Source organism: Thamnophis sirtalis, unplaced genomic scaffold, assembly GCF_051295495.1.
Source record: "Thamnophis sirtalis isolate CommonGarterSnake01/CBP01778 unplaced genomic scaffold, rThaSir2_p1.2 scaffold_6, whole genome shotgun sequence".
NCBI classification, from domain to species: domain Eukaryota; kingdom Metazoa; phylum Chordata; class Lepidosauria; order Squamata; family Natricidae; genus Thamnophis; species Thamnophis sirtalis.
In genome coordinates this window covers 60,083,067-60,212,017 of record NW_028261386.1, presented here as the reverse complement: position 1 = coordinate 60,212,017, position 128,951 = coordinate 60,083,067, and the positions used below count along the sequence as shown (strand labels likewise).

At 40.1% G+C, this 128,951-nt stretch overlaps 4 protein-coding genes across 12 annotated transcripts; 1 reads left to right on the top strand and 3 right to left on the bottom strand.

Annotated features, from left to right (window-relative positions):
* Positions 1-1,544: 1,544 nt before the first annotated feature.
* Positions 1,545-18,858, bottom strand: DLK2 (delta like non-canonical Notch ligand 2). The gene is made up of 6 exons (XM_014057114.2): positions 18,602-18,858; positions 13,247-13,348; positions 8,313-8,382; positions 7,176-7,306; positions 3,756-3,900; positions 1,545-2,922 (listed from the first exon to the last, which is right to left on the bottom strand). Exons 2-6 carry the CDS (start codon positions 13,317-13,319, stop codon positions 2,157-2,159), a joined length of 1,185 nt encoding a protein of 394 aa, XP_013912589.2. The 5' UTR covers positions 13,320-13,348; positions 18,602-18,858; the 3' UTR covers positions 1,545-2,156.
* Positions 18,859-44,883: 26,025 nt separating this feature from the next.
* TJAP1 (tight junction associated protein 1) lies at positions 44,884-97,647 on the top strand. Of its 7 annotated transcripts, XM_087717952.1 has the most exons (13): positions 44,884-45,080; positions 70,373-70,410; positions 71,644-71,738; positions 75,714-75,762; positions 76,858-76,938; positions 78,347-78,505; positions 81,860-81,888; positions 85,735-85,896; positions 87,115-87,181; positions 87,661-87,690; positions 90,464-90,571; positions 91,628-91,711; positions 94,290-97,647. In XM_087717952.1, exons 6-13 carry the CDS (start codon positions 78,380-78,382, stop codon positions 95,601-95,603), a joined length of 1,920 nt encoding a protein of 639 aa, XP_087574078.1. In that variant the 5' UTR covers positions 44,884-45,080; positions 70,373-70,410; positions 71,644-71,738; positions 75,714-75,762; positions 76,858-76,938; positions 78,347-78,379; the 3' UTR covers positions 95,604-97,647. The 7 variants fall into 7 exon arrangements, with proteins under 7 accessions (XP_087574078.1, XP_087574077.1, XP_087574080.1 ...); XM_087717951.1 differs by lacking the exon at positions 75,714-75,762; XM_087717953.1 differs by lacking the exons at positions 44,884-45,080; positions 75,714-75,762 and adding an exon at positions 45,132-45,258.
* Positions 97,648-99,341: 1,694 nt separating this feature from the next.
* LRRC73 (leucine rich repeat containing 73) lies at positions 99,342-120,604 on the bottom strand. 3 transcript variants are annotated; one of them, XR_015696959.1, is made up of 7 exons: positions 119,470-120,604; positions 117,425-117,585; positions 113,457-113,579; positions 111,684-111,784; positions 104,325-104,508; positions 103,686-103,844; positions 99,342-102,597 (listed from the first exon to the last, which is right to left on the bottom strand). XR_015696959.1 is itself a non-coding variant. In XM_014057100.2 (6 exons), the coding sequence occupies exons 1-6, from the start codon at positions 119,739-119,741 to the stop codon at positions 102,527-102,529; spliced, it is 912 nt and encodes a 303-aa protein (XP_013912575.1). In that variant the 5' UTR covers positions 119,742-120,597; the 3' UTR covers positions 99,342-102,526. The 3 variants fall into 3 exon arrangements, 2 of the variants coding, with proteins under 2 accessions (XP_013912575.1, XP_013912576.1); XM_014057100.2 differs by lacking the exon at positions 103,686-103,844 and having other exon boundaries at positions 119,470-120,597; XM_014057101.2 differs by lacking the exon at positions 99,342-102,597 and having other exon boundaries at positions 102,604-103,844.
* LOC148044989 (lamina-associated polypeptide 2-like) lies at positions 107,890-109,580 on the bottom strand. The gene has a single exon (XM_087719123.1). It carries the CDS (start codon positions 109,504-109,506, stop codon positions 108,244-108,246), a length of 1,263 nt encoding a protein of 420 aa, XP_087575249.1. The 5' UTR covers positions 109,507-109,580; the 3' UTR covers positions 107,890-108,243.
* Positions 120,605-128,951: the final 8,347 nt, after the last annotated feature.

The window sequence follows — 128,951 nt, the reverse complement described above, 5'->3', positions numbered from 1 at the left end:
GGGAGACAAATACATGCAAGTATCTAACAACAGCAGTTGTGTGACGCCATTACACATTGTTTGTCTGCAGCTTGTTTCATATGCCACTGATTACTAAGCGTATGGATCACTGCCTAAATCAAAATTACCATCCCTAAAAAGTAATACTAAGAGCATCAATACTTGGGGAAACATTATTATTACTTCATCCTTTTCAGCCACTCCTGAGCAAAAAAAAAAGATTTTGTTAAATGTGACAGAGCTGTGATGATTCAATCTGATAATTTGTGTAGAGGGCAGGAAGGCACTGGTTGTTGGTATTTTAATTACTGTATTTATTTTATAAAGTTACACATTTATCAATTGTGTATTACAAAAATAATCTTTCCTTCAGGTTTTTTTTTTTTTTGCTTAACTTAGGTATTTCCATGTACTAGGAACTTAGCCACAATCCTAAAGTGTTGACATATTTCTGCTGTGAGATGAGGGGAGCTGAGCAGTATTTATTTATCAATTGTGTATTACAAAAATAATATTTCCTTCAAGTTTTTTTGCTTAACTTAGGTATTTCCATGCACACAACCTAGGAACTTAGCCACAGTCCTAAAGTGTTGACATATTTCTGCTGTGAGATGAGGGACTTGAGTAGCCAAGGCCAACATGAACTTTCTACAAGCTCAGCATTTTATCTTGATAGAATAGAGAAAGTACTACTGTACTACTGAATGGAATGGAACAGATTGTATCATTCAACCCAAAGAGCATTATACAATATTTTCTGTTTAACTGCATCATTACCTTCACTATCATATAGAGAAGGTAAAGTAATTGATTGTATATTTTTTAAATCCTGTCATTGCCAGGTAAGGATTGATTACTCTCCTACCTAAATTCCTGGAGAAGTATGGCCAATCAATATGACGACTTCTGAGCTAAATGTACCAATGAAGTGACTTGCTGTAAGACAATTACCAATGTTCCCTTAGAAAAGGAACAGCAGATGGAGAGGAACACTTGCTGCTGAAAACAGACAAAACTTAGCACAAAGACAACCATTCTAAAAAGTGGGTTTTGTATCTGGAACCCTAAAACTTTTGTTTCAAAATTTCAGCAGTTCTATCACCTCTTTTTTGATAGAATCCAACATAGATCTTGAGGCATTCTTCTCTCCAAATTTATAGCATGTACCTCTTTTCCTCTCTCCCATATACATGCACACTATGTGGAATCCTCCAACAATATAATTGTTTAATGTCACTCCTAAGTTCTTTCACTTAAGAACTTGCTTGAACAAGCTCTACTTCCAATTTCATAGACATCCATCTTCTTTCTGGCAAGTGTGAAGGCTCAAACCAGATATCCAAGGCAAAGAATGGACATTTGCTTTGTTTTTGCTCCAGTTTGACACCATAGCTGAGGAAATGTGTTGCTGGATTGGTGAATGAACATGATATAAAATGAAAGTATTAACAAACCTCCTGAGATGATTTGGTATAATACAGAATCTTTCATTTGCAACTAAACAAACAAACAAACAAACAAAAAAAGAAAATGAGATAGAAGGGAGAAGTAATAAAAATGGTCAGCAAACTGTCTCATGGCATTATGAGGCCCTTGGGAAGATAATGTCATTGGAAACACATAATGGCAGAAATGGTAGAAAAATTCAATATTGTTTGGACCAGAATTCTAGAGTCAGGGCATATCCACAGCAGTTTCTAAACTGTGAGAAGTAAATAGGCCATTTGAAATCTGCAAAGACTCTAACTAAGAGTTATCAAATGCCTGAAGGCCTAACGAAGTTTCAGCTCCTACAAACTCTCCCGGCACCTTTGACGCCATTATACAATGTAGGATATAGTCGGATAACAACCTTCTGATCCACTTGCTGCTTTCAAAAGGAGGGTTATCCTAGCCCAGGGTTTCCTTGGCTGCCTTGATGAGTTGAAGTCAACATGCTAATGGATTTACTGCACACATTCAAGAATTTTTTTCTCAAAGCAGGATTTACTGCCTTGTGGACACGTTCCTTCATGCCAATTCACAGCCTTCAGTTCCATCAGAGCCGTCAACGCTTTGGAGATAAGCAGCCAGAACTGACCCCCGACACAGCTGTAAGGATTCTCTTGAGTCGCCAGTGGGCGTTTCTAGATCAACCAGGCCCTGATTCTGGCTTCTTACAGCTCCGTTGTTTTCCTGGGTTCTATCAAGATTGTACTTAACATTCCCACTTGACATTCTTGGTCCTGAAGCTTCCTTGCAGTTTGGGAGGGGCTCTGACTTCTCTGGCGCCCCTTCTGCCAATTCTTCAGCAGCAGCAACACGGTCACTAAGACCAACAAAATAGTGATCCCCCCAAATACAAGCACTAAAATGAGCTGTGACTGACTCAGCCCCGAGTCCTGCTGAGTTACCACCTCTTTCACAGAGATTAACAGCCCATCATCATTTGATTTCTCGCTGTAGTTAGTAATACGCTTTCCAGTAACTATAACCTTGGCTGGCTCAGACTGGGTCATCCAAGGGTAACTGCTGGTTGTGCTTCCCAGAGCCCTGTTGTGGTCCTTGTCATCAGGCTGAGACTCAGTGATCCAGGTTGCCTCTGGAGCTTGGAGCTGACATGTTTTCCCAGAAAAGCCCTCGGGACACAAGCAATCAAAATCGTTGATGCGATCATAACACTTAGCCCCATTCGTGCATGGTTGGCTGGCACAATCATCAATGTTGATGGTGCAGAAACGTCCTTCAAAGCCAACCTGGCACTGACAGGAGAAGCGATTAATGCCATCGAGGCAGGTGGCGCCGTTGGCACAGGGACGCATGAGGCAGTCGTTGACATCAATCTCGCAATGTGCACCAGTGAATCCAGCCAGGCACTTGCAGGTGTAATTGGAAGCAAAGCCATTATCATCGTGGCACAATGCACCATTTTTGCATGGAAATCTGAAAAGACAAAAATCAGGGGAAAATTAAGACCCATCATGCTTTTTTTATTAGATTACCACAACCCCATAAAGTCCACTACAAAGTTGGAAGTTTCAATTTTCTCTTTGTAAAAGTAAAACTCTAGTCAATCTTTGCCCAAAGGTTACTGTTCTGACCTAGGCTTCTCGAGAGCATGAAGCAAACTCCTTGTCCTGACAAAATACCCCTTTTACTAATTTCCTGTGAATTATGCTCATTCACATCCAGCAAAGTCTTTCAAGGGAGAATTTACAGTCCCAGACTTTATTTGACTTAGAGAGCTGACAGGTCGATATCGGCAAAACTTGGTAAGGAGTCTCGGAGAGCCACGAAGCAATTAAGTGAACTAATTGTCTCCTGCAAACTCCACTCCCCTTTTGCTCCTCTTTTATTTCCTCTGGGAGGAACATTCATCGTCCACCTGTGGCCTTACTCCCAAGTCGACTCCTGTTCTTTAGCTGCTCCCTTCATCTGGCAACTCTGCGCATGCGTACACTGGGAACAGGCTCCAGCTGTTCGTCTACCTCACTGATGTCTGACTCTGATGGCAGCTGATAACTGGCATACGGTTCTGGTCCCCTTTCTGCTTCTGACACAAAGGCCACATCAGAGCCTTCCCCAGACTCCAGGACTGGCACATGTTCCTCCCCAATCTCCTCACTCTGAATCTGCTGCCAGCTCCGCTGGCCAGCCACAATAGTTACACATTTTCATTTACATGGCATTTTCTTGAAGATGTAAAATTCATTGTGACCAAAGCAGAGGAGCTCTGGTCTCAGATTATCTTCTCCTTTTTTACTAGGACTGCTCACCCTGCTTTCTCACACGGCCCTGTCTTCAGTTCACAGTCCTTTCCATGGAATCCTTCAAGGCACAGACAGGAATATTCTCCATCACGATCGTATACACACTCAGCTCCATTTCTGCAGGGTGACTGATGCTCGCAGACATGAACATCTGAAATAATTAAAAAAAATAAAAATAAAAGATAGGTTTAAAACATATTTGAGCTTGATTGTCTCATGCCAATTTTAAGTCCCACTTTAAAAAAATATATTTTTACACTACAATCATTAAGTAGAATTTTTTTTAAAATACATCAAAAAGGATGAAGATCCCATAGAGGTCCATAGGGAGGTGCTTCATAAAAGTTACAGTTATTTGGCCATCTACCCAAGATTCATCTTTAGGAAGTCCTTGACCATATGTGAACCCAAAATTCATGCTTGTGAGACAATTGTTAGATGAGTTTTGCCCCATATTATGATCTTCCTTGTCACAATTGTTAAGTGAATCACTGCATTTATTAAGTTAGTTGTTAAATGAACCTGGTTTCCCCATTGACTTTGCTTGTCAGAAGGTCGCAAAAGGGCATCACATGATCTCAGGAGATGGCAACTGTCATAAATATGAGCCAGTTGCCAAGAAGCCAAATTTTGATCATGTAACCATGGGGATACTGCAATGGTCATAAGTGTGAAAAACAGTCATATTTCACTTTTTCCAGTGCCATTGTATCTTTGAATGGTCACTAAACAAATGATAAGTTGAGGACTGCCTGTAATTTGACAATGGGTAGAAGTTTTCTTTTAATGAACTTGATCTCAAGAAAAGATGGTAAATATATTTATTTACTGATAACTGAGTAGTATAACATACTTAATGTCTGAAACAAACAAAATGACAATCGAGGAGGAGGAAAGTATAGAACTGAGTAGTTAGATCAAAAGGAAAAACATTTTCCTAAAATAATTTATTGTCTGGATTCCTTCCATCCTTCTTCATACTCAGAAGCTACTTTTTAATTTTCCTCTCAAACACCACCACCCCGAAACCCACTCACACAATAACTAACCAACCTATAGTGGAGTTTAGATATGTGCTTTATCCGTGCTTTACACATTCTCAGAATGTAATAATGTCCCTCCCAAATAGGGTGAAATGTTCAAAGCATGAATATTGTTGACCCAACGGTGTGTCAAAGGGTAAACCTTGCAAGAGACGGAATGAAGTGGCAGCAATATTCAACAAAAACCACTTTTGCTGAATGGCCCCACTTATACTGAAACTGCTAAAATTAAATGGCTTTTTTTCAGAAGTACATTATCATTGTCTTTACCCTGCCTGACAAGGAGGCACCTATTTCTACTGAGGCTTGTATAGGTAAGGCCAGTCTGAAAGAAAGAGGACCAGAGGTGGTATTCAGCAGGTTCTGACCAGTTCTGGAGAACCGGTAGCGGAAATTCTAAGTAGTTCGAGAACTGGTAAATACCACCTCTGACTGGCCCCGCCACCATTTATTCTCTGCCTCTCGAGTCCCAGCTGATCAGGAGGGAATGAGGATTTTGCAATAACCTTCCCTTGCCAAGCTCACCAAGCCATGCCCACCAAGCCATGCCACACCCACCAAGCCACACCCACAGAACCGGTAGTAAAAAAAAAATGAATCCCACCACTGAAAAAGTCAGTTGGTCTTACCTAAACTGCATGTTTCGAGGGTGGCGTGGGAGCAGTCACTGATGGGTATTAACATGGCCCATTTGCCCAAAGACTGAGGTAAATCTGAGGACGCTCCCTCTGCTCCTCCTTCTGACTCTCCAGATTAACTGATGGTCCAGTTAACATAGAACCTGGGAAGGAAGGGACAGCGACCACCCAACTCCCTCCGAGGTCCCTGACTGACCTGAACTAAGACAACTCAGGCCCTGGCGCAGGGGGCACCTAACGGGCAGGAAGTGACTGCTCCCACTCACCCTCGAACATGCAGTTCAGGTAAGACCAACTGACTGTCTCCGAGGTGGGGCGTGGGAGGAGTCACTGATGGGACATACCAAAGCTAGATGTCCATGGGAGGGATCATTGGGCCTGAGTCTCTCGACTCGGGACCCTCCTCCAGAAGGATGCTCAGCTGAGGCATACACATTTAGTCGAAAGTGCCTGATGAAGGGCGATGGAGAGGACCAGGCGGCTGCCCTGCATATGTCCTCGATGGATGCCTGGATAGCCCAGGTTGCAGAGGTAGCTGCACTCCAGGTGGAGTGTGCGGTGATGGTCCACTGGCACCGGCAGCCTACATGCCTCATAGGTCCTGGAAATGGCTAATCTTATCCGTCTGCTGATGGTGGTCAGGGATACCTTGGCGCCAGGTAAAATGTCTCCTTCTGGGCTGAAGACTGAGATTAATCTGGAGAGTTAGAAGGAGGAGCAGAGGGAGTGTCCTCAGATTTACCTCAGTCTTTGGGCAAATGGGCCGTGATAATACCCATCAGTGACTCCTCCCACGCCCCACCTCGGAGATGGACCAAGAACTCTAAGCAACTGTTGTCTTCTTAAAAGACACTCTTTCAAAGACAAGAAGACACTGCTAACAAGGCTATATGATTACTGAGATTTGGCTGAACTGCTACTGTTGTTTTAAAACTAAAAATGGGATAACTAAGATTAGAAAGAATACAGATGTCAGTTTTTAAAGCTGGGAACTAAATGGCCTAAAAATCCTAACCTAAATTTTAAAATGTAGGAGAAAATGCCTCGGGCTTAAACCTTGAGTCTGGCCCACATGCACAGGTAGTCCTCAACTTACAACCACAATTGAGCCCAGGATTTATGTTGCTAAGTAAGAAATTTGAAGAGTGTGTTTTTCCCCATTTCTTGCCATGTTTGATAAGTGAATCACTGCAGTTGTTAAACTAGTAATACGGTTGTTAAGTGAGTCTGGCTTCCCGATTGACTTTGCTTGTCATAAGGTCCCAAATGATGATCACGTGGCCTCGGGACACAACAACCATCATAAATATGAACCAGTTGTCAAGTATATGAATGTAAATCACATGACCATGGGAATGCTGCAACAGTCATATATGTGAAAAATTGTCATAAAAGTCACTTTTTTTCAGTGCCATTGTAGCTTTGAATGGTCACTAAATGAACTGTTGTAAATTGAGGACTACATGTACATAGAATTCAATTCCGTTCTTCTCTGCAGATATGACTTCTTTTGTATCTATAGTAAAAGCTACATATCTTGCTCTAGCATGTCCTTGAATTTTTTGTAGTTTGGCTACCAAGTATGTGGTCAAGCTTCTGTACACACACACACACACAAACAAACAAACATACACACACCAGTGTAAAGCAGCATTATGTAAGAGTATCCACTTCCAATATGTGTGTCTCCATTGTCCAGATTTTATTTAAGATTTTTCCATCCTGCTTCAATTGGAGTAACCTACCTTTGTCACAGAACTTGCCAGCCCAGCCAGTTTGGCAAATGCACTGCCAGGGCTGGTGGCATGTCCCATGGCCACAGCCAGGCATTCTCACACAGTGTTCACAATATTTTCCCTCCCAACCGGGATCACATCTGCAAAAGAATGCAAGATCTGGATGAGCAGAGAAAATTCCAGTATACCATAGGCAGTCAAGGGTTTTCCTCCCCCCCTCTTCAATACTAAATATTGCAAGCTAAATCTTTTCCAATTCTATATGTAATCCATAATGTGTGTCTGATATGCATTCCTACACCTTACAATCTACTTTGAGATAAACAAAATGTTAAAGGTACTGAACTGGAATTCTGACTCTGATACTGATTTTCTCTCTGGCTTTGGTTAGTAGAACTTCTCATCTTCCATCTAACTTCTGCCTCAGAGAAGCAATCTGTTTCCAGTAAAAAAAAAAAGGGGGGGGTTTCTCAGTGCCTCTTCGCCTTTGCCTTCAACCTACTTCTACAGAATATGCCCGTTTCCATTTGAAGAATGTTCCAATGCCATTCAAACCAATATCCCACTAGTATATCAAATTGCCTGGTGGTCCATCTCAGGATCACCCAGCCAATAAATCTTCAACAGCCACTGCTGTCTAACTCAGTTTTAGTTGCTAATTATTACACCTTCATTTTAAAAAAAAATGTTTATTTATTTGATTTCTATAGCTGCCCATCTCAACGAGTGACCCTTGGCGGTCCATGTCATGACACATAAAAAACAAAACTATTAAAACAGTACAAAATAATATAAAATACAAGTGTAAATAAATGCACTCTTCTTGTATCCAGAATTCTCATTTTCAAGGACTCACAGCTGATGTCAGCTCCATAGGCCCTCCTTCTCTTATGGGAATATCTTGCTATAAATAATTAAGCTAAGTCCTTCTCTCAACTTCTATTTATCAACTTACTGAAACAAAGTGGTTTTTTGGGGCGGTGTCTTAGCCTCTTTGGCTTCTGTGTCAGAATCACAGAAAGTCAAGCCTTCTTGTGACTGTCATATGCATTGTTACAATATATTATGTTGAAAAGGAAGCAACGGCAGACAGAATGGAAGGCTACACAAAGAAAAAGCTATACGTGCATTAAAAAAACTGTTTACCTGCATTTGCCATCCTTCTCACAGCTGCCGTGGGCCAAATTACAGTGGTCACTGCAGTCATCACCTGCAACTTAGAACAGAGCATAGAACTTTATGAACAACAGAGCCAAGAATGCGGTTAACTACATCAACATTAAAGTGAAAGTGTAAGACTGACATAATAGTAGGGATCCTTCTTAATACACACTGGTCAAATCATAAAAAACCTGGGATCCCAGTCTAAGATTCTTCATGGGTATTAAACTTCTATGTCACCGAGAGTTGCCTCGGCAAGATGGGTGGCATAAAAGTTAATAATAAAAAATTTAAATGAATAAAATATAAATAAAATAAAATATTACAATCCATGAAAGTAGTGCCGGTTTATTTGAGGTTCTTCACTGACTTCATTGGAATAACTGCACGTTTATTCTTTTGCATACGGTCTTCTTTCTCACACAAATGGAAAAACACTTAAGACAGAAGCTTTGTCAAAACCTATACTCCGTTGGAACCAAGATACAGAAAATTCCTTTTAATTTCAGACATGCTTTTTTCAAATTCTGTGTATCTCATTGTATTTTCCACTGTATCAGACCATCTTCACCTATTCCTTTATTGTGTAGGTCTTGTGCGTTTATAATGTCAGTCTAAACATTTCCTCTGAAAGTTCAAGTCTGCAAAATCATATACATGGAAGGACATTTAGGTATCCAAATAAAAATTATTCAGCCTGCCCAGCCTGTTTAGCTAATGAGGGGGAGCCCACTACTGCTTCGATAATTGGTTCCACCGTTGAACTATTTTTGCATTATAAAGTATTTTCTTAATGTTTGGCTTGTTCTGCCTTTCTGTAACTTCTGTTCCTTATTCTATGCCCTGCATTCTGGGTCATAGAGAACAGATCTGGACATTTTCCCATCCAGACATTCACAGTCTTCAAGGACTGAGGCCGCACTCCAACAGCATCACCTTTCTGGGCCAGGGTGAAAATATATAACTGGGTATCATCAACACCAATAATGCTATACCTCATGCTTTCAAATGACCTCACTTACTGGTTTCATGCAGATGTCAAAGAAGGTCAGTGAAAGACTTGATCAAATTTCACATTTCAGAAACCTAGAACTAAGCCTCTGTTCCCCAATCACCAATATTGACTGGAACCAGCTGCATAGGAAAGAGAACAACCACTGCAAATCAATACCTCCCATTCCCCAAAGCTGGACTAGAAAGATGCCATAGTCAATGCTGTCAAAAGATCCAAGTGGACCAATATGGTTCTGCTATCTCCATCTCAAGCCCTCCACAGGTTTTCCATGGTGAAGTTTCTCTGAATCCAGTCAGCTTTGCTTTTCATTCTTCATCAAAGTACACAAGGCATTTCTTGTGCCAGTTCCTCTTTCACAACTCTAAAACCACAAACTCTACAAGACCTGTGACCACAAAATCCTCATGAGCATAATCCAATATAGAGCCCCTGTTATGTGCTCATTCCAAACTGCAGCAAAAGCCTCCACTGAATTATGTGCTAGAGCTTCATGGAAAACAGGCAAGCTCCTACTGAAATTGCATTGGATCCATCAGTTGCTTAAGTTGCTTCATGAAGAGATCTCTATGAACAACTCTAGGGCCAGGGACTGTAATCAACCCCCAACTCCCAAATTACAATTCCATTGCCTTGAAAGAAAAAAATCCAATGTATGAGCCTCCATGGGCACATTTCAGAGACAGGACACTCTTTCCACAGGGTCAACTTATTCTACAAAGCACCTGAAAGCAGGTCAAGAAGCAATGGATGGAATCTAATCAAGGAGAGAAGCAAACTAGAACTAAGGAGAAACTTCCTGACAGAACAATTAATCAATGGAATAACTTGCCTCCAAAAGTTGTGGGTGCTCCAATATTGAAGGTTTTAAAGAAGAGATTGGGTGATAATTTGTCTGAAATGATATAGGGTTTCCTGCTTGAGAGATGGGGTTGGACTAGAAGACCTCCAATGTCCCTTCTAATTCTGTTATTCTGTTATAATTTTGCCCAACCAATTTCCCCTTAAAATCAGAATGACTGTAGCAATATAAGAATAGTCACCCACAGATAGCCAGTAACCCCAATGGGGATCTAGTGTGCACAATGCAGCTGCTGGTGATTAAAGTGATACCTGTCTTGGAGTTGCAATTTAACAAGACTGATTATAATTATTAAAAGAAAATGATGGTGAGACCTTATCTGAGTTTCCACACTGTTAACCATTCAAAACCTTGCCTCTCCTGGATTCCCATCAGCCATCATGGAGAAGTGCAAACAGAGAAAGAAAAGAAGCAATATCTAGCAAGAATGGCTATTGCTCAGTATAACCACATCAACTAAAACTGAGAAATAGTCTAGAAACTGGCATGGATTCCTCCACCTTCAGTTCTGAGGCCACTAATATTTCCAGTTCTTTGCCCCATCACTTGAGAAAAGAATTAGAAGTGTTCCAAGGTGTGGATTTCTTTTTAATTATCTAAGTATCCCCAAGGCTGTAATTGAGCCGTCCTCTGGTCCCATCTTTCAATTTTCTACCATTACTTATTTCCATTCTTTGTCTCCATCTTAGTTTCTTGTGTACAAAGCTACTCTGGCTTCTTTTTCATTGAGGGGGGTTGATCATTTATTGTTAGGTACCTGTAGGCTATGCTAAAGTTTCCATCGGGAGAAAGCTAAGATAATGTAGAGAAAACTAAATAAGATATAATGTACTGATACCTATAGTATATTTTAAAATGGAAATCTAATTGTGTTCTAATTCTAAATCTAATTGTGTTCTAATTCTAAAATCTAATTGATTTTAATTAATTAATCCTTTTAATTGAAAAGGATTAATTAATCTTTCCTCTGATTGTCATTTCCTGCATCAAAACATCTTCCCCAAGCTGAGGTTTTCTCCACGATGAAGATAGTCTAGCAACTAGCAACTTTTTTTCAGATCAAAGTGTAACTTTAATAAGATTAAGTTATGGTATGAAAATATTGCAGGGGACAAAGTAAACAATAACAACAAAACATTCAGATGAGATTCTCACAGCCCACGTCTGATTTTATAGATTTTGTGTGTGTGATACACACACACACACACATACACATACACATACACACATACATACTGTATATATAATATCTAATAAATAATCAGGGTTCTCTTTTCCTGATCTATGGCAGAATTCAGGCATTTTATATATTTTTTATTGTTTTTAACTCTGTTGGCTTTTTTACTCTTATTTTATTTCAATTGTGAACCACCCAGAATCATGTATATGAGATGAGCAGCCTGTATATTTACTAAATAAATAATAATGTAGCCTCTGTTTTCCATTCTTTATTATTTCTGGTCCTCGGGAATATTGTAAGGCCACCCACTGAGTGTCCAGTAGGTGTCACTGTCTACATTAAAACTTAAAATGCAAGGAGGCACAGTTCAGATGCAGGACAGCCGACACAGTAACAGAACAGACATCCTGAATGCCAGCCAATTCAAGTTAAACATGACTTCCATGTTTTCAATCCAAACTCATTCCAGATGCAAGCAGAGATACATCACAGTGAAAGGCCAAAATAAGTGTTCCCATTCTAAAACATCCTCCAGCTATTTTCTCCCTTTATGTGAAAAGATTCAGGTGGAGAACACTTGAGAAAGTGTGTGAACACTTGAGAAAGTGTGTGAACACTTGAGAAAGTGTGTGAACACTTTCCTGCTCTGTGTTAAGACTGTATTGGATTTGTTCAAAGGAAAAACATCTCCTATGGGTCCTAGGAAAATCCAAGGCAATCCTGTGCCACCATTTCCCAGGAAAAAATTGTTTTTTCCAATACTGTTTTAATTTTTCTGCAGTGAACATTTCTTGCCATAGGAAAGGTGTCATATCAATCTGTTACTAATATTACTGTGACGTACTGTGAGAAACAAGGCAATTTTCACCTGCAGCCCATCTACCACTCTAAAATCTTTCAATGTTTTTTATGATGGATTACTTTATCTTATTACTTTATCAAGAGCCAAGGTGGCGCAGTGGTTAGAGTGCTGTACTGCAGCCACTTCAGCTGACTGTTATCTGCAGTTCGGCTGTTCAAATCTCACCGGCTCAGGGTTGACTCAGCCTTCCATCCTTCCGAGGTGGGTAAAATGAGGACCCAGCCTGTGGGGGCGATATGCTGACTCTGTAAACCGCTTAGAGAGGGCTGAAAGCCCTATGAAACGGTATATAAGCCTAACTGCTATTGCTATTGCCAACTTTATATTATTTTTTTGATGGATTATAGTTGTGCGCTCCTTCCTTAACTCATACTGGGGTTTGCGTGTACCCAAACTCCACTAGTGCCCAATATCACATAAGGATCTCTTGCCCTGCTACCTTCGTGCCCTGTATAGCTTTGTATTCTACCCTCATTTGGGAAACAAATCTGAATAGCTCCACAGACATAATGCTTTCTTTGCCTTGTCCTCAAAACTCATTTGCCTCATGGTCCAAACTAGGGTTAAGCTGCTACGGGCTCACCCGGGTTCGGGAGAACCAGGGGTGAGTTGCTGCCGGCATTACTGCTGGTTTGGTGCGCGCGCAATTCAGTGTGCACGCAATTTTGCCTCCGGAGCCTGGGGAAGGCGAAAATGCTTCCACCCCCCTGCTGTAGTGCAGGAGGCCGACTTGGCCATGCCCACCATGGCCATGCCCACCCAGCAACTGGGCAGACAACCTGTTTTGGGAAGGAATCCCAACCTCAGCCAAATCCTGGATGCTAATTTGGTAAAGGTGCTTATTTGGCACCTGAAGTACAACCCTCTTCAAATGAGACTCACCCCTCACAGAGAGTTATATAAAAGGAAGGCCATGTGTACAGTGACAAAATAAAACATTCTCTTCTCTTCGGCAGCACTCTAGACTCTAGAGAGTTCAAGTGAATGTTTAGTTAATCCTCACCTTGGATGAAGTGGTGATGGGCCGCAAGGATCCAAAGCAAGGACATGAGCTGAAGACAGAAGCTCCTGAGCATGATCAGTGTGGCCCCACCGAGATAGTCACCTACAAGAAACAAAGATACAATCAGGATCCTGCTCTGCTGCCCTCTCTTGCAGCACTAGCAAGCCACCTTATAAGCCAAATAATTGGATGGACGCAATGTTAAACATGTTAAAATGAGAAACCTTTAAGACTCACCTTGCATATTGTGCTCCATAAGCAATCGAACCCATCCCTCTGACCTTTTCAAGCTTTTCTCCCCATTTACTTGGGAAGGGGTTGACAGCTTCATATCTATGAAAAACTAAGCCCTTCTTTAAAATCAAGGGCATACATCAGAGAGTGATTCTTCTGAAGGCGCTGTTCCCTACATATGTGTTCCAAAGTGAAATGCCCACTGTACTGAATAGATAACCCCATCTAGAGCTTTATTTAAAGTTAAAGTTGAAACACAGAAGAGTTCATGGGGTTACTTGGCTAATTAAAAGTGTAATCCTCTGCTGCCTGCTCAGAAATAGAACTCCCACTGTTTTCTGAGCAATTCTGACAATTTCTCCATCTCCGGCAATACAAGGACACTTAATGGGAGTACAGTTTAAAATTGGACAATGAATTTAACCATGTTGCTGTTTAGTCACAGCTATTCCTACTGCTTCATGTCTCCGGCAGAACAGCCCAATGGTTATTTTCAACTGCTGTCTACCTTTCTGAAGAAATGTTTGTTTTTTTAATGGTTGGATTTATTTATTACATGTGCATCCCTTTTATAGTGAAAAATTGGAAAACCCTCATGTTAGGGGATATTGGTCTGATATGAGCAATGTTAGCTTGCTCCAACTTGCAAACCTTCAGATTATTAAAGCATAAGTCTTTCGATATACTATCTGGAGAGGCAGGAGTTGAGCCAAAGACCTTCCTTCTAGGAAGCATGCATGTTCCTACTCTGTTTAGAGCGCATGCGCTAAATTAAGCTCTACCCCGAAAATAAGCCCCCCCCGAAAATATTGCAACACAGCCACAGCCATGAAGTGACCATGCTCGCCGCCTCCTGCACCTTAAAAATAATAAGACCTCCCCCAAAATAAGGCCAAGCGCTTATTTCAGGGGTCAAAATAAAATAAGACCCTGTCGGTACTAAATGTCAGCTTTTCCCTTTCTTCCAACTACCTCCAATCAACATACTTGTGGCTATTCTATAGTATTATTCATGCCAGCAAAAGTGGGAAACTTGAAGATCCAACAATGCAGGTGACCCAAGCTACTCTTTGACACCTGTGAATCCTCACTGATCACACCAGGTGAAGAGTCATGATACACTGCGTCAAGAAAGACTCCAAATAACTCCCCAAAGACCCCAGACCAGTTTTATTTTTTTTAAAGCAAAGATAACTATGGACAAATTTCCTCTGCTCCCTTCCCACCAAAATCACACTCATCCTACATGTGGCAGATACACCTTTTTTGTTGCATCATGGCTGTCCCTCTTCTTCTTCTCCCCCATCATCCCCAATACACGGTGAGTATGGACCATATCACTGAAAGAAGAGACACAACCTCTTCTCTTCAATCTTGGAACAAAACATAGCCTGCTATAACATTTTAACCTTTCTTCAAATTCTAGGGTAACCTCATAGATTGCACATGTTCACACACATACACACACACACACACACACACACACACACACAAAGACACACACACTTATTGGTTTAACATTTATTCCCTCTTTTGGCAGGGCCAGACAAATCTTTTTCATCCAGAGGGTGCATTTTTTTTAAAAAGGGTCTGTCGGCTAAGGATTATAGATAGAATAGCAAGGATATATTACTATAATTAGAGTTGCAGAAGTAGAGTTTTAGGCCTCATTTTTCATATTGGGAGAACCAAGGGCAAAAGAGTTTTAAGCCCAGTAAAAATTTAGTGAACCAATTTTAGTCCTTGTTTTATGAAATAGATATAAGAATAAATATATACGGTAAGTTTTTAGGACACTAAGAAGGAGGGGCTGGGGTCTTGCAGTCATGTCATTCACCCTGGCTGCAGGGATAGTCTTATTCACTAAAGGTGTGAAATAGATGCTGAGGATAAGGAAGAAAAGTGGAGAGATTAGGATGTGCCCACCTGTGACTCTTAAAATAACCACCTCACATTTGAAATAAAGATGCTGAACCATTGTTGCTATTAACTAAATGTAAAGCAGCAAGTCCAGTCAATTTTTGTGTACAGAACAGAGGAAGCACCAGCTGCTCCTTTGTTTTGGGTGGAAAACAAAGTCCCCCACCCACATTCTCTCAGCACTTTCCCCAAACTACAATCCCAAAAGTCACTGTAACATAGCTACAGTAAGTAAAACTTTTGTTGCTTTGTAGTGATGATAGAGCTTAAGGCAATATGAAAAGACAAGAATATAATTACAAGCCTATTGCGCCCATTTCAGAATTGTTGATCTCATGAAGCTGGATGTATTCTTGTTGAAAAGATATTCTGGGTGAGTTTACAATAAAGATTCCATGCATGTTTGATTATTAAAGGATGTTATTTTTATGAGCCTACATAGAATTCTGGTCACGTTCTGCTGAGGGTAACCGAACTCTACCATTTCCCTAAAATCCTATTGTTGTTCCAATTGGCTAGCAGATTGGCTTTCATTTCTTATCCTGAAGTATTATGTCGTGGTGTAGTGTTTTGTGCTGCTGAACAGCTGCTGCATATCAGGGAAGGGCAAAATGATTCCTGTGAATCTTATAAAATAATTTATGGATTAAGGATGAACAGTTGGTAACCAATTCCTTTTGAGCTATTAGGACCCCAGCTGAATGCCACATGTCATTGAAAAGGTCATTTCTCCCCTCCATTCCCAATAAAGTCTTCAAAGCAGAGATATGACCTAAGTCAGTGTTTTTCAACCTTTTTTGTGCAAAGGCACACTTTTTTTCATGAAAAAAGTCACGAGGCACACCACCATTAGAAAATGTTAAAAAAATTTAACTCTGTGCCTATATTGACTATATATAAAGTAATTTTCCCACGGCACACCTTACACTATGTCACGGCACACTAATGTGCCGTGGCACAGTGGTTGAAAAACACTGACCTAAGTCACCAGCAATCATAAATCAATTATTTTTTCTAATTGTTTCCCCCCCTCCCCATAAAATGTATTAGAAGCTACCCTGAACCATTTTGAAAGTTCTTCACAACTTTCATTGTAGGAGACCTGAGTTAGTCCATCGTCACCAAAAATCATAAAGAATCTGGTAGCATCTTTTCAAAGTAATAAAATGTTAAAGTTTTCTCAGTATCACTTAAATCATGTTCTCAATTTTGCTACTTCAATCTCTGTTTAATGATTTGGGAAGACGTTATTCCTTTCACAGGAAGCTAATAAAATTCCAAATGAATCTTTTCATTTATAACTAGTTCAGGCCTCTCCAACCTTGGGAACTTTAAGACTTGTAGACTTCAAATTCCAGAGCAAAGCTGGCTAAGGAACTCTGGGAGTTGAAGTCCACAAGTCTTAAAGTTGCCAGGTTCAGTTGCCCCTGAACTAGGTGGCTTCCCTGAATTAGCTGAATTTGGAGTCCCTAGGAGGGTAAAAAAAAAATACTTGTGTACATTTCTGGATTATAGGTTATGCAATACCATTTGAAATCATATGGTGGGGTCGCTCATCACTATGTACAGCAGTTACTGAATCAAGAATTCATCAAGAAACTAGATAAGTAGCTGATTTCTCTGCTTCCAATATTTTCAACTGATCCTTTAGAGTTGATAGACTGACCACCTAGAAAGGACAGATCAGAGAAATTAGCACTGAGATAAGTAAGTGTTTTTTTTTAAAGCAGAGATCTATATGTTATCCTAAAACATGGAAGCAATTTCTGCTGCTTTAGAATGGGGCTCTTAGATCTGAGTTTCTAATTCCATGCCCCAGGAAAGGAACAAGCATTATTCAAATTTTACAAAGGCAAGATTGGCCAAGTAACAAACCGAGGTGGAAAGCCCTGTTAGGTAGAATTGGTTATCCTTCTATACTAGTGGTTCTCAACCTGTGGGTCGGGATCCCTTTGGGGGTCCAACGGCCCTTTCACAGGGGTCACCTAAGACCATCGGAAAACACATATTTTCAATGGTCTTAGGAACTGAGACACCAATTTTATGGTTGGGGATCACCACAACATGAGGAACTGTACTAAAGGGTTGCGGCATTGGGAAGGTTGAGAACCACTGTTCTATACCCTGTATGCATATGCAGGCTTTGATGTTTAAAGCCTACTGCTAAAAAGCAACGTGGCTTTTTTTAACTGTATTGCAACTTTATTTATTTATTACATTTGTATGCTGCCCATGTCCATAAGGCAACTTCCAACTTAGCTGGACAAAAAGGCAACTTGACAACGACCCTGTCCCCCACCGCTCCGGGTCTCCCCATCCCGACAGCACAGGCAGAGTTGACCTCGCCTCCGTTTGAGGGTACTTCGCTTCAAAATTGCCTTTTCTGGCAGGGCGGATTGTAATAGACCGCTCTTCTGCCTTAACCTCTTAGCCCAGCAAGAGAGATGAATGCACAACCTCATTCAGAGGCAGCGGAGAAGCTCCCCCACCCCAAAAAGGCCGCCTGTCTATGCTGGCCACATCCTCTGCCTGATGCCTCCGGCGGCTCCGCATCGCCTGGTCCCTTCTCCGCCCGGCTCGCCTACGGATTCCCGCCGGCCGAGAAAGAGGCGCCTCTCCGGAGGGCAGCCGGAGCCACGGCGCAGCACCCCTCCCCAGCAGCCCCACGTGCTCCTGCCGCCGCTGCCGCCGCCTGGCAGGCGAGCCTCTCTGACAGCCTCTTCCCGAGAGCCCCACCCCAAGGTAGGGCGGCAGACCCTTCCCAAAGCCACAGTCACCTCCGCTCCTTCCAGGTGTGGAGGGGAGGAGCGCTCTCGCCCAGCCGCCGCAGCGCACATGCCGAGGACTCTCCCGCCGCCAGCCGCCATCCAAACATCCCCACCCTCGCCCCAAAGAGCAACCTTCTCCGACCGCGCCTGCCTCCATTTGCAGGGCAGAGCCCGGTGTGTCAGCTCTCCCTGGCGGCAGCCCCCCCCCTCCCCATCTCCCGCTGCCTTTGCCGCCTGGCTCCTCGTGCGCCGTGGGATCCTCCCTCCCATTTCAGACCTACCTTTCTTTCCCGGCAGCTCTTTTCCCCCAATTTCCCCAGATCCCTTCCAGGCCACCCTGGCTCCCCCGCTCCTCTCCCTTGCGCGCATCCCTCCCCTCTCGGATGCCCCCACCCCGCCCAAAAGCAGACAAACAACTTCCCCTTTTCCTCACCTCGGCGATCGCGGCGGCTCCTTGCTTTCACCCCCCCCCGGGCCGGGGGCGTGCCTGCTGGCCTCTCTCCTTGCTTCGGGACTAGCGCGGGGATCGGCGAAGGGGGGCTGCCATGCCCTGCCCTGCCCGGGCACGGAGGGTTCGGGAGGCGCGGCGAAGCTGCCTGCGAGCCTCCCCGCTCCTCCGGTTGTTGCTCCTCCTGCTGCTGCTGCGGCAGCCGCCACCGCCGCCGCTGTTGCTGCTGCCGCCGCCGCCGCCGTGCGCGCTCAGGCCGGCTGCCAGGGGCTGCGTGTGGCTACACATCCCTGCTCCCTCCCTGGGACATGCCGCCTCCCGCAGCTCGACGATTGCGAGAGGAGGGAGCCAGGAAACCCAAAGCCCCCAAACCGCAGGCGGTGGACGTTTCTCTCCCGCCCAGCCCGATCACCTCTCACCTGCGACTCCTTTAGCCTATGCTGGGGGAGGGAGGGGAGGGAGGGGGGAAGAGAGCGCGGAGGAGAGACGCCTTTCTCCAAACCGGAGTAGGATTGGCGCCTCCTCCTCCTCCTCCTTCCTCCCGGCCAGACCAGCAGTTCTTCTCCCGCGTTCTCGTCCCAGCGTGCAAATTGCCCCGGCCGTCGCTCTAGCTCGCCGAGTGGCCTCCCCTTCTGCGATTCGAATTCAGGGCTTCCAGGATTGACCCGAGACTCCGCCGTCCATCGACAATAATCTTCGGCCTTTCTAAAGCCTTCGCCTATTTTGGGGGTTGCCTTTGGCTTAAGCGTTTGCGGCTGGCAGCCCGGTTCACCACATGTGCAGGGTATATAGTCCTAAGGAAGGTAGGTTGGGATGCACGAAAGCTGATGTGAGATTTGTTGGAAAGGTTTCATGAGCCATTTGCAGATGGCACCCGACACACACACTCCCAGTCAGTCCCTATAGCCACTCCAGAGCAAGTTACATGCCATTCAGTTCTGCTAGCAAAAAAGAAAGCTTGATGTTTATTAAACTTCAGCAAACATCAAGGATCAAAAGACAAGCAAACACTAAGGAGAAAGAGATATGAACAGAGATAAAAGGATAGACAGCTTAATATCAAGAATCTATGCTATTTATATGTATACTATCAAAAGATCCAGAGTTTTTCAGAACCATGGAAAACAATACTGTGGGTCATTACTATGGACAGTCCTAAAGTCCTTTGGTCATTCATTTTATGTACCCAGTGGAACAGATCAGAGATAGAAAATAGGATCCCAGGTGATCCTGCCTCTATTCTGCACCATGAATTTGGTGGACTGGGATAATGTATCCAACATTCCTCTTCTCATCAGCTCTGTGCCCAAAATGTACGCCATTCACCATTGTTCCGAGCACTGAGTGTTGCTGCTGCTGACTATCAGAACTCAAGAAAGTGGTCCCTGGGCAGTACCTTGGTAAGCGCATCTCCACCATATTGTCCATTGAGCAATCTATTTTTCTTGCCCCTTTTCATGTGTGTTCTTCTCATAGTGCAGATTAACGTCTGAAGGCTTCATGTTGGCTCTGGACTGCTTTTTTTGTCTGCAGTTCTTAAATATACCATTTCGACTTTCAATAATGTGGTTGGATCTTTTATTTAGAATCTAATAATAGCTCCCTGCATGCTGGTTCTGTCAAGCAATATTTAGCTTTTGTAGATGATAAGACCACCATGCTTTGTTTTTTTTTACTATACTAGGCAATGGGTGGAAGTCATTAAAATAATTGTACAATATTTTGCACCTGATTTTTCATCATATAGTGCACGGGTGTCAAACTCGCCATGTCACATTGCCGTCATGTGATGTTTCGCGATGTTTTTCCCATTCACCGAGCTGGGGTGGCCGTGGGCTGCATGTGATGCATCCAGTCCACAGGCTGACAGTTTGACACCCCTGATATAGTATATCCAAAATGTTTTGGATCATTAGTTACCTACAGATTAAAATTAAAGTCCATAGTCTCTGTTAACTATCTGCCTAATCTTTTTACACCTGTCCAGTCCTATGTGAAGCCTACTTACAGTTGCATTGCATGTAGCAGTAGCTATTCTATAGCTATCTTACACTGCTTATCGCTTACCATCTTGCTCCATTTTTGCACCTCTGCAGCCAGCAGTCTTTGTACTTCTTTCTATGAATTGGGATCAGGTACATCACTTGCTCTAGTTATGTTGCAAATTCTTTCAGATAGAATTAAAAAGAGTCCAAAGATCTAAATCCTAATTCTAATTCTTGGTCTGACCGTGTGTCAGAAGCCTCTATTCCAGTAGAAGAGAATGTATGTAGCTCAAAGTTGAACTGTAGAGTCCTTTTTGAGCATGGTTGTTTGCTTTCAGATATTTCATTATCTGACTAGGTAAATATCATCAATGCTAGTGAGTGTGGGATTTGCTCCAGAGATGAACTTCAGACAAACTATGAACCAGTAAACAATACCCTAATTGAAGAGCTACCAAGGAGAAAAACACATTCTGACCAACACCAGCAGGATAAGTTATTAAAACAGCAAGCAGTGATTAACAGAAATATATATTGCTATTTTTTTCAAGCTAAAAACACATGGACAGCCCTCCTTCTCAAGACTGCAGAAAGCCTCATTAGGTACCTTTGGTGATGAGTGGCCCTCCTTCTAAATCATAATTATTAAAAGTCAAAGTCACGTCTTTCTATCATTTCGGAGCAGGGAATATATATATTAGATTATATATATATTATAATATATATTTGTATCCCAAAAATCAGCTGGAGGACGGGAAATACATGTACATGCACAGTGGAGCTGAGCTGGGTGGTGGCTCATGTGCCCGTAGAAAGGGGATAGGATAGGATCGCTATCAGAGGCATATGCTGAACAACACAATCAATGAGCCAACCAAAGACACAATGTATGGGATAGACTCTCCCTATCCAGGTGTGAGATTCCACAGAAGGTTATGAAGAATAACAGGGCTAAGATGCAGTGGGACCTCCTGCTCAAGACAGGCGGGTAGGTACTAGCCAATTAACCAAGTATTGTGGTAATAGACAAGGACCAGAAGACAGCAGTGGTGATAGACATAGCAGTGCCAAATGACAGCTACTTGAGGAAGAAGGAGTATGAGAAACTGGAGAAGTACCTGAAAGAGGAATTTAAAAAGATATGAAAGTAAACACCAAAGTGATCCCGATGAGGATAGGAGCATTTAGGGCAGTGACTCCTAAGCTGGGAGAGTGGCTTCAAGAGATCCCAAGATTAACATCAGAGCTCTCTGTCCAAAAGAATGCAGTGCTAGGAACAGCTAAGATACTGCACAGAACCCTCAAATTCCTAGGCCTCTAGTAGAGGACCCAAGATTGAGTAAGACATATACACCATCCATAGGGATAACAAGGGACTTTATTTATTACAACTCAAGGCAGTGAGCATATCTAATGCAGGTAGTCCTTGACGTACAACCACAATCGAGCCCAGCATTTATATTGCTAAGAGAAAGATTTGTTAAATGAGTTTTGCCCCATTTTACTACTTTTCTTAGCACATTTGTTAGGTGAATCACTGCACTGTTAAGTTAATAACACAGTTGTTAAATGAGTCTGGCTTCCCTGTTGACTTTGCTTGTCAGAAGTTTGCAAAAGGTGATCGCATAACCCCAAGACGCTGCATCCGTCATAAATATGAACCAAGCATCCGAATCAGGGGTGGTATACACTTACCTTCCCTACCGGTTCACAAATGTGAGCAGTAGATCCTTCCGCACATGCACTTTTGGTGAAAAAATGGCCTATATGGGATGCCGTAGAGCCTGGCATGATCTGGTCCGAACTGGTAGAATACATCTCGGATCTGAATGTAAATCCTGTGATCATGGAGATACTGCAACAGTCTTAAGTGTGAAAAATGGTCACAAGTCACTTTTTTCAATGACGTAACTAAATGAACTGTAGTAAATTGAGAACTACCTGTACTCCTGCCACCTACTTTCCCCCACAAAAACAACCCTGTAAGGTGGGTTGGACTAAGAGAATTATTGGCCTAAAATCACTGGTTTTCATCCCTATGGGAAACCTACAACTGTCTCCTGGTTAATAAAAGCACATTATGGCCCTACTCCAGGGCTGGGTTCCTGCCAGTTCTAACCTCTTCTATAGAAGAGGTTCCACAAATCTACCGTGCCAGCTCCCTCCCCCTACCTGATCGCACCACGCTTGCCCCCCCCCTGACACTCACTGATTGGCTGGCTCACCAATCACCCTGCCCACCTCTAAGAGTCCTATCTAAACCTTAAAGTCTTAAAACTGTCAAGTTTGAACATCCCTGGGAGTTTTTTTTTTAAGGGTTAGAGGTGCAAGGGTTTTGTAACTTGATAGCTTTAAGACTAGCACACTTCAATGCCAGAGTTCCTGAGCCAACATGACTGGAGGAGGAATTCTGGGAGTTGAAGTCCACAAGTCTTAAAGCTGTCAAGTGTGAACATCCCTGGAGTTTTTTTTTCTAAATGGTTAGGGGTGCAAGGGTCTTGTAACTTGACAGCTTTAAGACTTGCGTGCTTCAAATGCCAGAGTTTCTGAGCCAACATTTTGGTTGCTAAGCAAGAGCGTTGTTAAGTGAGTTTCACCACATTTTACAATTTGGCCACGCCCACCCAGTCACATGACTGCCAAGCCACCCCCCCACTCAGTCACATGACTGCCAAGCCACTCCCACAAAGCAAGCCTCATCTACAGAAGCGGTTCTAAAAATTTTGGAAACCCATCACTGTCCTACTCATACTGCATTACTGTTGCCTTCAATGATGCCATCTCTTTTATCAATGTATTCACACATCTACCGTACATTTTGATCATAATAGTAATTTTGTTTGCAATTATAGAGATAAATTCTCCGGCATTTTAATTTCTTTATCAAATGTGTGTAGTTGCTATCTCCCTCAAAGTGGAGTTGAGGAGATAGTGGAGGAGTAATAATATCCCTACTTCTTATTAAGCTCTATAAAGAATGGTTCCATGGGTTTTTTAAAATCATTACACATCTTCCCAAGCGTTGTTCAGGCCTAAAATCCATCTTTCATTGGATGCAAACAGAAAGATTAGAGAAATTTATTTCAGTGAAGGCCAGCTGCAGAAGCAACTTTGAAAAGAGACATCCTAGCTTAAATGAAGCCCCAAGAGCAAAAAAAGGATGGGCATAGCAACCAAAATAATATACTGTATCTCGTTTAAGAAGACTTTTACCAGACGGCTTTGCTGTGCTAATGCCTGGCCTTGTTCAGTGCAATGTTATTAGGCCAATTACTAATTTTTCCTTTGGGGAAAGGAAACCTTAGGAGAGCTTGCATAAAATCCTCTGGCATTTCATATCTTGCATTGCTTATTATCATACAGTCCCAGAGGCTTGAATTAATCAACTGCTGGATCAGAGTTAGGAAGATCTTTTTTTTTTTTTTTTTGGCCCTGCTAGACAAAAAATGTGTATGTGTATACACACATTCACACAACCTTATAAATCTGAAGACTTGAGATGGAAAAGAGTTTGGGCATCTTTCCATTGGAAGCATCTTTGACAGGTTAACCTCCGAAACTGCCTTCCCTGAATCAGACAAAGTTCACTTTGCTAAAATCAACCAGTGGTGCTATTTTATTTTTTTGCAGTTTGCAGCCTGCTTCTTGGAGCACAACAAAGGTGCAGTGTAGAGGGAGGAATAAAGGGGTATTCAAGGACCTTGGGTCAGACCGGTTCGGCCAAACTGGTAGTAACTTGGGGACCTGGGTTGCTGGAACCAGCAGCGACCCACGCTTGCCATGCCCCCGAACCGGTTCTCCTATGGTGGCACCATCTTGATTTTCGGTTCTGCGCTGGCGCAGAACAATTTTCATTGCAGAATTTTTTCCCCTTTTTGTAACATTTTGCACATGCGCAGATCTTTTTATGTGCAAATGCACATGTGCACCGAGCCAGCAGTAATGCCAGCAGCAACCACCCCTGACCTGGGCCAATTTTCCCCTCTTCCTCTAGTTGCGGAAGGGAGATGCAGGCAGTCAGGGTTATGAAAACCAACTGCAGAAGAACAGTAGACCCAACTACAATGCCAGATTAAATTAATAACTCATAAGTGGGCGCTCATACAAGGTCCATTGCAAACAAATGCCCATACAGAAGTCTGTGTTAAATCAGACTTTACGAGCCGAATGTTCTCCTCTATGCTGCGTCCTTCCTCTTTCTTTTCCTGCCCGAGCCAAGGCTCACCGTTAGCAGCCTGTTCACCCTGCAATAGTGTAACCCAATGCCTTACCATTGTTTCCCCGTCCCCAACATCTATATTTGACTCTGCAGCCACAATGTGTGCAGTGTGTATGTGTGTGTGTGTCTTTGTCCGTGTATGCGTGTGCAGGCATATGCTTTGGTATTCAGCACCTCATTCCCTAAATGCCCAGGATTGCTTACAAATAGCTTCCATGGGCAGAAGGGAGCTGTGTATATGTCTCTCTCTCTCGCTCGCTGTGTGTGCATGTATATATGTGTGTGTGTCAAGAAGACAGAAGAAAGAGAGGGAGAGCTGATGGGGCAAGAGTGAAACAGTCTGTGGCTCATCATTTATTATTTAGCCTATTCATCTCCCCATGGAAGCTGGCTTTGTTGAAATGTAGATCTGTGCAAGTTGTGGCACGGAGAGGTAGCCACCCTCTCAAATTGCTTCTCCTCAGCACATACCCCTGGACATAAAGGTTGCTTGCTAAAAGCTTCCACCTGCTTCCTCTTTGAAACAGGAAGAGGGGATTGCTGTTGTATGAAGGCACTTGTCCTCCGTGCAGTAGGGTGGACAAAGATTATTGAAGCTAATCCGGGCAGGGGGAGGAGGTCGGGGGTCTTTATAACCTTTTATTAGATTAGAGTGGGGTTGAGTGTGTTATAATCCAAAGTGAATCGAGGTGCAAGAGTTTAATCCTCTGATACTTACTTGGGAAGGATCAAAGATCATTGTGCCCAATTCCTTGTCCAAAGACAAACTGCCCACACCAGCTCTCACATACATTGACCTGGACTATCTGAAGCACAGCACTGGGCCTGGTCTGTGTAAAAGAATCTATACAGAAAAGTCTGTTGTGTGTAGCCTGATTATCCAGCCTTGAAATTTTTGAGATCGATTTATTCATCTTGCGGAGGGGCCAGTTGACCCTAGACCAGGGGTGTCAAACTCAATTTCATTGAGGGCTGCATCAGGGTTGTGTTTGACCTCGGGAGGAAAGGGGGGTGTGTGTGGCCAAGGTGGTCATGGGCACAGTGGTGAAATTCAATTTATTTTTTCTTCCGCTTCTGTGGGCGTGGCTTGGTGGGCCTGGGAGGTGTGGCTTGGTGGGCGTGGCAGGGGAAGGATACTGCAAAACCTCCATTCCCACCCCACTCTGGGGCCAGTCAGAAGTGGCATTTGCCGGTTCTACGAACTACTCAAAATTTCCACTACCAGTTCTCCAGAACCTGTCAGAACCTGCTGGATTTCATCCCTGCATGGGCACCTTGATGTCACTTGTCTAGGGCGGCTGTGGTGGCCCGAGTAGTCTGCCAGCAAAAACAGGCTCCCAATTTCAGTTTTCGGCTGCGACGGCCTCCTGCAATCCTCTGCCAGGATTGCTGGCAAAGGTACCACAGGCCGGTCCTTCACTTTTCCAGGGTGGCCCTGCCAGCCAGATCTAAGCAACCCGTGGGCCAGATTTCAGCCTACAGACATTGAGTTTGACACCCCTGCACTAGAGTATTTAGGATATTTGTTATTTCTCCATCAAGCAGCAGACAATGTCTCAATGTTACTTCAATATATATAGTGTGGTGTCTACTGCCTTTGTATAGGCTCAGTTCATGCTTTTTTCAATCTCCAGCAATTTTGCAGAAGAGTATTAGAAGAATCCAAATTGGGATTAGTCACTATGAATAGAATGATTAATCTGATCACATAGATTTTTGAGTAGGATTCTAGATTGTCCTAAAATGAGGCTTATTGAAAGATCTATACTGGGCGCCATGGCTTATAACTAAATCCATATCATAAGCTATGATTTATAAATCAGAGGGCCACATCTTGTGAAGTCAAAACCAAAGAAACTAGTACTACATAGTGTGATATGGAAGTTAATAACTGATTTGGAAGTAGGAACAGCAAAGAGGGAAGAAAAATAGCAGAGCAAACAACTGACTGGTAGAGAATTTTTCACTGCTGCAAACACAGGATATACAGAGTCGTAACCCGACAAATGCGTGCACGGCAAAAGCGTGCCGACAAAACCGCGGCGCTAAAACCGCAATGTCATCAACGCGCCGACAACAGCGTGCCGACAGAAGTGCGATTTAAGTTAAGGTAAGGGTTAGGTTTAGGGTTAGGTTTAGGGTTAGGTTTAGGGTTAGGTTTAGGTTTACAGCGCGCTTCTGTCAGCGTGCTGTTGTCGGCACGCTTCAGCGCTCATTCGTCGGTGCGGTTTAGAACTCGCAGTTTTGTCACCGCAGTTTAGTCGGGCGCACTTTTGTCAGTCACCCTTTTGTCGGTGAACCATACAGAGTGACTATTAAAAAAGAAAACAACATACAGGTGATTTACAACAGTTCATTTAGTGACTGTTGGAAGTTACAATGGCACTGAAAAAAATGACTTACAATTATTTTTCGCAATTATGACTTCTGCAGCATCCCCATGATCATGTGATCAAAATTCAGATGCTTGGCAACTGTTTTATACTTAATGACCATTGCAGTTGCAAAAGGTGATCAGGCAGTTGCTTGATCACCTTTTGCAACCTTCTGACAAGCAAAGCCAAGGGAGAATCCAGCTTCACTTAACAACTGGGTTATTAATTTAAAAATGGCAGTGATTCACGTAACAACTGTGGCAAGAAAAGTAGTAAAATGGTACAAAACCTAACAAATTTCTCACATAGCAACATAAATTTTGGCCTCAATTGTGGTCGTAAGTTAAGGACTATCTGTATTTACATTCCCAATAAATATACTATAAATTCAATTTCCTAAAAATGCCACAGCAGGTGGCAGTATCGAGCTGATCTCGGCGGATTAAAAAAAGAACCCAACAACCCAAAGATATGGATGGGAGACCATAAGGAAAGCTATGGGTGGAAACTAGGAAATAAACCATCTTCCATATTGCTAACAAGAAATCTGTGCAGCTGTGTCCATATATTTAATAGCAGTCAAGCTCACTTTTCCATTCTTTCTGAGCCGCGCATCATTCCTCATGTAGGAATGTATGCTGGGTTTGATTTAAAAAAGTCAAGATGGCAACTGCAAAGGTGTAGCCAAAATTCTGGTTTTTATGTGCATCACATCTTGACTTTTTTGACCACACTTTACAGACACCTCTGTTAACTTCTGAATCTATTTAAAAAGTACGTGGCTATGCTGCTTTATGTGGACATAAGCATGATTGAGCACCTGAGTAAGTGTTCCTGAATTAACAGCATTCCGGTTAAATGTTTTCCATATTGTGAGGTTTCTGGTGATGCTGCTCCAAATCAAAAACATATATGCCCTGAAGGATGGATGCTCCCCAAATACAAAATACATGGCTGAGGTCCCAAAGTTTTTTTTCATTCTATTAAGGATCCTTCAATTTATTGTCAGTCTTCCAAGCGCGGTGCTGCCTGATCTATTTGGCCTGCCATTTCCAGGATTCTCAACCATCTCTTTCCAACTGGAGGGCATCAGGCTGGGAACAGCTGCCACAGTATAACACGGAACTTGCTGGCGGAAAGGAAAATTATAAATCAAGAGAAAGAAATTTGCCTATGCAATATCAGTAGTAGCAGCTCCTGATTTCTGAACTGTTTCCAGGAAGCAAGAAAGGAGTTATGCCAGCTTACTTTAAAAAAATGTACCCTAAGGCTACAGTGATTTAGAGGCTTGTTGCTGGTTGGATTTCATAGTGCTTTTATTACAAATGAAGAGAAGTATTGCAATTAGCGTGCTGACTCAGTATGGTTAGAATAGACTCAGCCCTTAGCTGCAAATTAAATGGTAAAATTTAGGCCCGTCCCATTCAGAGTGGAGAACGAACATTGGTCAGAATTACAGTGCCAGAAGAAAGCGCCAAATCATACTATACAGTCAATGGCTGGGTTCATTGATAATGCCAAGGCATGTTTTATTATTCTGATTTGTTAATAAGTCACCGTGGCTGTGTTCGCACCCAATGCGAACTCTGAAACCGCAATTTATAATAGCGTTTTTCAGCCTTGGCACCTTTAAGATGTATGGACTTCAATTCCCAGAATACCCTAGTCAATAGTTATGTTTATAACAACCATTAAGGCAAAACAAATATAGCTGGCTTGGTGATGTCCAGTGCAAGTCCAGAAGCATTGAATTGCTTCCATGAATGAGCACGGGTACCCTGAAGCAAACTATATTGTTTCAGGATGTGTCATTGATCTGGATTGCCTCTTTGTGAACTTTTCCACAGGAGTATATGTGGAATTCCTAAGCAGACTAACTTGCCAGCAAGACCTAATTAATTAATTAAGCAGGAATTTGCTTAATTTAAAAGTAGGCAGACGGGGGGGGGGGGGGGGTTAGTGGTTAAGATTTTGGATTAGAAGTACAGAGACCCAGAGTTCAAGTCCACCCTCAGTCACAGAATGTAATTAGTGACTTTGGGCCAAAAGCCTCTCCCAGCCCACCGTCACAGAGTGGCTGTTGAGAGGAATATAGAGTGTACTAAGGATGCTTGATTTAAATTCCTGAAGGAAAGTTAGGGTATACATCCAATCAATCAATCAGTAATGTATATGCTATTTTCACCACCATGCAAACAAAGGAATTAATTCAGGAATAATCCTTTGATAGAAAAGCTTGCATGATTAAATCTTCACTGACTATAAAAATTGAAAATGCATCATTTGAGCAGCAATTCTGGCAAAGAGAACCATTCCAATAGCACGTTCTCTCTAGGAAATGCCGTTTGTATCAGTAATCCAGCAAAGGAAGGAGTTGGCCATCTCCTCTGACCTTCGATTTTGAGTCATTAATGTCCCGTGTCCACACTACTCAGCCCTGCTTTTATTAGTGAATTAAGTGCAGGTCATGGGTAATAATTCTAAGAAGCTTCCATTCCCACTTTTAAATCCTTAAATATCAAACTACATTAGATGAAGGTAAATGATAAAACTATCAGATCGGGACAGGTCCACAGAATCATTTACTAACAGGTTAAAGTTAATGAGCAAGTCATGGTTTGAAAATGCATCAGGGGTGTTTAACTGTTAGCTGCCAAAATTTATCATTTCCCTCCCTCCTTAACTTTATAATTGTTAGGGACTACAAAACACATGTGGAATAACCTTCCTGAATGCACTAATAATTTATATAACCTAAGGGGGAAGGCATATGGAAGAGTAAAGATAAAATTGCAGATGGCTTTCACACTCCATCAAGGTTAATAGCCATTGATCTCCAAGACTTCTATGAATTGGTCCAACATTTTTTTGAAGCTAGCACAATGGCCATGCCAATAAAGGCAGTGCCTGACAGCAGGCATAGTGATATATGGTTTTTCTATAGTCATCAGCTCAAAGAAAGGTTTGCAGCTCTGTTTTATACCCTAGCCTTCAAGGGGGGTGAGGGAGGACTAGTTCCAGAACAACCCAATCAGGAGTCTAGCATCCCTCCCTTTTTACAAAGGTGGCTTTCACATATGTAATGTAAAATAAAGTTTGCTCCTCCAATGCCCCTCCATACTGCCCTTGGAAACATGTCCTGCCCTTTAAATGGATTGAATAGGCTGCAAGAAATCTAACGAAAAGGTGAGGCAAAGTATTTTCTGTAATGAAGAATTGAGTTCTATAGCAATAAAGAGAAATCCATGTTAGCCTAAACCTTGATTTTTATAGTACATCTGAATGATAGTAACACTATCATTCTTGTTACACGATTGCTTTAATTTCACATGCCAGGTTTTCCAAAGGAACAAAATAAAACAGAAAGTGGCAATTAATTTGTTTGTCTGATCCCCCCCCCTCCTTTGAAGATGGTATAAGATGTTATATATTGATCCATTTGGGGACATATTGTGGAATCTAACTTCCTACGAATGTCGTTACATCGAACTACCAAATGTAAGCAAATGTGTGATGTCACACATTTATTGTAAATAAATGGAACTTTTGGAATAACACAGAATCCTTTCTTCTTGCTGTTGTGAGAGCTGAAGCTAAACTAATTTATGTCCTCCTGGAACTTTTATTTATGTTTTGACTGCCATTTTTAAGGAAGGAGGGGAGGAGAAAGAGAAAGAAAGAGAGAGAGAGAGAGAGAGAGAGAGAGAGAGAGAGAGAGAGAGAGAGAGAGAGAGAGAGAGAGAATTAAAGCATATCACATGGATCACATGGAGCATGAAAAGGACCCATGGAGGCAGCACATTTTAGTTAAAATGAATAAGTATAAAAAGGACCTGAATGATCATGAAGCAGACAAAATGAGTCTTTATAGTACATGGCAACAATAGCTTTGTTGCCGAGGAACTCTAACTGGTCCTATCTGAGTAGAATCTTCCTACCCAGAGGTTAATGGCCTGCCTGATTCAAAGAAAATGTTTTCAGACTACCAGGCTCCTTGGCCATGGAGTTATCTTGTGAGCCAGCAGTAATACAACTCAGCTACTCACCTAAGCACCAACGGTGTCCTAAGGTAAAGTAATTCTTTCTCTGCCTGTCCAAACCTGTCCTATAAACAACTAAGCTTCCACAGGGAAAACAGTATTATAGATTTCATAAGATTTCTCCTTAATGCTGCAGGAATATCTTCAACTGAAGCAATAATCCTCCAAGAGCTCATTGCGCTGGAGAAATCTATGCAGCAGAATTCTTTCTCTGACAGGCAAAGACTTAAATGGATGAGTGGTACAACAGTGATAGCTGGCACTGGATTACTACCTAGCTTGGCTATTGAAATTGACTAGGTAAACATACACAGTGACAAATTTTCTCCCATTCATTTATGGAGGAATTGGCTCTTGCTTTACCATATGCAAATGATTAATTTCCTTAACGCACGCAAGATAGAGGGACAATCATCTCACATTTGGCCAGAGAACCAAAGATAACAGTTTATGCAACTACTTGCATATAAGCCGAGTTACTACATTTTCTCCAGAAATACATAGTCAATTTCCTGGCAAGGAGTTATTGGAAGCTTCAGCTGGCAGAGAATACAGCTGTCTGTATGTAGGAAAAAGGGAGTAAACAACTGGGTCACAATAACACAAATGTTCCCTTCTCAACTGCAAAGGTTGCTATTGATCATTTCTTTTAAAACTGTATATCAGCTTGGAGCAAGATCAAAGTTTGGCTGTTTAGATCACTTACAGAAACCTTGTTTTCCGATTAGATGGCACAAAGGACAGGGACATTCCTGAAGGGATCCATTGTTGCAAAACCATTTGCCATGGAAGGCTCACTGGATTCATGATTATATTTTGGGAAAAAATTAAAAATATCTCTTTCAGACAGAACTACCTTAGGTTTGTAAAATTCTATCTTTATAGGTGATGTCTCTTTGTTTTAACCAATCTTTATTTAAGATAAAGGGTTTTAATCAATTCCTTTCACAAATTTCTTCCCTCCCGCTTTATGCAACATGTTGAACAAGCGGTATAGCAGGTATCACAATTTGAGGGTGATTTCCTTTCAAGGAATTCACTTTTCTACGTGTTGCATTGAGTGTGTCATTGTCAAGGTAGGAATACAGGGTATGGCCACTCAATTGCAATTCTCTGCGACTTTATCTCTTCTATAAAAGACTTTGCAGGGGTGGGTGGGGCAACCTGTCAGACCAGAAGCATGTTCCAAGTGGTGACAATTTTGTAAAACATTAGCATTTTCTAGCACAATAAATTAAATCAGAAGTGAGACACTTTCCCTAAGTCTGGAGCCTGAATTGACTTTACTGACCAGCTGAAGACTACAAGATAACAGCAGGCACACACATACCCATATTTGGTGTGTGTGTGTGTCTGGGGGGTAATTAAGAAGTGGAAACAGAAGCAAGCTGGACCTGTGAGACAAAGTGCTGCAGAATCTATTCCTTAAAAGATTTAAACTCCTCTCCCCCACTAAAACTGCGACTTAAAATCATGCCATTAGAAATTAAGTAGCAAAATGGCTCAGTGGCTAAGACGCTGAGCTTGTCGATCAGAAGGTTGGCAGTTCGGTGGTTCAAATTCCTAGTGCCGTGTAACAGAGTGAGCTCCCATTACTTGTCCCAGCTTCTACCAACCTAGCAGTTCGAAAGCCTGTAAAAATTCAAGTAGAAAACTAGGAACCATCTTTGGTGGGAAGGTAATAGCGCTCCGTGCGCCCTCGGTGTTTAGTCATGCCAGCCACATGGCCACGGAAACGTCTTCGGACAGCGCTGACTCTTCGGCTTTGAAATGGAGATGAGCACCACCCCCTAGAGTCAGGAACGACTAGCACATATGTGCGAGGGGAGCCTTTATCTTTAGCAAATAGCTGAAATTCTCCAGGCATGATTTTGGGACAGTTTGAGGAAGAAGCTGCTTTAGCTGAAATGATTTGCCTCCCACACCGATTTCCAATCTTGTTTTTGAGAAAAATAATAATTTTGTTGCCAAATTCAATGGCAAAATTGCTGGGAGCTAGAAGGCTGCATAGAAATGCTTGGAGAATCATTATGGCCCACAGCAGATCAAAGATGAACTACCCCTGATTTAAATTATGAAAGATTTCAAATTGTAAGGTAGGGGGTGTTTTTAGCATAGGATTTCATATGTTTGAATGCAATATTACTTCCTGAGACAGGAAAACAGATGGTGAATATTTTGATTTTGCATTTACTAGCTGTTTTAGGCTCTCTTCTCAGTAGAGCCTTGCAAATTCTATATAGGGTATGTGTCAATTCCATTTATATTTTCCTGAAGTTTTAAAAAACTTTCCTGCTCTCTCCGAGACCAAAATATGTTTCAATTCTCATTTTCCGGCAATGCTAGCTCAAAGTGGAAATTTGACTTAACTCTCAGTTTATGTACCAGTTCTCTATAATAGTCTGCCTTGGGAACGCACCAAGACTTTTTATGTTTGAGACATAAGGACATAAGTGGCATCCCACTCTTTAATGGAAACTTATAACAATTAATTAAATAAAGAACAACTTCTTGCAATATATGAAGGCCAAAGTCTGCAACCTTTGACACAGACTGTCCCACTTTGGTAACGGTTTGATCTTCCTGGTCCTTTGTATGTAGATCAAGTTTCCAATTAGGAATGGCATGATTGTGACTTTGAGATGCCAAGGATCTGATAACGCTTCCTGATCAAAAGGCAACCTGTCCCAAGTTTCTTCCCGTCAATTAACACTGGGTCAAGGGAAGCTAGTCAATCAGTAATCAGGATTGTAGAAACAAAAAGACTAATGTTTTTGTACATGACCTTCCAGTGGAACCTTCTATAGAAAATGATGCTCCTTGAAAATAATTTTTAAAATATTATCTTCTTTATCTAAATTTAAGCTATTTAAGTTCAAACATCTAGGCTATTTAAAGTTCCGTTTTTAAACGGCATCTACCCTATAAATCCAGATTTCTTTGGCATAGATTTCAAGATCAACCAGAATCTTTTTAAAATAGTTTATGAACAAGTGTTAATTTACTTCATACTTGTAAATAAAGAGTAATCTTGACAGACCTGCATACTGGGCCCTATCTAGCAAAATGAAATTTAATAGTGAGGAAAGGTCTGCATTTGAGCAAGAAGAAAACAAATGCACAGGTACACAGGTGATACCTGGCTCAATACCATAGTAGTAATTGCAAGAGGGATCTTGAAGTCCTAGTGGACAGTCATTTAAATATGAGGCAGCCTTGTGCTGCAATGGCAAAAAAGTCAACACGGTCCTAGGCGGTATTAACAGAGGGAAAGAATCAAAATTACATGAAGTGTTAAAAACATTTTAAAATGCCTTGGTAAGACCACACTTGGAGAATTACATCCCGTTTTGGTCGCCATGACATAAAAGACTCTAGAAAGAATGGACAGAAGAGCAACAAAGATATGTGTGTGGAGGCTGAAACATACAGAAAACAGTTGGAGGAATTGGACATGTCTAGTAGTTTAATGAAAAGAAGGATTAGGGGAGACATGAAAGCAGTGTTCCAATATTTAAGGGGCTGGCACAAGGAAGAGTGGGCTAATCTATTCTCCAAAGCACCTGAAGGCAGGACAAAAAGCAATGGATGGAAACTAATCAATGAGAGAAGCAACCTACCGTAGAACTAAGGATATTTTTCTTGATAATTAGATCAATTAATCAGTGGAATGATTTGCCTCCAGAAATTGTGGAAGCTTCAACACTGGAGGTTTTTAAGAAGAGATTGGACAACCATTAGTCTGAAATGGTACAGAGCTTCCTGCTTGACCATGGGATTGGACTAGAAGACCTCTGATGACCCTTCCAATTCTGTTATTCTGACAGGATTTAATTAGCAATTGATTCTAACAAGAAGCAACACTATATTAATATTGCTTATATTATTATTAAATATGTTGCATAATGAATGTCAGCATCCAGTACATCTTTTTATAATATAATATAATATAATATAATATAATATAATATAATATAATATAATATAATATAATATAATATAATATAATATAATATAATATAATATAATATAATATAATATAATATAATATAATATAATATAATATAATATAATATAATATAATATAATATAATATAATATAATATAATATAATATAATATAATATAATATAATATAATATAATATAATATAATATAATATAAATAATATAATATATATAATATAATATATATAATATAATATATATAATATAATTAATATAATATATATATGAATATATGAATACATTTTACTCTATGCATTTAAAGAAAGTCAAAGACAAGGAATTCATAGATGTTCTAGCTGATTGTAGGCTTGGATTTTCATTTGAAAATAGGATTTTTCTAGTAATTGTTTCAGAGCTAAGAACTGAAATTCTTCTAGAATTAGAGTCCTGGAATTCTATTCTATAGAACTCCTTTACCATGAGATTGTTTGAATTAAGTAGTATAACAATGCCACCTAGTCTAAATCTCTGCATTGCACATGAACTCTAGCATAGCCAAGCAACCCTGAAATCAGTGTGTACTATATACACTGTGCCATAACCCATAATATTCTTATAATATGATCACATTAGTAGGTAATTCTGGGATGTATAGATCCAGTACATCTAGAAGAGGATAAGCCTGGGGAAGGAATATCCTAGATCCTAGACTGGAGAAGAATAAAGTGAAATGGGGCCACTAAATTTTAAGGACAAATTTCAAGAAAGATATTTCAATTTTTAAATAGTTATTTTAAAGTTGAATAAGTTTTCTTTTCGTCTGAGACCATAAAAAATCCTAACCTATTTTTTTAAAAGTCCACTATAACATTCTTGCCATACCACCTTTGGTGACAACATAATATCATTTTGTCTAATAGATCATAATTTTAACTGCTCCCTCTAAAATATGTGGGAATTTTGATCACCAAAATATTGTCCATCCCTACTTTAGACCATATTTATCTTCATATAGTTTACAAAATCCAAGTACATGACAACATGTCATAAACAAGAGAAGCAACCAGAGGTGGGTTCCTATTGGTTCAGCCCGGTTCGGACCAACCGGTAGTTGTATGCCGGCCTGGGTCGCAGAACTGGCAGTGACCCAGGCTGGCCATGCCCCCAAACATGGGTCCCCGGTCGTCACCATTGCCACCACCATCTTTTTTTTAGTTCTGTGAATGTGCAGAACAATTTCCATTGAACTGCGCATGCACGCGCACGACCGAACCAGCAGTAACACCAGCTAGAACCCACCCCTGGAAACAACAGGTGTGTGGTACCAAAACTTTCTGTGGAAAGGAGATTTTCTGTTTGACCTTGGACATAATAAGATTGAATTTAAAAGGTGTGACCCCTAACTACAGAAGTAGAACTCAGAAAGTCTGTAAAAGAGGCTCTTAATCTCTTATAATGTGTTAATGTGTCATTTGCTTTGAAATCCTGAGCTTTAAGAGGACTGTTAAGAGAGCAAATGGCTCCTATCATTGTCACCTAGGACAGACACCCATGGAAACCTGAACAGGGCACAACTGTGGAAGCTTCAAGGCAACACAGCCTGCTGGAAATGAGAAACCTCACTACAGCTATGAAAATTTCATCAGCTGGCGCTAGGGAAGCAAGAATCTGGAAGTGCAGAGCAGATGGACAGCCTGGATTCTTGGAGTCATTGTCTTTCTGTTTGTTATCTGACTCCAGCACAGAGAGAGGATTCAGAGAATTTATGGAGGGCAAAGTATTGAGGGCTTTCTTGAAATATCTCCAGCTGATGTATGATCCAATGCAGCACTGGCTTTCCAGCAAGAGTATAAATTTCCTAGTGTTTCTTCCATTGCACAGTTCCAAGGCCATACAAATAGGATCCTGTTGACAAGATTTTTCTCCCACTTTCCATTGTACATACACCACAACTTGCTACTGGGTTTTGAATCTTCAGGAAAATACATTGAAAAAAAGTGAACTTTATGTGCTATCCAAACAACTTTATGATTCTCTACTTCTGTCTTACAATGTAGAAGATATTCCCCATACTAATATATATAATGCAACACACACACACACACATTGTATTAATTTTCTACAATTAATGTTGTAGGAAGTTAACACCCATGTCTCTCCTAGAACCGTGATGGCGAACCTATGCCACAGGTGGCACATGGAGCCATTTGTCAGGGCACGAGAGGCATTGCCCTATCAGCTGGCCAGCGCACATGCCGTAGGGCCGTAGGGCTGTTTTTCACCCTCCGGAGCCTTCAGGGGCCTTCAGGAGGCTTCCCTGAAGGCTCTGGAGGGCAAAAATCAGCCCTATGGACAAACCGGAAGTCATCATTCCCAAATTTCCGGGTTCCATGTAAGTCTGTTTTTTGCCTTCCGGAAACTTTAGGGAAGCTCCTGAGGCATCTGGAGGGCCCCCGGAAGGGTGGGAGAGGCTGTTTTCGCCCTCCCCAAGCTCCTAGAAAGTCTTTGGAGCCTAGGGAGGGTGCCAAAAGCGCAAGGGGCTGGTTGCACATGCATGCACGTGCGGGGGCATGCACACATAGCATTATGGCTGTGCCATGCCCACACACGACCCCCCTATGCTCCCCCTACTTTTGGCATGGGAGCCAAAAAAGGTTTGTCATCACTGTCCTAGAAGAATGAAATATTTTGAGGAATATTTAAAAAGGCAGGATAAAATATTTCACCTAAAAGAGAAATAAAAATCTTACGGGAGACAAAAGCTCAGAATCCCAACTCGCCCCCTCCCCAGCAGATATTTTGTGCCCATTGAGAAAGATTGGACCAGCCTATCTACAAAACAAAAGACCTTCATCTCCAGGGTGAAGGAATTAAGACATGACTCTTCATGACACAATAGGATTAACCCACTACCATCTAGCAGCAGCACTCATCACATTGTACAATCTCCTAAGGACATTGCATCCCCCTCCAAACGTCAACCAAACTTAGCTCAACCTACAGAGCCAGCTATGACCCCTACAACAACCAATAGAACACATGTTCTTGCACAGGAACAGGACGTTCAAGTGCAAAGCCCAAGAGAAGGTATAAAAGCCACCCACTCTCAACTCCATGTGGTCAGAATCACATGTGCTTGGTAGTTCTGCTTCATCAATAAATTGACTCTTTCCAATCAGCCTCCATTTTTCCCCCCAGTTCCTTTCTTCCGGCTTGGAACTAAACCAGATAGATATTTCTTCCAACAAAGTGTTACAAATATAGTTGTATTGGTGACACTTAGAAAGCCAATGGCTGTTTAGTGTCAGCATTGCTGGTTCAAATCCTGCCTGGGCCATGAAGCTTACTGATTGACATAAAGCCAGTTATATCTCAGCCAAACTTGGCTTGTAGTGCCTGGATTTATATGCTGCAATAAACTACAGCATACTTTCCTTGGGCTTGTCATGACATGTTATGTAAAGTCTCACAATGTGCTATGTCATGTTAAAAGATGATTAAACAAACCATGATTGGTCTAATGCAAAACCATTCAGAATTATAATAGGGGTTGGTGAAATAACTATGTTGTTCAAAGAAGAAAGGTCTGGAAAAAACACCTGGAATAACTAATAATTAAGAGTATTATTTAGAGTATCTAGATCTGTAATGTGATCTAGATTCAAACAGTAATGATGATTATATTGAGAATAAGCCACAGAATGGCTAAGAAAATCTTCAACAAACCTTGATGCCAATCGTGTGTGTTGACCTCCCTTTTCTTATTTTATAAATACAACCTTTCAGGTTTTTTTCTACTGCATTTCTTTGTATTTCTCCAATAGATTTCTTTTCTGCATTTGCACCATAATAAATTAGAAAAGTCCTTTATTGTAATATATCTGTTACCATAGAAACTAGCTATACATTGCTTCCAGAACATAAAGCCTGATGTCCTGCAGTTTATTGTTCTACTAAGTCTTTTGAAAGTACTGAGTTGCAAGTGCCTAAGTCGATATGACGCAGAATTGATAGACACTCAGAGGTGAAATTTTGGGTAATTGATCACATAACGGAAAAAGGACAGTTCTGTTACTATAAGGGTTGTAGTTTTCTCTCAGCTTTGGAAATGCATATCTAGGTTAGCCTCAAAATTCAATATGTTCACCACAATTACATCTTTTTTTAAAAAAAATTGTTCACTAGAAGAAATACAGAAAAGACAAAACATGATAGGGTTCTTGAAAACATTTTGTACATTCACCATTATGCTCAGAATAGCACAAAACATAATAGAGGTTATAAAAGACTTGTTGGGGTAATTTACCCTCCCTTCCTATAATTCATTAAAGAGGTGTGAAGTTGTAACAGCAACCAATTCAGAAACACAAGATAATTGTCTGCTGCACAAGCATTTGTCATTGTAAAATTTAACTCCCCTTCTGTTGTTACTTTTTCCAATAATAGCCATGACTGTACAGTACACTGTCAAAATTAAACAAAACACATTTGCTACCCTAATGTTATTTTAATTGCATCAACTGTGGTTTATTTAATAAGCCACGTGTAACCAAATTATAGCTTAGCATGACATATGAATCCACTTGTTTCTAGCTGCCTGTGTTATTATCTTATATTTACTTTTTATTATAAAGGAATTACAGAACCTTATATTTTTTAATAATCTCTGACATTGTAACTTCTTGAAGCTAAGAACAAACATGCCAAATGCTGGGGCCCATCACAGTGGGAACATTTGCACCATTTGTGACAAACTGCAGGTCTAATGCTGATGCCAGGATTTTCAATCAATCAGAATAAAGCAGGAGGGACCTTGAAGGTCTTCTAGTCCAACCCCGTTCAAGTGGGAGACCCTATATCAGGAGTGTCAAACTTGCGGCCCTCGCCTGGATGCATCATATGCTGGCCACGCCCATGAGTTTGACACCCCTGCCTTATACCATTCCAGACAAGTGGCTGTCCGGTCTCTTCTTAAAAATCTCCAGTGATGAAACACTTTAGAAGCAACTTCTGAAGGCAAGCGGTTCCACGGCTTAATTATTCTCACTATTAACTGTAGCAAATTTGTCCTTAATTCCAGGTTGTTTCTCTTCTTGATTAGTTTCCATCCTTGTTTTTTGTCCCGCCCCTCAAATACTGGAATATTGCTATCATGTCACCCCAGTCCTTTTTTTCTCTAGACTAGCCATATCCAATTCCTGCAACCATTCTTCACATAATTTAGTCTCCAGGACTTTAATCATCTTGTTTTTCTCTTCACTTTTACCAAAGTTTCAACATCTTTTTAGTAACATGGTGACCAAAACTAGATGTACCAGGTGTGGTCTTACTATGGTTTTATAAGGTGTATGGAGGTTCTTGGAGTTTGAGTTAAGAAATACTCCCAAACTGGCACAATTTATTTTCAATAATTCTGCTAATGATTCCTAATTGGCCAGATAGGAATTTGTGATGTTCACAGCCTGGGTTTTTAGAAAAATATATATCTGGGAATAAGTCGCTTTAATTTTAATCAAAAATTACCTGCCTTTTGTGAATATTTTCTTAAACCTTGTAGCATCTTTATACACATCACCAGGGTCTTACACTTTGCTTAATCAGGGTTTATTAACTAAGCTACAATTGAATAAACTCACACAACACCACAGTGACTATACATCCTTATTATATAGGATAATCCTTTTAGAAAGCTAAATCTTTTAGATTTAATATTGGTTTTTGTAATCTTTTACTATAAAAATGGTATAATAGTCTTTTTAATTCCTGTGAAAAATATGGCAATTAAATTGCCTTTTTACAATAAATTTACATATACTTTTTGATTTGAAATAATTATATTACAATGTGTATTTTTGTTATTTTTCTTGTTTGTAAAGCAAAGGCATAAACGATCTGGATTGGGAGGCCTTATTCACGATCATTCATGCCTTGGTCACTTCCAGTTTGGATGACTCAAACACCCTCTATATGGGGTTGCCTTGAAGACCACCAAGTTATAACTGGTCCAGAATGCAATGAAGTGCAGTGAATCCCTAGGTTTATCCTTGTTACACCCAGTTGTGCAAGCTCTAGTGGCTCCCAGTTTCCTTCTAGATGAAATTCAAGGTCCTGGTTATTGTTTTTAAAGCCCTATGGCACTGGACCAGGCTATCTGTGTAATCAACTCTTCGTAAGGACATTTACTGTGCTCAGCCTATCTGATCCTACCAGACTTCTTGTTCTCCCCTTAAACATTGCCATCTTATGGGACTTAGGAAGTGTTCTTTTTCCATTCTGCTCCATTCTTTCCCTACCTTTTTAGTCTTCTGAAAAACATTTGACCTGGTTTTTCCCCGCCCCAACCCCTGGGATAGGGTGAAATTGATAGGACTTATTGTAGTAGTGAACTGCATTTGAAGATGTTATGATTGTGCCAGGTTAATATTTGTGGTTTTTATTGTTTAACCTTTGGTTGTAAGCCATCCAGAATTTGGTAAAGTATGTATAACATCATAAGCCAAATAAAAAAACATTATAGCTTTGAGCAGAGGTCAAACTCCTCCAAATAATTATCTTTGGTTCACAACAATAGTTGGTAAGTGCTGAATTTGCTTCCTAGCAAAACTAGGGCACTGCTCACCATATTGACAAAAATATGGGCCACAGGAGGTATTCCAGAGGAATGGTATGGCTGCAGTGATATAATATAAGCTGACATGGCAGGTTGCCTGACAAATACAGGGCCTCATTAGTTGGATCATGCACTTAATATCTCAATGCCTTTCGCACTTAGCAGCATACCTATCCAACATTGCACATAGCAGTGGGGGTTGCTGCTGAGGCAGTGCTGGCTTTGTAGGCAATGGAAAGGTAAGGCTTGGCTAGAGGAAACAGGTTGGGCCTACTTGAGGAAAGGAAAGAGATAGTCAAAGAGGAAGACTGTGTCTGAATGTTGCTTTGCTGGATGAAAAAGGGATAAACTTTGCAGAGGAGAAGAGGAAATGACTCAGAAAAAACCTAAAGGATATCTCTGCTCAGCAAGAAGAAAACAGGATTTGGCCAGCTAGTTCTTAATGAAATAGGCCTCCTAGCTCAGGGGTATCAAACTTGATTTCATTGAGGGTTGTGTTTGACCTTGGGGGCCCAAGGTGGGTGTAGCCAGGGTGGGTGTGGCCAGCTCGACGTTCTCTTGTCAGGGGTACCTGTGGTGGCCCAAGCGCTCTGCCAGTGAAAACAGGCCCCAGAGCTCTGTTTTTGGCTGCCACGGCCTCCTGCAAACTTCTGCCAATGAAAACAGAGTGCTTCCTGAGCTCCGTTTTTACTGGCAGAGGGTTGCAGGAGGCCGTGGCGACTAAAAACGGAGCTCTGGTGCCCAATTTTGCTGGGGAAGCACTGCGGGCCAGTCCTTCGCTGTTTCCGGGGCAGTCCTGCTGGCCAAATCTAAGTACCCCACAAACCGGATCTGGTCTGGGCCTTGAGTTTGACACCCCTGTCCTAGCTCAAACCAATCTAGATATAGTATATTGTAGAAACAATACTATGAACCTGGTGATAAAACCAAATATCGTTGCTTTCGTTATTAACAAAGGAAATGGGTTTTCTGTAATTCTGTTTTGAAACTGTTTTCACAGTACAATATTTTAATATAATACACTGTATTTAATAGTTTTGGGAGAACTATCCATCTAGGTTCAGTTCCAAGTGGGGAGAAAGACACTGGAATCATGGAGGCTGATTGGAAAGATGCTTTATTGGTGGACAGGACCACCTGCCCACCAATTTAAAGTCTTGGTGCAGCTGAATACATGGGTTTGAGAGAGAGGTATTTATATCCCGTCTTGGGCATTGCCCTTGAGCTTCCTGTCCCTGTCCAATGTATTCTATTGGTTGTTGTCAGATTCCCATGTGGAGTCATGTTTGTCTGAATCAAGTTTGGTTGAACCTTGGGCTGATGTAGTATCCCTAGGTGCCATGTGATGAGCTCTGCTGCTAGATGGGTAGACGGCTAATCTTATTATGTCCTGAGGGTGAAGGTTTTTTGTTTTGTAGATAGGTTCTCACCAAAATATCTGGTGGGGAGCTGAGGATGAGTTTCGGTTTCCTTTAAGATATTTTATCTTTTAGGGGAAATATTCTACCTTTTTAATATTTCCTAGAATATTTCATTCTTCTAGGAGAGAGATGGGTGCTAACTTTCTACACTAGCATACTTGGGTAGTCAAAAAGTTTGACACTATATTTTGTATCATTATATGGAAAGATTTCTGTGTTGTTGTCTTTGGGCGAATTACTCTTGACAATTTCAATTTGAAATCCCTGGCCTATGGATCCACATTTGTTCCTAACCAGAATGAAGCCAAAATGACAATATGTTATCTCCCCACAAATTCCATCCTTTTGTATTTATGACACCTTGTTCACAAGTCCAAAAGGGGTATAGTTTGACTATGTTACAATGCATATTTCATTAAAAAACAACAACCAACCTCCATGATTTTGCCTTTATAAGCGTCTGGGTATGTATTTTGCCAGAAAAGGGTAAGCAACAGGAAGTGGATGGATTCAATTAACAGAGCCACTGGGTGATAGATTTAAAGTGCCATTTTGGGACAGGTCATCCTAGGGATAATCTATGCAGTTGCTAAAAGCTGACCCCAATATGATGGCACATAATCAATATTTTATTTATTTGAAAGTGCAGTAGTGTTATCTTTTAAAGTCACGAGGCCTTTTACAGCAAAACACACACAGTTAAGTTTGTCACCTTCTCCCTTCATCATTCATCCAAGGCAGAGTGCCTGCAGGTTTAAGAAATTTACTACTTTAAAATGTTGTATAGCACATCCAAGCATTCATCTAGCTAGGCCAGGTTTTCTTCCAAACAGGAGCACAAGGCATTGCAGCTTCTGGTTCCAGCCTTAGTTGTGTTCAAAGGAAGATTAGACTAGACGAGACTTCTTTATTGGCTAAGGGTTAGTGGATACACAAGGAATTTGTCTTTGGTGCATATGCTCTCAGTGTACATAAAAAGACAAGATACATTTGTCAAGAATCATAAAGTACAACACTTAATGATAGTCATAGGGTACAAATAAGCAACCAGGAAACAATATCAATATAAATCTTAAGGATACAAGCAACAAAGTTACAGTCCTGCAGTCATAAGTGGGAGGAGATGGGTGATCAGAACAATGAGAGGACTAATAGTAATAGTAATTGCAGCCTTAGTGAATGGTTTGAAGTGGTGAGGGAATTATTTGTTTAGCAGAGTGAGGGGAAAAACTGTTCTTGTGTCTAGTTGTCTTGGTGTGCAGTACTCTATAGCGTTATTTTGAGGGTAGGAGTTGAAACAATTTATGACCAGGATGCGAGGGATCTGTAAATATTTTCACGGCCCCCTTTTCATTCCTGGAGAGTTTCCTTCTTAAACGCCGCAGAGAAGCGTCAGGACCACCTCGCGCCCCTCACACCTTTACCCCCTCCCCTGATTTCCCCAAATGCCATGGCAACCCTCCCGACGCCAAAGCAACCCCCCCTCCCCTCTTCGTTTTCCTCCGGCTCCTTTTTTTTTGGGGGGGGGGTGATGATGCAATCACGCCGCTACGTGGGGATTCCACCGGATTATCCGGCGTGCCCCGCGGCAAAATGGCGGCCTGAGCTGAGCGGGAGGGTCCGGGCCGAGAGGGGCAGCGGGCGGTGGGTGGGAGGGGGGAAAAAAGCAAAGTTTGCCGGAGATTTGAAATGATTCGTCTCGGGCCGGAGCGACGAAGCAGAGATCCGACCCTCCGGCTCGACTGAGCGGGCAGGAGCAGCCTCCTCATCGCCGAGAGTGAGAGCCACAAAGTTAGACGAACTGCTTGGGTCTCCGCTGCGGGTCGGAGGCGGCTCCTCCTCGCCTCAGGACCCCTGATCCCGTGGAGGTAATACTAATCACCTGTACCCCCTCGGAGCCGCCTGCTAATGAACCGCCCGGGTGGGAGTGGAAAGGGGCGGGAACTAAGCGCCGTCTCTCGCCTTCGCCTGCTGGTCCCGAAGACGGTCTGGCTTTGTGGCTTGTAACCGCAAGGTTTGCAGCCGAAGTTCGCCCTCCCAAGCAAGGTACAAAGTCCCGGAGCCGCCTTTCGCTCAAATATAGCCCGCACGGAGGTTTTGGGGGAGGCGGGAGGAGAGGTGGGGGCAGAGAACTGACGCAACCCAATCACTGGGGTGGACTTCGTGCAATTCCGCCCACCCGTTCAGACTTGGCGCCAGCCTTTTGGCTCCCGAGTCTTCCCTGCGTGCGAGAGTGGCGGGGCAGGGGTGGTTTCTGTGGGAATTAGGTTGGCTTTGTGAAGAGGCGAGGGCAGTTGGGGTGAGGTACGGTGAGGAGGGCGAGCGGTGTATTGCAATGCAGGCTCAATATTTTATTTATTTATTTCGTCAAGCATGTATTAGATAACGTATATAAGCAGACACATGATTTTGAATGCAAGAAATGAATAGGAATAAAAGAGAGCATTAGGGCAGGGACGGTAGACACGTTGGTGCGCTTATGTACGCCCCTTAAAAATATGGAGAAGGCTTTTAGAAACCGGTAATGGGTAAGAGAAAGGAGCAAAGGTTATTTTTTAAAAATTTGACTGGAAATCCTGGCATGCTTATCTTAACAATGACATGTTACAGAGGATGTTTTTTTAAACAATTGCACTTTCATTCTGTCAAACTTCCAAGACGTTTAAAATAGCACCACTGCTTTCTCCATCGTTTATGGGTAGCAGTCCTCAAGGTAGGTTTGGGAAGAAGGAGAGCAACTGATCCACAATCCTTCAGCGAACTTTGTAGCTTAGATTATTTTGAGCTGTGATTTCCCAGGATTAAGATAATAATTAAACTGCATTTGTGGTGTGTAGAAAGACAGCTTACATGCACGCCGCTAGCATACTTCAAACATCTGGGTTAAATATATTTTCATCTCTGGATCCTTTGGGCTCTTTCCAGTTCTATTGTATTTGTGCTATGCAGGGATATGATTTGTTATCTTGCAGTGTGCGCACTGTGCAAACTCAAGAACTGGAGTAACTTTCTGGTGAATGAACTGATCATACAATCGAGTTTATTCAATAAAATCTGATTCATTTAAACATTAGTTCTGAGTACATAGGTTTTGTCTCACCAAAAATAAAATTGTTTATTCCCTTTTGTGAAGTAAAAGAAAGGAAATGGACATAGAATAAAAGCTGTATTTGCCCAACGTGTCTATTCATGGGTTACAGTGCTTATATTTTCTAGGTTTACACTATGCATTGAAATGCAAACCAGATAGCTACATTTTAGTCTAGTGTGTCATTGCTAGTTTATATTCAGAGTGTCATGTTCAATAAATCAGAGCTTACTTCATTAATATGAATTAGCATTGCAATAGCACTTGTACACAGCTTCATATGATTTACAACACTCTAAGCCCGTGATGGCGAACCTACGGCACGCGTGCCACAGGTGCCATGCACAGCGGGCACACCAACCATTGCCCCAGCCCAGTTCAACTATGCATGCTTGTGTGCCTCCCTCTAGCCAGCTAGTCTTTGGGTCTGCCGCACCTGTAAGGGGGCGCACAGTGCATGCAGGGGATACCTATCCACATTTGTAGGGGATGGGGCGCATATGCGGGAGTTGCATTGCATTTTGGGGCCTCACGCAGCGCCCACATGCCCTGTTTTGGCTTCCATGTTTGTGCAGGAGGCTTTCCAGGCCCAAAAGTGAAAACTGGACTTTCAGAGCCAAGATAAGGTACAATTAATAAAGGTACATATTAAGGTAAGAGTTGAAGAAAATACAACTATATAAACATTCAGAAAGGAGTTTTATATAAAACTTATGCTAGTTTTATTTTAATTATTTTTGAAAAAACCTACTTTTTCTTATAAACACATAAAGGAATTTCATATCCTTTCTATTTTCAAAGAAATGCTACTTAATGAGCAAATTGTCACTGGAACTGAGTTAACATATTCCGAATAATCTGAAGAGGGAATAAATCAGAACCAGTCTATCCTCTGCCAAGATTAAAAAACACAAATAGTTGGGGATATTACAGAATCTCCTCTCGGCCAAGATGCCAGCAATAGATATGGTTCTCCAAATCTAGAACAGATGCATCTAAATTGTAGAAAATGAGAAAGTGCCTTTCTGCTTTTCTGCTTGTGCATGTAATACACAATGGCTCTAATAATCTGAAGCAACTCCATGTTTATAAATTGCATAGTATTTGGAGATGAATTGCAGTGCAATGTGGATTGGGAATATGAATAAGGGATTTGTAAAGATAGGGCATAGATTTATTTCTGAGGCAGAATTAAGGGATCAGTTCCTTAAACAGAAATATAATCTATTTCCAAAGACAACACCAGGAGTTTAATCCTGATGTTGATGAATTGAAAAACAATGATGTTTTATATCGTTTCATCTGAAAGTCACAGTGTGAGTTAAAAATTAATTTTAGCTGTTTTGGCCATGAGAAACTAAATCTATAGAGGCCAATTTATTTCAGGCCAAATGAAATGTTACAAAACCATTGCTACTTTGTAAGTTTCCAGATTGAACAAAATAGGAAAAAAGCTGGACAGAAGAGGGAAAAATGTAATCTGTATAAAAGCCATATCTATACTAGAGTACATTGTCCGATCAAATCATTTTATCTCTCTTTTCCTTCCCTTTGTTTCCTCAACTATTTTTTAATGAAGAGATACAGCAACTCAGCAACTTGCATCATTTTGGAAAATTCATATGGCTTTATGAAGTGTGAATTGCTAGATTTTAGCACCCATTAATTATATATTATAATATGGGTGTCTGGAATAGGGAGATGCTTGATTCTTCATGTATCAGATACTATGACTGATATATAGAACTTATATAGCAGAGATTATGAATATAATTATTTGGAATTAATGTAATCCAAACAAAAAGATGAAATTGTGAATGCTGTCTTAACCAATATGTTGTGAATAAAATAGCTGGCAAGGGAAGTTGTTGATTTAAGATATGAAAGGGGAAAAAGTCATGAGGTTTAACTGATAGGCAAAAAAGTCTAATCTCGGTTTCACTACTGAGAGGAAAGTGAGAAAGACTTATTTAGAGCTGTGGTTTTCAATACTGCATATTTATTTATCTTTTGAGAGAGATAAACTGATAATACGGGCACATGAAAGATGCACATTTCATGATAGTAAAGTAATCTTAGATGTGGATATTGTGTAAATGTGGTGTACGTCTAAGTTTTGTGTGTGTTTTTTACACGTTTGTTAATAAAAAAATTAAAAAAAAGATGTGGTGATTGAGATGTTGTTCATGTTCAGTTGGATGTTATTTCTGCTTTGTTTGAAAATAGTTCATGTAATCCAAATTAACTTCTTAATTTGAATATTTTATATGGTTCTGTGTGAGAGCCAGTTTAGTGTAACAGTTAAGGTATCAGGCCAGAAACAGAGAGACTGTGAGTCCCAGTGCCACCTTAGCTGGTTGACTTTGTGCCAGTCCTTGTCTCTTAGCCCTAGGAAGTAGGCAATGACAAACAACCTGCCAAGAAAACTTTGAGAATTCCCTAGGTAATGGAGTATTTGGTGTTCTCTGAACTTGGTTATTTGCTTGCGAATGTTGTGATACCAGAGTAAGTAGCATCTTCAGTATAGAAGAGGTGGGGTATGTTCTCTGTTTATATAAAGTAGCTTAGCTTGCCCTGTCAGTGTTGAAGAGGGTTTTTTCCTCTTGGTCGTTCCTTGATTAGGGTATTCTTTACTGGATCTTTTTCTGGAATTCTGGTATTCAACTCTGCTTATCTGGGAGTTGATTGTTGGTGAGGAGGTGTTCATTTGTTTCCTTTTAAAACTTTTTAAGATTTCTTTTGAATGGTGTATAAATGTTGTTTATTTCTATGTGCCTGTTGCTGGCTCATTTGTCTGAGTGCCAAGCTTATAGGATTTCCCTAGTGTTCTTGGATTTTACTTGCTCTAGATGCTTAGTTTCCCAGTTGTAACTCTAGTTGAGTCTGTCCATGTGTTGTAAGATTATGGGGTGTTTTATTATGTTTTCTGACTGCTAGTTGCTGTTCATAGTTGCTCTCTGCTAGTCTTCTGCCTGTTTGTCCTGCACCGTGGCTGTTACAGCCATTACGCTATTGTAGATGATCCCTGTTTTTTCTTTTTCGGCTCATGAGTCTTCTGGTTTATTTAAAATGTTTGTTTGAGGGTTTCAGTTATTTTTTTTTAATAAATCGATATATTCAAATGAACAGAATACTGAAAACAGAATCATTGGAATTTTTCCCAAGTGTCCTTTAATATGACCCAATAAATGAACACTATAAATTATATTTTGTTTGTTATTTATTATTTTACATACTCATAATTTTGTCCAAGCCTTTTATGTTCAATTTGAGATCACATTTTTTGACTATGGCAATTGACAGTATTTCTATTGGAACTGGAAAAAATCACATGCATGACATCTCTATTTTTTCTACCACTTTTTTGTTTTTTTTTTTTTAAAGTTACAACCTATTGCATAAAAAATTATAAATTTTATATTTTATTGGAGTGGCCAAGTTTCACAATACAGGATTTACACATTGGCACTTAATATTGCTCATTTCCTCATTTAACAAGGACTGTTGCATTCTATTGAAATGCTTATCCTTTTGTTTTATGCTTTGTATTTCTGTAGGAATGTGTAGTTACAAATTCAGAGCCCAAATTTGCTTCTTCTCTTTAAGCAGAACTTGACATGCCATGATCTCCATAGTTAACAAGAGTAAGCAATGACAGTTTTCTAATAGATCATTTTTAAAGAGGCTGATGTGGTCTCCTAATAAAGCAACTCAAATAAGAAATCTGTATAGAGCATAGATCTAATTTGCCTTTTTCCTTTCTTCCTCTGGAAAGAAAGAGATCACTACAGTGCTTTGTATTTTAACTTTACAAAGGATTTTTTCCATCGTAGAAAAATTGAGAATACTTATAAAATTGAGCTACAAACAGGTCATCTATAGAGAAATTAACTATAGAAATGTATTGCAACTTGCCAAGTAGGAGGAAATAATATTTTAAAGCGGTTTTCTTTTAACCCCTTATATAAATATATAATTTATATATATGAAATACTTTACAAGCAAAAAAGTAGAGGACAACTTTGAGTGATTATAATTGTTTAATGGTGCAAAGATATTAAAAGATAAGCTACTTGGTTGACATAAAATTCTGCTAGTTGCAGAGATGCTATTTCAGGGTGTTGAGAAATAGAGATTAGATGCCCCAAGAGCCTCTTGTTTAATGTGTTTCCTCTTGAGGTGGTGGTAAGATTTAGAAAGATTTCTCAACTGAGGCCTTTGGTCTAGATAGGTTCTTTAGGAAGTCCCATGAACCTCAGGTTTTTTTTCCTGACTGAAATGAATTTTGCTGTCATATTGTTAATTCTGATTGATATTGCTTTCACTAAACCAAATGAATATTGTAAAACACACACACACCCTTTTTGAGTTGAAGCTGCCACTGTCAAAAACCTGTGGGAATGGATTGAGGTGGTAAATTCACTCTTCAGAGGCAAAACGATTTTACCTCCATTGAGTAAAGCAATCATGTTCCTCATCTTTAAGAAGCCATCAAGCTCATTTCTCTACTTGGAGGCTATCCAGGTTCAAGCAATAAGGAAATTCTTTTACTTACACCCAAAGCACAGAAGCATGTGGAATTTGATCTTTCCATCCATCTCTCCACGTCACAGGCTTGAGTGAACTTTACTTGGCATTTATCTTGAAACTGGCTGTCTTGGGGGCTGAAAAAGTCAGGAGTGTAATAGTTTGACACAATCCCTCTTTGTCTAATTTATACTAAAATAAATGCCCTAATTATGATTTGAAGGCTGTTAGATTTCTACTGTGGAGATGTTGCGGGGCCATTGGGACAAAAGAAGATAATAAAGAAGGAACTTTGGTAAGTATATAATTGAATAAAATAAGCATTAAAGTAGAAGGAAAAATGAAGCTGGTGGTGCAGCTATCCACAATTGCTGTTTTGAATCAGAAAATGTTCAACGTTTGTAGAAAGGTTGCAACCATTTTGTTGCATGATGAGTTTGAGGACCTGAAGGATGTATATTCTTGTTTTGTAACAAATGCATAATTTTTTTTAAAAAATATTCTTTTAGGCTTTTAAAATAATGAACAAAAATATGGAAAAAACATCAAAACACATAAAAAGCATGATGGTTTTATATGTATATATATTAGAAACATATGTACTTGTATAATAATTCAATTAGAAAATTATATATAGAATTTTAACTTTATTTTGAAATAATATTAATATACCTTTCTTTTTTATGGTATTTTTTACTTTTTACTCTTTATTTTCTTGCCAAAGAACTGTTTTATTTCATCACGGTTATGGACATCTCAGGACGTATTTATGCAGTGAATTCAGGGTGAAATCACAACTTGAAGCAGGGATAGGTAATATACTTCACCATTTTTCTACAGCCACCAAAACCTGGATGGTGGATATGGGAAATTGAGCCAAAAATATGTTCTAGAAATGCATCTACAATCTACATTTCTTTTTTAATCATTCTGAAATTCCTGGATTTTCAAAGGCAGCTGGAGAGCATTTGATTATGCATGTGTATGAATGTGGAAAGGTAGTGAATTTGTAGAAACTTACTTTGCCTTGCATTTGCTTACCTGGGTCAAAGGAACACAACTAATTTTGTTCTTTAGTAATCCAGTTGCAATAGGTATAAATAGTTCTTTTTTAAAAGATTTGGCTTGTGTTTCTGCAACATCACAGTATAATAGTTAGTTAAATGATGTATACCTAAGTTCTATTAGACAGTTTTAGATTTTTAATGAGAACTGATTAAAAGCTCTGGTTTCCTTATTTTATCAAAAGGTAATCCAAACAAATAATTCAGGATACTTCCAAATCTGTTTTTTAAAACAATTGAATGGGAGATTAGTGGGTTTTATATTAATGAATCTAGAGTACCAAATATTGGAAGAATTCTTTTTTTTTTAATGTGTTGGTTTATTCCAAAATCAATTTTTGATATTTAAAGAGTTTTTGCTACTTTGGGGTACAGGAATGTCTTGTGTGAATGTTTTCATAAATAGTCATACATTTCTTTTATGCAGTACTTTAATTTTGTCTTGCTAAGCAAGGATAATTCTCTGTCTCATTAACAGTTGAATTTATAACCTGCTGACCAACCACGCTCAACATGTAGTCCTTAATGGAATTGCAACTACATGAAAGTATACAGCAAGGCTCTGCTTTGGCCCAATACTTTTCAGTATCTTTATAAATTACTTAGAAGAGGGGATAAATGGGAAACTCATTGAATTTGCAGATGACTTGAAGCTGACAGAAATAGACAACACTCCGGAAGAAAGGCTTAAGGTACAGAAGGATCTTGACAGTTGAACACTGGCTCTATCTAACAAAATGAAATTCACTGGTGAAAAAAGTAAGGTTCTACATTTAGGCAAGAAAAAACAAATGCCCTTTACAGTATAGGTGGTACCTTGCTCAATAGTAGTGAGAGGGATCGTGGAGTCCTAGTGGACAATCATTTAAATATAAGCCAGCAGCAGTCAAAAAAGCCAATGCCGTCCTAGGCTTCGTTAACAGAGGGATAGAATCAAGGTCACATGAAGTGTTCATATCACTTTATAATGCTTTGGTAAGGCCACATTTGAAATACTACATAGTTTTGGTCACCACGATATAAAAAAGATGTTTAGACTCTAGAAAGAGTACAGATAAGAGCAACAAAGATGATTAGGAAACTGCAGGCTAAAGCATGTGAAGAAGGGTTGCAGGAATTGGGTATGTCCAATTTAATGAAAAGGACTACTAGGGGTGACATGAAAGCAGTGTTCCAATATCAACAGGGATTGCTGCAAAGAAGAAGGGGGTCAAACTATTCTCCAAAGCAACTGAAAGTATAAGAAGAAACAATGGAATGAAACCAATTAATGAGAGGAACAACCTATAATTAAGGCAAAATTTTCTGAGTTAATCAGTGGAATAACTTGTCTGCAGAATTTGTAGGTGCGCCAACACTGGAGGTTTTTAAGAAGAGATTGGGCAATAGTTTGTCTGAAATGGTATAGGATTTTGTGCCTGAGCAGCGGGTTGAACTAGAAGACCTCCAAAGTCCCTTTTAACTCTGTTATCCTGTTATTCTAGTATTCTTTCATTGTACCTATTCTAATGCAAGTTTCCTAATTCCTTGTTTTCTGTAAAAGGTATCTTTTTCTATCTTGCATTTTAACATTTTATGTTTATTTCATTTTTTGTGTGTAAAAATCAAGTGAAGTTTTACTCTTAAAAAGAAATATTTACAAACATGTAAAATACACACACACAAAACTTAGACGTACACCACATTTACACAATACAATACGAACAGGAGCTTCCTGTTCTTTCTAATAGCAATTGCCAATCGATATCGCTCACCTTATATTGTTTCCCCTTCTATTGTATTTCATTTGCATTTCACCATTCTTAACCCTTTTTCCTTACTCCTCTGTCTGCTATATTGGCTCTAGTAAATTTTCTTGGTAAAATATTCATTTTGACTGTGGCTATACGTCCCATTAGTGCTAGCTGAATATTTTTCCAGTTTTATTCTTAAAGGCTTAAAGTTAACTCCATGTCTGATCCAGAGTGAGAATTTGTATTTTTAAAAATGTTAATATAAAGATTATAAATTGGGTTCTATGTGTACACACACACACACACACACATGTTCACAATCACTTATTTTCATTGACATATATTTAGGATATGTAATATCCTAAGTATATTTTGCAAATGGTTCTTTTAAATTAGACTGAAGAAGAATGACCAGAGTGTAGGAAGATGCTTAATAATTAAAGATTTGTTTGTTTTAGTTTAGTCTAGCTTTACCATTAAAAAATGAGAAAGCACTTGGGAAAACCAAATTAAAATGAACTTTGTTAGGAATTGTTTATATACCGAAACAGAGTTAATCCTTTTCTGTAGGGTATAAAAATTTGTTTAAGTACCTAATTTTCAGGCCTCATTAAGTGTCTTTTAAGTGGAAAAGTGGAATAAATATTTGCAATAAATACATTCCTCTGAATTGGCTTAAGTAGGTGACATCAAAGAGAAGTTTGTTGAAAGGGTAGAGAACCAATCATTGTCTTGGGGAATGACCTTTAACTACAGTACTTCATTTAGGTATTAGATTACAACTTTGTTTTGGTTTAAATGAGATGGTAAGTTAAGACAATGTTAATTGTTACTTTAAACAAATTGATATTAATTTTCAGAATTTTGTCTCTAGCAAAGATATTTTTATCATAGAATAGAATAGAATAGAATAGAATAGAATTCTTTATAGGCCAAGTGTGATTGAACACACAAGGAATTTGTCTTTGGTGCATATGCTCTCAGTGTACTTAAAAAGACATAAAAAATATATTCGTCAAGAATCATAAGGTACAACACTTAATGATAGTCATAGAATACTAAATAGCATTTACCACTATTTGCTCCTGAAATTGCATTGAATATATTTGTTTTGTATGTTCCTCCAGTTGTTGCTTTAGCATTTTCAGTTATCAACAGCATTAGAACATAACATATCATTAGTTATAGTTACTATAACTAAATTGATGTTTCCAATAGAAGAAAATATATGATGCTCAGAGTTGAACTGTGGAGTCTTTTGTGCTCTCTAGATTAGTTATTTGCTTGACGATGTTTCATTACCCAACTAGATAACATCAGTGCTAGTGAGTGTGAGGTTTACTTTATGTTTATGTACAGCAGCTTGCCCCATGTGCTTTAATACAGAGTTCCCAACCTTTCCACTCTGGTGGCCCAGAGTGGAGGGAGGGGTGAAACAGAAGATAGTTTTGTGGGAGGGGCAGGCACGTGCATATATGCACACGAACACCCATTGCGAGAGCGAGGGGGTTGCAAGCACTCATGCAAGTGGGGCCATGAGCGCTCGCAAAGCACCAGCCAGCTACCCATTTGGTCCGATGGCCAATAGGCTGCGATCCACAGGTTGGGGACCCCTGCTTTAATATGTTCCTGAAAATGAACACTATCAAAATGTATTTTGTTTTGTTATTTATTAATTACTTCCGCTGATCATATTTATTTCAACCCTTTATGCTAAATGCTATCAATTTGAGATCAAAATTTTTGACACTGCAATTGATAATTTGAGAGTATTTTAAAGGGTTATGGAATAAATGCCTAACATCTCTATTGTTCTATTTCTTTTCTTTATTTTTATTTTTTTAAGCTTTAAAATATTGTTCACAACACGCTAAATTGCCTCTTTTGTTAAAAAAAGGGGGATAAATGTGCTTTCTGTTATTTTCCTTTTTCTTTTATGGTACAGTTTAAAGTGAGATATTGTGACTGTCTTAATTTCTTTGATATCTTGATCTATGAATTGTCCTGTATCTGAAACACCATAAACTAAACTACTGAACTATTTAAACTCTATCTTAGTTTGAAGTGCCCATTTTCAAGTGATTTCAGTCTGCTTTATCTTAGGACATCATATCATTCTGGAAAATGGTTTAATGGGTTTTGAAAGTGAATCCTCTGAGACTTTCTTGACAGAAGATGCCAGTGAGACAATTTTATTTTGCAGCAACACCGGCACTGGCACTATTGAAACTGCTTCCAGTTCAGAAAATTTACTTTTGGAAACCATCAGACATCTTCCTGGAACAGTGTGGTTGAAATAAATTTTGGCATGATTTAGATGGGAACAGAAGGTTCTGAAATTATTCAGAACAGTTTGTTCCTGGATTGATGAATTTTTCACATCTCTAAATAAATCTAATACTTCATATATAAAAATCTGTGTCATAATTATTGGGATTTGAAAATATTTACTTTAGCTTTAGCAGTTTTTCAGTAGTTGTAACCCTCTATAATCATACCTGAACGAAATTTAGGAATGACCCTTGGTTTCATATAACCCAGTGACGTGCAGTCAGGGGAGGCATGGGAGGCAGAGCCTCACCACTGTCATCATGAAAAGAAAAAAAATTAAAAGGAAAAAGGCTGAGCTAGTTGCTGCCAGAGTCACAGTGGATGACTCTGCTTAGTGCTTAACTGTTTAAAAAAGCCTCTAAAAAAGTGCCCTCTACAGGAGGAGGCGGGAGAACCACGTGCCTCATTTAGTCTGGCTTTATGATCACTCGAGCAGAGTTAAGCAAGGGTTAAAAGCCGAAAAATTCCTTATGTAGATGAGGCACGTGGTTCTCTTGCCTCCTCCTGTAGAGGGCGTTTTTTAGAGGCTTTTTTAAACAGTTAAGCAGAGTCATCCATTGTGGACTCTGGCAGCAGCTAACCCAGCCTGACCTCAGCAGCTCTTGCCTTTTTCCTTTTATATTTTTACATTTTCATCATGGCAGACAAGAGCAGAGTTGAAATCCTCTGTGATTGTGAACCGCTGGGAAAGGTATGTGGGTCAGAGGGAGGGGGAGGAATTCAAAATTAATGTAATTTGTAAGTAATTTGTGTGTGTGTGTGTGTGTGTGTGTGTGTGCTTTTCTTCACTTGGAAGGGGGTATGAGAGGCAGGGAGGGCAGCCCTCCAGTTTTTTTTCTCTGTGTTGGGGAAGCCCGCCAGCAGAGGCGGGTCTTTTACCCGCCTCTGCTGGCGGGCTGGCACTTTCTTTCTAGAAAGCGGCTTTTGGCTGCCCCGGCGCTATTTCCGAACCCAGACCGCCTCCTTCTCCTGTTCTAGATGTATACTGTGTAACTTTCTCGCCCGGTGGGACTTGTGGGGGAAACCAGGTCAGTGATCGGAAGGCGACCAAGCAGGAAGCGTTGTCAGCCCGTAAAAAGCAAGCCATGGTCACCTTCCAATCGCTGACCTGGTTTCCCCCCAAGTCTCACCGGGCGAGAAGTTTACACAGTATACATCTAGGACAGGAGAAGAAGACGGTCTGGGTTCGGGGCTGCAAATTGAGGTCCAGCTCCTCTCGCATCCTGCCCCCGTTGAACACGGTACCTTCCAGCCATCCCCGGGGCTGCTGTTGCAGGTGGTGCAGCCGGCCGGCAGACAGAAGCCCGGGCGCTGCCTGTTGCGGATGTCCCGCGGAGTCGGGGGCCAGCTGTCGTTGCCCACCGCCTGAGCTCGGTGGTCCTTCTCGCCTCGCGGGAAGAGCCCGCAGCAGCGCTGGAACCGAGCCACGAGTTGAGAGCCCAAGAGGCTGCCTATCAGGCCGGCCGGCCTCCCTCCAGGTGGGAAGCAAAAGCCAGGCACGGTGGGACGCTCCAACTGCAGAGGCGCCAACCGGCCACCATTCTGCAGAGGAGCCGGAGAGAAGGGCCGGGCTTGGAACAGGTGCAGCCGCAGCACGCCTCAATGTCGGACATAGCAGCGGGGCAGCCAAAAGCCGCTTTCTTTCTTTTTGCCTCACCAGTCATAAACCTCACCGTACATCACTGATATAACCTTTTCCTTAGTGCAAAGAAAAAAGATTAAATGCTTTCATTTGTTCATTTTATCTCACAAACAAGTATAGACAAAAAGTGGATGTCAACAAATTCTTAGCATTAGTACAGCCTTATATCAGATGACCCTTTTAAATATCTTGGAATAAGTATTCAAAGAAAAAAGAATTCAGTAATATAAATATTTAAACAGTTTATCTCATGTTATTATTGATAGAAATAGATGGTAAAATTCCACTGAGTTTATTAGGGAAAAATATATTCAAAATGAATTCCCATTTTAATACTTTAGAGATATTTCAAGGAATTAAGAAATTGTTAAGAAGGTTTTTATCTGAAGGGCAATGCCGCGGACCTTATCTAAATGATAATTATCAAAAATGATGAGTGTTTTAACTTTCCTGACTTTCGCCTTTATCATGGAACATGTATATCAAAGTGTCAAACTTGTGTCATCATGCTGTTGTCATGTGACATATATCACAATTTTTCCACTTCGCTAAACCAGGGGTGGGCCTGATTAGCGCATGATGCATCCAGCCTGCAGCCAGCAAGTTTCACACCCCTGATATATATCGACTTCTATTTCTCCATGGGATTCTGGTAATAAAGTCCAAAAACCACTAAGGGCATAATTCAAAGTTATTACATCTTCATTAGATCCTTCTTACCTTATGGCAGGGGCTTGGTTTCTTTTTTGTCAAAATTCTACCTCATTTCAAGCATTAGCCTCTGAGGTTTATTTGGAAATTATTGGGACAGAAGTGTAATTTGACAGAAGTGGAATTTTAATTATTTGAACTAATTGCAGATTTTAAAACCATTTAAATTACTGTAAGGGGAATTGGGAATATTTAAAACCAAGGAATGACAGTATATTTAATTAAAGGATCTTTTAATTCAAGCTTGGTTTATGTTTATAGTCATTTTCCAAGGTTTGATTGTCAGTTTCATTGTTCATTTATTTATTTAACATAACAACCATCTCTATAAACAATTTATGCTAGAAATATAAAGTGATGGGGGACTCATGCACCTGGTGAGTAGTTGCCCTGCTGTTGTTCTATTTTGGTTTAATAACCATAATTATGGTTATTTTGGGAAGTTATGTTCCCAATGATTTTGGAAAGAGTAAGGTTTAAAAATGTGAACATTACTTTGAATTGCATATGAAAAAAGGAATGTATCATTTATGATTTTTATGGAATTTATAAATGTTATGAATCTGTCGGTTTATCAAGCAATGTTCAAAACTTTGTTAATAGCTTTAAAAGACTTGCAGGTTTAATTGATAAACAGTATAATCTAAATCTTCTCATCACCACCACCACCAATATTTAATTATTTTTGAAAGAGTTGTGATATCATTGAGTGCACTCATATGGCCTCAGCTGATACAGTGAGTATTTTGCATCTAGTATTTACAGCTTGATTGACAACCTGTAATATAAACATTAGTCCAAACATGATCTTAAAGTGAAACTCCACCCATGCGAGAAGCCAGCAGTCCTTCTGCCACGCGCCATAAATCGTTTACAGTTTGCTTATGCTAGTGCATTTGAGAAACAGCTGCACCCTGGGATTAGCAGTTCGTAGAAGGCCTCTGATGAGCTAAATAAGGGCCTTCTGCTCTGGTTCTAAATGATGTTAATGGGGAGAGTGCAATAACAGAAGTATTTTCTCTGCACCAAAAAGCAGTTAGTTTAAGCAACGAGATAGGGAATTTGCATAATATAGGATAGTGAGTAATATTATTCCATGCTATGAGAGTATTTTATGATCATGTTGCTTACTCTTGAATTGAGGTTGTAATCAGTATTTTACATATGGAAGCCAGTTTTCAGGGAAATGTTATATTCTAATAAACGGTACTGAGTGACAGGGACATTTCTTTGGTGATGCTTAGTATTTGTGAGCAATGAATATATTATCATATGTTCCAATTATTGGGAAGGAGACTTATCTCATGTCATAAAACACTGGTACAATTGTTATTGGAACTACACTCAATAATTTACTTAGATTACTTAGTACAGTACATTCAAGGAGCACCTATGCCCATTTGATGTTCCCTATGTTTAGCAGAGGAAGTCCTGATTTCAGATTTCATTGTATGTAGGGATTTATTGGTCTTCATCTTTACCAGGCTGTAGATTTGTGGTGTGGAACATCTTTTCATGGGGTGCTTAATATTTTGCAGATTGCTTAAAATATTTTCAATAAATATTTTCTGGGTAGTATTCTCTGGTTTTCCATTGTATTTTTATGTTGAATGCTTTAAGAGCCATGGTGGCAGAGTGGTTACAATGAATGCTGCAGGCTACTTCTACTGCCTGCTGCCTGCTGGCAGTTCGATTCTCACTGGCTCACAGTTGACTCAGCTTTCCATCCTTGCAAGGTCGATAAAATGAGGACCCAGATTGTTGGGAGCAATACACTGGCTCTGTAAACCGCTTAGAGAGGGCTGTAAAGCACTGTGAAGCTGTGCATAAGTCTAAGTGCTATTATTCGTGCTAACAATTGTATTGTTAGATGATTAAGAATCATTTAGAAATTCAACCCATTTGTAATTGATAGTGTTCTGAATGCTCCAAAGGATGTCTTTCTGAAAACAGTAGTCAAAGATTATACAGAGCCTGCGTCTGGGCTGATCCTGCTTTAACTTTTATTGAATTCATGTTGCTGGAGACTATTCATTTTTGTGGTCTGATATTTCAGAACATATTTTTCTTGGTATGTCTCTAGATATATCTGTATTTAGATGTTAATACTGCAATTTTGGAGCTTTGCCATTATGGCAGGTAATAGCAAACACTTGCCAATTGGATTCTAACTTTCTGGGGTTAGTTCTTTTTTTTTTTTTTTAGTCTCCTTGTTCCTTTAAGAAATCCATGAATGAATGAATGAATGAATGAATGAATGAATGAATGAAGTAAAAATTGAGGATTTCAGTTTTATGTCATGAATTATTGATAACAATAATTGACCTAAAGTGGAAAATTTCATAGCATGGGAAATTGATCCTCATTTTTATTATTTCAGATGAATGCAGTTCTTCAAAAAGTCTTTATTTGCTCTTTGTATGCCAATTTGGTTGACAGGCTTCATGAAGGAATAAATTATTGGTAAAAGCTATTACTTAATAGTATTATCGACTCCATTCTGCAAAGTGGATAAGGAATACAATACTGCAGCATAGCATATCCTACACTGAAAGAACTAAAGATGAGTTTTGAAAAAATTGTACAACATTCAAAGGAAAAATTATTCTTCCTTAATGACACAAGTGGATAAGGTGCAGCACAAGTGTATAGAAAAAGTGATTGGCACATTCAAAAGAAACCAGAGAATAGATTTCTGTTAGGAATTATTTTTGAATTACTATATTTTGGCTTCCCTTTCTTCATGGAAATTTAAATGGTTTGTTTTGGCATCCAGTTTGCTTTCTTCTCTTTCTTCATTTTTGGCCATTTCTTTTTACATTTATTTTAAACAACCTCATTGAATTCATTCCATAATCCCTCTTGTTTTCTATCAGATTCCTGATGTTCTTGAAAATGCAGGTGATGTTTATGTATTAGAAGTGTCATTTTGATTGTTTAAAGACAGTATTAGCTATGAAAAAAAACATTTCAGTGGCAGTAATTGATAAGTTTCATTTCCATTTCCTAAACCCTTCAGTCCAGTTTTACTTTCCTCTTTAATGTTTCAACTTTGATGTTCTAGACTCTAATCGCAAACAGTACATGCTGCTTGCATTATCCATCGATTTCAAATTTAAATTAATCATAAAACTCATCCATCTCTTCTTTACATTGGTGTTTGGAACATAAGCTTCAATTATTATCATATTAAAGGGTTGTCCATAAAATCTAATTTATATTATTTGGTCATTGATTGCATTGCAGCCAAGTACTGTTTAAAAGTAACTCCATTTTTTTATTTTCATGTCCTCACTTATAAATATAGTGATTTTCTGACTGAAAGGTTCTGATCTTAATGCATCTTAGTTTGCTGATGCCAAAATGTAAATTTTTAGTAGTTTCATTTCATCTTTTATTGTGTTGAACTTTCCTGTGTTCATGCTTCTTATCTTGTTTTTTACTGTAGTTATCTTTGCTTCTATAGTTTCCCCCCCTTTCTGGAAATATTAGCAAATAGATATCCTAATGGCTTTAATTTATCCACATTATAAAGACCTTTCATACCCTGGAAGAGCCTCAATAGCACGTTGAGTGTCATCTGATTTGAGATACCCATCATTGGGCATTACATTGTGAATCGTTTTATTTTTTCTATCCATTTGGTTTTCTTGGTAGAAATACTGAAGTTGTTTACCATTGCCTTCTCCTATGCAACATGAATAGCTTTGCCATTGTCATTAAAATGATTGTCTGCCTCCAGCATCTTTCTATATTGGTGCTGCCCAATATAGATGCCGGCTTGGTTTAGCTGGGCAGCTGGGATGACCTTCACATCTTCGGCGACCCTGCTGGGAATATATACTGCTGTACTATATATATTGTTGGCATACAATCCCAATGTTCTTAGTTCATCACTCCAGGAACACACACATATTCTGCCACAATAAGGCAGCACGGCACAGAAATAGGTGAAGGGGGGTTAAAGAAGATGTGTCCAGCAGTGGGAATGTAATTAAAAGTGGTGAAATAATTTGGAATGAAACAAGTAAGGAAAATCTGTAAGTTCAAAATTGAATAGAGCAAGAGAGGTATGCACAATGACACCTTTGTTGTTTCTTGAACTTAGAAATGAATGTATAAGGAATATTTATGATTACACTTCAGGTATGTTGGCTTGGGGCATCAATGTGCTGTATTTTTACATTCAGACGATTCTATCACTTCTTTGTAATAGAATGTGTGAAGGCTGGAAATTGGGGATACCATTCTGAAGTGATTCTATGCTTTCCTGAGTGGCTGGTGCCATTTTGTGTTGTTGAGAAAGGAAGGAAAAAGTAATTGGGGATACCAGTGTGGATTGCATCAGGGAGAATTATTTCTCATCCTGTTTAATGTCCACTTAAAATGGCTAGGTCTTTTTAAAAACTTTTTAAAAAAACATAATTTTTAGTGTAAATTTCAGTATCATTTGTGTTTTTATGTTTTAACTGTTTTTAAATTGTACATTGTAAGGTGCCTCAAGTTGTTGAGTTAGATGGCATACAAATGCTGTGAAATATGTTACATATTAAATAAGTGACTTATTAAAGCAAATATTTTGGGTACCTTGGTAAGATATTTATTAGACAGAGGAATATGGTTGGAGAAAGTTTAAGGCATGCAAATACTGGTAGAAGAGAAGTGTGTAGTATATGATGTATTGTGAGAAATTGATATTTGTTGAAAGAGGTGCAAATTATTTTATAAAACCGTTTTTCTGCCTCCTTTGTTATATTGAAGTTTGAGTTGGGTATGTCAGGAGAAACAAAAATAAATTGACCAAGGTTAAAATGGATACTTAATAAGTGTGCATAATAAAAAAGAAGAAAATATAGATTTAATGAAGGCGAACTGGATATCATTAAAAAAGAAGTTTATTGAGATGGTTTGGTTATATATAGAAAGGATAAGTGAGGATCAAGAAGTAAAACAGATTCATGAAGGAAGTGGATGACTGAGAAACTCATTGTTAAATGGAGTTGATGAGATTTTCAAAAAGAAACAGGTACTTCCAAAAATAAAAGTCAAAAGTCAACATAGGAATCAGTATATGGATATAAGAGAGAGAGAAGATATGCAAAAATAGACTATATAAAGTGTTTATTGACATCACACACACAAACACACACAATTAAATGCTGTGGATGTCTCTGTGTTGTTACATAGTATATTTAACTGTTTTAGTTTTATGGTTTGTACTTTTCGTTCTACATAACATTGCTTACTGAAAGGAAATAGAGTCATGAGTAAGGTACCTTATTCAGAGACATTAATATATTTGAGAGATATAACATTTTATTCATGTTCACTGTGATTTATCTATCCTCATTCCAATTTCAAAAGCTGAATAACAAGACAGAAACAATGATGTTTCCTCCTAAATGAACTTCATGTCCATTAGGGGCAGGCTGGGATGTAGCAATGTTCTGAAAAATGTGATTAGTTTTTAAAAAATATTTCTAGTCTAGCTTTATGGGTCAATGTCCTGTTAAAAACATAATGATCACAGATTAGTAAATAAACCCAGAAAGCCTGTAGTTAAACAAAAACTGCCAAATTAAGCTAATTAAAATGGAGAAAACTCAAACAATCCAATAATTTTCTCTTAGAGACTAGAAAAAGAGATTTTCAAAAGAGTTTGCAGTAACAAGCCATTTCAAAGCTGTGGTGTCATTATACAAAATATCCTGTGTGTGATGGTTAAAAATGAGAAATGCCTCTTTACTGATTTGAATGAGTAATTACAGGTACCGTGGTGTATGTTATTGTACTAATACCAACCACTTAATATTTCCAAGTTTACATTGTATGAATTATTGACTGTTAAAGTTGTTTTACTCTTTAGTGAAACACCCATGAGGACTAGTAACTTTCATAATAAATGGGAGAAAGCTACTTTATGCTCTGAAATGAAACAAGAACCTACATGCTGTTTGCTACCTGCCCCCAGGTTAACCCAATGAGTCAGACAACAAGCCTTTACTCTATTTGTTTAGCAGGCAAGGCATGGCTTACATGAGATAGATTTCTAACTCACTCTTTTCTGCTTCTGGGTGTTTGCTGCTGTTGAAAGTGATGACACCCCCCCCCCCCCTAAAATATAGTTTTAATGTTGTATCGTGTTGGTTATCTGTCTGAATTAAATTAATCATATATTAGCCTGTGATCCCCCTGTTTTAACTAATAATATTTCATGCAGCAGCAGCAGCATCTCTCTTTCTTTTAATGGAAGACAATGCTTTCTCCAGCGCAGCGCTTCTTAGCCTTATCCCTGCCTATTTCTTCTTGAAAAACATTCATAGGCTCTGTAAGCAATGAAGAAAGATGTGGGTGGGTTAAGAGGAATGAAAGAAATAGTGGGCATACAATTGAGTTTCGTTCTTCTTGTCTTACTCTTTGCCCAGCTGTATATAGTAAGTTAGTAGTACGTGTCTCTTCTTATTCCTATGAAAGTAGACTTTGTTCTCTGGAGACTGCTAATCATGCCCCATGGGGGTGTAATCAGTTATAAGGTATTTAATATGTGCAGGCAGGAACAGGCTGCCTGGCCAGGCTGGCAGATTGCAACACTACAATTATAAAGGGCCCCTTTCCCTAGCTCTGCCCGCCCACCAGTGGCAGGATGAGGGCCATGCCCTGAGATGTTGTAAAACACACAAAGAATAAATGTGGGTGGGAGCAGGTGAGCTGCAGAAACACCTCCTCTGGGTCTATTGCTTTCCTGAGCATCTGAATTCTGGGTGAATTGCCGCCTTCATAGGAATCAGGAAGTGGATTACTAGTAGAAGGGCTTCTCCCTATTCTTCTGGCTTTTCCCCTCTGACGTGTGCTTGTCATTGGAGGAGAAGCGCTTTGGGATGATACGTTGCTTCTGGGTCACAGGCCATCCTACAAATTTCTTTTCCCCTGCCTTCATACTGTAAAATGCAAGTGCCATAGTATTTATGTTCTGAAACTCTTTCCTTGATAGTTCTCGAATTGGAGGGGAAAGTGTTTTCCAGAGAGGTTAGTGAAGAATGTAAAGTAGTTATCTTAGAATACACAAAGTCATGAACTGATTGTGTTTACCTTGTCAATGTGTCCCAGCCTGCTCCTATCCTTTACAGCATTCCAGTTTAGGTTTCTTACCTGTAAGAGGAGTTGTGTAGTTAATTCCCTACAGGGTCATTTCATGTGAGTCCTATTTTGAATACAGGGTCTTTGATGAAAAAACAATAACCCACAATCAGTATTTCAAACCCACATGCTTAAAAGTAGAACACGTATGAGGAAAATTGGGGTGGTGGTGTTTGCTATTCAGCTTTATCTGAGTTTGTCAGAGATATAGGCAGTAGGTCTTCCTGAAATAAAGTTTCCTGTTTCAGGAATGCCTTTTTTATTGTGTATTATTAGTGCAGCCCACTCACATTATTCTGTGTATTGTGGACAGTTCTTTGTACTTGAAAAAAAATTGGTTACCATTCATTTGTAATGGAGTTATAGGGCTTCATGTTCATTGTCTAACCATTGCCATTATTATATGAGAGCACTCATGTGTCAAAGTAATACAGTTGGTTTTTCAGTCCTCATAAAAAATAATGAAGGATATCAAAGTGTTCAATTTTTTTAACCCGGCAAAGAACCAGGGTATTTGTGGGACTGCCACTCTCTGAGACTATCTGCCTCCTACATTAGACTAGTTAGGGTGGGCATGTTCCGCATCTTGTCCATTTAGTATTGCCATCTAGTGAGACCCAGAAATTTTTTCTGTCAACTCTTGTCTACAGAGCTCCTTTCCCCCTTTTCAGCCTTCCGGAAAGCTGTAAAGGGCTGGCTTCTCCCCCAGGCATGGGGATAAGGTAAGGTTGGAACTCAAGGATTGTATGGATTGATGGTGCATCAGGCACCTGGTGTTCTTGTTTCCCCTTCCCTGATTTTTGGCTTTATTGCTGTGAGCTGCCCAGAGGGGTGTTTTAAAATATGGGCTTTCCTATAAGTCAAATCAATCAAGTCTGAGACACAGTAAAGCCACACAAGAAGCTTCATAATTCAACTAGAGTTTGTAACTTACTTTTAGAACAATTTTATATAGAATGGCAGTAGTGATGATTCCCAGAATTAGACACTTCTCTGGAAACCTGTCTTGATGATGAATACATGACTCAAATACTTATTGTCATAGGCCAGGATAAGGAGAATGGGAAACAGACAGTTAGTAAAAAAATCAAAACTTAAAGATTTAAAAAGTATGTATAATAATAAATATACCATTATAGGGAGAGTGAGGTACACAGGATTAAATAGCATAAAAGATACATCTAAGTTTAATTTTTTTTAAACAGCTAAAAGATAAAGTATATGTTAAAACAAAAGTCTAAAAAAATTGAGTGGGTAGAGTAAAAAAAGTTAGCATATGGCAAAATCACAACATAAAGCACTTTTAAATAATGAACTGTACATATTAAGTCTAGTTTATGATCAGGGGTAGATCAACATCTGATAGGTTTTAAGTACTGCTGCACAGAACCTGGCAACATTATATTTTGCAGCCAGATTAGTATCTGCAAGCATCAAGGTGGTCTAGAATTGTCCTATGTGTCCAGGGATGGATGGATGGATGGATGGATGGATGGATGGATGGATGGATGGATGGATTTATTTATTTATTTATTTATTTATTTATTTATTTATTTATTTATTTATTTATTTATTTCCTACCTTTGTTATATTTACAAATAACTCAACGCAGCAAACATATCTATCTACTTCCTGCTATTTTCCCCAGAACAACAACCCCTGTGATGTGGGTTGGCTGAAAGAGAATGACTGGACCAAAGTCACTTAGTTGGCTTCCATGGTTAAGACGGAACTTGAACTTATGGTCTCCCACTTTCTAGCCTGATGACTTAACTGCTAGACCAAATTGGCTTTCATGTAATATATATACAGTAATGGGAAGTTGACTACCAATGTCTTTGTAATATAGCATTGAAGAAGTACGTGCTCTACTGTTTCTGTGTGTCCATAGTCAAAGGGGCATTGTCTCTACCAGTAGGAAAACTTCCTGTATTGGCCCTTTAAGGGCAGCTGAGGGGAGGGCGAGACATTGTGCCAGAATAAAGGCCCTCCAGTGGTTAGGGATTTGAGGTTAGCTAAGTATGCATGGGGGAGACACAATGCTTGAGTTCACTGGCAATAAATGTTGGGGACCTGGCTGGATCCATCTGGCATTCTCTGTGTGCTGTTTAATGAGTGCTTTGGCTTGATCATATCCTATGATGAGTAAGAGACCTGGAGAGAAGCCCAGGGATGAGATTTTAGTTGCCGTTGCCTTTTTTCCATGTGGACTGAAAATCATCATTCATAATTAATGGGGCACGGCAAAGAGGAAGAAATAGCTAATAATTGAATATGGTCACCCACATCCTAGCCTCCACATCACCAACACTCTAATCTTCACTGTGTATACATTGTAGCTTATGCCTCCATCTTGTGTGGGTAGATTGAAGTATAGACTTCCTGCTGTATTGAATATCTGAGATATTTGACTTTGTACTTAACATTTCTGATAGTGATGAACTATCAGCAGAGGAGGTATTGGATTAGTCTATATTGATCTGAATGTATCTGTTTATATAGTAGGGGGCTGAAGTAGAGAAGAGAGTAGATATCAGACATGGTGGGAGAAGAACATGAGTGCAATTCCTAAGAATAAAAGAAATACTGATGGCTTATTGGGTTTCTCTTGGTGAATTAAGTCAATAACAAAACTTGTGAACAAAACTTGTGTTTGGGTGGAGGAAGATCCTTCATATTCCTCAAAACAAAACTGTTCTTGGCTCAAAATGTTAAATTCCTAGGTATATTTTTGTTTCTTCAACATCTTTTTTTTTGTTTACTTTTAAATTATCCTGTCATCCTCTTTATTTTATGCCAAAGCAGATGTTGGTAGCTCCTGTGCTTTCCCCAGTGCCTGAACTGAGGAAGTGGTGGATGTCTGTAACTGGTATATTTCAAGGTGGGATGGAGGACACGTGGGCTTGGCTGCTTGTTTTTGTTCTGTGCCTTTCATGGAATGCAGTGTGTTTGCCTTTCTTGGCCTGTGGTTTAAGCCTGCATTCCTGTGTATAGAGTCAGCATGGCGGCAGGCGGCGTGCTGTTCATGCCCTACAGCTACATGGTTTCAGCTCCACATCAAAGGTGTGTTCAGTGCGTAGCTTGTGCCATTCCTGGCCACACCTGGTGGCCTGCAGGCACGCAAGTAGGAGAGCTCAGAGATGCAATTGCAGACTGCGATGTTTAAACTCAGGCTTCTCCATACTTGTGAAATCAGAGGAGTTGAATTTACGTTAAACAACCAAAACAGGTCAAACTCGGCAGGAAGAAACAGTCTCTAAAGGACAGCCCAATATCACCTAACTACCTCTAGCGCAAAAAGAAATAGTGTTTCTTTAATAGACTAAGATCATTTGAGGAGACCAAGTCAGGTGCCTGCTGATGGGTTATCTACTACATTTCTCAAATGGTACTCTGTGCAAAATGATGTTGAAATAGGATACATTCTGACAGTAGGAGTATTTTGCATATGAAGAAAATGACATAATTCCTTGCTTCAGATGTTTGGGTCTTGTCAGGCTACATAATAGAAGAAGATCATGACAGCCCATGGAGCTGTTTGGGGAATGGGAGAGGGGGTTGTCTTTTCCTGAAATGTTATTCTCAGTTAAGTTTCTTTCATTATATTTTTGTTTTAATAGATTGATATACCAAACATGATTTACTGTACTTAAAATCAAATACATTATCTAAAATTAAACATATGCATTTTAACATTTTGGAAGTGCTTGCTTTCTCTGAAAAGGTGGCCACGTTCTTCTCTTAACAAGGGCCTTCTTGTATTTGGTATAGAATGGTAGACCACATAACTGTGATCAAAATTAATATCTGTGTCAAGATCCACAGAGATTGTAACCTAATCATTTCTACTAACATCCACGAGTGTTAATTGCGCCACAGGTGAATTTAAAGTGACGGAAGTTAGGATCATTGTGCAATATAAATAGCTTGTGTGGGATTATAATGTAATTTGATATAAGAAATATTTCGGAAGCTGTATCTAGAACTGTGTGTAAGTTGCCGGCTGGTTAATACCCAAAAAAGTGGATCCAGGGTTTCTACTGGGATTGTAAGACTTCTGGATATACTTGTAGACCAGGGGTGTCAAACTCATGTCATCACAGCATCGTCATGTGATGTATTGAGGCTGAAGTGGGGCCAGCACATGACGCAAGTAAGCCATGGACCGCAACTTTCACACCCCTGTTGTAGACTGTGTTTTAATGCATAACAAAGTAAAATGGTATCTGTGTGTTCTCTGTTCTCCTTGACACTATGTGTCTTGCTTGGGATAATGATGAATTATGCAGAAATTCATGAAACCATCTTTTTAGGTTGATTTATTAATAATGAGTAGCTGGGGGCTTGATCTATTTAAAACTGCCTTCATACGTATGAATCCATGTGACAATAGCATTGCTTTTTTGCTAGTACTAAAGCACCCTCTCCTGGGGAAAATTAATATGACAGATCTATTTCATTGCCAGAACAAATTGGTTAAAATGGGATCAAACTACATATCATGGATGCTTCTGTGTCTTTTGAAAATCTCTGTGCTTCTGTGTCTTTTGAAAAACTCTTTGTCTATGTGTGCTTCTGTGTCTTTTGAAAATCTCTGCAAAATTACCATTGAAACTGCCATCAGGCCACATAGCACCCTCCGGGTCATCATAGATAAACAATGATCTTTTTTCTGTTAAAGATATTTATGGTCTTCTGTTTCTTATTGCTGCCTCAAATACTGCTTTTAAGTTTAAAGAATAGTTGGAAATAGGCAGGCAGTTGCCTGCAATTCTATTGCTAGCGTAAGTATTGGAATTAGAGTGTAAGTGCTATTATCACGTCTTGCTTTATAAAATATGTTCAGAATTCACAGGACTATTTTGTATTGCCTTATGTCAATTTTGTGCCAACATATAAGTAATCAATTTCTTTTTTCTTCTTCTAGGCTGTGAGTTGTCTGTGTGAAGACCGCTACTAAAACCAGTAAGTACAGACTAATTTACTTACTCAACAATTTCAGTGAATATTAAATTTATCTGGTTGTCGTTTTTGTATGTTATGCAGCATTATTACTGTCAAAATTGTCTCTTAAGAAATTTTTTCAGGAGTAGAGAACCATTTACCCAGTTATCACATAAATGTAAAGAGAGTTTGTTTTGCCAAATTATGTGACTAAAACTTTGACATAGATTTGGGATTTAAGCCATTTTGGGGATTAATTAGTGATAGAGCAGTGTTTCTTCTCTTGGCAACTTTAAGACATGTGATATCAATTCCCAGAATTCCCCAACCAGCATGCAATCAAATGAAAGAAAATGGAATCATGGATTGCATGGGAATTGAACTTTTGAGGGTTCCTTGCTCTAACATAGTTTTTCTTAACCTTAGCAACTGTAAGATATGTGGACTTCAACGGATACTTGCCAACTTACTTTATAGGAATATCTTATGCTTTGAAAAATATTGTGAATAAGTTGAACTTTTGCTTCTCAAGCTGGCCATAATTAAATTGGGTAACATCTTTTACAAACAGATTGCCTCTGTTTGTAACTAGTTAGCCAGCTGTATAACTTCCTGTTGTTGCATGTTTCCCCCCCATAATTCTGCAGCAACACGATGAATCTTTTTTTAGAGGCACATGTTGTTTTTGGAAACAGAGTGCATGTGCTTGCACATGTGTTCTTAGCATTTGTAAAGGACTTCAGGATGGAGAGTGCTGAAGAAAAACAATAATTCTTAGGGAAATAAAATGTTTCTTAGAAATGGGAAGAACCAAAGATGGAACACAAAAGAGTTGCCCAGAATCACTTTCAGTGGAAAGATGGGCCGCATATAAATTTAACAAATAAATAAATACAGTCAGTTCAGAAATGCTTTTAAAAGAATCTTCATTTCCAAGCAGCTTTGTGTAAGTTACATATAGTTTAAAACAATTAAAAACAAAACCACTAAAATTTATTCAAGAGAAATAGGCTATAAAAGGAAGCTAAGATTCTTGCCAGTGGCATGGTCATCAAGCTTCAGGTGTACCTGGATTTTTTTTTAAAAAAATGGATAATTTCAGAGTTCCAATAATACCATGTTGAATTGTAGTTTGCGGGTTCTGTTTAGTTCTCTTAGAAAATGTGAATGAGAGTAGTTCTAATTCCTGCAAGTTATTATAATTCTTTATGTGTGAGGCTGACTAGTAACTCATGTAGAATTTCATTTCTCAAGTTTCAGGAGCCTTCAGCCAGATGCTGTTGGATGCAGTTAGGAGACTACTTTTGAAGTCATGTGGACAAACATGTTTGGACAGGACATTACTTTAGGTCTGTAAATATCTTTATTTTATAAGAGGCCTATTCAGGGATTTTATAACTTTTTGTACTGATCTTACAGTTGTACCCCAAAAGCTTTATTTTGGATGGGATTGGTAAAGGTAGAACTAAAGCAAAAAAATGTTTAATATAACAAGCAAGATCAGTTCAATGAAATGATAGATAAGCAAATTCTAGGAAGTTAATGAGGGTTTATTACTCCAGCTCTCAGTAAACATAGATCAGATTTTTGTGGTACAGTAGAGCAGTTTAAAGGGATTAATACCAAACTTAAAAAGGTAATAAACATCAAAGATTGCTAGTGAATAGGGCCTTTGAGGTTTTTTGTTGTTCCTATTGTTGATTTAAATCCAGTAACTTGCGAATCCCTTTGCTAAGTGAGACACACATTTTATATATGCATAACTTCCAGCATTTGTTGCTATGTAATCCAGAACTTTCTTTCCATTAATGCTATTCTCCCAGTGCAATTCCTTAATGGAATAATTCACCTCATAGTAGTTCCAACATGTAACAGTTTTTATATATGCTGCCCTTAGCATAAAACACACTAGGTAGATATAAATTATGAAATTGTTAAAACATCAAGGGGTGGCGATAATGCTGCAATTCCCTGAACCATATATTTTCCCCAAGGTGAATTTACATGTCCCTGCCCTAATTTATTTCCCATATGCTTTTAGATTATATACTATTCTGTACTGTGTTTCCACTTGTATATTATAGATACCTGGCCTTTGGCTCCTTTTAAAAGAAAGACACAACAAATCTCAAAGATATTTGGCATTTAATGCAAAGTTTTGTCCTGAGTTATTATTTTTAGGGGAAAACCATTCATGTTTCTGTTGAATCAATGTACTTGTTTTTAGTAGGTCGTTCAGTTTTTCCCCACTGACAAATTTGTGATACTCATTTGAGTCATCAGAAAAGGATGCTGTACAGATGCAGTTATGTATAAGTAAGATGAACAAATATTTTTGCCCATGGGCACCAAGCCTATGGAAAAACCATATAAAGTGGACTGTGAATTATGATCTATTTAATGAAAACAAATTGTTTTCTAAGAAGCTATTCCCAGAGAAAATTAGAGATTTTGAATTCCTTAGTTTTAATAGCTTAATGTCATTTTACTTTTTATTTTTCTATATCTAGATTTTTTTTATTGTGGCTACATTTTTTATTTTTTCCATTTTATTAAGTTTGGGTGTTTGAGAGCATTTGAAATAAGACAACAGGTGGTGAGTTAGAGGACAGTGTCTAATCAAGAAGTAGTGACTTAATATCCTTCCCCCCCTCCAGTTTCTTACCATTTTAATTATTTGAATTAAATGATAATATGTTTCTGCATTTCAGATTTATTTTTAAATCAATGTATCCAAAATATTTATGATTAAAATGTCTAAATTGTTTAATGGGGCAAAAAATTTAACTTTTTCCTGTTTCTCCAGCCAAGTATTTAATTTAAAATATCCTGAGCTTTTTGGGTTTTTATATAAACCCAATTATTTATGGAAGTATCCAACAGCGCTCAAAGTTACTTGACGGAGAGATGGGTAGCATAAATTTAATAAATAAATTTTAAAAAATTAGAGGGGTTAATTTGTTTTTGTGTTGATTATTTTTTATCTTATTTCTTTTTATTTTGACTGATGCTTTTATTAAACTAGCTAGTGATTCAATTGGAAGGAAAATAATCCCTTTCTTTATTCCCCTAAACAGACTAAACTTTTTGATGACATGTTATTTCCCTAAAGAATGGCTTTTGATCTGCTTATATTTGAATTAAGTACACTCATAAAGGATTTTCAGAACGTAGCTTTTTATAGCAATAACATCAGCTTAAGTAATCAAAAGCTTTGAAAGCATACAGTACTGACAAAAGTACAAACATTTTCTTTTGACTACAAAAGTAAATTGTATTTAATGTTATTTTTGCAAACATATGATGAATCCTGACATGACCTTTATATATAATTTGTGATTATTCTCTTTGCATTATAAAGTCATTTCCATTTTAGTTCAAAAGACTATTTTTTTCTAGTTTAATAAGACTGTTGACATATATAGGAATTATACCAGGGATGGCTTTTTGGTACATCTCTGCTGAGCTGTAAAATTAATTGGCAGTACTTCAATTGGCAGATATCAAGGACTGGCTTAAATTATTGAACAAACAATAAGCAAACAAATACACCTTAGTTAAAAGAAAATAAAGACCACTTCTCGGTGAAATAAATCCCCTATTTATCACATACTTTATGATATAGGGTAGTCCTTCAGCAATCTGATTTAAATTAGCAGAATGGGAAAAATGGCTATGTTGCTATTTTGCTTAGTTTAAATGATAAGAATGATAAGATAGTAATGGAACCTTGCAGAATAACCAAGATGGTATTTCTTTTCTTCTAGAACCAATTTAAGTAGGATTAAAACTATTGCATGAAATTTAAAGATAAAAGAAAAACCAAATACCATGCTAAATGCATTAATTGACCAATCATTTTGTTATTTGTACAATAAAAATATACAACTAGTCCTACTGTCAACCTATGATTGATAGGCTGGGAAATCCACCAGCTATTAGAAGAAGCTCCACTGGGCAGTGCAGAGATAATGGTGATAAGTAATAAAACATTACTGGAAATCATCTCTTGGAGCACAGATTTGATAATAAACTTCAAAACACTGGCTTTTGCTTGGGATTTTCCTACCTGTTGCATTTATTTTGTTTTCAGAGATTTCCATAAGATATCAAGGAGTTAATAATAATTATCATAAAATGTCTTTTCACAGTGTTTTTTAAGACGTGCTAATAAATAATTAGGAATTATTTGTATTCTATTAATCTTGCGGGCTATTCACAGCATGTACAGAAAATCCTGGCTGATATAAATGAAGATTCAGAGAAGGAATTAACCAGGATAGGTCTTATACTTGCTTTCCTCCTCATACGTAAGATAGATATCTTGTTTCATTAAAAAAAATACTCAGAAAGTTTTTCTTTACTTGTATGGAATTGCAAAACAGAACGAGTCCTTTTTTGAGCTGCTTTTCCCCCAGCTGTGCTATTGTAAGATTGTTTATTCTGTACTCATTGAGGCCCAAAGAAAACACTGTAGTAAGGAAAGGGGCCAACAAACTTGTTGGGGCAAGGCCAATAGCAGGGCATCCATAAGACTTGTTTCAGCAGCTTTCTAGCCCAATACAAGCCTTGCTGACTTCCTGTTCTATTAATCTTGAAGCTTTAGATCTTTCTAGTTAATCTTTCCTGTCTCATTTGCAAATTAACCATGTTTAAGTTTGGACCAAATGTAATTGATAAATATTTTTTGTAATACAAAGTATGGCAGGTCTAAGCTACTATTTGTGCGGATTGCTTTCTAGGCCTTCGGATATTCAGCATGGAAGATGGGAGGATTGTACCTCAGAATCTCATTTTAAAAAAAAACAGGAAATGGCATCACGTGGTCTTTGATGGGAAACCAGCCTTTAAAACTTGGTCCATATTGTATACAATAACATGCTTTAACACTAGCACACTGTACAACCCCCCCCCCCAAAAAAAAAAGAAATAAAAAAGTTTGAAAATGAAATCTTTACTTAGGCATCTCAGAATAGAATTTTCCTTTCTCCTCTTGTGGATATGAAAGCTTATTTTCCACTGGTCATATGCATGACTGGATATAATTTGGTCTTAATCACAGCTTAATTTTTAAAAGATATTTCCTTATTTTCCACTTGTAACAAACAGTAATGTTTGCAAACTGAAAGAGCCCCTAGAGTCCTATTTGGATCACAGAATATTTCCAATTATGGATAAAGTACTTTAGATCAGAAGGTGTTCTGCAACTTCATGATTGGGAGTACTTTAAACGACATAAGTTGCAGGTTCCTCAAGCTGAAACATTTGAAGTAGAGGAGGTATTCATCATAAGCTGATTGTCTCCCCCCCCCCCAAACTCTTAGATCCTTGGATTGAGTGCCTTTTTCAGACTTCAGATCAGAACCCAGATTGGTAGGTATTCTGTATATCCATTACATAGCTATGAGCATTGCCTTTAAGTCTCATGTCGCCTGAGGACTGCACCTCTCTACATAAGATTCCATTTCAGTTATTTCTTCAAGGAGGCTTGTTCCTGATATGTGCAAGATGAACCAAAGAGGCTATGTTATGCTAGATCAGAGTAGTTGTTCAGCTAACTCAGAGCCGTCTTGTCTCCAATATTATCTGAACTAATTTCAGCTATTCCAGTACTGTATTTCCTGTCACGGGTGACTGATCCTTTAAACTGGTGAGTGCGTCATAGACTAAAAGTATGTGATCTTATTACTGAACCAGGATCCTTCCTACTAGCAAAATATTGACATAGAGAAAGGCTTTCTCAAGACAGGATTCAGATACCAAGGGTCATCACTTTTGTGACTCCCATAATGAAAATTGTTGCTAAGTGTTAATCTTTAATCTGTTTTAGGAAAATTATAGATATGACAGGTTTTCTCAATGATATTTTAAAGAGTGAAGTTATAAGCATTTTAATTCTATGAAATTTCTAACAACTGATGAATAAAATAAAATCTTTTGTTTTTTAGATAGTGGAATTAAAAGATGGGAGAAATAGCCCAAAGATTTTGCATTCTTCTGGAATTTTTATGGATCATTAGCTTACTCGTTCTCTCTCAGAGATTGCTGCTATTCCCTATGATTATATGGTTACAGTAAACTATTGTTTCTAATATACAGTAGCATACCTTGATTTATATGGTAGGATATTTATTGAATCATGGACAGAAGAAATAATATGGCTTCATTCACATTTCTGTTTAATTTGGAAGAGTCTGGGTGCTACACAGAGTGAAATTTCTTGGAGATTCTGTGTTCCTCCCTATATCCTTCTTTACCTCTTGGTCTGCTTTAACCAAGCATTGCAACATGCTAGTTCTTGAGGATGGCAAAGCCCCTTATGAGTACTAGATCTTATTGCATTGTTGGCTCAAGGACATGCATTCCTTGTACAGGAGGAAATAGACAAGAAACTGCTTGCTTGCAAAGAAGATAAGCTCCATTCAGCAAAGTGTTGTCTGATTTACTATATTTCTTTTTTCCTCCCAGCCTCTTCTGACCTTACTGATCTTTGCTATGAGCATTCCTTGTCAGTTTCTTACAGTGCTTTGCATTGTTTTTACAAGATAGGTATGTCAATCTTATTCATCACATTTATGCTATTAATTTCTACCTTTGTATGAACTGAAATAAGTGATTTCTGCTTGCAGTTGTTGTCGATAGACAATTCTGTATTGATCCTGGATGATGATAGCACACACACTAGCATACTATGTACCCTTTAAATGCAATATACATATATTGTATATAGTGATAGAGATAGGCTACTGCACCCATGAATACTCTGGGGAGATTATCATGGCCATACTGGTTTGAGGCCAGCCTGCCTGGTTTCCAAAAGGAGTTAGACACACCTCATCTTTGCTGACAAGTTTGTTATGCCATCTGGTAATACAGTAACTTAAACTCTGTCTTTGCTATATCACAGATAATGAAAGCCTAATTTAGCAGATCATATAAGCCTTAGCTATTTCTCTATCCCTATTAAAAACTGCACAGAATGTCTGGTATATATAGTTATGCAGTGTGTGTGTGTGTGTGTGTGTGTGTGTGTGTGTGTATGTATGTACAGTATATGTATATATATAAGATTTTTTTGGGAGGAACGGTGAGATTGATTTATCATTTGTGGATGAACTGTATTGCTGTGTAGGTGAAGCCTATCCTGCTGTATGTTTTCTGCTTTTTAAATGTTTGCTATATGATAGTATTTATTTTTAGTGTATTTTATGGATGCAGGACTATTTTTATTATATTTGTTGGTCACTACTCTGATGTCTATTGTATGAATAGCCAAGTTTAGTTTTAGAAATGCTTGCATTTTCCATTTAGGATCTGTCTTTGGCTTTGCCCTTGGCTTTTGAGGAAGCATTAATAGCGGATGTTTCTTTGGGCTGTTTGTGTCCTTCTCTCATTCAAATATAATTTGCCTTTAATTAATTCAAGCACACAACTATTCCAGCTTGCCTTATACTTCATATCTGCAGTTTATTCTCTGTTGTCATCGTTGGATCTGACAGCATTAGATCAATAGCTCCTGTCTAGTTTGCCACTGTTGCAAACTAGATGTTTTTGGCCTTTCCTAAAGAGCCCAATCAATATTTTGCTCCAAGGTTTGTTCTCATATGCTATATATAATCTGGACACATGCCGTGTGTGTGTGTGTGTGTGTGTGTGTGAGAGAGAGAGAGAGAGAGAGAGAAAGAGAGAGAGAGAATGAGAATGAGAATGAGTATATCACATGCACTGAGAGGAAGAACCTGCTTTTGCTCTCACTAGCTGGGCTGACACCGCTGTGTTTTTTCTTCTGCTCTTTCTTTATATGCAATTACTATTCCCACACTCTGGCCTGCTTCTTTCCTCTGTTCTCGGATTATATGGCTATTGTGAGTCAGCAGATTTTTGATTGTCTCGTGAAAACATACTTGGCTTTTGGGAGCATCTATGATTCTTTTTTTGTAATTTCTGCTATTGGCAGGTGACCTGTGGTGAAAACCAAGCAAGAAGGACAATGACAAGCACAGTACCTTCTAAGAAGCCTTACCGTAAGGCTCCACCACAACATCGTGAGATTCATCATGAGCTGCCCATTCTGTGTGATGAATATGATGGTGTGATTTTGGCAGAGCAGAATCAGGTAACTGAAATCAAGACACTTAAGGATCTGGTGTATCTGCAGAAGGGGTTCAGCTGTATCAGGACAGATAACCTTAAACAGCAGGTGGATGGGTATGATGAGGTTTGCAATGTTAACTTTCCTTCCTTATCTTTGGAGTCAAGTAGTGACAAGAAAGTAGCAAGATGCGAAGCAGAGCTAAATCTGAAGAGTTTGAATCTATCTTCTGCCGTACTTCCCAGCTGGAAAGTAGAGAAACAGAGTATGAAGTACTCTCAGTATCCTAGTCAAAGGTGGCTCAGTAAGTTCATGAGCCAGAGTGTGGAGACGTTAATGGCTTCTGGAGATGAAGGCCAAAAGCCAATCTGCTCCTTCAAAAGTAGAAGTTCTCTTATGTTCAAAGAACCTGCTGAGGTATTGGCACCAAGGAAATTCCGTATTCCAACCACTCACCTACCTCTCAAAGGCATTTTGAAACAGACAAAGATGCTGAACATGCAGCCTCAAAGCTTGGGAATATCCAACCCAGGAGAAACCCTGACCCAAAGCCACCAATCACAACAGTATTATGACCCTCAACCTTGCGTCAAGAGACATGACAGGCAAGCATCAGAATGTCACAATGCTAGCTCTTCAGAGTTTGTTCAACGAAAAGACAAAAAAAGACAGGAGAAGCTCCAGTTCTCAAAGTTCCTGGATGAGATCACCCACAGAGTCCTGAGTCCTGTCTATTTGCATTCTTTGGATGAAGATAGTGAAGAAGAAAAAGTCCAGAAGTCTTTCACAGTTTCCAAATGTGCCACACGAAAAGGGCAGAAGAAAAGCCTGCTTGAGGGCACTAACCAGTTTGCTAAGAAAAGCCCTTGTCTAGTTAAGAGAAGAGAAGAATGGAGGCGAGAGGGCCTTGAAATAATATTCTGCCATAGGAAGACTTCCGGGGAGATGGACAGGACATCTAGACAAAGGAGAAAGCTTGCTCTAGTGAGGAAGGTCAGCACAGAGAAGCTTCAGTCTGTGGAGAAACAGGTGGTGGATTTGTGTCAATATCAGTTGCAGTACCTAGTGAAATTGAGTTGGCTAACATATATTTTAAGCAGCAGCATCTACCCTCATGGAAAATATCTTAGCCAGTGGGAGGGAAGGATACAAGGCAGGACCAAAAGGAATACTTAGTATGTACTTGCAATCCACCTGGCCACATGCCATTTTAGTGTGAGGTTACCTGGAGGAGAAAAAGAGCTCCTCTCCTCCCTTGTGTTGGAAAAAGGAGAATGGTAGTATGCCACTTAGAATTTCTCTTTCTTTCAGCTTAGCTGTCAATCAGGTAGGTGTTTAGAAAGAGGGGATAAGTAACCAATCTAGCACTTAAAATACATATCTGTTGTAGCAATAAGCATCCGAAGGGAACTTCTCCCTCGTTCCTCAGTTGAGGATTTAATATAAAGCTTTTTAGCCCTGTCTTCTGTGGAAAGAGATTATTATGTAATAAGGAAGCTCAGCCCATTAAATGGGAACCTTTCAAACATTCAGTTAATTTATATCCCTTTATATTCAAATTTAGATTGCTTTGGTTTGTTTCTTCAAGGTATTTTTTCCACACCTTTATTGCTGTGGTCAGTTTAGAGCACCTCTTTTGCATTAATTTGAACAGTAACACAATAAATCCTGCTGCTGTTGTTGGTTATCTGATTGCAAGATTTCAAAGTTGTAGCTTAAAAGACTAAATGCATCTGCTGTAATTTACTTACTGGGTCAGGCAGGCTAATAAATGCACATTTTCATCAAAGCATTGTTCTTAAGATCTTCCATTCCTCCAAGGAAAAGAATTCTTAAGTGAAATGCTTTAACACAGGGGTATCCAAACTTGGGAACTTTAAGACTTGTGAACTTCAACTCCCAGAATTCTGGGAGTTGAAGTTCACAAGTCTTAAAGTTTCCAAGTTTGGATACCCATGCTTTAACAGAAGATTCTGAAATTTCTGATTTAAAAAAATATTGGGTCTTCTAAATGATTGTTTTTCTTTTGTTTTCATGGTTTTGTCTGTCTGCTCTTCCTCTTTCTTGCTATCTGATTCAAATGCTGTGTGAAAGCAAAAAATAAAAAGTGTAGAATAGCTTGTTTGACAACTCTATATATGACAAATATGCGGAAAGTAGCAATGAGCAAGAAGAGAAGGAGCAATTATTCCAAAGGTGCTTTTTCAAAAGCAACTGGACTTTGTTTTTCCTTGAGGACATTTGGCTTCTCATCCAATATGCTTCTTCAGTTCTGAATGAATGGTGGAGGATGGAAAGATTTATATTTACATCCTCCACCATTCAGTCAGAATTGAAGAAACTTCTTAGGTTCCTTTTCAAGGAAAAACAAAGGAAGTCCTGTTGCTTTTTGAAAAGGCACATTTGGAACAATCAGCACCTGAATGACTGAGAATCTCCATAGACAAACGGAGCAATTGTAAACTATGATAGTTAAAAGTTAGGACCACTGAGGGTTTCTGATTCAAAGCTTCCCAAATCTCGAAATATAATTTTGAAGTAAAATTAAATGGAAATATTAAGCAATAGTAAATTTTGACACTTGACCGATTGAGGACATCTGGATTCAAATTCCTATCAAACCATAACATTTAGAGGTTGAATTTAGATGATTTCATTTCTGTTGGCTTAAAATATCCTAGTTTGTTGTGAGACTATCCTTTCTGTAAAATGGACTTGGTGAAGAATGTTCTAGGTCCTTAATAGCAATATCATTTATCTTAATTTTTTATTGATGTGATTGCTAGAGTAATTGATTTAACACTGATTTATGGCATTTTGCTAACATCCCAAAACAACATAGTGATACATTGAATGTCAAATAGTTTGTGTTGATAGAAGGGAATAAACAAATGTATGGAAAGGCTTAAATCAACCTGTGTTTTCACTGAAAGAATATATTTGCCATAAAACAAATCCTAAGTACTATTTGTGTAATAAGCCTTGTAATTGAGAGATCTGTTCAGAATACTCTTGTGTTCTTGATCCAAATTGTCCTCCCTTCATAACCACAGTTGTGGCCTAATGTAGGCAGTTTCTCAAATATATTTGTGGCTTACCAGAAATCTGATTTTCAGGTTGGTCTTGTCCTCTGATGTCTGCTTGCACAAGTCCCTGCAGTTTTTTTGGCATGATTTCAAATGTAGTTTGCCTAGGGTTGAGAGAGTGATTGGCCCAACTGAATTCAGGCAAGAGTAGAATGCATAGTCTCCTGGTTTCAAGACTTTGTAGTTTAATCACTATCCAAACTGGCCCTTTTTTCATTTAGTATGGTTTAGTTTGATAGCTAGTTCATACTTTTAATTAAATCTTGATTCTGTTTCCTTTTATTTTCTGTAGGAGTCCTTGACAGATGCAGAAAGGATAAAGTAAGTATCCTGGCCCTTTTTTGTTCCATAGTTGTTTGTACTACTTCTGGTTTCCAGTTGTATTATCGGTGCTTATTTCCCGATGTTGTGGAATTGTATTTTCCTCTGTTAATCTTTTAATATGCTTAAAAAGAACTAATGTATAACTTCTAAGATTGGTAAAAGTGATTGTTGTAGAGCTGATAATGGCTGAATTGAGCTTAAACTTCCAGGAATGCTCTTCACAGAAACCCAGCTGTAGAATTATTAAATGAAAGCTCCAGTGTTATCTTTGTCTTAGTGCTGCTGCAACAGCTTAGCTTAAGAACAATATCCATTCTAAGTTTCATCATCTATTTATGTGGCTTGAAAATATTACTTTATGTTGTTTTTGGAAAATTGAATGGGTAAAATGTTTGCAGATGATAAGCCTGTGAAGAACAACACTAACAGAATTATTGAATCTTTGGGAGAACGTCTACATAGATGTAAATGTATGGACATGGAACATCATCCTTTTGCATCAGCATTTCCAAAGCCAATATGTGAATATTTATCTAGAAATGTATTTGTGGATTTAGAAGTGGATAGATCTCTTAATATGAACATTGAAGTCAAGGTAAAAATGGGGTGGATATTTTCTTTCCTGCAGTGTTATTTGTTTTCCCTGGGAACTCATAAATTATTGAGTGTTTCGACTTCCAGTGGAGGATACCTGAGCTATTTAGCCCCATCTGGCTGCTGTGCTTAATCTAAAGGCTGTAAACTAAGAAGGAATTGCTTGTATAGATCGATGGCCTACTTTTTAGAATTAAACTCCCTGTGTATAGAATAGTAGAGAAATGATCAAGCATGGCATTTTCCTTCCCTGACCAGAGCAAGTTGTTCATATTTGCTGATGTTGGTGCCCAGATGGGCTTGCTCCTTAAAACAATCTTGTGGACATCTTCATTCTGTGCATTAGATTTACCTGATCTTGCATACTCTTTTTGATCCCAAATTTATTGCAAATTCCTTTCATCTTTTTTTCTGGTCTGACAACATGCTAGAAATTTTGAAAAACTATCTTCAGCACTACCCAAATAGCAATAGCGCTTAGCCTTATATATCACTCCTTAGTGTTTTACAGCCCTCTCTAAGAGATTTACAGAGTCATCATATTGCCCCCAACAATATGGGTCCTCATTTTACTGACACCTCGGAAGGATGGAATGCTAAGTCAGGCTTTATTTATTGTAGCAAATAAAACCAGTCACAAAAATCTGCCTAGAAAAGCAATTAGTGGAAACTACATACTTTTGTATTTCCCAAGCAATATTTTGGGATTTCCCTCCCTCCCTCCACCACTTTCTCTCTCTTATACACACAAACACTCGTACATCTTTAACGATCACAGACACGTCAATATAGTATTCCACTGACTACTTGCCTTCTGATTTTCTTAGATTAAATAAGCCTAATATCAGTACCTGGGAAATTTTGGGGCAAATAGTAAAGCAGGACATTTGTAATCATTTTAAAGACAACACTGCGCTTCCTGAGCCAAGCTTTTTATAAAAATAGGTCATGTGAGACAGACCTCATCTCCTTTGCAAGTCAATTATTTTAGCTATCCATGCTGTGGATATAGCCTGCCTCGATTCCAGAAAAGCTTTTGACAAGATTCCACATGGCATTCTCCTTGACAAGTATTAAAAGTATAATTTGGATAACACCACAGTAAGATTGGTCTACAGCAGAAGGCCAGCTGTGCTTAGGCAATCAGCACGAACGGTTCTACATCATGTTACAAAGCAGTAACTACTGGAATCTGTCTTACAGTCAGTATTATTTGGCATTTTTATAGAAATCTGGATAATGAGATTGATGGGCTGCTTACTAAATCTGTAGAGGACACAAAATTGGAAGATGTGGCTAAAATCCTAGGTGACAGAACAAGATTTCAGTCTAATTTGAACAAATTAGAAGGCTGGACTGAAAAGAAGCAAGTTGTTCTTCAAAAGGGAAAAATGTAAGTTGTTATATTTAGGGAGGAAAAATACATGGCACCCCTAAAAAATGAGTATTTTCGGCTTGAAAGCGCCATAATGGAGAATGACTTGTGTTTATTCATTGTCAACAAGCCAACATAAATTAGTGTGAAATAATTGTTAGAAGAGCATTATATCAAAGATGTGTGAAGCCCTTATTCCCCTCTATTACACACTGGTGAGTCCACATACATGATTTTGGATCCACATTTCCAGAAAGTTGCAGGGACTTCATCACTGAGGGTTTTAAGAAAAGACTGGACAGCCACCTATGTGAAATGGTATAGGGCAGTGATGGCAAATCTGTGGCACACGGAGCCATTTGTCAGGGCACGCGAGGCGCTGCCCTGTCAGGTAGCTAGCGTGCGCGTGCTGGCCAGCTGACCAGCCATTTTTCACCTTCCCCAGGCTCCAGAGGCTTTATAGGAGCCTGGGGAGGACAAAAAGAGCCTCCCCCGCCCTTCCCCCGGAGGCTCTCCGGAGGCTTCATGAGCTTCTGTGAAGCCTCTGGAGTGCAAAAAAACAGCCCTACGGGCAAACCGGAAATTCAGGAACAGACTTCTGGTTTGCTTGGAGGGTCATTTTGACTGCTCCAGAGGCTTCATGGAAGCCTCCTGAAGGTCCCTGAAGCCTTCGGAGCGCTCAAAACGACCCTCTGAGCAAACTGGAAGTGACTTCCGCTTTGCTCGGAGGGTCGTTTTGACTGCTACGGAGGCTTCAGGGAAGCCTCCTGAAGGTCCCTGAAGCCTCCGGAGGGTGTCCGGGGGGGGACAGGGAAGGCTGTTTTCGCTCTCCCCAGGCTCCTATAAAGCCTCTGGAGCTTGGGGAGGGTGAAAAAACCATGCAAAAAATGGGGGGTCGTGCCTATAGTGAGCGCTTGCGCACTGGGGAGGTCGTGCATTGCATTATGGGTGCGGCACGCCCGCATACGACCCCCCTGCGCTCCCCCCACTTATGGCACATGAGCCAAAAAAGGTTTGCCATAGCTGGTATAGGGCCTCCTGCTTGAGCAGGGCGTTGGATTAGAAGACCTCAGAGGTCCCTTCCAGCTTTATCCTGATTGATTGATTGATAGTATAGAACAGTTTCAGAGGAGTGTGACAAAGCTGACAGACTAGAGCACAGAGGAAGGAACCTTGGATGATCAACCAGAAAGAAGAAAGACTGAAATGAGACATTAAAAAGGTAGTATAGATAAGATAATCAGGTATCATTTTCCATTGTCATAGAAATGAAAACCAAAAATAATGGTTACAAGTTTCAGCCTCTTGAAATTTGCTTAAATAAAAGGATAAACTTTTTGGTAGTAAGACCTGAACATCAGTGGAATATTTTTCCTATGGAGGTTGTGGATTTTCTATCCCTGGTTAGATTTTTTAGAGGATGCTGCTTGAGGGTAATTTAATTTATTTTCATGCATTCAGACGGTTGGATAAAATATTTGTATTTTTCACTTCCATGATTCTGTGATTCTTTTCCTGGCTTACCAAATGATGGTTTTTGAGAATCCTGTACAGGAAATTTTGAACTTGAAGCTATCAGTTTTCTGTCCACAGGACTTGGGGATATTATTCAGAAGGGAAGGTGGTTTGGGTGTCTAAGTGTGTGGGTTATAATTAGCCAATTGTTTAAAGCAAATTTTAAATTTATAAAGCTCATTTGTTCACTTTGCAGCTAAATTAGATACCAATTGAAGCTACGTTTTATGTGTTTATCTTGTTTCATCCTTCCAGATTCCAGGAATGCAATTGAACTTTGTTCAGAGGCACAATGCTATATTGGCAGCAAAGTTTCCTGTAGTTTAATTGGAAATAAGTTGCTGCTTTTTGTACCTTAGGTTGTTGCAGCGTGACAATGAGGAGTTGCGTCGACGGCTGGCCTATGTCACCAACAAAATGGAAGCAATGGAAAGGGAGTTGGAGTCTGGGCAAGACTACCTGGAGATGGAATTGGGCCAAAATCGAGAAGAGCTAGAAAAATTTAAAGACAAATTCCGTAGGTATGTGTCTTTTAGAACATCAGGTGGGGAGGAGAGAAAAGCAGTCCAGTTTCTTAGTTGATAGTGTTTATCTTATTCTGCAACATGTTTTACCATAATCTGCCATTTATAGAAATACTGCAAATGAAGACAGTGAAACCTTTGGCTTTCCAGGTGTTGTTCACTTAAAACTCCTAATACCTCCTGGCTGCTATTCTTCATAGTAGTTTGATAACATCTGGAAAACCAAAGACTATATTATCTTGTAGATCATTATGTACAGGGAAATTGTTCTATATGAAATGTGTGTCCTGAGACGTACAGACACCACTTACGAAGCTGGGTTTTTTTCCCCTTTACCAGTTGACTTGCTATTGGATAGCTTAGTGTTATGTAAGACCCATAGATTTACCAAGCTATATTGTAATTACTATATAGAGATTCCTTGGTCAGGCTTTTTAATACCTTTGTTAATAACTGAAGACAGTCATAGGAAGCCAGAAACAGAGAAGAAAATGAGTTTTACTGAATCTTGCAAAAGACATGCCCAATCCAAATGTCTCTCCATGATTCCCCAAGATGATGGCTACATTGAATGATGCCTTACATAGGGGGAAGGGGTCCTTTCTCATGGCCTATTAATATTTATAGTTTATTAAATTTAACCAGGTCTGGATACAGTAGTTTAAACCAAAGTGACAGACCAGTTCTTAGAAAACACAGATAAGTCATGGATCACCAGCTTAGAAGCTGGAGCAATGGAGACAAATGTGCAGTCATTAATATAGCAACTTCACAGGTGGGAGGAAGACGACGTGATGAAGAGAGAGGCAGAGATTAACCTTTACTGATAACTGTATTCTACCATACAGGATTGGGAGATTTCTCTGAAAGCTTTATCATAGTCTTCAACATTTCTGCTCTTTCACTGGAGTGGATTTTGATCATTTCCCCCTTTTCAAGCTTGTTGTGTCCCCCTCTCCCCTTCTCTCTCTCTGTCTCTCTCTGTCTCTCTCTCTCCCACACACACACACACACCCACACACACACACACACGCATTTTGTACCTCTGTTCTCAAGCTTTAATGCAGAAGGAGATGAAATACCCAAACATGGCAGAATTTAAAGCATGCTGTAAATACAATATCACAGTCCATTGTATAATATGTCATATATGGTGTTCACCCCAGGGGATATTTTATGCCTATTCAGTAACATGGGTGTTCTTCTATATCCTAGATTGCAAAATAGTTACACAGCTTCACAAAGAACAAATCAGGATTTGGAGGAGAAGCTGCATGCCCTGGTAAGTGATTGTATGGCCCCATAATCAGTAGAATGGGCAGGTCTAACTGTTTTAAAGATCTTAAAGGGTATAATATATCTGTATTACTGTATAGTAATATCAAAATGCAATGAATCAAGAGTAATGAGTAGAATTTCAGTCTAGAGTTGATGAAAAGGGGCATTGCTGCCAAGTTTTATGTTTTGTGCAACAGTGTTTTGGGTTCTCCTGCAATGCAGCTATTTGTAGTTTTGTCTTGCAGCTTTTTAAAATAGTCTTGGAGTCATTATGTGCTGCTTATAGCAGAATCTGGGTGGGATGGTTTTGTCATGAATTGTGGGATGTCAAAGTGGAGCCAACATTTGTATATTATGTGCATTCATAACACTCATGGCTTTTTTTCTCTCCTCTCTCTTTCTCTCTCTCTTTCTCTCTCTCTCTCTCTGTTTCTTTCCTTCCTACGCTGCTGCTGGCACATGCTGGGTGTGCTCACCTCTCAGGCCTCTCTCAGTCAAAACTGGATTTTTGCAGTTGCGTCTTTTGTTTGTGTGTTTTTCTTTTCCTCTTCACATGTTTCAGCCTTTCCAGTTTCATTGTTACTCAGTTCCATGCATTACTCAGCCCCACTTGCACTGTCTTTGATGGGATCCAGAATCTGAATCAGCCTGCAACTTGGGTTTGAATGAAATAGCTGATCCTTTCTTAGCATGACTTGCTTCATCCTATTTTATGTGATTCCCTAGTTTGGGGTGGGGTGGAGTGCCATTTATCTACCCCAAAAATTAATCTACAAACTGACATGAAATATAGTACTTTTTGTTATCATTGCAGAACTAGGAGTTGGGTAGTACAGTTCTCAGAAGCTTCAATCACCATAACAAAAACTAAGGATTTCTCATTCTAGTACAAATACAATATTAAATCATTATCATTTTAATCCAATATCAACACTCATGCTTCACAAGATAGAATGGAGTGGGAACAAGTTCATGTTTTTCAAATTAAGTGAAATGTTTTGTTGAAGCAGCTGCTGACACAATGGTGTCAGTAATATTTGTGTTAGTATGAAAGTTATATTATCTGTCATCTGAACTGAGAGATAGGTGGCAAATAAATTTGGAAATAAAATAAATGGGGTGAACATGTGAAATAACAGAAAGCTTCTGATCCTGCTCATTTTATATTACAATGTATAACTGCAGGAAAAATAAATAAAATAAATGATAGATAGATAGATAGATAGATAGATAGATAGATAGATAGATAGATAGATAGATATTACATTATATATAGATATATCTGCAAGGCTAGGAATTCTGCTTTTCTGAGTGGGCTTTAGAACAATAAGGTATTACTTTAAATGCAAAATGAATATCTGAGAATCCATTTTCATGGAAAGCACAAGTGAACAACTTTCAGTTGTATATTTTCCTGCTCCCTGAATCCCATCCTGACCATACTCCTTTACTATGAGTGCTTTGCTGGATGGGATTGCCATTGAGGCAGGAAATATGTCATATAGTGTGAACAGTAAAGTAGGCTTAAAGTAATAGACAGATTACTTGCATTATCAATGCACCCACTGCCTTCATTTTCCTCCAAAGGGTGGGTCTCAGCTGCTGGAGGGTTGCTCACCCATTGAAAGAGCCTATACTTATCGGTATAGTAGTACCGGTAATTTAAAGGCTGTTGTACATTTATTTGAAAGCAAACTCTATTAGACTGAATGAGGCACACTAGACCTGGGCTGTTTTTCTGTGGAAAAGGTAAGGTACTTTTGTAGGGCAAATGCCTATTGAAATTTCGTAGCAGAATTTGCCCTTCCTGTGATGAGATGCTTATGTTTTGCTACTTCAGCAAAATATCTTATTTGGAAGAAGTTGGGATAAAAGGACAGTCTTGGAGATTCAAGAAATAAGTTGAGGGCTAGGATGTGCAAATCAGATTAAGTCTATTCCTTATCAATATGGCATGCATTTAAACATTACTTTTTGCCCCTCAGACAGTCTTAGAATTACCTGTTTAAAAAATAAATACCATTCAGTTTTGTCTAGTGATTAAGGCACCAGGCTAGAAACCAGGAGACACTGAATTCAGTCCCGCCTTAGGCATGAAAGCCATAATGCATGGCTTTGGGCCAGTCAATCTCTCTCAGCCCAATCCACCTCATAGAATGGTTGTGGGAAAATAGGAGGAAGAAGAAATATTTGGTATTAGATATGTTTGCCACCTTGAGTTATTTATAAAAATAATAAAGATGGAATAGAAATTAAATAAATAAACACCCTCAATCATTGTTATTTATTGCACTTATCCTATGCACCTTGCTCAAAGTATGTATTTTTGTTTGAATTCATTCCAAGGTGGATTTCATTTTGGTGGGTCACCTCACTTTTATTATAAAGAATGTATATACTAGCCTGCAATGTTAGGTAAGTGTAGGAGAATAGAATTTTAAAACTCATAGCGCAGGAACTTTTTCTTTCTAATGATAAGCTCTAGCTGTTAATTTGATACATTTTTAAAGAGTACAATATCTGCTTGTTTCCAATATTTTCTCCTACCATCTCTCACCATATGTAGACTAAAATTTGAAAATTGAGATTTTTGTTAATTAACAATGAATATTGTAAAATTAAAGACCACGTGTAATGGTCAGGTTCAGACGAAGCCAAATAAGCTACTATTCCTCTGCCCTACAATTAGATGTTTAATTATTGCAGAAAATCTAGGTATGTGTAGAGTTGCAGAAAACCTGAGTAGAAGATATAATAAGTACAGTTGCTTTGGATATTTTATGTACTCCTATTACTTTTCTCACACAAACAGCTTTTCATAATTCCCCTAAGCATAATTCATCTCCTGCTCAAATGTGTCTATTCAAACCAAAATGACTAAAGTTTGATCTTTCTTGCTTTCCAAAATGTTCTTGGATTTCAATTCTTATAATGCCTGACAATAGATAACACTAGCTTAAAATGATATGAATTGGAGCACAGCAGAAGTTCAGGTTTGCCAACACCTGATTTAAAGGGCACTCTTCATGTTTGCATGATGTTTTTGCAAACAGGTATGAAGAAGTCAAGAAACACTCAAACATAATTTGCGTTCCTAAGTAATGCCTTCCTTAGACACACAAAAAGAATTACCGGTAGATGGGTTATTTAAACCTCTTTTTTGCTAAAGGAAGAAAAGGAGTTCGATTTTTAGAGTTGGGCAGGCTGTGGAAGAGAAGAGGGCAAGGATGAAGACTGTCAATTGTTGACTAATGTGACTCATCGCCTGTATATTACTATTCTCTAGATTAAAAAAGCTGAAATGGATCGGAAAACTCTTGATTGGGAAATTGTGGAGCTCACCAATAAGCTTCTGGATGCCAAAACAACTATCAATAAACTGGAAGAGCTTAATGTAAGCCATCTTTTTTTCAGAACATTGATCTTGTATAGGAAATAGGGAAATAATTGATAGGTGGATCCTTATTTAAGTATATTAGTGTTTAAAGTTCTGTGAAGAGCAGCACATGACAGCCTGCTGAAGATCAATAAACATCCTTCTAAAAAAAAGACTGGCAGTATATAAGAGAGCCCAATTCCTATCCAAGCAACATATTGATGCTGAACTTTTTCAAAAAGATGGATTGTGAAAATTGGGATACTTAACCTGTGTTTTGTTTAGAACAGCCTTTCCCAATTGAGTGTTCTTAAAATGTACAAAATTATGAATATGGGCCTTCCCACTTGATGTGGTTCATATACCAGCATATCTTGAGGACCTAGGTATGGAAATGCAATGCATTAACTGACAGCCATGCAACTCAATTTATTCTATCAGACATTTACCAAAGATTCTGATGTTTTTTTTGTGTAGTGAGTTGTTTTTTATTTTATTTTTTATTATTTTTCCTGTTGGCTTTGTACACTGATATATCAGCCAGTTCTCCGCTTACAGTAGTTGTCTTTTGTAAAGCCTATTTTAAAAATAACTATTCTAGTTTGTGAACGAACTTGTCAAATTGCACAAGTTTTAATCAGCCACAATGGAGAAGAGGCTAGTAGCTAGAATAGGTAGTAGAAGATAGTAGCTGTACATTTTCATGCATTTTTATTTTTCTAAAATGTTCATTGGGACTTGCGAAAGAAATTGATATGATCAAGACTAGTTCTGCCCTTAGCCTTCAGCTGCAGGTTCTGTGTTGGCATAGACCAGGGGTGTCAAACTCGCCTGTGGGCCAGTTGTGTCACGTGCTGGCCCTGCCCGGTTTAGCGAATGGGAGGGGAAAGTCCCGATACATCACGTGATGCCTCTGTGATGATGCGAGTTTGACACCCCTGCCGTAGACTTGCAAGTTCTCAGTTGTTTTGATTTCATCATTATGAAATACTTTTGTACTTTTGCCTCGGACATCACCTTGTTGTGGACCATTTCAAGCTATGTCTCTTCAATTATGATGTGTTGTCTTGACAGGAGCGATACCGGCTAGACTGTAACTTAGCAGTGCAGCTCCTGAAGTGCAACAAATCTCATTTTCGGAACCACAAATTTGCTGATGTGAGTAAAAACCTGGAGGGGTTTGAGGACCTGTGAATCACTTTAATGGCCTGGGATGAACTTATTTTTCTGGGATTTCTGTTTCCTAACAACAAACAGTTAATGCCAGTCATCTCATGTTGTTTCTCATTCTCATTGCCTCATTGCCTTTGAATTCAGTAGGTTCCTGAAAAGAGTTTCATGAATTGCAGGCTTCCTGCTTAATCCTAACTTTCTTCTTTTTGTTTCATTAACCATTTCTATATGAATCCTCAGCACAATGAGTTATTATAAGAGAATTAGTAATCTAGTACAAGAATTTGTTTACTATGGGGGTTTTAACTAACTAAAGTCAGAAGATGATTTACTAACAGGATAGAAAATAAGGAAGGAAGTTAGCCTAGGAAGTTTAAATAACTAGTAGATTTCCAGATTTAATAAACATTATCACAAATTTGTTCCAAAGTTCAATATGTTCTTGCTACTGATTTTACTGTTATGATGCGTATATTTTTGCTGGCTTTCAGGCTTGCAGGGTGGCACACAAATACAATCATAGTCAACTAGAAGTCCTAACAGCTTTTGTTAAAAAAAAAAGATATACTGTTCAAATCTGGTTTCAACCTAAAAATCATCTATGAGTTAAACTGATGGCAATCTTAAACAGAAAGCTATATACAAAATAGATGCATGGACTTATTGTATATTGACAGTGTTTCCAAAGTATTAGTATCACCACTGAAAAGGATTTCTTACGTATCCAACAGATCTTAATAGTGTTAGAATTATCCCCAAGGTAGATGTTGAAAGTCTTTTGGTACTAATGTATCATGGGCTCGCAGATGAATTGGGACCAAGATTTAACAGCAAATACAATTGAAACATTTATGTTTCATTTATACATATACTTATATTAATTGCAGCTTTTTAAAATAGGAACAAGATTAATAGATGATGTTTGCATAATATGTTTAAAATATACTGATAGATATAAAAATCAATATATGAAATTTACTCTTTCTTTATTGGAGGTGAGAAGAGTTCATTTTCTGTTATACTATATTATTCCATAATTAAATGGCCCCTCTACAATTATATAAGTATAGCTACAACACAATTATGTTTTTAAACTATTTTCAAACACTTGCTTTCTCCCATTTCAATATTGCAATAACACACTGGTAGAACCAATTGTATCATGAATTTTTCATGTAACCTGTCTATACTCTGATGTCTAAAGTCAGCTGCTGCTGACATCTTCAAACCTGCCACTCCATCTCCAGAATGTCATATTATATACATATTAGTTAAAATGAGACCGCCATCTTTTCCATGAGATGCTTTCAGTTCAGGCTAATGGAAACCAGAGCAACATGCTATTAATTCCTATTTATATTAAATATGTATTACTTAGTAAATTAGTACTTTTATTTTTAGTGGTTCTTTGGAGCCTGAAGTTTTTTCCCCAGCCGCAGAAGAAAATTGTTCCATTGTATTGAAACTGACTTGATGAAAGTCATCCCATACTTGCTTTAATATTAAGAGATTCATGCACATGCTGGTTTTCAACATTTTAAAACATGGATTATTTCAAATATAGACTGCCAAGCTACTCATTCCATGGATGACTTGTGGGCATCCCTTTAGGATACAGAGTTATCTATTTAAAGAATGATTTTTTTTCATTTATATTTACAGGCCTGGTACATGTTCTCAGGTATCAGTGTTTACACATTTCTACTGCTGGATATTTATGTTAGCACAATGCTTGTCGTTGCAATCCTAATAGATCTGGCCCATCACAGGGCATTTGGTCAGAGACAAAGATTATGTCACCTCTGCATTCACCCTATTTGATCTCTGCCATGGGTGCTGGCTTTCATGTTCCCTGTCATTCGTCTTTTCATGGTTTACAGGAATTGCTGCAGTATTTACTGGGAAATGAACAAGAGCTGAGTCCTGCAGGAAGGCATCTTAGAGAGCAAGGAAAGACCACGTTCCGCTAGAAGCTCAGCTCTAGGATTTTCTGCACGGAATCTATTTGTGTAACTGTTGAGATGAAAGCTGATGAAAATGATATACTCCTTGCTTATAATTTGCTTGAGTGACTATCCATGAGAAGATTCCCAGGGAGTGCAAAGTGGTTCTGTTTCTAAAATCAATCAAACTAATTCTAGGGCAGTTTGGCCAAGGCAGTGCCCTATAATTACTAGATGCTTCCTAGCAGACATAGTTTATAACAAGGGCAAGGAGGGAATTGGTCATTCAGTTCAGTGTGGCAATCAACTCCCCCCCCCCCACCGATCAATATTACTGTGTTGGCCTAACATGAGCAAGGAATGCAAGATATTGCAAATATTTCTATTTCTTCTAAATGTATATTGGAAACAATATTTCCCTTGATTCTGGGATAGAAATAGAAGTATTTTGAATGTAGATATTATATATTTGAAAAGCCCTTTAGTTACATTTAGTTAGAACAAGCAGCTTAGATGGGTTTTGCCAAAACCTCTACAGCCACCTTGGTGTATTTGTCCATCCCATTTACCCTGTTTCCTATATGCTATTTTAATTCTGCACTACTCTTGTCTTTTTTTAGCTGCCATCTGAGCTGCAAGACATGGTCAACAAGCACTTGCAAAACACTCAGGATTCTGTAGGCCCTGGCCAGGAGGAACTGCACAGCTTGGCTCCCTCTGACGCTGTGCCCACCTCAGTAATTGCTAGAGTGTTGGAGAAGCCAGAATCACTGGTGCTGAACTCAGCCAAATCCAGCAGTGGAAGTTGCTCTATGGCTGAAGATGTTTTTGTGCATGTAGATATGAGTGGCACTCTTCCTGAAACTTGCGTGAGTTCGAGGCAAGCAGAAAACAAGGGGAAGGAGGGATCTAGACAGCAAAATGGGAGCTGCAAGCCACAGAACTGCTTGGAGAGCCTTCCAAAGGAGGTGCCTACTTTTGAGAAACTAAGCCCATATCCCACCCCTCCCCCTCCCCACCCCATGTATCCAGGGCGCAAAGTCATTGAGTTTTCCGAGGACAAGGTGCGTATTCCAAAGAACAGCCCACTGCCCAATTGTACTTATGCTACCCGCCAAGCTATCTCTTTGAGCTTAGTCCAAGGGGAGGATGAGAACTGTGACAGGCAGCGCCCCCTTCCCAGCAGCCCAGCCTCAGGTCAACGCTCTGCCTCCAGCTGCTCCTACCAACCTTCCCCCAAGTTGAGCCGGGTTCCTGGATCTTCTCAAAGCAGCCCCTTCAGCAGCCCCCCACAGGTTCCCAGCACATTTGCCAGCTCCGCCAGCTCCGAGGAGGATTTATTAGCTAACTGGCAGCGGATGTTTGTGGATAAGGCTCCTCCTACCACAGAGCAGGTGCTAATAAACCGTACTGCATTTAGCAGTGACACAGCACAGGAGCTCCAGAAACGTTTCAGCCGCTCCATGCAAGAGTTAGGTCGGGTAGCTTCCGCCTACTCAGATGGTGAGGAATCCGTGCAGAGCTACAGCTGGACTGTAAGCAGAGACTCAAGCATGGACATCGACAGCACAGAGTTTCGAAGTCGGCGGAACCACTTCTCTTCTGACTACAGCACAGATTTCTCCCAGGATGAAAGCTGCAAATTGCTGCAAGGGTCTGGCACTGCAGGGATGGCAGAGCCTGTCACTTCTTCACCAGAGAAGTCCAAAGATTACATAGCCTACCCATCTGGGAGCCCAGCTGAGGAACAGGAATTGCTGCTCCAGGAAAGCAGGGTGAACAGCCAGGAGGGGGTTTCTGAGCAGAACAAGGATGGCAAGAGCAAGCCACCACCTGCGCGCCCACATCGCAGCCCCAAGAGAATGGGGGTTCATCATTTACATCGGAAGGACAGCTTGACCCAGGCTCAGGAGCAAGGCAACTTACTTACTTGAGAACGGAGAAGAAGAATTGTCTTGGCTACCCAGGTTGAGTGTTGCATTCTCATCCCTGGGTTGCCCTTCAAGCCCTGAGACTCAAGTTATTGCCATCATGTTATTTTGGCCAGGAATTATAGGCAATGTTTAAGTATTTACTGTCTTTTTAATACGCGGGAAAGGGGAGACAGCTCTTCCCTAGCACCAGGATGCACTTGGATGTATGCTGGCAACTCTTTTGTGCTGATGTTGACTGCTCAAGCACTCCTCAGGTGTGGATAAGAGATAGAATCGTGCTTTCTGTGCCTGCCTTCTTCAACCTGTTCTCCTTGTCTTGAAGGCCAAGATCTAGAAAATAGTTACACTGAGTCCAAGTATAATAATATATATGATTGGAAAACCAGCACAATTTTAGATCTACACAAGACCTCTAACTGTATGAAATTGAATCTGGTGTTAATTACCTGACACACCTTCCCTCTTAAGGTAAAGAACAATGGAGTAGTTGAAACAAAGGTATGCTTTCTATCTCCCCTCCATGCGTCCTTTCTCAAAACGCTCAGTGAGGGATTCCACCTGACTTCATTTTTTTTCTTCAAAAATTCTGCCTTCACACTTACTGATCAGTTCCAATTGATTCAAATTAAGTCCTGAGACACCTGAAGCCTATATTTCTACCTTTTTGGCTTGTGGCACGAGATAGGAATATTTAGTCCCTATTTTCTTGCCTCAATCTCCCACCAAGCCATCAGATGAAGAACATGAATGAAGTGAGAAGCCTTCTGTGAATGAACATCCTCAGTTCTGTAAGCTTTTGGTGAATTCTGTAATATTTTGGTGAGTTCATGTTTGTTTCTCCAAGCCTTCCTGTGGCTATATGCATTGGTCAACAAGGCAGATGAGGCATAGGAATCACTTCTACTGTTTCTTTGCATGTTGCATATGGGAAGTGGGGCTCCATATTATGGAAGTTGGGGTTTTCTGCCAAACTACATCTCAGACTCCCTGCCATAGTTTCCCAACTTGAGCTAAATTGTTTGCCATAATGAGCTGAGTCTGTGTAGCTGTCTGTTTAGCTATCACTTGGATACTCTGGATCATGATTTGGTGATCGTGTACTATCTATGTTTTCCTTTGGATTAGTCTTCCTCACTCTTATTCTTTAGATGTGTAGGGGCTAAAATTCCCAACAAGTGTGACTGTATAGGGCTGTGTGGTTACAACACTTCTGAGGGAGGGGGGGAAATGCCAAATTGAGGAATGCTGCTTCAGGTCTTCAACTATTAATATTTACGTATCTCTCCATTTTTGGGTGAGCAGAAAGGTGTTGTGGGATGGGGTGGTATATGCTATAGAAGAGATATCTCAGCTTTTTTATCTTGAGTCATCTTATGTCTGGTCCATAAATTTCACTAGCTGAGGAAAAGATTCACATTGATCCAAGACTAAACCATACAGCCAGCTTGCCTCTTGACGACTCTTCTTGGCACAAAATTAGATATTTCTTGTTTGCCCGCTTGGAGATGGCTGATGAGGATGGGCATCCCAATATGGGGTCCAAATTGACACTAGTGCCTTTCCAAGGCCTTACCCAAGGTCTTTTATTCCCTTTCCCCCTTTTCGGTTTCCTACTTGTATTCAGTATTTTGTTCTTTTCTGGCTGTTTTTGTGTGTTATTTGCGCATTTGAGTGGAGGGACTAATTTCATAGTGTTAAAAAATTTTCATTAAAGAATCAAAGTTCCATATTTGAATTCATTAACCTGCCCTGCTATTCATGCAACCAGAGAAACTTCTTGGCTACTTTGTTTAATTGTTTTTGCCAGTTACTTGTTTGAATGAGATTTTGGTAATTTTCTGTTAGAGAATATTACGGCTTTTCTTTTCAAATACAGCAATCTGGTCATACTTGACCTTTTGGATATGGTCGTGTTTAAATTCTTACTAATGGACCATTCCTTTAGTTAAGCTGCTAGCTACTGCATTGTATTAGTGAGATGTAACACAGTATTTTTTGCTAATAAACTGGTGCTAAAGATATTATTCCTTTAGCTTACATAATACTTAGTGGTCTGATTTCTTCAGTTGATATTTACTTACTTACTTCTCTTGATTTAGCTTGCGAATTCCTTGAATTTTCTCTGCACTACATGGAAGAGGACAAAGGTCACTATTTTTTCTGTTCCAGTCCTCCTTTATACTTTTAATCCAGTTACTGATGGAGATAGGGCAGCTTGGTGACCTTTTATTTAAGCCAGTATTGGTTGAATCTTATCTAGTTGAAATGAAATAGTTCTAATGAGCTAATTGGGTCAATAGAATTGATTCAAGACCATTTTATATTAAATCCAGATCCAGTTCTCCTTTCTGTGTTGGGTTGCATAAAACATTCCGAAGCTGATAACGTTATCAGTGTAGCTGATGACAAGATTATCTAAATATTTTTTTTCTTCTCTAAGTAGGTACATTGAGCTAAAGTGGGGACCCATAAAATTCAGCTCAGGGTCGCTACCATCTCGCTTTTGGCCCTTACAGCCCTCCCAAGTTGGTGGGATCTAAAATTTTGGACTTTTTACATTAAAAAAAAGCTGGATGTAGTTTAAGGGCCAAAAATGGATAATTTAAAGTCCTGCAGAGGTTATGGGTACCCATTTAACCCCTTAAGCGAACTCCTTCTATAAGTGACCTTCGAAGTGCTGTTGACATGCCGCCCAAGCACTCGGGTAGCCCTGTAGGTAATAACTTAATGGGCTAAAGGCTGGGGGAAGAAAGCCAGAAAAAAATATTTTTTTATTATTATTATTATAAATGAATAGTATAATTTATCAAGTGAATTTACTGTCCTTGTGCACTCTGGCTTCTTTGCCCTTCACCTCTGACAGTATTTTGTTGGAGAACTTGAATTGACTCTCATTTAGCTGATCCCACCCTTTAGAGTCCCAACTCAAGACTGTTAATCTACAACTAAAATGTTTTGGTGGTGGTGTGTGTGTTTTATTTTGGGTTTTTTTTTGGGGGGGGGGTATTTTGTTTTGAGATTTACAAACTGATTATGTATATTTTAAAGGCAGAAATAAAACTATTTTAAAAATATGTCTGTGCAGTCGGTTGTTTATTTTGTGGCTTGAATCAGAAACAAGCCATAGAAATGTGCTAAAATTCTAAAGTGCTATCACGGGTATTTTTCAAAACTTGATAATTGATATTTTAATCAGAAATGCAAGGGATCTAATCTGGAACCACCTTAATGCAAAAGATTGTTGTAACGGTTAGATACAATACTACCTGTTAGTTACATCAAGATTAACTTTCCTTTATGATTGTATTCAAATTAAAGTATTTTTCTGGAATTATCAGTTAGGTAACAATTGACCTTTGGTCTTTAGCAGGATGCTGAAGACCTTAGTGTGGCATGGGGCATCCTTAGTAAAGTAGAAGCACATATTCTTTTTTTTTTTTCAGTATTTAGATTTTAGAGTTCCTTCAAATTCTTGATATACTTGTATACCAGCCTTCCCAATATGAGTCCTTCTAGATGTTTTGCTAATATCCACATCAACCTCACCGTCAACCACTTTGAAGGTTGTATTTGAAATCCAAAACATCTCTGGTTGGAAGTCCACTATAAACCATGCAAGGGTTTACTGGAAAAATCCTAATTAGAAAATGCAGACATTGCTGCCTCCTATTGGTTTTCAAGGTCTTTGTATTTTATTTGCAAAGGAGATATATAATTGCATTTCTAGAATGATGGTAATACTGTACAATAATATTTTTATTGTTGAACCAAAGTGAATGTATACATAGAAGTAAGGCCAATATATAAAAATTAGTAGAAATAGTGAGCTGTAATCACACCTGATCTCTGTAATGTGTTTTGCAATCTTCACTTGTACTAAAAAAGTGTGGTGGTCTATTGTAATGTTATCACTTTGGTTCTGAAACAATTGATACATTCCTGGGGGGGATGAAGTTTTTTTTAATTGATACATTTATGTGGGCCTTAATAATAGTTGTTTTGGATTTTATTTTTAAACAAGAAAAAGTTGGTACATTGGACTTACCACGCTGTGGGACAGAGGATTTTGTAATGTGATATCTTCTTTCCATTCACACCCAGGGCAGAACCAGAAGATTCTCGGAGTGCTTTCTGGGGGAAGATACAATTTATCCACCAGTTTCAGTATGACAACTCCCAGGATTATTTAATGAAAATACGCTTCAAAAAATAAGAGTGTGTGTGTGTGTGTGTAGGATTAAACTGTGTAGAATTAGTTGCTTAAATTGATATATATCGAACAACACTTAGGTGAGCTAGATGCCCTGTTTCTGTTGTAGAAAAAGAACTTCATGTAAGTCAAATGGTCTTTAGCAAAATCAGGGCATTTTATGATATACCAGAGCGGTCCCTGAGAGTTGAATTTTAAATCTGGACAGTTTCTAGTCCTTGCTAGAAACTACCTTCTGTTCTGCCAAAAATGTTTCATCCAATCATTGCAATAGTTATGCTCACAGCATTTTATGAGAGGTGACAGAGGAGATGTGTCCCAAGCAATCCATACATATATAAAGTTATTTGGGGTCCACAGAAAAGAAAATTCTAGACTCCATTTATTTGGAAATAGTGGTTGGTGCTTACTTCTCCCCTTTTGCCAGTGGGGAAGTATATTTCCCTGGCTGGAACCACATTTGAGGTTTCTGTGCCTCCCCCAAATAATGTGTCCCTTGTTGCCAGTTGGGATGCTGCTTTGCGTGTGGTAGGAGCAGAAGGAATGGGGAAACTCCGATGTCCTGGTGGTGGTGATTAGGAATAGGGTTAGGCATATGCTGATTGGTTTTTGGTTGGTTAGGAGTTTCTTTTTTCAATCTCAGTAAGATCCATATCTCTAGAGGCTTTCTAAATAGATTATCATGTTTGAAGAATCTTAATATGAGGACTGATTTTATAACTTTGCTTTCCTGTATTCTACCCAAAGTTGTCACTTGTTGTCTACATTAGAATCATGCCTTCTGCTGAAAACTGTGTAATTTAGGTTAATATATGCCATAAAACCAGGCTTGCTATTATGATTATGCCTTGGCTATGGGATCAAAAGTCTAGGGAAAATGGAATAGGCAAGGAAAGTTCTTAGTATAAGACTAAGGCAGTAGCTAATGGATTCGGTATTATATAATCTTCATTCTGTCCTCTGGATATTCTAAAAGCATCTTTATATATTTTTAGCTTCCAAAATCAGAGGTATCATGAGAACAGGTCCAGGAATTTCCCTTTGGAAAATTATAGAATTTGTAGGCCGAGGGTTAGAGTTAGCGTAACCCTAGCCCTAACCCCATTTTACACCCAATTCCAACAGATCTAACAGAGGACCCATAGAAACGAACAATTCTGATTCTTTTAGTCTAGGGACTTACGGACTACTCCCCCCCCACCTCTAGTGGTGAAAAGACTGCTTTTCGGAAAAACCTGATAGATTTGGCACATGAATGTTAATCTGCTCAATCTAAGGAGAACTGTGTCTTCCTCTTCAACCAAATGTGCACGTGGGGGGACAGGATAACTTGCTTACCTGTTTCATATTTCTTCCCCTTGCAATCAGCCTAGTTCTTGACCATTGTAGTGAAAGTCTAGGGAGGAAGAAAGGGGGACAAAAGGGAGAACGGTGCTACTTTTCTCTCGTTTGCTTCTGTAAATTAATCTGGCTATGAATCATCCATAGTGGTATTTTCTTTCTATCTCCACTTCCATGGCTGAGTAGGGTGGTTTAATATAGGAAATCTGCGCCTACTTGGTGAATTCTTGCTTGATCCTAGAGATCTCTGGCCCATGGCTTTCAGGGAGGAAGATGTGATTCAACACCGGTATTCCATCTGGAGGGCAGAGAGGGCTAGGTATCTAGCATTGCCAGCTTCTGTCCCCTGTGATAGTTTTTGGATAGGGATGAACCCTCTGGAGTTGTAGGTGGAATGTGTTGATGGCCTGCAGCTTTGATAGTTCCCCTCTTGAAGCAGGATAGGGAGGTGACAATGGATAATGTGCTACTATGGGTGTCTTACTTGGCCTTAGCTATCTGAGCAGGGCAACCTATTCACTGACAAGAAGTTGTCTTTGGTGACTACTGTATGCACCTCTCATTTTAGCCCCAACTTGAAAGAGCCACCCAGAATCATGTGAGAGTTGGGTGGCATCCACATTTTATTAAATTAATTTATCAATATTATTTCCACAATCAATTATGTGATTGCTGTAGCTTTTATTTTTAATGGCCTATTGTCATTTTGTGAAACAAAGAGTATATCAAAATGGCTTTGAGAAAGTAAAGACAGCAAAGTACATGAAATTTGAGTTCAATGTAGGACTTGGCTGAAAATGTTCCTACAACATTAGCATTCTGCTTTTCGTAAGACTGTAAGATACGTGGAGTCAAGCAGCCAAAGTGTTTTACTAATAACTTGCTCAGGTGAGCTGTTACTATTTTCAGTGTACATTTCCTCCCTTCTAACTTTTTCATCCATACGCAGATCAGAACTCTGCCATGTTTTTGTGAATTTTATAAAATTTTACCTCAGCATAAATACAAGCAATAAAAAGAATATCTCTCATTACATAAATATATACATCTGAAAAAATGCAGTTTCTCTCAAAGATCAGTTAAATATGGCAAAATATAAAAATACAGCAACTGAATCATCAAAAGCAGATAAGGACTGATTAATTAGAATCTGGTTCCAGAGTAGGAAAAGGAAGGTGACTAATATACGGATCTTCAGTCACACAGCCCAGTATTTGCATACAGGCATATCAGCTTTCCTATCTTTGCTTTGTGCACACATGAATTCAGAAGCACAGTAGACATTACACAAGATGTGTGAAAATACACATTTCCACCAATACATGATCTTTTCAAATACAGTACATGGAAATATTTTTCTTAGACATTCTGTTCACATCTCTGTTTCCGCTAATAGACTTTCTCCAAGGCCTGATGTTACCAAGACCATCTGGGAACTAGAATCTGAAATGGAAAAAAGTTTCTTTAGCATTGACACTGGCAACTTTTCAATCTTCCGTTCGCCCCATAGATAGTGCTGCCAAAATCCAAAAGCAAAATGGTTAATTTTCAGCCTGTGGATTTCTCTCTTAACTTTGTCTCAAAATAACAACAGTGAAAATCCAGTGATCTCTTATCTAGTGATCACAGCAGTTCCCTGCAGGTTTCAGCACCAGGAGAGAAGGGAAGCCATCCCCAATTGCAGCAAAACCTTTTTAAGACACCAGGTTCATTAAGTCCCCCTTTCTTAACACCTTTGAAGTGTCTGTAAAGTTGCCAGAAATCTTCCAAGCAACAAGTTTGTAAAAACCGGCCGCTGAGTTAACATAGTTTCCAATACAAAATTAAATTAACAGCCTGCATAATGAAAAGAAATGAGGTAAACAGCAAAAAGCTTAATAAGAACTTAAGTTACAAACAAATTAAGGGACCAGACAGTTTTGGAATATTAGGACTTTTGTTTAAATTTTTGGGAAATAATTTTTAAAAACCCAGTATTTTCATGGTAATATGAATTAAGTCTATTAAAAAATAAGAAATAGAAATGTGAAAATTTGCAATTTTGAAATAAAAACACTAGAGGGGACTAAAGACTTTGGGCAGAAAAAAGTCCAATGACAAGGTTTATAAAGGATATTTTATAATTAATATAATTAATGAAGCACTGTTAAGCAGTATATAAGACTAAGTAGAATTGCTATTTCAAACTTATTTCACAAAGGATTGAAGGAGACTCACTAGGTGTTGTAAAATTTGTGATTCGAAAGTTCCTAATAGCTGAAAAGCAGTTAACAAGTATTTTCCAAAAGTGATTAAGAAAGGGAGAATACGAACCAATTGTCTTTGAGGAGCCAAATGGAATTTGAACAAAATGGCTATTCCCTCATCTCCCAGAGCTTTAAAGCTACTGAGATCACTGTCTCAAGGTCTCCCCACGAGGAATAACTATCTGGAGCACTTGTGGGTGATCTCAAGTCCTCTCATTGTCCGGAGAGAAATTATGGAGAGGCAGTCTACTCGCTGGGTCTTCATTCTGTCATGGTCAGCTTCACCTTTTGTGGTGCCATCTTCAGGTTGTTGCTTCTTCCCCAGAAGTCTTCCCTGCAGTTTTCTTGAAAAGATTTTGGAAGTGGTTTGCCATCTCCGTGAAAGCATTAACTATTAATTTATATTCAAATTTAGTATCCATCAGCTTCTATTAAGATTTCATCCTGAAAGAGGAATTTCAGTTCTAGATAAACTATGCCAATTATGCTAATACAAATAAATATTGGGATGAAAGAACAATACAATTTGGAGATACAAGTATAAAAACTTCAATATTACAAGAATGAGAACATATCCATTCTCCATCAATTTATGTGAAATATAGAATTCCTCTATATTTGAAAAAGCATCTCATCACTAGGAGTCTCAATTAGTGGGTTATTTAAGTATCTAGTCTGTTTAAACTGTCCTACATAGCTTAATATACTTTCCCCCTTTATAAAGTCAGATAAACTGACTGAAATACAAATTAGTTTTACAATATGATAAAAACATACTAAAGACTAAATGACCAGTGTTCTAGTAAAGAAAATTCTTTTCTTTCCAAATAAATCAAGATTAAAAAATGCAGTATCCTAATTCCACATCCGTGTAAATTTCCCACACAGTGTCACCTCCCATTCTCAAGAGGGAACCAATCTTACTGCTTTGACAGATCCAGGAATTCTTCTCTCTGGCCATCACTTCATGGTTCACAGTCTCATCTTCTTCCTCTCCCTCTGAAAGAAGGTCTGAGATTTGCTGCTGTAGTTCAGGACTAATGTTGTTCTCTGCCAGGATCAATGTCCTCAGAGCTGTTGGATAGTTTTCTACCATGTCCAATAAGATCTGAATTGAGTCAGAACAGAGGCATCATGAGTAACTGCTCACTCTAGTCTCTAGGTGACCAAGGAAAGAAAAATAAAATGTACTACAAACATCATGAACCGCAGTGATGCAGTGGTTAGAGTGCAATACTGCAGGGTACTTCTGCTGATCACCACTGCCAGCAGTTTGGCAGATCGAATCCCACCAGGCTCAAGGTTGACCCAGCCTTCCATCCTTTCAAGGTGGGTAAAATTAGGACCCAGATTGTTGGGGGCAATGTGCTCACTCTGTAAAACTGCTTAGAGAGGGTTGTAAAGCACTTTGAAGCGATATATAAGTCTATTGCTATTGCTATTTGGAGGTAGGAGAAACTTCTAAAGTAATTTACCAGATTCCCTGCATGGATTGACCGTTGTCTTACCTGAACGGTCCTTCTATGGGTGCTGCGAAGGGAATCCAATCATGGGTTAACTTAGCCTTCTAGCCTTGAGACTGAGTATGCAAATATCAAAGTTACGCCTCCTCTGACTGGACTTCCGTTTCCTTTTCAGTTCTTTACGAAGTCCACCGAAGGAGCATTATGTCAATCCTCAAACAAGCCGCAAGTCATCCGGCACTACAGAGTCAAGTCCAGTCAGTAACAAGTCAGAGAGTCACAATCAAAACGGAGCCCTGACCAGCCGAAGCTGCGGGCGGGTTTGGATTCCCTTCGCAGCACCCATAGAAGGACCGTTCAGGTAAGACAACGGTCATTCTCCTGTGTGCTGCTCCGGGAATCCAATCATGGGATATATCAAAGCAATGAACTCCCAGGGCGGGAGCTAGGCTGGTCAGGCTCCTCCGCAGACGGAAGGACCCTTTGCAACACTCTCCGCCCAAAGGACGCCTCGGCCGAGGCGAAGACATCAATCTTGTAGTGGCGAATAAAGGGCGAGGGGGATGCCCAAGTGGCCGCCCTGCAAATCTCTTCCACAGATGCTTGCGTCGCCCAGGCCGCTGTGGTGGCCGCACTCCTGGTGGAGTGAGGAGTGATTCGCCTTGGAACCGGTCTGGAGTGGGTGTCATACGCCAACGCAATGCAAGCTTTCAACCATCGGCCGATGGTGTGGGAGGACACCTTCTGTCCCATTGAAGATGGCTGGAAGGAGACGAACAGAGCCTCCGACCTTCGGAACGACGCCGTGCGCTTCACATAGCGACGAAGAGCTCTGCGAACATCCAGATGGTGCCACTGACGTTCCCGCGGATGAGACGGGTGAGGACAAAAGTCCGGCAGGACAAGTTCTTGAGTTCTGTGAAACAATGAGTTTATCTTTGGAAGAAAGGTCGGATCCAAACGAAGCACTACCTTGTTCGGGTGGAAGATGCAAAGATCCGCACGAACAGAGAGGGCTGCTAGCTCCGACACCCTCCTGGCCGATGTTATGGCCACCAGGAAAGCCGTCTTGAGTGTCAACAAGCGGAGGCTAATGGAATGTAGAGGCTCAAAGGGGGCAGCTGTTAGGGCCCTGAGAACCAAGGTCAAATCCCACGTGGGATAACGATGTACCGTCGGCGGTCGTAAGTTGGAAGCACCCTTCAGGAAGGTTCGAACTCGCGAGTGCTGGGATAAGGAGCGGCCTTGGCCACCCCCGACCACCGTCGACAAGGCTGTGACCTGACGGCGAAGCGTGTTTGGCGCCAACCCCTTGTTGAGGCCGGACTGCAAGAAATCCAGAACTTGGGGCACCGAGGCCTTGATGGGATTGACCCCGGTGCGCCGGCACCAGCGGCAGAAGGCCTGCCAGGTAGCTTCGTAAATACGGGTAGTCGACGGGCGACGGGCCGCTTGAATTGTAGAAATGACTTCGTCGGAATAGTGGAGGGCCGCTAGCATCTCCCGCTCACGTGCCACACGGCTAACTGCAACAGCTGAGGGCCCGGGTGCCGGAGAGCCCCTTGGTGGAGCTGAATCTTGTCGTCCGGAATCCTCCAAGGACGCGAAACGGACAGATGGACGAGGTCTGCGTACCAGGGACGTCTGGGCCACATTGGAGCGACTAGCAGCACTTCCGCCTGTTCTGTCAAGATCTTCTGAATGACCGACGGAAGGATCGGGAGAGGAGGAAAGGCATAAAGAAGGCCGGCCGGCCAACGGCTGCGTAGAGCGTCTACTCCCTCCGCCCCCGGAGTCTGGTATCGGGAGTAAAACCGGGGAAGCTGTGCGTTGTGCGGGTGAGCGAACAGATCCACCTCGGGCAGGCCGAATCGGCGAGAGAGTTCCTGGAAGAGAATGGGGTGTAGCTGCCACTCCCCCTGATCCACAGTCGCCCTGCTCAGCCAGTCCGCCTGAGTGTTGGCTTCGCCCGAGATGTGCTCCGCCCGAATCGATGAGAGTCTGGGCTCCGCCCAATGGAACAACCTTTCCGCTTCCAGCATCAGAGCTCTGGACTGCGTTCCCCCTTGGCGGTTGATGTGAGCCTTGGAGGCCACATTGTCGGTCAAGATTAACACATGGTGATGAGATACAATGTCCCGAAACTCCAGGAGAGCCAGACGGATGGCCCGCAACTCCAGCCAGTTTATGCTGTTCGCCAGCTCCTGATCCGACCATCGACCTTGGGCCACCTTGTCCAGGGCATGGGCCCCCCATCCGAATAAGCTGGCGTCCGTTGTAACTTGAACGCGGTCCGGCTCCTTGAATGGACATCCCCGGAGGAGCCTGGACGACATCCACCAATGCAGGGACCGCCTGGCCTTGCCCGGGAGCTGCACCTTGATGTGGGAGTGACTGGTATGCGCTCTTTGGAAGGGCAGCAGGAACCACTGGAGAGGACGCGCATGGAACCTGGCCCAGGGCACCACGCTGATGCAGGAGATCATCTTCCCTAGCAATTTGGACAGCGACAGCAGCGGTACTCGCCGATGGGATAGCGCATGATGCGCCAGGTGGTATATGCTCTGCCTCCTTTCCGGGGACAGGAAAACCTCGCACGACATCGAGTTGATGGTGGTTCCCAGATGAAGGAGGGACGTGGTTGGGCGCAGGTGGCTCTTGGGCAGATTGAGGACAAATCCATGGTTTCGCAATGCGTCCATCGTGACCTGTAGGTCTCGGAGGGCCTGATCTCGAGAGGACGACAGCACCAACACGTCGTCCAAATAGCAATTGATGCGTATTGGAATTGAACGAAGGGAGGCTGCCAATACTGCCAGAAGTTTGGTGAACGTGCGCGGGGCCGAGGAGAGGCCGAATGGCAAGGCCCGGTATTGATAATGACGGTCGTTGAAGTGAAACCGCAGGAACTTCCGATGTGCTGGATGAATGGGCACATGGAGGTACGCTTCTTTGATGTCTATGGAAGTCATCATGTCGCCTTGGCGGATGGAAGCCAATATGCTCTTTAAGAGTGCATTTTGAATTTTTGGTATTTGATATACTGATTGAGCTGTTTCAAATCTAGGATTGCCCTCCATCCCCCGGAGTTCTTTGGTACTAGGAACAAGATGGAATAAAACCCTAGGCCTCCCTGCCCTTTGGGAACTTGCTCTATGGCCCTGATGGTGAGAAGATGAGATATCTCGGTGTCCATAAGGCGCCGCTTCGACGGGCACCTGGGCACAGGGCACCTGATGAACCTTCTCGGGGGGATGGATAGAAATTCTAGCGTGAGACCCAAACTCACTACTTGAAGGGCCCAGGCGTCTGACGTGAGCTCCGCCCATCGGTGGGCGAAGGCCAAGAGACGTCCTCCTATGGGCCCTACCTCCTGCGAGTCAGCGGTATCTGCGAAAGGAACGGTTGCCCGCTCCTCGGAATGACCGTCTACTCTGTGCCTGACTCTGCTGGCGCCCCCTGTCTCTGGCCCCAGCTCGGTCCTGGCCACGGTCCTGTGCCTGGGAGAACCCCCTGGTATAGTTGGGGACGTAGGGAGCGGAGGTAAACCCCGAGTCCCCAGACCGAAAGGGCTGCCGTCTACCATAAGGCTGTGGTCTTCTGGTCACACGGGCACTTGTGGAGGGAAGCACCTTACGTTTGTCCCGAGTCTCAATAAGAATGGGATCCAGCACTGAACCAAATAAGGCCCCGCCCTTAAAGGGCGTGGATGCTAGACGCCACTTAGATTTGATATCAGCTTGCCAGTGGCGGAGCCAGAGCAAACGGCGAGAAGCCACATTGGAAACTACGGCTCGGGATGCAAATTTTGCCGCGCTAAGGGTGGCATCAGCAGAAAACTCTAGGGCCGCTATCAGCTTGGTGACATCCTGATGGAGGCGCAGTTCCTCCGGATCCAGCCTTTCCTGTAGTTGTCTCAGCCAAACTAAAGAAGTCCTATTAAAGAAGGAAGCTGCAGTAGCTGAGCGCAAGGCCCACGCCGCTGCCTGATGAGTTTTGCGAATGACCGATTCGGCCTTGCGGTCCTCGGCCTTCAATCCTTCCGAAATTTCAGAAGGAATTAACGCCGGTGAAGCAAGAGCAGCGATGGGAGCATCCACTGTGGGAAACTGCAGGAGGGCCTCCAACTCTGGAGAAGATGTGAAAAGCTTCCTATCACCAGACCCAGGGGGCTTAACTGCGGTCGGCTCATCCCACTGCTTTTGGATTAAATCAAGAAAAAGCTTGGGAGATGGAATAAAATCTTGCAGAGCCACCTGCTCAGCAAAGAGCCGCTCGGTGGCATCCAGGCCCACAGCAGCACTTTCTGCAGAAATTGCCTCCCCCATGTGGGCGGTAGTCTTGGCCTTATACAGCAGGGATTTGAAAAGAGTGTGCCTGAAAAGCCCAGGGGCCGGAGGCTGGTCCACAGGAAAACCCTCGTCACCAGAGAGTTCCCTATCCTGGATTTCACCTTCCTCCACTAAGGGAGATTGTGCGCTAAACACAGAGTGTAAAGGGGAAGGAGGATCAGTTTGCAGAATGGAAGAATCCCCTTGTACTGCTTGGGGAGCCAGGCCTGAGTAGGCCAGAGTAGGCCTGGAGACCTGGGATCTACGCGCTAATTCCGCATCCACCCCTCTGGAAATAGCCTCTGAGATCATGCTGTAAAAATCAGCAGGAAGGCCCAAATCCTGGCCCTCCAGAGGCCTGAGGCCTGCAGCTGTGGGGGTGAACGTGGCAGAGGGCCCAGCACGTGGAGGTGAATGAAGAGAAGCCCCACTAGCCTCCGAAATAATTGGGGGGGAACGAGGCCCGAAAGCCCCTACCTCAGGAATAGGGCCCTGGGGAAGCTGAATATCAGGGGACCAACCCTGCTCAACGACCCTCACCGGAGACACAGGTTGCTGAATCAGAACCGGAGGGGAAGAAATGGGAGCCCCAGATGCCTTGGGGGGAACCTTGGCCTTGTCTTTGCGCTTGTGCGACTTATCCCGAACAGTAGATGAGGCTCGAGGCCTGCTAGTAGAGGCCCTGGTCGCGGCCCTACTAGGCCCAGGGCTGGCCCCTCCCTCGCCAGGGGAGTGAGGCTCAGAAACTGGCCGGACAGTACCTTGCAATACCGATTGATCAGCCATGATTTGAATCTGAAAGAGCTCAATCAGCGAAACAAAGGAATGCAATTGAAAGCACTCGCCAAGAACGCCACGTGGAAGCAGAGACCAAGAGAAGCAACCTCCTCCCTGAGTCAGCAAACTCGAGTGAGGGAAAAGGGAGGGGCGGAAGCAGTGCGCAAACTCAAGCGCGCGGCAAATCTGCCTTCTCATTCCAGGTATTACTGCGCATGCGTGAAAAGCGCTTCCAAATAAGGCCACCGGCATCAAAGGCGCGAAATTCAAAGAAACCGCAGGGGAAAATTCCCAAACAGCCGATTCATGTAATCCTCCGGCAGCCGCTCCAGCGAGGGCACAAGGGAGGGAGGCGGGGAGGAGGGGAAGACCCGCTCCGACAAGCCACAGCCTCGGATCTGACCGCGCTCGCGGGCGGGTGCTATCCGGCGTGGTAGGCAGCGCTGGGAGACTCAGCTTCCTTGCGCGCTGAAGTTAAGGGAGGGCAGGCGGAGAACGCCCCTCCAGCTGTAGCGATCCGATATCCCTTAAAGGGAAATAGCGAGGGAGGAATCGACTGGCAGCAATCTGCCGCTTTACCTCCAATCCAGCAAGAAATCCACAGTGAAAACCAAGTAAATTCATCCTTAACCTTGAAAAATTAGCAATTAATCAAGAGAGCGTTGAAAATAAGTCTCGTAGGCTTGACTGAGTAAAAGAACTGAAAAGGAAACGGAAGTCCAGTCAGAGGAGGCGTAACTTTGATATTTGCATACTCAGTCTCAAGGCTAGAAGGCTAAGTTAACCCATGATTGGATTCCCGGAGCAGCACACAGGAGAATGCCCCTGTGACAGATTGGGAGGAAGCTAATCATCAGACTGCAAGAACAAGAGCAAACGGTTAAATGAGAGGATCCAAACTCATTGCAATGAACTAGGACATGCATTCAATTTTGCAGCTATTAAGATTGTTGGCTGAGCAGGGACAAAAATAGCCAGAGAACTGGAAAACGGGCCCCTGACCAGTCATTAGGAGTGCTGATGTACCATCACCAGCTTACCATGTACTTAGGAGCCAAGTGTGTGGTAGCACACTGAAACAACAGCTAACTACTTAATAGCTGGCCATCAACACCCTAATCAACAACTAAAAACCACACACAATCAGGCATCATATAAATACAACTCATAGAACAGGCACGTGCACACATTCTGAAGAGAGAAATTCCCTGAGGATGGGCTTCAGCATGAGCCTGAAAGCTTGGAAGAATAACCCTTTGGTTCTGGTGACCGACTCAGACCGAGTCTTGCAAGATCTAAAATGTATTTATTATGACATGGGATTAACAAGACTTGAACGGCCAATTAACCTAAAACAGTTGTATTTCTTTCTCTTCCCAATAATTACACAGAGCAAGTTCTGCATCACGAAAGAGAATCAGTATTTTTATCACTAATTCACCCTAACACTTGTGACTATGTCCATCTTTATTGATTCAAAACCAAACCAAACCCCACCCCACCCCACTCCCTTCACATCAAACCAAATCTAAGGGGAGGTAGGATGTCTTCCACATCATTAAAAGTTTTAAGTAATTGTAAATTCTTGAGTCCCTTGAGAAAAGGAAAAATACACGGGGAGGGGAAAATTATGTGCAAGCTTTGCAGTTGGTCACACTGACTTTCATGACAGGCAAGAGGAATAAGGGGAACAAAAAGAGATATTTCCTTACCATAGCCGACTGGTTGGTAAGTCCTGTCCCTTCCAAGTCTAAAACTTCTAAGGTGCGGCTGGATGCCACTGAAACAGCCAGCATCGCTGCTATCTGGTCACCTATGGAACAGAAAGCCAGATGATGTGAGAAAAACACAGTGCAGCTCTACCAGATGGACCCACTTCAAGAGTAGCAGAACGTGAGGGACATCCATAGTCATCTGAATGCTGAAAGTTTCTCCACTTTCCCTCAGATTATGGCTCCTAATGCTGAATTCCATAGTTGCAGCTTTATAAAGAAGATGCTGCGTTAATACTTTACCGCATGTTGACAGTGCAGGATGCTAGGCAATGTGAAAAAAATCTCCTTTTCCTCCTGCTTTTCATCCTTGGCAAACTATAGCCAAACAATAGCAAAAAAAAATAAAAATAAAATCCTCAGACACTGAGCAAATCTGAGTAATCCTTGTCTCTCCTTGTCTCTGAGTAGCCCTCTAGCAGTTTATGATTGGTTAGCAGATGAAAGGATATGCACTGCTCCTTGGGAACTGAGGTGTGTGTGGAGTGTAAGGGGAGGGGGTGTTATCCATCCTGAGAGGGCAAGGTGAGGTAGGGCATTCACAAATAGGGCCAAGATGTTCACATCTATCTCCTTTAGTGGGATGAGTAGTGCAGAGCAGCCTGGCTCACCAGCTGCCAAATCAGCTCAGCAATGCAGCTGGGAAGAGAAGAAGTTTCCATGGCAACTACTGTTGGAACTCCTCTTTGCCTTGCTATTTTTTGAAGCGGCAGCTGGGAAAGGAATAACTTATGACCACCAAGCCCAGCAGTAAAGTCCTACAGGATGTGGGATAGAATCCAGCCAATGACCCCACAAATGCCGCGGAATCTGCAGAGGTAGTTCATAATCTTGGTTCCAGATGGCCCAATAGTGCTCTGCTGCTCTTCCTTTGTGTAGAATGGGGTAGTCCTCCGTCCTACTTTTCCAGAATAGAGTACGTGATGATGGCAGGTTTGGTTTTGTGCTTTCAGCTTTCAATTATGGAGTGGTCTCTTAAGCTCTCTTTTATTGCTTCTTTTTTAAGCATGTGGGTGGGAGATTATTCCTGACAAAATGGGCCTGGCTTACAGACAAGGGAAAAAAAAAAGAGAGGGGGAAACTAAATAAGGGAAGACCTGACTGAAAATTTACCAAGTCCCCAACCAGCCTTTGAAGATCAGGTGGGGGAGGAACAGTCCCAACACATCCAGAAGACAATGGGCTATAGAAGGTTGGGATAGAAAACACCGGATAAGCTGGCACAATTGGGCTGATTTTGTAGAAAGCAGCTTCACCAGCTGCCAAATTTGCTTTTTTTCCAAGTAGCCTTCTTATAGTCCTTAGCTCCTCTTGATTAGAGCACAGAATAAGCTGATTTTAAATTACTATTGGTATAAGGCAACCATGTCAAACCCACAGACCACATCAGGCCCTGGCCAACGAGTAATGAAGCCCTACAAGATTTATAAAAAAAAATTAAAGGAAGTTTGTTATTTATATACAGTAACTACATATTTTATACGCTGCCCAAGATGATTCCTCTTCAGTCGATGAGACCCAGGCAAATCCAAAAACTGGGCACCCATGGCCTTCTAAGAAGCTCCGTTTGGGTATTATCTGGATTTGTTTTAAGATGCAAGCCTTAAATGTTATAACCTGTATAATCCCAGCAAGATCTCTAGTAGCCGGAAGGACATAGCCGGAAGGCGACACAAACACTGCCAAGTATCCAAATCCAAATAATCCTCTTACCCAGGGGGTTGTAGTCCAAGTTCAACACTCGCACTTGGGAACTATGAGCCACTGCAATAGCCAGACGTCCCCATCCCTTGGGGGTGATGCCAGAGTTTGCACTGAGAGTCAGTTCCTTCAATCCTAGGTATAAAAGAAAAGCCAGGTGACCTCAAGGCAATTTTTACAAAGCCTCTTCCATTCACTGAATTATTCATGTAGGTGAAACTTATCCAACCTTGATCAATTAACCTCAAAATGTATTTTCAATAGGCTCTTGTTCAAACTAGTACAATTAAACTACAATTATTTGGTAACCTATGTTAGATATAGGAGAAACTAGAAGTGGAGCAAAACATTTTCAGGAGCAAAAGGAGCTCAAGTTGCTTGAATGGCTGAGAGGCAAGCTCCAATAGAGTTATCTTACCACTCCAATTGTCACAATAATGCAATAATAAGCTAAATATTTGATCATGTTCTACCTTTCCCCAGCTAATGCCGTTCAGATGTGCTGAAATGAGAACAGAAATCCTAACCAGTAGGGCCCAATGTTGCAACTTTCAGTCCCACAACTTCCGGAGCACAAGATTGGGGAAAACAGTTTCAGGAATATTTGAAGTTCTACTCTCTGATTTTCCAATCCAAACGATAGCTACCGGTAGCCTTTGACTTACAACCCTTTTGTTTAGTAACCGCACAAAGTTACAACGGCACTAAAAATGTGACTTGTAACATTTTTCACACTTATAAATGGGGAAAGTCAACTTCACGGAGCAGCTGCTATGATTCACTTGACAACTATTGCAAAACTTACTTAACAACTGCCTTGTTAGCAGCGGAAACCTTGTGCTTGATTTAGTCATATGTCGAGAACTGGGAGTTATCAATTAAAAAAGATAAATATAACAGATTGGGCCTGTATTACAGTTTATATGTCTCGTCTGCAACCCCAGGATGCTATAATCAAAATATACTTTCAAAATAGAAGATTGTTTATTAAGCTATATTGAGAATATGTGTTTAAAATGTTGTATATATTCATTACCCTTTCACTTAGGGATACATTTCCACACCTGCAGCTGATTAGCATTTTACACTTCTCCATATGAATGCATATGTCTGAGCAGCTGAACTGATAATGTATGCAAACATTCTGTATTATAGAAATTATATAATTAGGTGAGATGTTAACAGTATTCAATTAAATAAACATATATACCGTAGTTATATGTTCCAGGGGAAGATTATTATGGTTTTAGATAATCAGAAAAACAAGATTGTATTAAGGTAAAGGTAAAGGTTCCCTTGCATATATGTGCTAGTCGTTCCTACTGTAGGGGTGGTGCTCATCTTCGTTTCATAGCCAAAGAGCCAGCACTGTTCAAAGACTTCTCTGTGATCATGTGGCCAGCATGACTAAATGCAAAAGGTATACGGAACGATGTTACCTTCCCACCAAAGGTGGTCCCTATTTTTCTACTAGCATTTTTACATTATTTCGAACTGCTAGGTTGGCAGAAGCTGGGACAAGTAACGGGACCGTTATGCTGCACTAGGGATTCGAACCGCCGAACTGCCGACCTTTCTGACCGACATGCTCAGCATCTTAGCCACTGAGCCACCATGTTCCTTTTAAGATTGTATTACTTATCACTTAATTTTTAAAATGTACCATAATATCAGGAAGTTCACTTATGAAACTTTTGTCTATTTAAAATCAGCATTTGATTGGATTCCTAAGGACGAATGTTTAAACAAGTACAATTACTAACAGCAACCTCAGATGATTGTTTCTTATTCAAAAACTTTATCCTTAACTGAAGGTGAAAAGTAATCATCACGGTCACAGTCTAATTTATTTCTAACTTGGGAAAGAAAAAATATAACAATATAACAGACATCTTTCCGCTTGCTTATATTTGAATAATAATATAGTGGTACTTTCCTTGACATCAGCTAGTACAAGAGAGCCTTATAGCTTCCCTGCAATCTATTGTATTGAGGAATTCTTAATTATCAATTTTCCTAATGGAAAAACGGAGGCAGGTTGTTTAAAAAAAAACTCTAGCCAAATACAGACAGCAGGTAAATTGAAAATATGTATGCAGAGCAAATCAGGTTTTACAGATCTCAGTAGGTTGCTTTCCAGACAGCAGTAGTTTCCTATTAGGCAGAAACTGGTTGAAAGCATACAAAATAATCTTTCTTTCTTAGGTAAATAGAACTAACTGCCTTATAAGTGGTTGCTCAGCTGTTGTGCCTCTATAATGTTTTGGCTAGATAGAAATGTTCCGTCCAAATTCTTAACAACTATGTTTGTATTATACACAATCAGCAGTCTAGATTGGTCACAACTGAAGCTGGAGCTCAAATGTATTTACACAATGCTTAGTTTAAACTAATCTTTCCTCTGATGGTTTAAGTTTCCTAATCTAACTGGAATGCTTTAAATCCTTTAGAAACAATCTTGGAAATAAAAAACATCCAGTATTATGAATTTGTCTTGGATTTAGCTCAGTTGAGTTTTTACAGAAAGCAAAACAAAACAAACAAAACTTAGTCATTGTGGTACTATTTATTAGATCTGTTTGCCACCCATCTCTCTTTGAGACAACTCTACAGGCTTTACTAAACTCCAAAAGGTGGTATTATTACCAATTACTGAATCTTGGATGCCCTGACCAAAACTTTATGCTTGGATGTTATCATTCTAATATGACTGCCCCAAATCAGAGCAGAGCCTCTACAATGTGTGTATGTGTGTATATGTTATATAACTGTGTGTGTGTGTATGTGTATTTATATGTGTATATAAACACAGATCTATTCATTTATTTTTGTATTATACCAAGGATCCATATTCAGCACAACATACATTCAGCATTTCCACTCTTGAATTCCTACTGAATCTGGGTTAGAAATTAGTGAAGAATAAGGGTGGGGGGAGAGATTATAAATTCAGAGAAGGCAAAGGTGCATTTTACTCAGTCAAGCATTCTCTGGTACTATTTCTAATAATTACAGATTTGATATTTGCTATATGTAGTTGTTTTGCAGAAAAAAATGCATGATATTTACAGAGCACCTTTTATGTTATAGAAGAATGCTTCACATTTCCAGGGTACAGAGTTTACCTTGAATATATATCAGTGGTGGGATACAACCGGTACGCCCCAGTATGGGCGTACCAATGCCTGCTGGGAGCACCAGGTACCGTTCTGGTATGGTGCTCTGGAGGGCCCACCCACCCTCCTTACCTGTATTTGAGCTGATAGGAGCTTTCGCGCACAGAGCGTACGGTGCCTGTGCAATGTTCCGCCAAGCAGCTGGAGCATTGCAGGTGAAGTACGCATGCACGTGGTGAACGCCGGGCCCGTTGCAGCGTACCGGTTGCAACGGGATCCAAAACCCATCACTGGGGTGTGTGGGTGTGTGGGTGTTTTTAGCAATAGCAATAGCAGTTAGACTTATATACCGCTTCATAGGGCTTTCAGCCCTCTCTAAGCAGTTTACAGAGTCAGCATATCGCCCCCACAGTCTGGGTCCTCATTTCACCCACCTCGGAAGGATGGAAGGCTGAGTCAACCTTGAGCCGGTGAGATTTGAACTGCCGAACTGCAGATAGCAGTCAGCTGAAGTGGCCTGCAGTACTGCACTCTAACCACTGCGCCACCTTGGCTCTCAAGAGCCCATTCTAGTTTCACATGAAAAGAAGTAAACTTCTGTTTTTAATATTGTTTGTGAAGAGTTGAAAATCATTTTTAATATAATTTTATTAAATGTTTAGAAACATTTTGCTTGAAACTCATTTATTCTTAACTCCCTTAAGCCTCATCATCTACCAGAAGATTTCTGGTTTGAGCCCATTGAACTAAGAAACCAAAGCCATAATTTCTTTTGGCTAAGGAACTCCCACAATCCCTTTTGCTTTATTGGAGCAAAAGACCAAAGAGACAGCTGCAAAAAACAACAGTTCGTCTCTTCCTTACCTGACTTGGCCCCATCAGGAGGAAGAAGGCCACAAATCAAGTTGATACCTTCATCCCCCAGCATGCAGTCTCCCAAATCCAAGGCCACAAGGGATGGATGGATGGATAAAGCTGGGTTGAGAATGGCCAGACCAGCATCTGTCAGAGGACTTCCATGAAGGCTGCATAAAGAAAAAGGAATTATAGTCTCACTTTTCTTTGACTTGCAAAGGATAAGCCTAGGTCAGTGTTTCTCAATGTCAGCAATTTTAAGATATGTGAATTTCAACTCCCATAATTCTGAGCCAGCATCCACACATCTTAAAAGTTGCTGACGTTGAGAAACACCAGTTGGCATATTTGCTGCATATTGTATTTGTTTTTCTGAAATGAATAAAACCAGGCACTGGTAGAAAAACTCAGGAAGGTTATACTGGAGGATAGGAATACCTGAGCCTTCTGAAACAGGGAGGAGAAAATGCTGATAAAATGTCTTCTCTAAAAGCGTATTGATACATATTTTCCTCTGAACTGTCTTGTTTAGGAGCCTATTTCTTTTGTTGGAAGTCATCTCGAAAAGCAGGGATGTCCAACCTTGGCAACTTTAATACATGTGGACTTCAACTCCCAGAATTCCCCAGCTAGAGTGGCATAGGAATTCTGGGAGTTGAAGTCCTCAAATCTTAACATTGCCAAGGCTGGACACCACTGAAACTTTTCTTAGGTAGATTCTTGTTCATGAAAGTTACTTGTTAATTTAGGTGTAAGACATTCTGCTGTGTGTGTTTTTTTTTATAATGAGCCTTCAAGTTCAGGTCAACTGTTCCATATCAGAGGCAGCCATCGGATTTGTTACTCCACGCTTTTTGTTGAGAAAATTTTGTCCTGATACCCTGTTTCCCTGAAAATAAGACCTCCCGGATAATAAGCCGAATTGGGCTTTTGAGCGCATGTGCTAAAAATATTAAAACACTGAGGTGACCATGTTCACTGCCTCCTGCACCTCAAAAAATAATAAGACCTTCCCAAAAATAAGGGCATGTGCTTATTTCAGGGGTCAAAAGAAAATAAGACCCTGTCTTATTTTCAGGGAAACACGATACTTATCCTTTGTTTGATATTCGACACACAAGCTAGAGCTTGTTGGTGTTGGTTGTCTTGCAGTGTTAGGTGCCTTGCGACTTACTACCCTTTCCAGCCAATAGTCACATGGGTAGCTCTTGCTCTCTACATGTCCCCTTGCAATCTAGTCTTAGTTTCTGTGGTAATTATGTATATTTTTGCACTTTTTTTCTCATTAGCACAGGTAAAGTGAAGTTTTTATTTTATTTAATCTATTAGCTTTAAGGTTTATTTCTCATGTAAAGTAATGATATACAACCCTATGTTTTTACATATTGCCTTAAAATGTGCATTGCCTTTGGTTTGGGTTAGGATTAGAGTTTTTATAGTTTTTGGTACTCATTGCATCTCTCAGAACCAATTAACAACCTGTAATTATAGGGACTAAAGCAGCTTTTTAAAAAAATTATAATAAATTTAAGAGGTCTGTCTCAGACTTCCTCTGAAAATGAATGCAAGATTTGGAAGCTCATTTAACTATTCCACCAACATAATGCGACAAAATATGGGTCTATGTTTGTGTCTAGGGTGAAAAATTGCATTCCTACTAAAATCGATTGGATTTTGACTTATCAGCTCCAGCCCAAATAGCAAACATTCTAATTTGTGGCATTTACTAAAGTCTACCTATTACTCTGGAGAATTCAACAGATGTGATTATCAATATTTAGGATTGGATAACCCCTGGTTCTTTAAAATGCATTAAAATCCCATCTCCCAGGACAGGAAGATATGGAATAATAACCATTTAACAATATTGAAAGGATAACAGAACTACGTTGAGGAATTCTAGGAGCCCACCCTCATGCTTGAGTACATTCCATTTAAGTCAATGAAACATAACTTTAAAAAAAAAAAACAGCACAACATTTGCCCTGCAGGATTTGCACCCCTGGAGTAAGAGGCAACATTCTCGGTTGATACTAATAGGAGGGCCTACTCACAATAAAGATTGGACAGAGCGGTTTGTCTTCAGAGCTTCAGCCAATTGCTTGACCCGATTGATATTGGAAACAATCCCTAAATTAAGATTAAGTTGAGCCAAGGAATGAGACTCTGCCACCCCCTTGCAGATGCGACCGAAATCTCTATCGGAAATTTGGCAACCCCGGAGGGAAAGCAGTTTGATGGAGTTCTCCCGCAAGCTCTCACAAATATCCCGAATTTCTGCACTGGATAAAGTCTCCCCAGAGATCTGAATAGATCCTGGCAACATCGCTCTGAAAACCAGCAAACACCTTCCGCAGTTGAACTATGTTAATCTGGATTGCTGCCCTCAAAAAAATATGGGAAACCCAGATTAGCGCACCGGGAGCGCTCTGCAACCCAGTTTAAAAAGAGAAAAGCAGAGCGTTACGAAAAGGAGTGAGCCGACAGTCTTTTAATCCTGTGTAAAATCGGAGGACTGGTGCGATTTTAAATGAAAGGAATGCATTGATCAAAACAATCTGCAATTCGGAAAAAATCCTGCCGGGCTTATTGCACGAACTGGACCCGCGGAGAAACATCAATCCGGGCTCCTGGTTGCATTGAAGTAAATTCCGAGTTAAAAGCTCGGAGGTGAACAGCGCCTGCCGTCTAGACAGGGGGGAAAGGGAGCGCGCACCATTTCTAAGGATGGGTGGAAAAGTGAGCGGACGGGTAGGCGGCGCAGCAGAAATGCCAGGAATACGAAATGCAAAATCCAAATCAGAGCCAAAGTCTTTCCAGGATTTAAAAATCCGGGGCAAAGCGGATCTTCTAGATTCTGCAGAAGCGGGAACTAGGAATCCGCCGGCGAAGGATCCGCCGAGTATCTTCCGGGTTTTCTTCCGTTTCAAAGAAACCCTTGCGCGCTTCTTCCAATCCGCAGAGCTCCAGTCGTCATCGCCGCCTTGCTGCGCTCTCCTCGCCGCCCCACCGGCTTTTCCTCTGGCACCAACCGAGGCCCGACTCCTCCGGCCCGGAGACTGCGGGCTCTGCCTCCCTTCCCCGGCGCCTCCTCCTCCTCTTGCTTTTACCGCACCCGCGGCTACCGCTGCAGCCCTTGATGCAGCTCGACCGACGCGCGGAGCGGATCCGGCCAGTCCTGCCTCCTCCTCCTTGAGTCCCGGGGGAAGGAAGGATCCAGCTTGATGTGGCGCTGTGCCGGTTTCTATGGCTACCCTCCGATACTGGAGCCGCTGCCGCCTCTTGTCAAGACAGCCACTCGGCGGTGCCTGCAGCCACCACTTTTCACACTAAATCCCTCCGCGGGCTGATCCCTTGCAGGAGCCATAAGCATCCCTCTCCTGTACCTCTTCCTCCCCCGGGTCTGGAGAGAAAAAGAAAAAGTATGCAGGTGGGGTTCGATGGAAGAATTGCAATTACTTTAAAAAAAGCAATAGCTGGACTAGAGCCAAGGGGCTGTCCTAATTTTGGATAAACTTCTATCCTGTGGATGCTTCTGGGTGGAAATTCCTGACTCCAAAGGTCGAAGATCATGTCCTGGGAGTCCACAGTTTACTTGAGGGATGCTCAGGGGTATTGTCCCCCTCCCTCATTAACCAGATTCTGTACAAAGCCAGCATCCACCCACCCTCCTAGAGAATGAAATGTTTTAGGGAATATTAAAAAGGCAGGATGGAATATTTCCCCTAAAGGAAAAATGGGGGGGGGAGTCTTAAGGGAACCAGAAACCAGCCCAGTCTCAACCAGCTCCAAGCAGAAGCAGAAGAGGCCAGCTTTTAGAAATGCATATTTGGTAATCCATTCAGGAAGACTGGGTGAAACAGAAACTTCAAAATAAGAAACATGCCAAAGGTTGACAAGATTAGCTCAGACAAACCCCTAGGACTTGCATTTTCCCTTTTGCCTATAGAGCCAGCCATGACCCCTACATGATCCCATAGGAATCCAGAAAGTACACAATCCATCCACTCTCAACTCCCTTTTGTCAGCTGTCCCAGAACTGCACACTGTGTGTGTGTTAGTTCTGTTCACCAATAAACTGAATCTTTCCAATCAGCCTCCATTTTATCCCCAGCTTGTAAGTGGATTTTTCTTCCAACAATTCAGCCCTTCCACTTCAGAAGGAAGAGCTAAGCTTCCTTTTCCAATTACAAAATCAGAGACCATCCTCCAGAATCTGAATCTCTTTCTTAGTTGAGGGGAAACTGTATAGGAATTAGGAAAGTGTTTTTCAAACTGGGTAACTTTAAGGTCGGCGGACTTCAACTCCCAGAAATTCCCAGCTATCAATGAAACTCATCAAAAAAATTGAATTGTATGTTGTTATGTTATGTTTAGACTTGGGAAAAGAATCTTAAGAAGCTATTAATCAGTCTTCAAGCAGGGTTGTTAAGAAAATTAGGCAACAACTGGTTTTGATAATCATTGGTATTTGCTCATACTAGTGCAAACTTGTCTTGTATACATATGTATCAGTGGTGGGTTTCAAAAAAATTTCGAACCTACTCTCTGGGTGTGGCCTCCTTTGTGGGAGTGGCTTGCCGGCCATGTGACCTGGTAGGAGTTGCTTGCCGGCCATGTGTTTTCTCTCTCTCTCTCTCTCTTTCTCTTTCTCTCCTTCCTTTTGTCTCTCTGTTCCTTTTTTCCTTTTTTTCTTTCATCTCTCTTTCACTTTTCTTTCTTTCTTTCTTTCCTTCTTTATTCCTTTCTTTCTCTTTCTCTGTGTGAGTCTCTCTGTGTGTGTCAGGGATGGGTTCTGGCTGGCTTTACTGCCAATTTGCTAGTGTGTGCGCTTTGCGTGTGCATGTGTCAAAAGTACGCTTCAAATAAAATTAAAGGAGAACAATCTAGGATAAAACTTTTATCACTCCAATCCCCCAGATCATCAGTTTAATTTTTCACTGAGTTACATGATAACTCTATCATCTCAGTATTTCATGCACTGTCTGGTATTGGCTCTTTGGGGTTTTAGAGGCAGGATTGTTTTTTCATGTAGAGCTCCTGATATTGTTTCCAAACAAAACTTGGACACTAACTGAACAGTTGTTGAGAAGTGGTATAAATCTCAATGGGAATTACTTTCAGGAATAATCAAATCAGGGATGGGTTTTACTGCCAATTTGCTAGTGTGTGCGCTTTGCGTGTGCATGTGCAGTTGAATTAAAATTGTTCTGCGCCTGCACAGAACTAAAAAACAAGATGTCGATAGCGGCGATGACTGGGGAACCGGTTTGGGAGCATGGCAGGCCTGGGTCACTGCCAGTTCCAGTGACCCAGGCCGCCATACCACTACCGGTTTGACCGAACCCGGCTGAACTGGTAGGAATCCACCTCTGAAGCAAGTGAAACTCAGCTGAGCTATGTCATCTATGGTGAGTGTGTTGGGCATAACAGGCTTCAGAATTTGGCTCAGTACATTTTCACAAACTACTTTTTCCATTCCCCTGAGTGCTAATAGTGATTCATTATCACAATCTTCTACTCACCTTGCTGCAGTGAGAAGCAAACAGTTATTGCTCTGCCCTGAAAATCCTCTTGACACCTAATCTCTGTAAAAGGGAAAGGGACACCCTCCCTACCCAAGGTGAAAAGCTGTTCTGCCACCTTTCCCCTTGAAAAATCTGTAAGGACAGGTAGCCCACAGAGAGGCAGCAGTTTTTGCAATTGGGGACATGGGCTGCCCACCAGCTCTGTAGAGCTGCAGCCTTTTAAAGGAAAGGATTAGGTTTACTGCCGTTTCAGAAATGCTGCTGATGAATCAGAAAGATTAGCTCTCCAACATTGCTGAAGCCCCAGGATCATGGGCAAGCTGGAACTGGTTTCAAGTTAAGTCCTCTTGTAGAATTGCTTTGAGCTGCTGTCACCACTGTCACCATATAGTAATACTCTATTCTTTCTTCTGCTCTCATGAACCCAGTTTTTGAAATTACATAGCGGCAACTTATTTGCTTATGACCTAGAAAGCCAGGCAGAGAACAGTCCTGGCATCTAACTTCAGAGGTAGGATTGGCTTATCTGAGAAATCCTTCCCCTCTCCTCCCACTCCCATTAGAGGAGTTAAGGAATACAGTTATATGTGGGCTAATAGACTATATGGTGGGAAATCAATTATTAGTTTCCCATAGCAGCAGGATTCCCTTCTGATAGCAATTCTGCCCATCTTGGAAAGACTGTGTATACAATCTATTACCCAGTCCCATTTACAATATCCTTGGTGAGAAACATATTGGTACCTAAGGATATATTAGAAATATGAGGAGTTAAAGATCCTTTCCTCTGGCAGAACATTTGGAAAAAGCTAGAAAGTTATGCATTCTGTCAGAGGTGGTATTTAGCCGGTTCAGACGGGTTCGGCCTAACCAGTAGCAGAAATCGCAGGTGGGCCCGCCCCTGCCCACCTGGCCCAGCTCTATGCCATCCTATTTAAGCATGTTTTTGAGGCTGGGTGTATGCATGGAAGGCATGCATGCGAGAGCAAAGTGCATGCACGGAAGGCCGGGTGTGTGCGTGGAAGTGATGGGGGTGCTCGTAAAGTAGACACGCGCCGGGCAAACCAATGGTAGCAATAGCAATAGCAGTTGGACTTATATACCACTTCATAGGGCTTTCAGCCCTCTCTAAGCGGTTTACAGAGTCAGCATATCGCCCCCACACAATCTGGGTCCTCATTTTACCCACCTCGGAAGGATGGAAGGCTGAGTCAACCTTGAGCCGATGAGATTTGAACCGCCGAGCTACAGCTAACAGTCAGCTGAAGTGGCTGCAGTACTGCACTCTAACCACTGCGCCACCTCGGCTCAGTACATGTATAATTAGATAGAGTACATTTTTCTTAAACCCTTCCAGTATTATGCCTAGGAAAAAACCCTAACGCACCACTGATTCTGGTAGAGAGAGAAGTTCCTTAAAGAATGGCCTCTACCACTTGTCCAAAAGCTCAGAAGATTAAACCTCTTGTCCCGGTGACTGACCCAGATTGAATCCTTCAACATTATCCCAGGACACATATATTCACCTTCATTTATAGGAAGTTATATTTATTTTAGTTTTCACATTTATATAGCTGCCTATCTCACAAACGTGACTACGGGCAGTACAGTTAAAATTCACTGGCAGTGAGCATCTATTCAGTAAAATAGTCTGTTTCCTGCAAAGTTTAGTGTCTGAGCTGATCTGGCCATGGCTTCGTTCATCCTCCTCCTAGAAAATAACAGCTGGTATTAAAATAAAACTGGGAGGCACAGTCTTCATAAAGGAGCTTTGCTTACTTTAGCAATCAAACTGTGCAGTGGTTGCTTGGCTGAAGCTTTATGTGATTAATTAAATTCCAGGAATGCAGAGGAAAGGAGAATTAATTCCTGCTGTTGCTTCCCTCTTGCTCAGTGGATTATTGCAGGGTAGAGAATCATGAGGAGTCAAAGAAAAAAAAATGGCAAAGTGAAAATAAAAACATACTCAGCCCTCAGTTAAGGAAGAAAAAACATTTGTCTTAGATAAATATCAGATTAAGAAGAGCAGCATAATCAACCATAGTATTTCCACACAGGATTAAAGTGCAAAAGCACTTTGATGAGTATAAATAAGAAGACTTCACGAATTTCATGCTAAAAGTGAACAAACCACAAGTGCTGGTTGCTCATTTTTAAAAAAAAATGAAGATTGAATCAACAGTTGATGCCTATTCTAGGAAAAGAAGATGTTAAAATAATAACAGACTTCTAGGTTCAAAGATTTACAAGGATGGTGACTAACAATCAAATGTCTCTATTTTGGAGAAAGATGTATATCTAGACAAAATATTAAGCACAGAGAAAATATATGGCTAACACACACGCAACACACAAATCCAAGAAAAGATGGTTAGATTTTTCTGGATCGGAGGTAGCACCAGTCTGAGTTTACTCAACAAGCAATGGGATCAAATTGATGATGGGGTATTGTGAGGATTTGTTTTGTTTTTCAAGGATTGGACATACTATAGCATAGCAAATTATACACAATGCTTTGTTGTAGCACGCATACCTCTTCCTCAACTGCTACTCTTTCTCTAAGTTAACTCCACCCTCCTAGCCTTGGGTGTTGATGTAGCCATATTAATATGGTTTTAATGCTCAGTCCTTAAAGCAAACAAAATCTGTGAAATGGCATACAACTTCACAGTCTCCCACCAAAAACTCTTGCATTTGTTGGGATTAAGGGCTGCTTCAGTACGATTGCAATTTTTTTTCTGGTTGCTGCTGAGCTCCACTCTTAGGCAGGGTGGCTTTTGAGCCCTCCAGCTGAGCTGCAGGAAAGTATCACACAAAGATAAGCTGCTTTCCATAACCTGTGGTCCTGGTAGTTGACTGATACTGTTAGCCAGAGGTTGCTGCCACTCCCTTTTCATCTTGCCATTTTATCTATTTTCTCCTATACACCCATACAAGGGTCTGGGTGGGGTGAAGCTGCCTGTGAACATCCTAGCTCAAGTAGCCAGACATCTGAAATATATATATTTTCCCCATTCTGACTTTCTAAGGATAATCAGAATGGGAAAAGTAAAGAGCTCTCTGGCTGTTAAAAAAGTTTATCGAGTCACTCTTTAGTAGGGAGAGAACAAAAGCAAGGAACTTGTTGCTAATGAAATAGAAACTAAAGATGACTCTAATTAGAAACATAAATTGTTTCCCTCTCCTCTCCCTTCTTCCATCCTCTGGCTATGGACCACTGTTCAAATTGCAACCTCAAAAATTCCATTGTGGTCAGCGTGTTTCCTAGAAAAATACAACAGATGGCAACATATACCTTTTTTAGGATAAATATTAAATGGTGGTTGATAATTGAAAACATCTTAACAGAATTTGTAAATTTGCTTGTAATCTACTGTATTTCTACAAGAGTGTCCTAATTCACAGATATTTAATCTTATGAAATAGATCTGATCAGCAAGTTTATGATGTATTAAAGTTGGCTAGTCTTAAAAAATCAACAAATTCTTGTCTCTTTGGAAAAGAAATGTAATTATACATTACTTGCTTTTGGTATAACAAAGTATACTTTTCAAGACAAACTATAGGTAATCCTCAGCAAGACCACAATTGGGGGCGGGTCAGGAAATTCAGTTGCTAAGCAAGGTGATCATTAAGGGAGTCATGACTAATTTTATGACCCATTTTGCCACAGTCATTAAAAAACCCACTGAGTTTAGATATTAATCATTAAGTGTTTTTTTACACATTTTTTTTATTTTTAAACAAACAAAAACAAACAAAAAACAAAAAACACATACAACCTTCTTCCATTTCATATAGCGTAATGTTTGGTTACAAGATTTTGTGCGTCCTTCCCATGGTCACCACTTACAATTATATATCAAATCACAAATTGTTCATTAGATAAACATAAGTACGTTATTATTAATGTCAATTTTTCAACTGTAATTATTATTCCTTAATTTTAAACAAGATTTTCTGAATATTGAATCCTTACATACATCATTTTGCATCAATAGTTCAACTCCAATTATTATTCCTACGTTTTAAACAAAATATTCTATATATTGAAATCATACACACATTATAGGGCTAAACCCTTATAGTATTGCATATATCATTCTATTATTCTTAAAATATAAAAAAGTTCTCCCATTTGTTCCATTACCATGATTTTTTATCTAACCATTGATAAAACAAATCCCATATCTTGTAAAATTGTTCATCTTCTTGTTCTCTAATTTCAAATATCAATTTACTCATTTCTGTACCTTCCATATTTTTTTGAATAGTTTCCTCCTGCGTTGGTATTTTCTCATTTTTTCATTTTTTTGCAAATACAATTCTAGCTGCTATTAAAACATTTACAATCAAGTATTTCAAGTCCCTATTATATATTTCTGGTATAATTCCCAATAAAAAAGTCTCTGGTTTAAAGTCTATATGTTTTTGTCATTTTCTCCAACCACGTGTGGATCTTAGACCAATATCTTTTAGCTTCTGCGCAAGTCCACCACATATGGTAATATGAACCGGGTGTCTGATGACATTTCCAACACTTTTCTGATTTATTCTTGAACATTCTTGCTATTCTCGTCGGGGGTAGATGCCACCTGTAAAACAAATTTTCTTTATATGCTGTTGACATTGTCATTTTGTAATTTTGGGACCACAATTTCTGCCACTTCTCTAATTCAATCCCATGCCCAATTTTTTCCCCAAGTATCATAGTTCCTTTAATTTGTTATTCTTCTAACTTAACCTCTAGTAAGCGTCCATAAAGTTTTTTAATTACTTTTTCGTCAGTACCCATCAGAATGAACATAAGGTGATCAAAGGTTAAAAAAAAAGGTAAAAGAGAACAAAAAGGCTGAGGAAAAAGGGAAGAGGATTCTGTGAAAAAAAAAGCCAAGAGTAAAACAAGAAAGCAAAACGGGAACAGTAAGTAAATCTACTATCAAAAATGTGAAAACGAAAACGAAAAAACAAAAACCCATAAAAGAGAATAAAAATCTTCAATCTTTTCTATGCCATAATCCAATTGAAAAAAAAAATTAAAAACAACCAGATACGAACCCAATTTCACAGCAAAAAGAAGTAAACACTGCCACCAGCAAAAGAAAAAAGAAAAATAAATACTTTCAAGGCTTCTTGTAAAGTTAAAGCTCTTTAAACAAAAGAAAAATAAATTCAAAACTTTTATAAAATGAAAGCCTTTCAAGATCACTCCAGGCTTACTTTTACAGTTGTTATCTATTCTCTCCAGGCAGAATTTCCAAGGACTGAAAATTTCAGAGTGGGCACCTGTGTAAATAACTCTTCTCCTATCAGTCCTGGCTGAGCCAGTAACCTTGGAGAGCAACCTTTTCCAAACATTCATTCAAACAAAAATAGAAACAAAGTTTCAAATCCTCTAGGTGCCAGAGTTACTTATCCAAAATTTTCCCTCTCTGTATTGCGTTCTCTGCCTTATTAAGAGAAAATAAAAATAAAAAATAAAAAGCCAAATGAGAAATGCTGTATATAAAAAAAGACTCCTAAACAATGGAACAATAGAACTTAGTTATCAAACAATCCAAAAAGTAAAAGGCAGGAAAATGGGGAAAAAAAGCTCGCTCCATTTAACACTATGCTGATTAAAAAGTCCAGTCAGGGTTCCAACAATAAAAAGGAGAAAAAAACCTTTCACTTTGACTGTAGCCTTATATTCACCGCTTACTCTCTCTCATCAGTCTTTATTTTAAATCAGTTCTCTTCATTTAAGATGTTCTCATAAATCAGAAAAAAGGTAAAAATCTCACCATGAATGACACGCTCTCTCCTGTACTTTCACTTCCAAAGCTGTCAACAGTTTCACCAGCCTTAATGGCTGCTTCCTAGCCGCTGGCAAAAGGGCTATTCCTGGATCACCAGAGACTTTGCGGGTGTCTCTGGGATAGGCAGGCTATGCTCCTTCCTATCACTGGCTCTTCGGGACGGTTTAGGTCCAGTGGACCGTCCTGCGGCTGGAATTTCGGTGGTGGTCT

Bases quoted from the DNA above. Each gene is read 5' to 3' on its own strand.
- TJAP1 (XM_087717955.1), top strand. From the start codon at position 78,749: ATGAAGTACTCTCAGTATCCTAGTCAAAGGTGGCTCAGTAAGTTCATG. The intron at 79,466-81,859 runs GTGAGGAAGGTC...TATTTTCTGTAG, and splicing joins AAAGGAGAAAGCTTGCTCTA to GAGTCCTTGACAGATGCAGA. The intron at 91,712-94,289 runs GTGAGTAAAAAC...GTCTTTTTTTAG, and splicing joins GGAACCACAAATTTGCTGAT to CTGCCATCTGAGCTGCAAGA.
- DLK2 (XM_014057114.2), bottom strand. From the start codon at position 13,319: ATGCTCAGGAGCTTCTGTCTTCAGCTCATGTCCTTGCTTTGGATCCTT. The intron at 7,307-8,312 runs GTAAACAGTTTT...ATTCTTTTGCAG, and splicing joins GAGAAGGATGGCAAATGCAG to ATGTGATCCCGGTTGGGAGG. The intron at 2,923-3,755 runs GTGAGCAGTCCT...TTGTCTTTTCAG, and splicing joins GGGCCGTGTGAGAAAGCAGG to ATTTCCATGCAAAAATGGTG.
- LRRC73 (XM_014057100.2), bottom strand. From the start codon at position 119,741: ATGTTGCCAGGATCTATTCAGATCTCTGGGGAGACTTTATCCAGTGCA. The intron at 111,785-113,456 runs GTAAGAGGATTA...TCTGTTCCATAG, and splicing joins CTTGGACTACAACCCCCTGG to GTGACCAGATAGCAGCGATG. The intron at 102,598-104,324 runs GTAAGATTGGTT...TTTCCATTTCAG, and splicing joins TTCCTGGATCTGTCAAAGCA to ATTCTAGTTCCCAGATGGTC.
- LOC148044989 (XM_087719123.1), bottom strand. From the start codon at position 109,506: ATGATCTCAGAGGCTATTTCCAGAGGGGTGGATGCGGAATTAGCGCGT.